General features: G+C 33.0%; 16 protein-coding genes, 1 long non-coding RNA gene, 2 other non-coding genes and 2 pseudogenes across 33 annotated transcripts; 9 read left to right on the top strand and 12 right to left on the bottom strand.

The window, feature by feature from the left end:
- Nucleotides 1-235: 235 nt before the first annotated feature.
- Nucleotides 236-4,589, bottom strand: LOC100788046 (glycogen synthase kinase-3 homolog MsK-2). Of its 3 annotated transcripts, none has more exons than XM_003518609.5 (13): nt 4,354-4,589; nt 3,509-3,741; nt 3,286-3,378; nt 3,117-3,176; nt 2,742-3,014; nt 2,549-2,623; nt 2,155-2,211; nt 1,915-2,055; nt 1,779-1,829; nt 1,450-1,545; nt 1,287-1,370; nt 805-907; nt 236-713 (listed from the first exon to the last, which is right to left on the bottom strand). In XM_003518609.5, the coding sequence occupies exons 2-13, from the start codon at nt 3,620-3,622 to the stop codon at nt 631-633; spliced, it is 1,230 nt and encodes a 409-aa protein (XP_003518657.1). In that variant the 5' UTR covers nt 3,623-3,741; nt 4,354-4,589; the 3' UTR covers nt 236-630. The 3 variants fall into 3 exon arrangements, with proteins under 3 accessions (XP_003518657.1, XP_014619626.1, XP_014619622.1); XM_014764140.3 differs by having other exon boundaries at nt 4,027-4,574; XM_014764136.3 differs by lacking the exon at nt 4,354-4,589 and adding an exon at nt 4,206-4,336.
- A 7,337-nt stretch (nt 4,590-11,926) lies between these two features.
- Nucleotides 11,927-14,635, top strand: LOC100785388 (probable protein phosphatase 2C 49). Its single transcript, XM_003518604.4, has 4 exons — nt 11,927-12,288; nt 12,949-13,146; nt 13,224-13,459; nt 13,792-14,635. The coding sequence occupies exons 1-4, from the start codon at nt 12,109-12,111 to the stop codon at nt 14,366-14,368; spliced, it is 1,191 nt and encodes a 396-aa protein (XP_003518652.1). The 5' UTR covers nt 11,927-12,108; the 3' UTR covers nt 14,369-14,635.
- Nucleotides 14,636-14,811: 176 nt separating this feature from the next.
- Nucleotides 14,812-19,052, bottom strand: LOC100790710 (uncharacterized). 2 transcript variants are annotated; one of them, XM_026124471.2, is made up of 8 exons: nt 18,700-18,834; nt 18,401-18,464; nt 18,224-18,323; nt 17,576-17,671; nt 17,423-17,475; nt 15,887-15,935; nt 15,357-15,404; nt 14,812-15,083 (listed from the first exon to the last, which is right to left on the bottom strand). In XM_026124471.2, exons 3-8 carry the CDS (start codon nt 18,314-18,316, stop codon nt 15,006-15,008), a joined length of 417 nt encoding a protein of 138 aa, XP_025980256.1. In that variant the 5' UTR covers nt 18,317-18,323; nt 18,401-18,464; nt 18,700-18,834; the 3' UTR covers nt 14,812-15,005. The 2 variants fall into 2 exon arrangements, with proteins under 2 accessions (XP_025980256.1, XP_006574526.1); XM_006574463.4 differs by lacking the exon at nt 18,401-18,464 and having other exon boundaries at nt 18,700-19,052.
- Nucleotides 19,053-20,093: 1,041 nt separating this feature from the next.
- On the bottom strand, nt 20,094-22,124 carry LOC100790188 (peroxidase 5). Of its 2 annotated transcripts, XM_006574462.4 has the most exons (3): nt 21,661-22,124; nt 21,231-21,362; nt 20,094-21,137 (listed from the first exon to the last, which is right to left on the bottom strand). In XM_006574462.4, the coding sequence occupies exons 1-3, from the start codon at nt 21,766-21,768 to the stop codon at nt 20,382-20,384; spliced, it is 996 nt and encodes a 331-aa protein (XP_006574525.1). In that variant the 5' UTR covers nt 21,769-22,124; the 3' UTR covers nt 20,094-20,381. The 2 variants fall into 2 exon arrangements, with proteins under 2 accessions (XP_006574525.1, XP_025980253.1); XM_026124468.2 differs by lacking the exon at nt 21,661-22,124 and having other exon boundaries at nt 21,231-21,653.
- A 1,511-nt stretch (nt 22,125-23,635) lies between these two features.
- ATG8i (autophagy-related protein 8i) lies at nt 23,636-25,067 on the bottom strand. The gene is made up of 5 exons (NM_001249031.2): nt 24,978-25,067; nt 24,819-24,874; nt 24,499-24,551; nt 24,196-24,314; nt 23,636-23,891 (listed from the first exon to the last, which is right to left on the bottom strand). The coding sequence occupies exons 1-5, from the start codon at nt 25,015-25,017 to the stop codon at nt 23,791-23,793; spliced, it is 369 nt and encodes a 122-aa protein (NP_001235960.1). The 5' UTR covers nt 25,018-25,067; the 3' UTR covers nt 23,636-23,790.
- A 105-nt stretch (nt 25,068-25,172) lies between these two features.
- Nucleotides 25,173-25,245, top strand: TRNAF-GAA (transfer RNA phenylalanine (anticodon GAA)). Its single transcript has one exon. It is a non-coding gene; the product is annotated as a tRNA-Phe (tRNA).
- A 1,273-nt stretch (nt 25,246-26,518) lies between these two features.
- On the top strand, nt 26,519-28,495 carry LOC100775578 (S-adenosylmethionine synthase 1-like; annotated as a pseudogene).
- A 1,006-nt stretch (nt 28,496-29,501) lies between these two features.
- On the bottom strand, nt 29,502-37,119 carry LOC100814273 (squamosa promoter-binding-like protein 1). Its single transcript, XM_003518575.5, has 11 exons — nt 36,929-37,119; nt 35,972-36,830; nt 35,578-35,759; nt 33,145-33,731; nt 32,747-32,821; nt 32,548-32,655; nt 32,335-32,452; nt 31,809-31,950; nt 31,498-31,642; nt 30,564-31,190; nt 29,502-30,179 (listed from the first exon to the last, which is right to left on the bottom strand). Exons 2-11 carry the CDS (start codon nt 36,574-36,576, stop codon nt 29,736-29,738), a joined length of 3,033 nt encoding a protein of 1,010 aa, XP_003518623.1. The 5' UTR covers nt 36,577-36,830; nt 36,929-37,119; the 3' UTR covers nt 29,502-29,735.
- Nucleotides 37,120-47,403: 10,284 nt separating this feature from the next.
- Nucleotides 47,404-51,362, top strand: LOC100817460 (pto-interacting protein 1-like). 2 transcript variants are annotated; one of them, XM_006574402.4, is made up of 8 exons: nt 47,404-47,617; nt 48,451-48,547; nt 48,776-49,026; nt 49,122-49,248; nt 49,485-49,758; nt 49,914-50,046; nt 50,206-50,292; nt 50,791-51,362. In XM_006574402.4, the coding sequence occupies exons 2-8, from the start codon at nt 48,463-48,465 to the stop codon at nt 50,917-50,919; spliced, it is 1,086 nt and encodes a 361-aa protein (XP_006574465.1). In that variant the 5' UTR covers nt 47,404-47,617; nt 48,451-48,462; the 3' UTR covers nt 50,920-51,362. The 2 variants fall into 2 exon arrangements, with proteins under 2 accessions (XP_006574465.1, NP_001239908.1); NM_001252979.1 differs by lacking the exon at nt 47,404-47,617 and having other exon boundaries at nt 48,463-48,531; nt 48,841-49,026; nt 50,791-50,919.
- A 1,037-nt stretch (nt 51,363-52,399) lies between these two features.
- LOC100789650 (pectinesterase) lies at nt 52,400-59,431 on the top strand. Its single transcript, XM_003519688.5, has 2 exons — nt 52,400-54,750; nt 58,422-59,431. The coding sequence occupies exons 1-2, from the start codon at nt 53,745-53,747 to the stop codon at nt 59,135-59,137; spliced, it is 1,722 nt and encodes a 573-aa protein (XP_003519736.1). The 5' UTR covers nt 52,400-53,744; the 3' UTR covers nt 59,138-59,431.
- Nucleotides 59,432-64,026: 4,595 nt separating this feature from the next.
- LOC100808559 (pectinesterase) lies at nt 64,027-66,397 on the top strand. The gene is made up of 2 exons (XM_003518565.4): nt 64,027-65,177; nt 65,401-66,397. The coding sequence occupies exons 1-2, from the start codon at nt 64,178-64,180 to the stop codon at nt 66,096-66,098; spliced, it is 1,698 nt and encodes a 565-aa protein (XP_003518613.1). The 5' UTR covers nt 64,027-64,177; the 3' UTR covers nt 66,099-66,397.
- A 3,702-nt stretch (nt 66,398-70,099) lies between these two features.
- Nucleotides 70,100-70,798, bottom strand: LOC106795191 (uncharacterized). The gene is made up of 2 exons (XR_001383540.3): nt 70,661-70,798; nt 70,100-70,448 (listed from the first exon to the last, which is right to left on the bottom strand). It is a non-coding gene; the product is annotated as an uncharacterized lncRNA (long non-coding RNA).
- MIR408A (microRNA MIR408a) lies at nt 70,515-70,647 on the bottom strand. Its single transcript, NR_048863.1, has one exon. It is a non-coding gene; the product is annotated as a microRNA MIR408a (primary transcript).
- A 2,912-nt stretch (nt 70,799-73,710) lies between the features above and the next one.
- On the bottom strand, nt 73,711-76,193 carry LOC100803234 (uncharacterized). The gene is made up of 4 exons (XM_003518557.3): nt 75,769-76,193; nt 75,002-75,576; nt 74,350-74,865; nt 73,711-74,152 (listed from the first exon to the last, which is right to left on the bottom strand). Exons 1-4 carry the CDS (start codon nt 75,992-75,994, stop codon nt 73,985-73,987), a joined length of 1,485 nt encoding a protein of 494 aa, XP_003518605.1. The 5' UTR covers nt 75,995-76,193; the 3' UTR covers nt 73,711-73,984.
- Nucleotides 76,194-78,782: 2,589 nt separating this feature from the next.
- On the top strand, nt 78,783-85,118 carry LOC100800034 (ABC transporter B family member 4). 3 transcript variants are annotated; one of them, XM_003518551.4, is made up of 13 exons: nt 78,783-78,941; nt 79,670-80,001; nt 80,128-80,182; nt 80,279-80,454; nt 80,556-80,777; nt 80,916-81,154; nt 81,299-81,824; nt 81,926-82,199; nt 82,382-83,250; nt 83,357-83,623; nt 83,746-84,009; nt 84,111-84,404; nt 84,569-85,118. In XM_003518551.4, exons 2-13 carry the CDS (start codon nt 79,696-79,698, stop codon nt 84,923-84,925), a joined length of 3,849 nt encoding a protein of 1,282 aa, XP_003518599.1. In that variant the 5' UTR covers nt 78,783-78,941; nt 79,670-79,695; the 3' UTR covers nt 84,926-85,118. The 3 variants fall into 3 exon arrangements, with proteins under 3 accessions (XP_003518599.1, XP_040866054.1, XP_040866051.1); XM_041010120.1 differs by lacking the exon at nt 78,783-78,941 and adding an exon at nt 78,960-79,240; XM_041010117.1 differs by lacking the exon at nt 78,783-78,941 and having other exon boundaries at nt 78,960-80,001.
- A 5,204-nt stretch (nt 85,119-90,322) lies between these two features.
- LOC100788057 (germin-like protein subfamily 2 member 4) lies at nt 90,323-90,997 on the bottom strand (the record flags this gene model as incomplete). Its single annotated transcript, XM_003519685.3, has 1 exon — nt 90,323-90,997. A coding segment is annotated over one exon (417 nt), but the record flags the coding sequence as incomplete, so codon positions are not given.
- Nucleotides 90,998-93,395: 2,398 nt separating this feature from the next.
- Nucleotides 93,396-100,878, bottom strand: LOC100787528 (L-cysteine desulfhydrase). Of its 3 annotated transcripts, none has more exons than XR_001383538.3 (3): nt 99,100-100,878; nt 95,326-95,399; nt 93,396-94,466 (listed from the first exon to the last, which is right to left on the bottom strand). XR_001383538.3 is itself a non-coding variant. In XM_003519684.5 (2 exons), the coding sequence occupies exon 1, from the start codon at nt 100,563-100,565 to the stop codon at nt 99,123-99,125; it is 1,443 nt and encodes a 480-aa protein (XP_003519732.2). In that variant the 5' UTR covers nt 100,566-100,878; the 3' UTR covers nt 93,396-94,466; nt 99,100-99,122. The 3 variants fall into 3 exon arrangements, 1 of the variants encoding a protein (XP_003519732.2); XR_413016.4 differs by lacking the exon at nt 95,326-95,399 and having other exon boundaries at nt 93,396-93,878; nt 94,095-94,466; XM_003519684.5 differs by lacking the exon at nt 95,326-95,399.
- A 691-nt stretch (nt 100,879-101,569) lies between these two features.
- On the top strand, nt 101,570-113,030 carry LOC100815860 (protein translocase subunit SecA, chloroplastic). Of its 2 annotated transcripts, none has more exons than XM_041010106.1 (20): nt 101,570-102,066; nt 102,190-102,262; nt 102,623-102,829; nt 103,139-103,242; nt 103,351-103,530; nt 104,660-104,878; nt 105,722-105,835; nt 105,937-106,050; nt 106,341-106,508; nt 107,195-107,370; nt 108,384-108,450; nt 109,581-109,727; nt 109,881-109,976; nt 110,053-110,121; nt 110,318-110,419; nt 110,494-110,745; nt 110,824-110,891; nt 111,894-112,011; nt 112,242-112,294; nt 112,380-112,533. In XM_041010106.1, exons 1-19 carry the CDS (start codon nt 101,686-101,688, stop codon nt 112,290-112,292), a joined length of 2,706 nt encoding a protein of 901 aa, XP_040866040.1. In that variant the 5' UTR covers nt 101,570-101,685; the 3' UTR covers nt 112,293-112,294; nt 112,380-112,533. The 2 variants fall into 2 exon arrangements, with proteins under 2 accessions (XP_040866040.1, XP_006574521.1); XM_006574458.4 differs by lacking the exon at nt 112,242-112,294 and adding an exon at nt 112,710-113,030 and having other exon boundaries at nt 101,573-102,066; nt 112,380-112,619.
- Nucleotides 113,031-117,458: 4,428 nt separating this feature from the next.
- On the top strand, nt 117,459-122,294 carry LOC100786985 (probable polygalacturonase). Of its 2 annotated transcripts, none has more exons than XM_003519683.5 (6): nt 117,459-118,331; nt 118,889-119,206; nt 119,582-119,702; nt 119,953-120,127; nt 120,268-120,338; nt 121,388-122,294. In XM_003519683.5, the coding sequence occupies exons 1-6, from the start codon at nt 118,314-118,316 to the stop codon at nt 122,077-122,079; spliced, it is 1,395 nt and encodes a 464-aa protein (XP_003519731.2). In that variant the 5' UTR covers nt 117,459-118,313; the 3' UTR covers nt 122,080-122,294. The 2 variants fall into 2 exon arrangements, with proteins under 2 accessions (XP_003519731.2, XP_014619579.1); XM_014764093.3 differs by lacking the exon at nt 117,459-118,331 and adding an exon at nt 118,550-118,576.
- Nucleotides 122,295-122,649: 355 nt separating this feature from the next.
- LOC100786445 (protein S-acyltransferase 18-like) lies at nt 122,650-124,681 on the bottom strand (annotated as a pseudogene).
- A 1,781-nt stretch (nt 124,682-126,462) lies between these two features.
- On the bottom strand, nt 126,463-131,389 carry LOC100785933 (probable WRKY transcription factor 47). Of its 4 annotated transcripts, none has more exons than XM_041010098.1 (7): nt 130,424-131,389; nt 130,252-130,323; nt 130,029-130,163; nt 128,590-128,697; nt 128,337-128,486; nt 128,067-128,180; nt 126,463-127,402 (listed from the first exon to the last, which is right to left on the bottom strand). In XM_041010098.1, the coding sequence occupies exons 1-7, from the start codon at nt 130,703-130,705 to the stop codon at nt 126,809-126,811; spliced, it is 1,455 nt and encodes a 484-aa protein (XP_040866032.1). In that variant the 5' UTR covers nt 130,706-131,389; the 3' UTR covers nt 126,463-126,808. The 4 variants fall into 4 exon arrangements, with proteins under 4 accessions (XP_040866032.1, XP_040866028.1, XP_040866033.1 ...); XM_041010094.1 differs by having other exon boundaries at nt 128,590-128,700; nt 130,424-131,388; XM_041010099.1 differs by having other exon boundaries at nt 128,337-128,483; nt 130,424-131,388.
- Between the last annotated feature and the right edge of the window lie 8,084 nt (nt 131,390-139,473).

Genomic DNA, 139,473 nt, shown 5'->3' with positions numbered 1-139,473 from the left:
AAAAAGTTAAAAGTCTGAAATAAACTTAAAAAGTTTTCAAAGTAAACCAAAATTGAGATGGTATAAACCAACAAAGTTATCAACGTATATTCGCACCTTAGTAGGTAGTAACCCTACTCCTTTCCGTTCTCCTACCAACCCCCCCACCAACATTGAGCATTAGAGTCCGCAAGTTACACCATAACATTGAATAATATGGGAATATGAAAAACAACAAATCCTTGAAAGCAAGATAACCATCCAAAGTAAAATTTCTCATAATTAAGGAGAGGCCGGAGCAGACAAACAAGCTTTAAAAACATCCCCTCCCGGATTACATCGTACTAGTGTTCAAGTATACTACTTGAGTATACAACGGTCCTTCTAATTAATATTAATACTTAATGCAATCTGTTAAAATTTTGAAGATGAGGAAACCAATTAAATCAAGTTGAAGCTTCTTCTCAAACAGCTTTCTTAAGGCAACAAGAAATATATCAAATTGGAAGGTGGGGTTTTTCTTTTTCTTCTTCAGGTGAGGGGGACAAATTAACAGAACAAAGGACACGGGGTGGGAGAAACTATTAACAACTTGGAACAGACTACATACATTTCTACAGGCGGAGTAGATAATATTTACACGAGGCAACACTATGACGCAAACAAGGCACACTGCTTTCTTGCATGAGATGGAATCAGTTTCACCAGCATCTCTGGAGGCACTCCTTTAAGCTCTGTGTCAGAACACCGGCAACATCAGCATTACACAAGCAATTAAATAAAAGGATACAAGAACATAATATTCATCAGAGAATTAGTTCTTACCATTGGCTCTGAAGTTAAAGAGTGGGGGAAGGTAACGCCCATTTGGTAGGCGAGTATTTGGATCACGCAGTTCATCAAAGAATGGGTGAGCCAAGGCCTCCAGCTGCATAGCACCAGGAACAAACAATATAGCTTAATATAATTTTCAATTGGAAATAATTATAACAATATTATTTATAAAAATTCAGTCAGGAAAGAGAACTTTCCAGGTCTTGCCCCAGTATTACATTTGCATTAGATGCATATTATGCAGGCATGTCAAGAAAGAGAAGAAAAAATTTTGAGGTAAAAATTATTGATAAAATCACATGCATTTTGTAATAACACAAACTATGAAAGTACAGCATTTGCATATAATACAAAGATTATACCATGAACAGCAGACATAAAATGATCATGAACATGACAGTTTAATGTATTCAACAACAAGATTTCAAGTGTCTTTAAAGCTTCCATGTATCTTAATACAACTATATACTCACAGCTGTGCATCGAAGATTTGGAGAGTATTGCAGTAGCCTTGAGACGAGATCCACAGCCTCAGGAGGTAAACGCTTGTGAAATATCTGATAATGAAGGTTCATATATATGAATATCACAATGAAATATCACATAAATGGACAGGCAAATATAACATTACAATACCTTATGCCATGGATGAGCTTTAATTTGTGGAAATTTGAACTCGGTGTAATTAGGATTCATACACTTGATTTCTTCCCTTGTCGGGGTTCCTAAAACCTGCATGTGAATCCCAAATCTCTTTACAAGTACTCAAAGATAACACGGCACTGAATGAGGCAAAAGGGAAAAATAAAACAAGGGGACTATTATTATGGATGTCTACAAACTAGTTACAAGAAAATGCAATCACAATAAACTCATGTGCAGATCATTCAATGCAAGGACACAAAACAGCCATGAAATGCCTGGATTTTACAGAGCAAACTATAAATCTTTAGAATTTATCTTACCTTGATAATTTCAACAAGCTGATCTACTCCACTCTCACCAGGGAATAGAGGCTAACAACAACAGAAATTCATTATTAATTCTTGCACAGATGTGAATTCTAAATAGCAGAATCAAACATACTTAAAAGCAAGATACCTGGCCAAGCAATAGTTCACCAAGTACACAACCGGCTGACCAGATATCAATGGCCGTGGTGTACTCAGTTGCACCAAATATAAGCTCAGGTGCTCTATAGTACCTAGAACAGATATAAGATATGTTTGGTTCGCCTTTGACCTGTCAAATAAGTGCAAAATTTATTCATGGTAACACATCAGAATTCAGATAGAAAGTTAAAAACAGATAATAAAAATGCCAGGTTGAGAATAAACATACCAAGACTTTTGCACTCCCAAAGTCACAAATCTTTAGCTGGTGAGTGTGAGGATTGACCTGTCATCAGGAAATATCCAAAAGAGATTCATCATATATGAAAGTATATTAGTTTTACAAAAGGGGAAAATACATACAGAAGCAAACTAGTAGTGTTTGGATAACACATGAAATCAATTCTACCCCACAAAATCATGGTGATATCATGAAAAATAGAAAAAGTAAAAGCAACTATTTGTTTTTTCAGCTTCACCATGAAAAGTTAATTGATTTCTCTTGCCCTGAAGCTGTTCCAAACACACTATAGCTCTACCTCATACGCTGATTTAAGATGCAAAATGCAGATCATTACAGAAAGCTAGAGAAACTAAAGGAACAAGCTTTCATGTGAACGTACCAGTAAATTTTGAGGTTTTATGTCCCTGTGAGACACTCCAATGCAGTTGTGAATATAAGCTAGTGCTCTACATATCTAAAAAATAAGAAATAGAAGAAATGAGAAACAACAAAGTGATATAGACAATTGCCTTAATAGTAAAACTTACAAGAAAGAAAAAAAATTAATTTTAATATATTACATAGAAATATACCTGGTAAAAATAGAGTTTCACGTATATCAAAGGCATTCTTTGATTCATTTTGTTGTAATGCCTGATAACTCGGTGGACAGTCTCAGGAACATACTCAAGTACCAAATTAAGATAAAGCTCGTCTTTTTCAGTTGTTGAAAAGAAGCAATGCTTCAAAGTTACAACATTGGGGTGATCCAGAAGACGCATGGTTTGCAATTCCCGGTTCTTGTACCTCTTGTCTTGAAGAACCTTCTTTATAGCCACAGTTTCCCCTGTCTCCAAGCACTTTGCCTACATAATAAAGGCAAAAGACAAAGTAAACATCAATATACTGCAAAGCATCACTACCATACAATTAAAAGATGCACACTAAATAATATACAAGGGGCTAACCTGGAAAACTACACCAAATGATCCATTTCCAACAACTCGCTCAGCCATGTAGCTTATTGTCTGCAATCATGAAAATGTTGCATCGCAATAACCATGCATAAGTAACCATGCAAATGCAAACAGACAAATTGATTGTCCAGGTAACAAATATAAGATATCACAAACAGACCTGCTTTGGCTGGCCATTTTTACCACCAATGGTAGTAACAATTATATGTCCTGTTTCAGTCCCATTTCCATCTACCACAGTTGCTTCCATTTCCTGCATTTTGTTTTAACAGGTTACTACATAAGTATACTACATATTTATCAGGAAGTTGCTCAAATGGGTGAAGGCGTGATGCAAAGTGAAAGGCAAACAGACCAAGATAAAATAGACATTTTAACTTTACCCTTTCATCCCTAATTTTCATGCCATTCATCTCATCAGGCAACCTTTCAACAGCAACAGAACTTGCATTCACATCTCTTACCCCAGAAGCAGGTGCTACACCCGCCGATGCCATAACCTCAAAGCAAAGATCAGGAAGATTTTGTTGCAGCTTCGATTCAACTAAAATAACAGATACCACAGACCGTTGTCTAGAAGGAAACAGATCTCTAAACAGCAACTTGGTATCAAAATCTGCATGTAGAATTAAGGATTCATCCCCAAAGATGAATATTGTTAGTTCATTACCATGAAGCCAGATTAAAAAACTACCATCATTAGTTCATTACCATTCATCACTTGTCAGAAATTGCAAAGCAATAAAATAAAAATAACATAAAAACTGCAAACAATTGTTTTTTTTCCTCGTTTAAGGAGAGGAATTATCCAAGACTAAATAGTAAATACAAATACAATGTGTTTTCTTTAATGATTTTAGTACCAAGCACAGAAGAAGACCAAAACAACCAAGTACGGTACCTAATCAATTTCTAGCGTGTGGTATGTGGCAACCGGCGTGAAAGTAGAACAGCAATGCAATGCAATGCAGAGGTAGTTGTCAGAGAAACATGATGGAAACAAAACAAATCGGAATCCAATGATAATATGCAAAGCTTAGAATTTCTCAGCGTAGAAATTTTTTGTGCAATGATTACAACCTAATTATTAAATAAGCAGCCAAAAGAACCAGAGGATGTAGATGCCATGTGCAGATCAAACATGAGCTGAATTAGGTCACAGAAAGAGAACATGGAGCAATTATGAAAATAATCGTAAAAAGGAGAGTAAATAATAAGAGACACTCACGGATCCTGATTCAGTGAGAACTGTGGGAAGAGAACAACAGATCTAGGACGTGGATTCGGAGAGAAGACAAGAGAGAAAGGAATAAGAGAGCGAGAACGAAGAGAGAGGAAGAAGAAATGAAAATAATCGACAAATGCAAATCATTGACGATGTTTTTGTCTAGTGGTGTCTGGTTCTTATCTCACAGTCGACACCACACAAGCTTCTCTCTCTCTCTCCTTCTTTTTTTTTTTTTTTTCCTTTCCTTTCTTTCTCTCTCTCTTCTCTTTTGACCGTTCAACAAAAATTACTGTTCTATTTTCTTTGTTGGAAAATTATCCACCAAAGCATTAATTAATGTGGATAAAGTATTAATTTGTTTGAAAAAATCTAAATGTCAAATTTGCTTGTCCGTCAAAAACAATAGCATTAAATATAAGACAAATAAAGAGATCAAATGATAATAATAAATAAAAAAGTTTAATCTGACGACGACGTCAAGCTACTCCACTTTGACATTATTCATTAGCATTATTTTAAAGGCCAGTTTTAATTTATGACCATCTAATACCCAAACTTTACGGTTAAATTAAATACTGTCATGTGCAAATCATTTATTATATGTGTAATGAGTCGAAGACTTAGGTATGACTTGTTCGCCTTTAAGTCGTAGAAAATCAACTTAATATTAATGGTCTAACCCTGATTTTTTCAACCATTTTGATACAAACTGTGTCAAGTTTTGTATCCATTTTTTTTATTTTTTGAATATCGTTTTGTACTCTTGTTAGTTACAAAAAAACAGTCATAAAAAACATGGAGAGAAAATTGTTAAAGTGTTCTCTTTTGTGTACATATTAGTATCATTCATTTTTAGTCGGATGCAAAAAAAAAAGTCTTTTATTTTTACGAGATCACCTTTAATTAAATGTTAACCTATTCAATAATTGTAAATTCATAATTTTATTCAATAAAAATTTAAATAATAAGTTTTGTTTCTCCCTTTGACATCGTGTCTCTGTCTCATTTTAGAAAATTCTCACATTTCACAAGTCGGTTATTTTCAGGCATCGAAGGCTCCTAAATCTAATTAGTTTCCAATGAAAACTTACTTTTCTGAATAAATAAAGGGTGTTTTGGTTTGACCAAGTTGCACCACATTTTGGTTACCCAAGGCAGCTCCAATTGTGCAAAGACTAATCAGATTCAAGGCTTTATCATCAAATCAATTTTAAACGTTGGTCATAGTTCAAGGCTCCATGCGATTGGACACCTTGCTTGTTTGATCTTTTACTTTTTCTCTTTGCATTATGTCTTTCATTCCTTGACCCTATAAATAGTTTGTTATATCTTTCACTGTGTTGACAAGATGAAAAATAACTTAGGTTCTATGGATTTCGAGCTTTATATAACATTGTCATTTATAATCGTAGACCAACTCCGGATTTGTACATTATAATATGCTTCAATAATTGGTTCATATATATAATGGAATTTCATTTATTTATTTAACATAATTGAAGTAACCAAGGTACCATGCCCCATGGCTTCTACAAGTTAGGGGACAAAGCTAATTATCAAATTAATCATTGGTTGATGGGAATGGTATATATTGCTCCTACCCCGAGGATTTGGATAAGCATGCTTCAACAGTGAAATTATTATTTTTATCATATGAGACACAACTATTTGTAGAGGTGGGAAACATATTCTTTTACCCCATTCATGCTCGTCCTTTAAATCTCCAATGCTAAAAGTATTGACAAACTTGGGCACTTGGCCCACTTGTTTTCGCGGATGATGACTATCTCCAATGACTTTGCTAACACAGTTTCACTACGAGGCATGCAAGCCAAAAACATTGAATAACAGTTCAATGTGTGGACATTTGTAGTTTGCGGCTTTGTTTAGTGGTAATTCACTTTGATCATTTGGACGCATCAAGCAGTGTGGTAGAAGCTAAAGAGTTATGGTTATTTCTTTTGAGTTCAGTATTTTATGAAAGAAATTGTGGCTAGTTTAGAGATTAATTTTTTGATATCAAGTTGTATCTTTCATGGCTGAACTTGGGAGAAATTTGTGAGTTATCACTGCAATAGCTTATTTAAAAGGTTTGGCCCATGTCAACTTAGTTATAGCTAGCATTATGTGTGCGCGCGTGTGTAGCTTATGTGGATGACCCAACATTGATTTCTGCTATACTCATTTTGGGCCATAAGAACTTTTTAAAATTCTAAAGAGGGGCATCACCCCTTTGGGTCATAAACACACAGCAATATTCATTCGAGCGGAACCACTATTTCCACTACCAATATTGTTATTGGTATTATCAATCCTTAGGAAATTCCTCTTTTGCTCAATCACCAAATTCCTCACCATTTCCCTTCCTCTCAGACTTCTCAATCCCCCACCCTCGTCCACCACCACAACGGTACGACCCCACCTATATACACCATCATGTGTGCTGCCCTATCTTCCACCGTCATGGCTTGAGGGTCACAGATCTGGCTCCCTTCACGATTCCATCGGCTACATCTATGCCTCGTCTCCCTCCGCGTGCCGGCTAGATCTATGCCTCATAGCCATTGTTGTTTTGCATTGGTTTCTTATTTTGTGTGTGTGTGAATATGGGACAAAGGAGAGGGAGCATATGAGGTGAAGGGAGGAGGAGCAAGGAGAGGGGAAATTTAGGAAAGGAGCGGGATGAACGAAAATATGATTTCATTGATAACATTGTATATATGAATTGTGTTTTTGATGTTTTATTTTTGCATCCCCCATTATGTAACAAAAATATAAACGAAAACATATTTTTATTTTTTTTCACCTCTCATATATGAAATAGAAACACAATTTCATTGTATTTCTATCCAAGGGGTAATTTTGAGATAAAACAAAATTACACCCACATGGATAATGTCTATAACAATTGTGATAGTATTAATAACAATCCCCTCATTGGTATCCCCTCATTGGTATATCACATGTCTCTTCTTCTAACATATGTTATTGCCAAAAAAAATGAGCACAAAAAAAGAAGAACGGTATAATCCCTAGAAAAAGGAAAGAAACATTTATGAAAATAATTAAAAATAAACTTATAAAGATTTTGTCAAAAAGAAATTTATAAGATAACTTTTAATATATTTATAAAGTATTTTTATTTTATTTAAATAAGCTTACGTGACAATTTATGAAAACAGATTATAATTCATATGAAAATAATTTATTTTCTATTATAAAAACAATTTATACATAACTAATATTATATAATAAACACAATTTAGCCTTGATAGTTGTTTATTCAAATGCACTCAAATAATTTAAGTTAAAAGTTGATCGATTATATTCTTTATACATATACCTAACAATGTATTTAAACTTTTTTCTATAGCACTCATCACTAATTTAGAAAACAATTAAATGAGCACTTCCTTTGCCACCTGTTATGAAAAATACTTTAAGAGAATAAAGATAACCATACTGACCAATTGCTAGCCACCACCTAAAATTGTTCGAAGATATTTGGGAAAGCAGGAATATTACCCACTTGAGTTCTCTGTCTCTCTTACATGACCCACTGCACCTCAATCCTTTCCCGTTCCTGATGTGTAGAACAATTCATGCATATATCTTACTAGTATTTATTTATATGAAAAAGGAAACAACAAAGATGTGAGAGGGAATGTAAGAGAAAACTATTATGGACCACCAACAAGTAAATGAATTGATATAGGTGGTGTTTAATTTTAAAATTAATTCATATAGTCGATTATTGTATTCCTTTTAATTTGAATATATAAATGTGTTGAGTTTGAGGGTTACGTTTCGCCTGAGATAAACTACAAACACAAATAATCAGCAAAACACTAAGAATGACACCCAAGAAGGGATAAAAAAGTGTTCCCTAAAAAAAAATGGATTTGTTAAGTTCAAGACCTTGTATTCTGCTAGTTTTATTTGGATTTTTAAAACATAATATTAGTGAGTGTAAATTGTGTGTTTGGCGACTCTCGATGAAACTTGTGTTAGCCACTTTGCTGCGAAAATAATCGAATAAATTAAAGAGCCTCTATTAACCATAAAATAATAATAACAACAACAGTGATAATAAGGAGTCTTTGATTCTCGCTGGTTATTGTAATATGAAATTATTACTTTCAGATATTCAGCTTTTCAAAGGTTATCCTTAGGCTATCTTTGAGTGCATTTTTTTTTTCCGTGTCTCATGCATGGGATCATCAAAATGATGGGAGTGGGTTCATGAGATGATTGCATTTTTTTTTTTTAACTCAAGGTATCTTTCAGTTTAGAGTTAAGAATTAAAATTTCAAAAATACTAATATTCATTTTAAAGATTAATCTTTTTCAACATATTCTATTATATACACCAACATGGGAATAAATTTTTTGACTATGTATTTAAGGGACAGTTATTTACGTCACACCATATTCATCATGATATGATTGTATTGTCATATGATTGGTGTAATCAATTTTATTATCTGCTTACTAAAAGTTTATTATTTTCAAATAATTATGAAGTGATATTTTAAAGCATAAATATTTTAATATCAAGTAATTTAATATTAATTTTACTTAAAATCTAACTAAAAGACCGAGGGTACAAGTACATAAAAACTATTAATACATTATTTTTTTGTTGAGTTTTTTGTGAGTGTGTTTTAATTCATTAGTTCAAATATATCAGATAACTCTTTTATGTGCACTCTGTGCCCGATAAAACTGTTGCACATAATATACCCAATTTACAACTTCATACTTAATAAATTCTAAGCCAAATCTTAGCCGTTCAGAATAGCATTTTTAAATTACTTTAAAATTTCTCGAAGTTGAGGGCACTAGGCACTAAAATCTTATTAATTTAATCAACCAATTAAAAGCATAAACAAGTATCTATAAACATAAGATTGTGGGTTAGCAAGTTGGGTCACCAAACCTACTTTTTCCAAATACTATTTTTTTTACAAAAACTTTTTTTCTAATGAAATTGGGTGTAGCATCATGAATTCTTGATTCATTTGCTTTGATTTCTTGCCAATTACCATACCACAACTTTCTATAATGAATGGTGGCAGACAGGTAACTAGCTCGTGGCTTGAAAGGAACCATTGTCTTCCTAATTGAGGAAAGGATATAATTATTGAGCTTCCTCATATTGATGTGGATGTGGCATGCTGTCAAGCTAAGATCACTGCAAACACCTTTTTTTTTTTTTATCTGCATTTGGTATAGCAATTTTAAGACTTTATGGGATGTACTACCATGCCCAACGCTAATTACCCAGCTATCCTACTACCAGATTTTCAGGACAAAAATGACAATCTCATGCAGGTTTATGAAAACCAGCGGGCCATCAATGTGATTGAAATACTGGATTAACGGATTAAAGTTTAACTGGTGAATCATTGATCCAATTCATTCCATATATATTAAAATATTAATTATATATAACATATCTAATAAAATATGATAAATGTATATTTTTATTTTCCAAAATTAAATTTATTGTCACGATCCTATAAATATTATATGATAATGTATTACTTTAAATTATTTTATGGGTATTATTATTAAATAATTAAAGAGACTCTCATTTTCTAGAATTAAATATAAAATTTATTAGATGATAATAAATAAATTTAGTAAAGATATATAAAAACACATAAATATTATTATATGTGAACGACATGATAATAATTAATTATTATATATTATTTTTCAATATAAAAGAATATTATAAACACATATTATATGTCATTTAATAATAAATTATTAATAATTTAACATTTTATAGAAATCGAAGGAAAAAAAAAAAAAAACTTTCCAATTGGATCAAATCGGACCAACACAGGCTGAATCACCAAGTTTCATCAAAGCTAGATCAAATTGATTCGGTTACATTTCTTGTCTTACACCTTAACCCAATCATCCAATTTTAATTACTATGATCTCGTGGTAGGACAAAAAGTAAAAAGCGGTGGAAAGTGGAAATAGCTGTTTTGATTCAACACGCTTTAATTTCTCAACTGTTATAGTAGTAACTAGTAAAAAGACAAAGATAAATTGTATTACTACATAAATTTTGTGGAAAAAAATTATACAACAAAACAGAGAAAAAAAACACAAAACATAAGTGTTGATATCAACTTAGAATTTTTTAAGTAATAGAAGCATCACTTTGAGGTTAGTCAAATTTTGATTTGTCGAAAGTTCGTGATATTTGAAGTTTGGAATTGATTAAAGTCCTAGTGAAAAAATAATGAAAATTCTGAGAAAAATCAATTCGATGTTGAACTTGAGATCAGAAAGTCAATTCTGATGAAAAAAAAAGCGACGAAGTGTTGAAGAAAAGAAATTTAGCGACAAGTTAAGATTTACGAATTCTAAGTCAAAAGATAATTATTAGTAATTATCAATATCACAACTAAAGAATATTATTCTAAAGAACAATTTAAAATATGTTTAATTAGATTTTAACATTCTTAAAAATATTTTTAAGAATTTATAATAATTAACCTAAAACGAAGAATACTCATGAATGCTTTAACCACTTTCTAGAGAGAGTGAAGAATACTCAAAAATAATTTTTTATAACTCATAACAAACACAATAATATTAGATTCTCAAGTTCACACTTACGGAAATATATTTTCAATTCATAAAACAAACGCACTCGTTTGATTTACTTTTCAATCCTTTATACATTTTAAGTCATATAAATAATTAAATTTTACAATTCTTCTTCTACTCCTTGTTTTTTCTTCTTAATCTTGGATTTTCCGCTATATTTAATTTTATCTACTTTCTATTTTATAAATTTTACATTTTAGTTCAATAATTACTTTTGCAAATATTTTTAATTTAATAAGTCAATTTAACAACTTTAAATTAATATATTTCACCTAAAAATTAGTTTTTAAACTTGTACTTAAACTTTGGTAAGAAAAAAACTTTTACTTAACTTTTCATCCAATTTTTCCATAATCAAAATCTAATATATAAACTATAAAGATTATGCTTGAATAAAATTTTCTATAGACTTATTAATATATATATATATATATATATATATATATATTTAACTTATACAAGTTTTTAAAGAAAATAAAATCATTGTAAATTTGTTCTATCTGGGGAATTTATTCATTTATTACTTTTCTGTTAATTAAAAGTCATTTTATTTTCTTATTGTCTCAGAAGAGTGGGCAAAGCCATGATGTCATACATCACCAATGTATGTTGGGGGTGACAAACGCGTCAGCACGTATGAACACAAGAAGACAGTTATATTACTCGGTCGGCGCTACCTGAACTTCCCATCCTACCCCTCAACAACCTGTAACCAACCCATAAAGTCAAACCTGACAGCTTACACCTGCAAGGGCCTTCCCGTCCTTTCACCCACCCAACTCCCCAAACACTTCAAAGGTCACGTGCCCGTGAAGCCAAGCCTCAACGCGTGCGAGCCAAAGGCTCCCGCGGTCCCCGAAACTCCACGTGTCCGTAGCCCCAACGAGTTTACCGGCAGCCGCCAGTTCCCCACCGGAGCCTCTTATATGGCATTTCAACCCCGTCGTGGCAGAAGTTTTTGATCACCAATTCCAACAGAAACCGCGAGAAAATTCCCCAGAAATCTCAACACAGTTAAACATCATCAATCAAATATTTTTGGAAAATACCACAACAGTTTTCAGCTCTGTACAACGTTGGATTTGGATCAGTTTTCGTGAGAGAATATTTGAGCATAGAAACATGGTAGCTGAAGCAGAGGTTGCGTGTCAACAAAACGTGGGTGTGTTGGATGTGAAGCATTTTCCAAATAAGGGAAGCGATGTTCACCAGATCGGAGACGCAGATGCTAATTCGCCTCCGTGTTTTGACCGAGTTCGTGCCACTGAGTCGGTCTCCGCCGAGTTACTCACTTCACAAGAAGTCAGTTTTTTGAAGAAGACCCCTTTTTTTTCATTTTTCTTGTGATTTTGTGTGTTTCTGTTGTTGGATGGCACAGATGGTCATAAGCATGATGGGTTTCTTAATTCTTTCTATTCGCTCGTTCAATCATGTGAATTTCTTGATTTCTCTTTCTGGGATCAACGTCCCTACAAAAAAAGAAAAAAAAAATTAAAACTTTTGGATCATGGGTCAGCGTGTATGTTGAGCTTAGGTGAAGATACCTGAATTCTGTTGATTTTGTTTAGGTTACTTACTTCCTTGTGTTGCTTGTTCAATTTAGAAACACGTGTTTAGTTTAACGGCTTATTTATGATGATCCCAATTGTTTGTTGGAAACAATAAGGGAATCTATCTGTGTTGATTCGAAATTGATTTTCTTGAAGGAGATAGATGTGTGTGTGGGATGGATTTTTTGGTAGTTAGTATCTATAAGGGTAACATTGTTGCTCGTCAACATGTGTTGCAGATCAAATCCTTCTAGGAGGTGTTCCTAATTTTGCAATATTTTCGAAATTGTGAGTGTGTGGTTTGGAGCATCATTGTTTCTATGTGATGAACAAGTTATGCAAAATAGTACATCTAGTCCTTCAATATGCTGATTCTTGTTTTGCTGATTTGCATTTAATTATCATTGTGTAGGATGTTAAGTCTGCAGACAGGATCTCAGATGCTGCTCTTGAATCTGCGGTTCTGCAGTCTATCCCTTGCATCCGTTCTGGTAGTTTTGCTGACATTGGGCCACGGAGATACATGGAAGATGAACATATAAGGATAGATGATTTGTCGTCTCATCTGGGATCACTATACAACTTTCCCCAACCAAGTGCCTTTTATGGGGTAATAAACTTTTCACCTGTCTCTTGATTTTGTTTAGTCATATTGTAAATTTAACTGAGATTTGGCAAATCTCCCAGGTGTTTGATGGTCATGGAGGACCTGAAGCTGCAGCTTATATAAGGAAAAACGTGACAAAGTTCTTCTTTGAGGATGTCAATTTCCCACGGACATCAGAAGTTGATAACGTATTTTTGGAAGAGGTAGAGGATTCCCTCAGAAAGACATTTCTTTTGGCTGATTCAGCTTTGGCCGATGATTGCAGTGTGAATAGTTCATCAGGCACCACGGCCCTTACTGCTTTGATATTTGGAAAGTATGTCCATATTCATACTTCACATTCTTGGTTTTCCTTTATTTGCACACTTTTAGCAGCTTACTAGCTTACATTTATCTACTTTACGCTTGATGTAATATGTGCAGTTTCATTTAATCAAATCCAGTTTCTCGTGCATGATTGGGGTGTTCTTTATCATTAGTTTAAGATTTTTGTTGCTTCTGTATTATAATTCATATTTCTTGAACCCGCAAATACTGGGGCAGATTCTGCACTTTTTAGTCTCTAATGTAAGCATAACTGTTATCTTGTAAGGAGGTATGACTTGCTTTCTATATTTGCTTTGCTGATTTCTAATATACTTCTTTCAGGCTTCTAATGGTGGCCAATGCTGGCGACTGCAGAGCAGTTCTCTGTCGCAAAGGAGAGGCCATTGACATGTCTCAAGATCACAGGCCTATTTATCCATCAGAGAGGAGGCGAGTTGAAGAATTGGGTGGCTACATAGAAGATGGTTATCTCAATGGGGTTTTATCAGTTACTCGAGCACTGGGGGACTGGGACATGAAGTTACCTAAGGGTGCTCCCTCACCTTTGATTGCAGAGCCGGAGTTCCGGCAAGTGGCTCTAACAGATGATGATGAATTCCTCATCATAGGATGCGACGGCATCTGGGATGTGATGTCAAGTCAGCATGCTGTTAGCCTTGTTCGCAAAGGCCTGAGGCGGCATGATGACCCAGAGAAATGTGCCAGGGACCTGGTTATGGAAGCATTACGCCTGAACACATTCGACAATCTCACGGTGATCATTGTATGTTTCTCTTCCCTTGACCACGTGGAGCCAGAGCCATCCCCTCCTCGCCAACGGAAGTTGAGATGCTGTAGCCTCTCTGCAGAGGCTCTTTGTAGCTTGAGGAGCTTGTTGGAAGGCAGTGCTAGCAACTGAATGTATGTACAAACACGGTTCATCAAATAATGTGTTGTTGAGATTATACCACTGTTTTTGGCTGCTTCAGTTTAGACATTGGAAAAAGCAGCCATCATTTTTTTACGTGGTCGGTTGATGTACATATCCCGGGCTGGAGGATGGTGGTGTAAATATGTATTGTCGTTACATTATTATTTTGTACTAAGGTCAATTTTTGCTATGATTGCCACATTCATGTCAAGATTCTTGTGTGTCAATAAATGGAATCTCTTAGTTTCTATTCCATTATCTGTTAGCAATTACATATCCTCATACTCATTTTTAGACATGTACCAATAGACTCCGCATGGGACTCACTGGAGCTTCAGTTTCGAGATGGTTTGGCAAATTTTACTTGCTAGGATCTAAATCCAAACATTTCTGACGTGCTCAAAGCAGGGTTACGAATTTGGGATTGCGGGTTTAAGAAGAGACCTTTAACATTATGTCGGATGCGTTTATTTTACATTAAGATCATCCACCAGAGTTATACATGATTAATTAACAGTAATTCAATCAATGTTTGGAGAAAATGAAATCTCCATGAAAATAATCAGGTATGTTCACTTTTAGAAATGTAGCCCTGCTATAAAAATCAGGACAATCATAATAAAATTTAGGTGTAGCTTTTGGCGAATGTAGCAAATCTTTCCAAACCACGTGTAAGTAAACCTTCAAGGAAAGGTTGCAGTGCCTGCAAATTATATCATGAAAGGGGAAAAACATGAGAAAAGGTTCTAAAGCGGTATCAAAGGTGAGAATATGAATATTCACATACAGCATCTATTATAACCGAGTGAGAGCCAAGAAAAACGAATAAACTAGGAAAACGTTTTACCCATTTGGCTTACTTTTTTCCTATCCCCTAAATTTTGCTAGCACTAAATGAAAATTGGAGATTCTTTCACGGTTTTTGTCAACTTAAGCTGTTAAAAACTTTTTTTTTTCCGTGTCAGATTATACTCACCGATGCCACTGGAGCTAAAAGTTGAGGAACCTCATATGAGACTGTCAGCTGTAAGGGACAAAAATGCAGTAGTTAGCGCTTGACTAAGGGCCACTGAGGTAGAAAAATGGACAAAAAAGCACTATATATTATCACTTTGTAAGTTCTCCTAATTGGTTGTTAGAAGTTAAAAGCGTGGAAAAAAATGTAAATGGGACCAATAAGAAAAATTATTACATAGGATGCATACATGTGGTGCACCACCTAGTTGTGCACTGGACTGATAGGACTAGGCGATTAGTTGGATCATTACTATTAGGAACATGCAGCTAGTTTGACAAGCACCGCTTTGTGAGAATTACAATCTATATAGGTTTGCCCGATTTTTTTCAAAAAATTGAAGCATGGGATCAAAGTATGAAACTCCGCAGATACCCATCTACGCATATACGCAACATTGGTAGATAAAAATTATCCAAGAAAGATCAAATGCTTATAAATATGAATATGATAGGGGTAAAACATGCAAAAAATTGTATAAAGGACCTTACTTCTACTACACATGATGAAGGACCTTTTGGATAGAATCGCACAGCACCTCTGTCACATGAGAAACCAAGCAATCAAAAGTCTTAAAAATACTGAACAATGTATCCATGCAACAGTCTCTTTAGTAGCCATAACATTTAATTTTGTTTTAATGACACATTAATCTAAGACAATTGCTGATGAAACCTGTGGTTCAAGTGTGAAAGCAAAAAAGGATGTGATAATGGATCAGTAACAAAAAGGGCCCACAATATGGAAAGCTTGTTCAAGAAGGAATAAGTGTGGTTCTGGGTTGAGTTAGTTAGCTTAGGTGGAAATGGTTAGCATTTTGGAGGAATGATTCACATGATGCAAGAGGGTAATTAGGGGGCCGAGGTGCATGGGAGAAGGGATGTCATGAATCTTGGATTTGTCATTGAGAATATTTGCTCTAAGGAGCTAGGCTCTGGCCAGGCCTGTTCATGGTTTGGATTAGCACAGAAAACTGAGTTGAATTTAAAATCAATACCAAACTGTTTTTTTGGTTTGGTGCACTGTATTCTAAAATTCAAACTGAACTAGTTTATAGGATTACTGAACTGAATTGTTCTTGTGCTCTGGATTGAACTGAGCTGGGAAAAAGCTCATTAAAAGAAAAGCTCATTACCTCCGGGGAGAAAACCGAATCGAACTGGAAAACTGTACTGCTCATACCAAACCAAACTAGAAAAAAGTTTGCGTGAACCAAACGGAACTGTTTCTTTAGTTTGATTTTTTTTTAACTTACAGATTAGTTTGTTTCATGGTTCAATTTGGTTCAATAATACTTTCTGAACAACCCTAGCTCTGGCATAGTGATGTGAACCCAAGAAGGCTTAGAACCTTTGATCCCACAAGCACTTGAATTTCACCCACCCCAAAAAAGCTAACAATCAGGTTTGGTGATCCCAGCCCTTGATTCTCATCACATAGGCTGTTTCTATGAAAGCTTTCTTGAAAATGAATAAAATCAGACTAAACCACAACCCTCTAGGTTCCTGTCAAGTGCTAACCATGGTTTATGCAACAAATATATTTTCCACAATAAGATAGTTTGAACAAGATACAACTAGGAATTCTTTAATCACGCTAGAAGCATTTCATTTCACATTCCTAGAGTTCACTGCCAGTGCACACTGCACAGGCATAGATTTATCTAATATCATAATGTAGAAACATACAATACGTGACACAAATAAAGGAAAGGTGGAAAAATTTAACCTAATAACTAAATAGAAAGTTTCACTGCTATAAAGGTTGATGGGTCTTTTTATTCCCATAAATTACATAATACTATGCAGTATATATAGCTTGGATGGCCACAAGTTTCAGGTCAGGCTCTAGGAGTTTAAATTCTAAAATGCGATATAAAGGATAGTCAACAAAGAAACGTGCATCTGAACTTTTCTTTGCTGTCATACATCTCAAATATCTTCACACAATGTTGAACTACCAAAATTTCCACAAAAAAAGTTAATCAATAACATGATATTCACTTAGAAAATGTCCTTGTAACTTACCTGTTTTGAAGACCTTCCATAGATCGCCAGTGGATTTTCTGATTTGGAATGGGCTGCAAGAAGGTGATATAATATGAATAACAAATACCAATTGTAACTAAAGAGAATTTATTGAGAAAAAAAAAAGTATAGTATTAGGTTGGGGATCTTTTCCTGCATATTACGAGCAAGCCAAGAGAATTCAATATCACGACCAAATGCCTTATACTTCAAGGACCATCGTGACAGGTCAGGTTTGTCTGGCAATATCTGTGAAACAAACCCAACATTTGCATAAAATCAAAATGCAAGAGGAAAAAAAAATCATTTGGATCCAAAGCAAGAATGCCTAGATGGTGATCCTAATGTCATGTTATCCTCCCTTAGCAACAAGGCAGGGGATCTTAGGTTTCAAAATACAAGCTAAATGTTTGACTTAACAAAGAAAAACAAGCAAAAACCATATCTTTTGTGTTACACTTAGCAGACAATCATTACTGATTATGACAGGCCAGAGCAAACGCAGGAAAGATTGTGCCTTGAATACTAAATTTACTAAATTACTTCACTTCAAAGTGCCTAAAGGTGTATTCTGCTCGCTTGCTTGAAATAGCTTGACGGATAGATTCTATCCCTTGAAATTTATTAGGTCCCAAAATATACCCAGATATTTTATGATGCTAAGAAAAACATAAGTACGTGTTATAAGCAATGTAAACAACTAAGGGACTTCATTTACCCCACTCCCTCACAAGACTCAATTTCGGTAATTAAGAAAATTGATCTTTAGAATAGAGGGTGAGAAGGAAAGCAAGCACACACCTTAACAGAAGAAATAAAGGGCATCCAGTTTGGGATGGCTTCGCGATCAGAATAACAAGTATAGGCTACAGAGATGGGCACATCAATCTCCATCTTAACCCTGAAATTGGAAATATTATTTTCTTATTGAAAGTGGGGAAAACAAAAAAGTAAAAACTGATAGGAATTGGAAACAACCTCGTCGTCTAATTCTAAAATGAACGAAATTGCAAGACCACCTATGACCTAACCAACACCTTGCCTGATAAAAAAAATACCATTACGAGTGGAAGATGGTTTCTAAAGCACTCATCCAATCATGCCTTACTATAGAAATGTGAAATCATGGAAAATGTAAAATTGTCACTAAATCGTATTTATAGTAGCTGAGATATGAATAGTAAATTTATAATGAAAGAAACAAAAAATGAGTAGATGATAGATATGAAAAATTAATCGGTAATAGTAATATGTAAAATAGAAAGGGAGATAGATACGTGCAATCCTGCCACTCCATGACGGGGGAAAAGCGCTTGAAGGCATGGAAGGTGGTTGAGGTTCGTTTGGAAGAAGTGTGACTGAGCTTGAAGAGGAGGAGATTGGAGGAGAGTGGAGTAGCGGGGAAGCTTGTGGAGGTGGAATTGGCGCCAAATGTGGTTCTACTTCTACTTTTACGTGATGACGACAAGGGGGTCAAAGCTTGTGTTGTTGTAATAGACATGGTTTAATTTTTCAGAATTCAGACACAGCTCTCTCTCTCTCTTCGTGAGGATTTGTCATACAAGAATCAGCATCGCACGTTCATGTTCCAATGTTGCTGTGACGCTGATGGATCCCACTTAATTATGTTTTGTTTTCTTGGTGAATACTTAAATGCAATCTTGGGCTTTTCCAATGCACGCAGCGGCCCAAACCAAATTTAATTCATCAACTGTTCAAACTTATGAGCCTTGAAACAAGATAGATACACAAATTTAACGTTTTTTTTTCAAGAATATTATTTTTACAAATATATGATTATTTTTATATACTAACTATTATATATATATATATATATATATATATATATATATATATATATATATCCACTAACATATAACTTTTTTTGTCCCCGATAAAAAAAAAACTACGATACCCCTAATCTATTGGGTCAAACTTGAATAGTTTACAAATAATTTAATTCATTTACATTGTTATTGTTTATTTCTAATTAGTCGAGGGTATAAGTTTTTTTTTTTAATAGTGGTAGTCATTAAAATTATGAGATCATGCAAGTTTGACAATGAAAAAAAGAAATTTCATATCAGAGCATGATGTTCATTTTCATAGTTTTGCTTTTCAATCATATTCTCATTGAAAATTCAGAGTAAACCGTAGCAAGACCTGCTAAACAAAAGATTGAATACATATAATCGCAACTTTTTCATCAGGCAGCAAGTTGCTAAAATCCTAAACGACAGTATAGTCCCAAATCTCAATAACATGAAATGATAACATGCAGGATTTTGATTAAACTTTTTTTTAGAAAAAAAGAAGAAGAAGAAACTGGAAACAAAGTAACACTAAAGTGCTATATGTCTAGATTGGTTAATTTTTTGAAAATAGTATTATTTTTATAATTAACTTATTAATAAGGATGGGGATAGAACGCAGCTCCATCCCTATCTATAGAAACAAATGAAAGCCAACAACTTATCAATGTTAGATTTTGTATTGTTTTACGTAACGGACCTTTAATCTTAGCATTTTATTTTAATAATTCGAATCATTTTGTATAGACACATTTTTCACCTTTTTTTTTTCAAGACAAATGAAGAGGTCAATTAAGTAAATCATCAATCAGCGACCAAAAGCCAAATCTGTAAGCAGACAACTTCTAAAGAATACAATATAACTCAAACAGAGTACCACGTTTTATTTGACTGGTCGTGTCGTGACAAATATACAATTGAATTGAATTGGCCAAGAAGACTAGAATACAAAGGTGAGAGAACAAAAGAATGATTACATCCCAAAGGAAAACAAATAAAAGAATGAAGCGATCATATTTTGTGGCAAAACAAAAAGGATATACGAGAAGAAAGAAAAGTACTTATTAATTTGCAGGTATGAACAACTTAACCAAACAATAGCCGGTGAGTTTTGGGAGAAGGAATCAATGAAGCAGGTGCAGAGTTAATTAATTAACGACGCTACAGCGGGTCCTGATCTCGCCTTGTGAGCCAGTTAGCACTTGGATGGAACCCATATGCACCATTGCCTTAGCAAACTTACGTGCCCATTTTGAACCATGTTTAGCATTGGTTAGAACCATTGGTCTCGTTGAGGGGCTGGTCAACAACGTCTGATCTGAGGTCAACAAACCACGCTGGTTCTTTAGCAGTGCGTAGTAGTTGTTGTCCAAACGGTTAGGCGTGGAAGCATCAAGCACCACTGTGTTATCACTCCGAGGCAGACACTTGGTTTTCAACGACGTAGCAAACTTGGGATCCATAGAAGGGTCTTGAGGAAACGTGGCATTGAAAGAGTACAAGCGGTCGGAGAAGGAGGAACAGTGCGAGACACCAATAGAATGTGCTCCAGACAGTGTCACCATTTCATCTGCAGACAACCCTTTTTGTTCAAAGTTACTAATGAGTTGTTGTGTGTTGAATGTTGGACGAGGCAGTTGTGACGCTTCGTCTCTGATAGAGACACGACCATCTCTGCGTCCAGCTGGTACTACATAGTTTATGCCTCCGACTCTGTTGGTGCTGTCTCTAGCAGCAAAAGCAAGAATGTCAGAACAGGACACAGTGTGAGGACACTCTGCCTCTATTTGGGCCTTGGCCTCATCGATCACTTCGAAGCCACGCAAGCTTGGGTTGTTGGCAGGGTGCTCTCTCTCTGATGGGTTACCCGCTGTGGATTCTAATAGTACAGAACCATCACAACCCTGCATATATATAGCAATATAATTAATTAAGCATCAACTTCAGAAATGGATTTGCACTATACATGACTATATTAAGATGAAGTAGTTAATTACCCTGACAAAACAATCATGAAAGTGCATTCTGATCAAACCAGCAGCGATGCCCGGGTTGAGAGAAACAGCTTTGTTTACAGCTCTTCTCACTATTGCCTCCGCAGATGGACACGTAGTTTTGTAGAAATCCACCTTCAAAGATGCGGAGGCAGATGAGACAATTAGAACAAAGCAACAGAGCATTACATGCATGTGTAGAACCATTATATTGTTGTGTGTATGTAATTTATGATTGCAGTGCACAGTAGTACTAGATGTGTTGTGTGTTTCAGCCTTCAATGACAACAAGTAGTGGGAGAAGAGAGAAGGGAGTGATATATGTGCAAGTATGTTTGAAGTGGAGGTGGAGGTTGAGAGAATTTGAGCTTGGTGAATTATATATATATATAGGTTGAGAATTGTGAATTCAGGAGGTGAGAGTAGGTCTTACTTTTGAAACCAAAACGTGTGTGTGGCTGTATCCTGCAGCATTTGATGGTGGTTGAAGCAATCTGCTTTTGAACTCTTCTTCTGGCCCATCATGCATGCTTGTGTTCATACTATTACTGTATCCACCTCTCTTTATGTCTCATTCTATTTCGTAAGTATTTGGATGATGACTATTAACAGCAATGCAATAGCCACTTGAGCTTACGGAGAACTTTTCTATTCTTTGATGGCTGCAATAACTGCATATGGCATTTTGATATAGTTTGATAACCTGGACGGCTGGACCTGGTAATGGCAAAGACTATTTCTTTTAGAAAAATTTAATTAGGACATTTCGTTTTGTCACAAGAAGAGAAAAGTCACTCTTAATACTTAATATATGTAATTGATAATGCCACAAGAAAAAAAAAATACTATAAAAACTAAGACCTTCTTCCTTAATATCACTCGGTTGACCTCAAAATACACACTCGTGCATTTGTACCTTGGAGGTATAAATTAAAAGTTAATTTTAACTTATATTTATCATTAGTGTTGAAATGTAAGTTTCATATGCTTGAGTTATTCAACTTAAGAAAATGATTGATAATTCAGTTGGATTGCCCCTTTGACTTGTATGCTTGCGTGTATTGTTCTGAAATCAATTATGCAAATATTATCATCACTGAAATAGCCTTTTAATAGTTAATTTAATTATCTTCAAGAAATTTCTTCATTTTTAATCCTTGGCTCTGATATCTCTTACATATATTAGTTTAAGACTTTAATTTTAATGACTATCACTATAAAATAAATTATATCCTTAACCAATTAGAAATAAACAATAACAATATAAATGAATTAAACTATTTGTCAACTATTTAAGTTTGACCAAATGGATTAGGAGACATACTTGATTTCTAATCAGAATAAAAAAAATATATTTAAGATTGACTCATTAAATGCAATGCTCAACCAAACTTGTTGCATTGTTCTTGATTTTGATGAAGATGGATCCACTATATTTGGTGATATGTCTTGACAAAATTGTTAAGGAATTACAAACATGTATATATGTGGGATATGTGCAGTAGTTTCGCTTGTCTTTTCTTGTACTTGAGTTGGCTAGGCTTGGCCTGGATGCATAGAAGAGCTTGTTGAATGTTACAATGTTAGATAGTAATGCAAGAAAATAGTCCAAGTCTTGCCAGTAGAGTAACACTCGTTGGAGGAGCCATCAAGGGGTGATTACCATACGAATAAGGGCAGATAAAAAAATGAGCAGCAGAGTAACACTCGTTGCTATATTACATTTCTTTCCTGACTAGCACCTTAAGTACTTGTGGCAGGTGATTAGGGCAATTAGGTTCCTGTCTCTCATCTTCCTCACAATTCTGTAACTATTTGCCTACCTGCGTGACTATTGTTATGTAGAAAACGTATCCGGGGCATTCTTATAAAATAAAGCTCATCTATATGACATTTTTTACATCTTGGTTTGTCAATCTTTATCCTTTTTGGCATTTTCGTCTGTTGATTTTTCTTTATGTTTTGTTACTCACGATGAAGCGAGAAAGAATTAAGATAAGTACGACATAGGCTTGGATACAAGGAACAAGTTGATTTTGCCATTAGATTAAATAGAGAGAATAATTGAATATTTATAGAATAAACCCAAGGCATGGTAGCATAAGTTTCCAAAAGATAAAACATATATATTACCACTGGCTTAAGGAAAGACTGTTGTATTCAACCAAAATAGTGGTCGATAGAGATGAAGAAAACTTCTCATATTTTTGCTACACTCGACAAGGATATTATAATTTTTATCTCTTGACTTTTAACTTTCTAGTTTTTCACCTACATGCAACAATGCAATATCTTAAACCATCTCTAGGGTGGAGGGTACGGGTATAGTAAGCCGAGCAGGGGCTTCCTATATATCAACGATCATGAATTCTAAACCCAGATCACCTGAATGTTTCAATGGTATAATATAATCATTTAAAAATCACGCGTCATTGTATTGGAAAGGATAATCACAATATAATAAATAGTGATACATTAAACCATACAACAAATTTGTACAAGGTTTCGTGATAGTAGTCACTTCACAAAGTGTTGGATACAATAGTGTACAGAGTTTAATATTTTACATGATGTACGAACCAAAGGTTTTTTCGGTGCTATAATACATGTAAAGAAATCCATCCTCATCCTTGAATGATCTATACACAGAGTCCATCATATTAGCTGCGATAATCACAAACACAAAAAATTTAACTTAACTACACCAACAACAACATTACTGTTGTTCACCAAAGGGGGTTAAACACCTCTGAGATTTTGCCAATGGATCAAAAACAACCACATAAGGGAACTTGATACCATACTTCAACTTGAATCTTAAGGTTTTGGGTTAAAGTGTGATGTCAAATTCGCTTTGTGGTTTATTCGGTATTGGTGTTAAATCTCCCTGGTTGTACCCCTCGATTGAACAATAATTACAAAATGGTAGATGAAGAAAGAAACCATTGGGTTTAAAATGCAAGTTTACCAGTTTGAGGCAAGGTATTCTTCACAAATACAAAGAGAGCTTTCCCAGGGGGCAGACTAAGTCTGGAACTCAAAATATGAATGAAATGCCCAACAGACAAGTCTCGAGGAACAAGGTATCTATCACAAACATTAAAAACAACAATCACGATTTCAAATTTATATACCTGCTATAGTTTATACATTTCTATATGAATTTATAAAATGTAATCACATATGCTCATAAGTCCCAATTCGATCTATATGGCTATAGACTACAGTTATCTCTTATTATCATGACTTCAATCATGCAGGATGGTCTTACTTTTTCTTCTCCAACTCAGGCAGATCGCATTTCGCATATCTTTCCACAATCACCTGCAGAAGGTAAAGAAGAAGAATCGAATCATAAAATGACCAATTTAGGGTTACGGAAAGCATGTTTACCGTTACCGTGTGGTTCTAGTTCTATATATTTGGCACATGAATCGAATCGTTCGTTATAAACAGTAGAGTGCAAGGATCAAGAGAGCTATAAGGATCCATCCACAAAGCGAGATTAAAAAGAGAATTATTAAAACAAATATTTTAAAATATATATAAAGAAAAAAGGAGAAGATGATTAGGATGAAGAAGGAGGCTTACGGGGACTCGATCGGGATATTTGGCCACAATATCCCGCGATTCTCCGAGCCTTTGTTCTGCGCAGAAATCAAATAAAGTCTCAGATGATGGTAATAATAATAAAATAAAATAGGTGATGATCAAGTCTCAGAAACGACGACGAATTGAAGTTGAACTTACCCAAGGTATACTCATCCCTGAAGCTCGAACTTCCTCCCATTCTTAGGTTGTTGTGCAGCTCAACCCTTTCTTCCAAATTCCAATAATTCTAAACACAAAACGTTATTTACGTTTCAGATATAGATGACAGGTCAGTATATTCATATAACGTAAATATAGTATATATTATATAATGATGAGAAAATAAATAATTGTGCGGGGATAGCTCAGTTGGGAGAGCGTCAGACTGAAGATCTGAAGGTCGCGTGTTCGATCCACGCTCACCGCATTATTTTTTGAAAAGTAAAGCCTTTTATGGGCCATGCAATTAAAGGAATAAGCCCAGTCTCTCACCATTCTCAGCCCATGAATGAATTTTTTTTTTCCGCTAAATTTTAGTACGACAATGTCGTTTCTTGTCAAATTTTAGTATCACAATGTCAACTTTTACTTGTCTAAAGTGATAAAAAAAAATGTATATTTCAGAGATTAAAATATACCAACCACAGTTAATTTTTAACCGGCAATTAAGATTGTATTAATTTCATAATTTGTCATAAATACTTTTTTTTATTAGGGTTGAGTACTACATTCTATGAAAAAATTATAATCATTTATATATAAAATATTACTCTTGAAATTTGATATTAAATCAAGAGTATATATACTTAGTGCAAAGATATGAAACGGTGAAAGTATGAAAATATAGGGTTCATCAAGTGGTTGAAAAATGATGAAGTGAGAAAGAAGAAAGAAGTATGAATTTAAATCTACTAAATTAATACTTCTAACAAAACTAACGAATTAACATATGTCATTAAAAAATTGGTACACAATATTAATTTAACGCGTGGTTCTAATACAAAGTTTTTTTTTTTCTTTTTTGACGGAGGTTCTAATGGAAAGCCAAAAAATTATGCTTTAATAAATAAAACACCAAGTAGTCTTAGCCAATTAGAATAATGCTTACCAAAATTTTGTAGTGCTTATCTCATCACAATCATATTGATGACACAAGCTTGTTTCGATTGAATTTGTCTCTTAATTCATTTGGCAAACGATCGATCTCAGTCAGAACAACTAGTATTGCCAAATCTGGACCAGAACTGTCGTGTGCAATAAGGACTAAGGAAGCATCGTCTACTCCAATTATCATCAACGACCACGCAAGATGTCACTGAATTCTTTTTCAATTTTTAAAAACTTTCTTTATTCTTTGTTTTTTTTTCTTTATCCAAACGTAACACTTCATTTGAAAACAATGAAATTGAAAAGAAAGAAAAAAATAGGGAAAATAAAAAGCAAAAAGATGAATTTTGAAATGTCTTTGGAAACATTAAAATGGAATAGAAATAAAATAAAACCGCAGTGTTCTACATTTTTTTATTCCCTCGCCCAAATGAACGGAAGTAAATAATAGAATTTTTTAATTAACTGATGAGTTAGAATTCTTTAACAAAATAAATAATAGAATGACTTCTTAAAAAAATGATTAAGTGATAGTGAAAATTGATTATTTGACAACCTTAGATTAGCATTTGACTGTTTTCATGTGAAATTAGATTGTTTGTTAAGGAAAATAATTGAAAATAATTTTTTATTTTATTTTTCCTTATGTTTCTCAAATTAAAAATCCTGAAATTTTTTTTTTCGTATATATTCTATTTATTTTCTTAACCTGATTGAAGTTGGCGAGAGTTGAGACTAGTGACGGGAAGGATCCGGTAACATGCACCGCGAATTTATGCTTACGCAATTATTTGTCTCTCACTCGCGCACCAACCTTGACAAATCGCGTCCCTTCGTTTGGCCGTCAAATCTAACGGCGACAGTACTTCGATGATCACAGCTTCCGGTAGCTGGTCACGCGCGGCGTTACTTGGCGTCTAGAAATAGAGAGTCTTTGGAGGAGTGTCAGTGTGATTCCGCATTCACTTGGTGTCCACTCTTTATTCCAAAATCCAAAGTCTCTCTCACCACAACAGCTACACATTTTCCTTTGTTTCATCAAGTTTGGTCTCAATCACGCACTGTTTTAAATTAAAACTACAATTTTCTAAACATATCGTTTTATTCTTTATGTTACGTCAAAATCTATATTCTATACTACTTTTTGTCAAATGCTGAAGGAATTAATCTCATACTTTGTTAACGTCTTGGCTGATTTTCTTTTCCTAGCTAAACTTTCAGAAAGCAAAGATAAATTATTTCAGGATTTTCCTTCAATTTGCTTCTCCGAATCTTTTGATTTTCAAGCTTTTGAGCCATGTTAGACTGAACATTTTGTTTTCTATTTTGTGTAGCTTGAGAAATGGCGACAGAGACATTTCTATTCACCTCTGAATCTGTCAACGAGGGACTCCCTGACAAGCTGTGCGTGCGACCATATCTCTGATGCAGTGCTCGATGCCTGCCTTGAACAGGATCCTGACAGCAAGGTTGCCTGTGAGACATGCACCAAGACTAACATGATCATGGTCTTTGGAGAGATTACAACCGAGGCCAACGTAGACTATGAACACATGCCGCAACGTTGGATTTGTCTCTGATGATGTTGGTCTTGATCCAGACAAATGCAAGGTGTTGGTCAACATTGAGCAGCAGAGCCCTGATATTGCTCAGGGAGTGCATGGCCACTTCACCAAGCGCCCAGAAGAAGTTGGTGCCGGTGACAGGGTCACATGTTTGGATACGCCTCTGATGAAACCCCTGAATACATGCCATTGAGCCATGTCCTTGCAACCAATGAACACAAGTGACAGTAGAGTACTACAATGAGAATGGTGCCATGGTTCCAGTTTGTGTCCACACTGTCCTAATTTCCACTCAGCATGATGAGACTGTCACCAATGAACAAATTGCTAAGGATCTTTAGGAGCATGTTATCAAGCCTGTGATTCCTGAGAAGTACTTGGATGACAAGACCATCTTCCACCTTAACCCTTCTGGTAGATTTGTCATTGGTGGCCCTCATGGTGATGCTGGTCTTACCGGAAGAAAGATTATCATTGATACTTATTGTGGCTGGGGTGCACATGGAGGTGGTGCTTTCTCAGGAAAGGACCCTACTAAGGTTGATAGAAGTGGTGCCTATGTTGCAAGGCAGCAGCAAAGAGTATTGTAGCAAGTGGACTTGCACGCAGGTGCATTGTTCAAGTTTCTTATGCCATTGGTGTTCCTGAGCCTTTGTCAGTTTGGAACTGGAAAGATTCCAGACAAGGAGATTCTTCAGCTTGTGAAGAAGAATTTTGACTTTAGGCCTGGGATGATCACCATTAACTTGGACCTTAAGAGGGGTGGCCATAGGTTCCTCAAGACAGCTGCCTATGGACACTTTGGAAGGGAGGATCCAGACTTCACCTGGGAAGTTGTTAAGCCACTCAAGTGGGACAAGCCTCAAGCTTAAGCTTTTGTTTGATGAGTGGGAGGAAATTTTAATCATGTAGTAGAGATTGATTAAAATTTACTGTAACCCCTATTGCTTGGATGTTTGGTATTGGAGGGGGTAAATTTTTACCCATTCAAAATAAAGTGTTTTGGTAGACAGTTTTATATAAGAAATTGTTTTCTATTTTTATGTTTGCATTTATTTAAATAATTATATGTACAAACTAAAAATAATTGAAATTTTAAGTAAGCTAAACCCTTGTCAAAATCTGTTTGTCCGGGAATAAACAAATGCAATAATTTTATAAAACCAAGATTCTTCTAAACTAATTGATTGCTTCCTCGCATTCATTTTTCTCCCGTTAGTAGCCAACCCCACTCCACCAACACCAAAATAAAAAACAGAAATAAACATCATTTCTTTTTCCTTCCAAGTTAAAACCAAGGCGAAATGAATTAAAACGTTTCCAAGGTATGGCAACATGGGTATTTGATTTTAGCTTTATTAAAACAAATTGAAGACTTTTGAAATAAATAAATCATATACCCATCTAGCCTCAAATTGCAAATACCAAACCAATGTTTTTTTTTTTAACAGGGCTTTAATGCCTTAATGTATATTTGCTCTTCAACCACAGAGCATTTACATTAAAGAAGCAAATATAAGGTTAATTTGGTGATGAAGGAAGAAGGGAGGAGAAAGGGATCGGGATTCAAATATTTCATTGACAAACAAATTAATTAATATTGACCGATAAAAAAAATTAGATGCAAATTGTCTTTAAAAGCTGTCCACTCAACTAATGTGTTGTATTATACAATTTGAAAATGGTAAACCATAAATAAACGAGCCACTGTTGCTTGCTTAAACGAGCCACTGTTGCTTACTTGCTTAATTGTCTCTAAAAGCTTGGCATTCCTTACAATTGAAATCACTTGTACTGTTGTACACATTTGCATTGACTTATCATGTAATCAAATATTTTTATTCAAAATAACTTATAATTAAAATCTTTTTAGGACATTTTTTTTTGGTGGGGGGGACTTACAATTTAAACAAATCCAAACATGCTACAAACCTTGACATTCAATATTTCAATTTAATTACCATATAAACGAACTCGTCATTTAATCAAGAGTCAAGACAAGAGTGTAAGATTCCACACAAGTATTACACTAAAATATAAATATCCAGCCAAATAAAGTTTGAAGTAGAGTTGCATCTACATACATTGTACAAGGATGGCCATTTAAGGATAACAAATACGCAAATAAAATTGCACAGTTTCGCTAATACAAAGAACCAGTCCTACAGGAAATCTCGGTCATTCAGTCTATGAACGCATCCTTACATTACCTATCAAGTTTTATTGAGTTGCAAGTTAATGAACCTTAGCTTGTTCCAAAGTCCAAATTTTCCCATCTGAAGGGTCGGAACATACATATGACTTCAGGTGAGCTTTTAAACAGAAGGGCCACACAGACACAGACTGCCGCTATTGCCACCATTGAGAGCATTGCAGGTCTGTATACCATAGACCTGCCTACTGCAGTTCTGCAAGAAATTCTGTTGTCACAAAGCTTACAGTGCCCTTGGCCACGCCTTACTTCAGGCTTTCCAATCTCAAAGATAGTGGATAACTCATTTTGCTTCTTGTTTGTATTGTTCTCTGTCATATTGCTTGGAATCTCAACCACCACATGAGCTGCTCCTTGTTTCTTGTTAATTTTTTTCTGCACCAAGTGAATGTAAGCATAATGGCCACGTAAACGGGCATAATCCTCAGGTGTCGAACCTGTGCTGTCACGAGCATTTTTCCACGCTTCAATTCCAACCTGTATTAAAAACTCCATGTTACTAATGTAGCACTAACCTGAACCCAAGATTTCCAACAATGCATAAAATAGAATATCACTTTCTATCCAGGTTTCAGGTCATTCAAAATCGGATAATACTGGTGCCTTTGGTAGGTCAACCAGCTATAGAGATTGGTTGTCTCCAAACAACACAAATTAATGATACCCAAACAAATTTAAAAAAGGAAGTATGCAATGGTGACAAAAATTCAAATACTGTAACAGCTAAATGCAGGATTTAGAAACATAATGTGCAAGAATTAAATCCAGTGATGAAGGTCCAAATAAAACTGGGAAGAAAATCTCCATAGTAAAAGAAGTCTATCCTCGGAGTGATATAATATAAAGTAACAGAAATTTTACCATGCAAGGATCATTAGTCAAAGCATCAAGTACATCCTCAGAACCATCTTTCCCGGCTGCTATATGGAGTGGTGTCAAACCAGCAGTACCATCAACATCAGGTCTAAACAAGAAGGTCTGATTCTCTCCATCAACCAGTGCCTTCTCTTCAGGTCCTAGTTTATCAGAAATATTCTCAGGAACATATCTCAAAAGCAACTCCACTAAATGCTTGCTATTTCTCCTTACAGCTTTGTGAAGGAGACCCATCTCTGAAAGCGCAAGATACAAGGAAGGATGATCTCCTGTATTTACAGTTCCATCAAACAGTAGGTTCAACAGTTTTCTCACTGCTGCACACCAATCATGATCCATGGAAAACTCAATAAGCCACTTGAACCGTTTCAATGGAAAGAGATCCACACTAGAAACCATCCTTAATTTCAACTGGCTTCTGTGAAGAAGCCAACCCATTTCATGAATAAAATCCATGGCTTGATTTTTGGCTTTGATTTTTCCTGTCCCTTCAATATCTGGATCAGTTTCACTTAATTCTAGAAGAGGCTCAAGTGTACAGATTTCTGAGCAAACATCCTCCTCCACAACAATGAAAGGAAAAAAGCTGCTACTCAAACCCTGGTCCTCAATCTAGAAAATTAACAAAAAGAAAGTAGAAAAAATAAAGCTTAGCCACATAGCATTAGTACAGCATTGCTTATCTTCAGTTAAAAATATGGCACACTTATATGGATGTATGCTAGTGTCAATAAGAATCAGATATCACAACTTATGAGTTAGGACATCACTAACACTCAACAGTAACCAGTGTGTGTGAAAGTGTGCCATAAAAGTAAAAACAGGGTAATATATGAATTTGCTTATCCTCCTCATGGAAAAATTAGCCTGTCCATCCCTACTTTTTTCGGTAGATAATTTGGGAGAGAAGAAAAAGCACCTCAATAAATCCTCTTCCATTCATCACAGGGACAGAACATGAAAACTGGACGCACTGAAGTTCATCAGGTTCTTTGGAGCATTGATCCATTGACATATGATCATCTTCACAGACCAGATATTTCCCTTCTAAAGCACACATTAACCTGAGGGAAGGTTTAATGGTCATATACCATGGTAGTTTAACAAAAGTATAGATATATTTAAACAACATCCTGGAACTCAGAGAGTAGGTCCAGGTAACTTTCTAAGTAGGTATTTTAACTACAAACCATGCAAAGGATTGACAAGTCACAAAGCAATAAAGACTACCTAGTGGCAGGGCGTATCAGGTTGACACCCTTAACAGAAAATTGAGCTCTCTTTGATGCTGGTACAGCAATTGGACTAACAGTCAAAATCTTGCTATAATTGTTACTTCTGAAAGGTAAGGAGGTATCTATGACAACTTGACCTGCAGCATGAAAATTGCGGTAAGATAACTAGTCATTATTCCATATAAATAAATACTTTTATTCCCGAATGATATACAGATACAGTTATTTCATACATAAACCACAGTAACATAACAATTACAGCAATGTAGATTGTAGACAGCATTAAAAGCCCAATAAAATAAAATTAATGCTCAATGTTGTCCACCACCCAAAGTTATATATGTGGGTAAGACAAAAGTTAGATGTAGATACAAAAAGTCTTTAACATAGATGACTTGTCATGGCAAGGACTTCAAACTTTTAAACATATAATGAACTTAGTTGATTACTGAAAAAAATTTCTGACTCCTGTTATCTTGACCCCTAACAACAACAACGACAAAAAAGACATGGCAAGAGACCATTAAAAATGAAGGCCATCTGATGCTGCACCCTGATGTGAACCCATCCATTTCTCCAAAAAGTATCATCTGAGACATCCAACAGCCTATTCAAACTGGAAGTCAGATCATAGCAAAGCTGCAAAAAAGGGGGGAAAAGGCGTGTAAGGTCAATGGTGTCCCCTGTTAAAAGTACTAACCGCATGTAAATAGTTTTAGAAAAAAAAGGCTTACTTCCTCCCACAACGCCTCAGCCTGACGCAGATAAATGGTCAAAACAATACAACCAGGCCGTATGTAGCTCTCCATATCAGTAGGACTGTGAGATAACCAGTCAAGAATCTGGCAATTGAAACCCTCAAAGTGTTATTAAATATCACATGAAAGAAATAAATTGCAGTTACTCTCAGTTGCTTTAGAGAGCTTAAAGTACCTGTGCTCTAAGTACAAGAGGAAAATCATTTGGCTCTTTACCGAAGAGCTTAAAAACAATTCGATCTGTGCGACTCTGAATGATGGAAACAAAAAACGAAACATTAAATGGCAAGAATCTCAATAATAAATGAAATGTAAAAAAAAAAAAAAAAAAAAAAACATTGTTGAACAATGTAGGTAAGAAAAAGGGAAATAATTATCAATATTTATTAATTTATTTTTTTGTAATTTCATAGGTTTTCACTTAGCCACACCACCAAGCTGGCACAAGACAGCACCAAAACATCCTTTGTATTGAAAATCACATAATCATGGGGATGAATTGTTTGTTTGAAATAACAGTATGAGCAGAATGTAGAAAAGCCAATTCAAAATAATGCAGCAAGACCAAGATACCTGAGCTTCTCCACTGGAACTGGAAGGAGACTGGGCAGATGCAGAATCAGAATTTCCACTTGTTTGAGGTGGACTTGATTGATGGGAATCTTGTTGTGCCCATGGGTAATCAAGAGAGCTAGTCACAAGATTTGTAGAGACGGGCAATCTTTCTAAATCTTCCATACCATCATCTGAGTCAATATATATGTCATTCAAATCAAAATTATTCATCTTGATCTGTCCAGCGGTACTGTCTCTGGCTTCTGAGTAGGCCGGAGGACTGTTTGACATGCTGGGCTTTATAGAAGATGTAATTTGCTGATCAGAAGCCCCAGCATCATGTGCATGCATCACTTGTTGCTGCATTTTAGCCATAGATACAGTTTCATGTTGTCTTATATTGGATGGAGAGCCTTGAGAACCATTGGAGAATAAAGTTGACATCATCTCTGACTTCCTTGATGAACCATCTTCTCTCAACAAATTCTCTGGTTCTCGCAAAAGGTTAGCTATGTTCTTGCCCCCTTGTTCACCATTCTGACTAGCAAGACTCCTCAGAATATGAGTTAGTAGATCCTGATCTGTAGTCTGATCTGACCTGTCAGCTATAATTCATTAAAAAAAAGTCATTACCCATCCCCTAAAAAACCTCAATCATAGCAGAAATACAAATCAAAGAAATAGATGAGAATAGTCATATCAAGCAAACAAATTAGATGTCATAAAACCAAAAGGTTCCAAATGTCAGTCTAACAATAAGCCGCAGTAAATAAGTGCTTCAAATAATTAATCAAATGAGATCATAATCATAACATCACACATGATTGACACTTTTGCATAAGCAAAATATTTTTACCATCCCCCAAAAATGTATTGCATACAAATTGCAGAAAAATACCTATTCTCCAATGAAGGAGAACAAAAATTATTAGAGCCTTGAATCTTTCCTTTAGAGAGGCCAATCTCAGGCCACTTTAACAAAGATGGGCATAACTCATGTCAGTTTTAGAAAACCTCAACAATAAGATGGATTTATAAAGCTCATTTAATTACTGATTCCATCAAAGTTCCTCATATATCTTACAGTTAATTGGCATGCCCACAGGCATCAGATTATTATACGTACTCACAACATCAAACGCTCACAAATTATTTGACAAAACAACTCAATACCACTAGGAATTTCCACTGTATTATGGAGACATAGTGCATAATATTAATCAGTGGTGAAAATAACCAGGCTATTAGCAAGGCCTAAAAGCACTAAAAATTGATTTCATAGTGCACAATATTAGTCAGTGCCTAGTGATAAAACAAAGACACCAATTCAGAAAAACATCAAATAGCAAATAGTCGCCAGGTCAGAGAGCTAATTTAGACTTTTATTACTTTCTCCTCAGCAAAGTTGAGAGAACAGAAAGGTAATTAAGCTCGACCAGCAATTAAAGCACTAAAAATTGATTTCATGTGCTAATTGCAAAAGTAAATATTACTCACAAGTAGCAAGAACAACTTTCCAATGCATAAGTACTAGAATTTGAAAATTGAAACTCATTGAAAAGGTCCAGTCTTAGGAACTTAGGACTTTATGAGAGTTTAATAAGACAGAGCATCATATTGACTCAATTGAAGAACATTTGTCCCATATTTTGTCCGTCACCATATCCACAAAATCTTATTAGTTGAAATTAACCTTGTGATGAGGGCTAGCTAGGTAAAGTTGACTAGCACATAAAAACCAAGCTCAAACCATTTTCCTTGCTCTCTTCTAACCGGCTAGACGTTCTTCCTCTTGAAAACTAAACATATCTTACATATCAATCATTTAAGTCACCTTATAGAGCTTAAAGCTCAAAATTCAGTCCCTGCAAAAGCAAGGAAGAAAAAAACGTAAAAACCACTGTTTTCCCATCCCGTTTTCCATATGACACACTATTTCGTCTGCTACAGCCACTATCCCAGCTGCTATTTGAGCCATTACAGCCACGACACTGAACTGCACCATTACAGAGGTCCCTGTTCCACCATGGCGCTATTCTCAACCACAAACCAAACCAAACCAAATTCTTCAACATGAAGTGGAATAGGAACTTGAGGAAGGAGATAATTTCCTCAATGCATCTCTCCACTGAAGCAATGCACTGGCCCAGTTACAACTTGCAACTAATTTCGATTGGAAATTCAGACTAAGCCTATATTTAACATGTCTTGCATGACAAAATACAGGTTTTATAAAACCATATTTGCGCAACTGATCAAACTACCTTCCTGCAGCTATTAACATGGCAGTAATGTATAGGAAGGAATAGTTTAAATTATACCATACCATTCATCATTTCAAACTAGTGAGACAAGAATCAAGCAATGCCATACAAAATAATCAAGCATATAACATGAAATCAACTCCTATTGGCTCTAGTTACAAAGATAATGATTTAATGAAATACTCACAATGCATATTTGAAAGTATCTTCAATAAACTTATCAACAGATAGCTACTAGTCTGATCATCATTTAATGAACTTCCATTAGGAACAGCTTCATGATTTGTTTTCCTTCTTCGTTTATTATGCCCTGCCAAGCGTCTTCGGCAGCTTCTCTTTCCTTCATCAAACTCTTGAAGTAGGTGAAACCTGTTGATTGAGTAAGAGAGGGTTATTAAATAGAATGATTTAAACATTAAATGTTTGCATGAAAATAAATAACAAATGATATTCTGCTTTGTTCAGATATAATTTACAATTTTCAGTGATTTGCCACATCTTGATATCATAATTAATACCATTTATTCCCTTTATACACATTGTATATATATGAACCCGGTAAATAAAGAAGGTTAAATTACCTACTACATTGTTGACAGAATCTCTGCATTGCATTTCCCACAAGCGCCCTACTGGCCTTGGAGTGCATCTCACAAACTTTATGCCGTCTGTGATAATCCTTAGCTTTGCTCAGATCAGCACTGCAGTCCTCCACCTGACAAACAGCTCGATTTGAAGTACTTCCCGACACTCTACTTTTCTTCCCATTCGTACCGTCCCAGCTCCCAACTTCCCTATCCACCACTGCAGAAGCATGGCCACCAAGCTTTAAACTAAGAGTACCCCCTTCCTCATTCAACCCATCATCCTCCAGCACAATAACTCTCCTTTTCTTGTCCCCTTCCTTGTTCGCCTTGGGATCCCTAGGATCTACTTCCTCAGAGGTGGAAGAACTGTTGGAGGGGCCTCCGGCCACCGGGATCCCGGACCCAATAGGGAAAAATTGCTGTCCCACTCCAACACCATCGGCCGGCACCGGATTCAGCCGGCTAGCGATGAACAGATCACCATCCCATCTCCAATCATTCAAATCCCACTCTGAGGACCTCTTCCCCACACCCCTCAAATCCGAGGAAGCACCCACACCGTAAAAATGATAAGCCTCAGCTCCAAATTTAGCTTCCATGGTCAAAAACACAAACTACACAACTAAATTCAGTTACAGTACGAAATCAACAACACGGAATCACAATCAATTAACCTTACTTCACCCCCAACAGTCCCAAAAATAGCAAACCCACGCAACCATGATTCCAATTCAGTCGAATCCGCATGGCCACCACCAACACTTCCAATTTCCCAAGTCAACTAGAGTAACACAAACCTAGCTCAGCTCAAGTACCGCGACAGACACAACAACCTTCTTCAACTAAAAATTATCTAAAGAAACGCCAGGAAGAAAAAATTAAAATAATAAAAAAGGTTAGAAAGTAAAATTCAAGAAGAAATTGATGACGAAGCGAAGACAACGGTCGTACCGGTACGTGAGAGGTTTGGCGTGAGAAGCATAGCAGATCGGCGGCGAGTGGATGTCGGTAAGTGCGCCACGCAAATTGCCAACAGGTTCTGTGGACGGAAACGGTGCTGTTATTGATGATGATGATGATGGCGATGTGAATGTGAAGTTTATTTCTTTTTTATTTTCCCTTTGAGAAGGTATGGTACTATTATTCTATGGAAAATTAAAAAAAAATAATAATAATAATTCGTGAATGGTGGTGGGATTGGGAACAGTACACCCCACCAAGCACATAGTGGTGGGGCCAGTTGCACCCACTGCGTGTCCCTCGCTCTTTTTACGTTATGGAAGGAGGACCCATACCAAAACCAAAAGATAATCAAAGTTTATATTGGATTTAGTACTTTTAAAGTAATATTTTAAATTTTATAAATTAAAAAAATGTCATCAAGAGAATAAAATTTTAATAAAGATAATTAATCAGATTTTTTAACATAAATTATTCTGTGGTTAAAAAAAAAAAAAAAAACAAACCAAAAAGATGTCTTTGCTTTCCTAACGATGTACCTGGCTGCACCAGATCCACGCCGTTCATCTTTTCGGTAAGTAAACGTCACATTCTTCCACTTCCCTGCAACAGTTTTTTCCTTATCAGCACCACATGCCAAACCACGTGTGACCGCAAAACGACACACTCTTTTAGTTTTACCCCTCTCAATCTCATCATTATTAGTGGTACCACTGCATATGTTATGTCCTCTAATGCCCAATATTTTTGGTCTAATGGGATTATAATTATGATACTATCTGCTATGTCCAACTCTTAATTGTGTCATTATTTCACATGGATTTGTTAATTTTCCTTTGCTCTTAAGTTTTGACTCCACCTTCGTACCGTCAACGTCGTTCACAGATAATATAAACCATAAATAGAAAAGGGAATTGATAATTATAATAAAAGGAAGAAAAAAAACTGCTCTGAAGTTAATTTACTTGACTGATAATTTGTATAACATTCTGTTTAAATAATAATAAAAAAAAAGATAATTCGTATAACATTTCTGTCATTTCATACATAAGTTTCGTGAGGTGAACACATTTCTCTACGTAAAAGTGTTTTCTTTTTTTAAGGAGAGACTTACAATAAGAAAAGGGCAAAATATATAAGTAAAATTATTCTTAAACATTTATGGGAGTATTTAGACCGTGAGAGAAATAAGATGACGGGAGATATTGGAAATTAGTATAATTGATTATATAATGTGAGAGAAAAAAATGAAAAGAAATGACGAGTGTTGATAAAATGTTTGTAATGTGTAACTGTTTAAATATCAGCACCCACAGTAATAAAATAAGAAAAGGAGGAAATATACTATGAGATTATGCATTCACAATTTATATATCTCAGAGCTTAATCCATTGAGTGACTCGATAGGTTATATGCATTTTTTTTTTTATCGGAAATACTCAATTAATAATGAAAAATTTTCCTTGCAAACAAATGCAAATGTATTGGGTATCTTTTTCCCCGTGTTTATTTTCATGAATGCTGTGGAATTGGAAAGTTTTTTTTCTTTTTCTTTTTCGTATAAACAAATCTTGTAGCTTGGAAAAGATAAAGTTTTTCACGTCCTTTCTAATATCATCCATTCTTTTAAATGGCTTTTTGTAAGTTGTGTGTTGAAGATAATGTTTTATATTTATTTCTTATAATAAAGTTCCTTTGTCATTTTTTTATAGGAAAGTTCATTTGTCATGTTTAACCATCCAAAGTTCGATTTTAGGGAAGGGGGCTAAAGTTTTAACTTCATACGACATAAACAAATTTCAAATTATTCAAATATTTTTAAATTTAAATAGATATATAAATAAAAATAAATTTAAGTGAATAATAGATGTTTTGTTATTGATAATAAATATTCTATTATACTGTATTAAATATAAAATAATTAAAGAGATAAGACTTTTAAAATTGATGAAAATTATAAATTTATTTATTTAAATTAAAATGCAACATTTTTACTTATATGATATATTCAAACTTAAAATTTAAAAATAAAATTCAAATTATGATTAGTAAGATTATAATTATTTAAAATTTCAATTCATCTAAAAGTGAGGACATTTGATACCATATATCAATATCTAAAATTAAAATTAAATATATAAATAATATTTTCTTAAAAAAATATATGGTATTTTTTACGTGGAAAAATTATACGTTTTTTACTATTTAACAAAGAATGACATTTAAGATATTAGAAATAAGGGGAATTTAAATCAAATGGCATTTGATTGATTCAGTTAGATGCATGAATTATTATATATCTAATGATTCAATTCTTATCATAAAACATAGTTTAAGTCTAAAAAAATCATAATAAAATAATATTAAAAAAATGCTATATTTCTCAAAAAATAATGCTACATATTAATAAACTATATATATATATATATATATATATATATATATATATATATATTATTAACAAAGTGCTATATTTCTCAAAAAAGAATGCTACATATTAATAAATTATATATATAAAATTTCATTTCAAAGTTGTCTAGGTTATTTAATAAGATAAATTACCCATAATAATAATAATAAACTATTTTTAAAAGTATTACTATCTTTTTCATGAAAAATTAATTCAAGCACTTATAGTACAAAGAAAATTACATTATAATTCAATAAAAATAATAATTATGTACAATAAGTTGAAAGTGTTAGACACGTACTCTCTAGTACACTCATTTAAATATATTTTTTTGAATGGATTAAAATTTATTAAAAATTATAAAATAAGAAGAATTATTAAATATGAAGTGAAACTTATAAAAAAATTATTTTTAATAAATTTTAACCAATAATAAAAAATGTATGAAAAAAATTCCTAACATTCCTCAAATAAGTTTATTAACTTTAACGTAAATCATTCAAAAGTCACACCTATTACAATTTCTTATTGATTGGCATTACAAAAACCTTTTCATAGTCTCAACTCGTAAAAATTAAACTATTTTTTCATAAGATTATTCCTTATCTTTAAACTTTAATAATTAATAGAAACTGTCACACCGAATGAGTGAATTGACCGATGCAAATTATCTTATTTTAATCAATAATCTAAAATTCAAACTTTTAAGTATAATTACAATAAATATCTGAATAATTTTTTTCCACATATAATAGTCTTACTTGAGTAAAACATAATTAAATGTGCATATATCTAATCATATGTTCATTACATAATCCTCCGTATTTACTCATGGCATTATTTTAAAATAGTAGCAATGCATACTTTTTAATTTTTTTGACGGAAAATACATACTTTTTTAATATATAGTATTATTTTAACAAATTCTTATTATCGATGAAATTTCATATTGGCCTGGATCGTTAGCAAAATCTAAGCTAAAGTTATTTAACATGGCTAATATGAAATTCAAATATACTAATGTATATATTTTTTAAAAATACTAATACGAATTTGTTTTGCATAAAGTGACAAAATTGGAAACTACTCATATGTAAGTCCATTTTTTCTCTTTTATTCAATTTTCGGCTTTATTAGAAACAAACCACTTGTTTCGTAACCAAATCAAAATAAAAAATACTTAAATTTGACATAACACAGTGAATTTGCTACAATTTTTTTTAGTCTCAACTAGTCAGAAATTATTATACTATTGAAAATTATCAAAATTTTAATAATTACTTTAAATATTATATTTAATATCTATTTAATTGATAATGTGAAATTTCTTATACTCACAATATATCACAAATAATCTCGTGAGATTTATCTAAAAATGCAATATGGTTTGAAAACACATGTTTCAATATTATTATTGTGAATTTTGTCTACTTATATTGTATTTATTTCACTGATTAAAAATTTCTTCCTTTAGATATCATAAATGTGTGACTTTAATCCCATGAATTTTAATTATGTCAATTGAATTTCTCATATATATATATTGAAAAATATCTAATTAACTCAATTTAAATTTGAGAAACTAAAATCATAAATTTGTAAAACCTAATGAGTCTAATTGACACAACTGAAATTTGTAAAATTAAAATCACATAACTACAATACTTATAGGGTCAAAAGTATAATTAAATCTTCTTTTTATTCTCAAGGTGAAGGGTAAAAAAGCTATATTCTCATACAAACGTGTGAAGTTACTCTTTAATCCACTTATAAATTGCATTACAGCTTATTTTTTATTTAAATTATTTTATATTTTAAAAATGGTCCTACGAATGTTAAAATATGATTATACACATTTTCAAATGGTCCTAGAGTAACATTCCTAATAATAATATTTATGGAAATTGGAAATGCAATATCGTACCTTAAAATAAATGCTCATTTGAAACAAAAATCACATACTTACAACTTTATGGTGATATTTGTTTCAAAGTACATGTTATAATATTGCATTTCTTGTTAAGAATGGCTTATTTTTATTTTTGTATACTATGAATGATGATAAAAAGAAATAAGAGGAAAAAAGGTATGTGGTAAGAGTGTTGTCTAAGAAAAAAAAAATTAACACTTAATAATTTGTGTATGTGTGCTTGTGTTAATAGTGCCTTAAGTGTTTTCTTTTTCTTTTTTTCTATAAGATATGTGTGTTTGACAAAGAAGAAATGATGAATAAGGTGAGTGAGAGATCATGGAGTGCTTATGCAATATGTGTGAGTGACCTTATAGCATTAAATAGGAAAATAAGTGGAGAAAGATTGAGATTATATTGTTGATTATTTTTTCTTGTTATTAATTTTTTTTTATTTTATATTGTTGGTGTGAAACTTAATCGATTGATCATTTATTTTGTCAGTCGATTACCAACGAGTAATTATCCTTTAGGCAACTGATTTAAGAAAGGAATTTTGTTACTTGATAGGATTCCTAATCCATTCAAAAGAGTTTTTTAGGGGTCATTGAATTGAAGTTTTCATGTTATCTTTTTCCTATGAAATTTGTGGTAAAGAAAAACAATAAACAACTAAAAGATAAAAGGAAATGTGATAAAGGAAAGTTGTAAATAAAAGATAAACGACGGAAAAAAGTAAATTTGATTTGATTAATTTTGGTGAGGAACATTTTTTCCCATTTATAATGATCAAAATAGTTACAAAGAACTACATATTTGTTTGCAACTGGTTTCCACGTTCAAATTTTTCCTCCAATTTGGTCTTCCTTGAAATAAGTTTGATTCAATTCTATTGTGCTAGCCAATAGAAATAACCGTTGGTCGTTAGAAACTATCATTAGTCATTAAAAATGAATCTTTTGATTGTTAACCATAAAAAAATGACTATTTTAGTCCCTAACCATTGTTAGCATTGAGCCAAGCTAGAACCCACTTAGATTGTGCAACAATAGTTGACAACCATCGATTGAATTATTCTACTGAATTATCCAATAAACAACTATCCTCAATAACAAATATTTTTAGCACCAAAATATATTAATTTTAAATTAAGTTTATACATTATATATAAAGCTTAAATATTTGTTTGTGACTACAAATATATCACTTTTTTTTCTTAAGTTCATTTTTTTTTTCATTTTTGATCCCCATAATTTTTTTTTTTCATTTTTAGTCCTATATTAGTTTGAAAAAAATACTTATTTAATTTCTATAGTTGTACAAATTATACTTTTTAATCCTTTTGCTTAAAGAGCATTCATTTTAGCCCCTATTAGCCCCTATATAATCATGTTAAGGTCCCTAACAATATAAAATATCAAGAATTAAAAGGTAAAATTTGTATAATGATAGGACCAAAAGAAATCTAAAAATATTTACATAAAGAGTAAAATAGATGATTTTTAAGTATAAAAAAATCATAAAAAACATACTCAAACTAAAAAGAAAAGATATTAAAATATAAGAATTAAAATCATATTTAAGTATTTGTTTTATAATGATTAACTCTCCTCTTTCTTCCTTGAAAATTATATGTTTTTGTAATGGACATGATTTTATCGGTGAACATGAGTATTAGATGTGTGTCCAAATTCCAAACACATACTCTCTTTCCCCTTGTTGCACAAGGAAGAGTTTTATTTTTTTATTTAAACAGAAGTGCGAACAGCCAACAGGGAATTATGAATACCATTTTCCCAATCCCAAGCACATGAATGATGAACCCGTGAAATAGAGGAGTACTATTAGTTTTTTTTCTTTTTCCCATTATGTGGAAACAACTAGTGAGTACTCGTCTCTCTCACTTGCATGACGAGGCGAGCCCACAAATCCAACCAAAGGCGCGTAAATATTGTCCAAAGTTGCCTTGGGCCATTTACTCAGCGAGAAAGTCGTATATATTATTTACTCCAGACACGATAAGTGGAGCACACCACTACAACCTGCCAAACTAACAAACAACGTAACGCTGACGCAGAGAGAAGAATTTAATTTGGAATTCCTGTTCTATCTTTTTTTTGTTTCTTTAATTATAATTAACATACTATAAATAATCTCGCAACATGCATGAGTCTGTTTTAGACCCCCTCCGAACTGACAGCCTTTGTTTTATATGTTTAATTTAACAAGTTTTCGCGCCGCGGCATTATTGCTAAGAACATGTCTAACTCCATACCTTAATTCGTGAGATTCGCGAGATATTGGTCACGTTGCAATGTTTCATGACAACAGAACGAAGAGGGATTCGATTCCTTCATCACCATCCATAAGTAATGTTTGCTTGATGAAACCAAAATCTTCCAGAACTATTTCTGCATTGTTAACGCAATAATTGCTTACTTAGAATTAGTGTGTTGATTCCCAAGGATCGAGAGCATGATTGATAGACAATATCTAGCCATAATATGAAAATTCAAAAGGGCTTTATGAATCTATTCTCAAACTTGTCACATTATTTTGTCTACAAAATAACAATATTATTTCATCTAAATTTTATTTTATTAAAACAAACTGTTACATTATTAGTATCATCTATTTTTGATTTGTTTGATCAACTTGATTGATATATGTGAAAAGTTAGTTGACATTCTTTAACATAGATCAAGTTCTCTATTAATAGCTTAGTTCAAGGGTCTCGTACGTTTAGACAAGTCCTCACACTTATAACTTAGGACACAAAGGGTTGTGGATTATCTTGAACCTGGACTGAGTATTTTGTTAGTAATTTGACCGACGATCTTACTTTTAGATTATAACTCGTCTACAATAACAAAAAATCTCTCTGTGTTGGCTAAGTTGTCTGATCTACACAATAACTCAATCATTGACACTGATTCCAACTCTTTCCTTCTAAAATCAAGTTGAAACTTGTAAGATTATATTTTTTCTTTTTTCAAATTAGGATAACCCAATTAAAGAATAAAGTCTCAAATGAGTCTTAAGTCATGACAACGATTACTTCAGTTCAAATTAGGCCTTGTGACTAGCCTTCTAGGTTTATTCTTTGACAAGTACCTACAAAATGATAATTATATATATTGAAAATAATAATATTAGTTTAATTCTATAAAAAGTCTTGAAATCACAAGCATTTGACGAAAAATTGAATGTTATAGAACAAGGTGGAAGATTATTTTTAATATTTCGTTCTTTAATTTATTTCAAAACAATTCTCATACTCTTATAAAAAGGAAAAAATATGTTTTAAGTTCCTATATTTACCTAAAATCTTATTTTTAATTATTGAAATTTTATATTTTCTAATTTAGTTCTTGTATTTTTTTAAAAAAACTTATTTTTAATCTTCCCTCACAAAACTCTCACCAACAATGCATATTTTTTTATATTTCATTTTTAAATTGATTAAAATGATGTGGAAAATTATTATTATTTTTTAAAAAGAACTTATTAATATGTTTTTCCCGTACACATAACTTTCAAGTACTTTAATATTGTCTTTGTTTTCATCGTCATTTTTCCACCGTTGTTACAAATTTATTTCCGTATTTTTTTCTGATTTTGTTTGTTTTTAATGTTGTTTTCATGAATTTACATAATAAATAGATAATATAATCTATTTGTCATATAAAAAATGAAACAACATCATTTATGAGAAAAGACTAAAAATAAGTTTTTTTAAAATACATAAACTAAATTGGATTATATAAAATTAGGTGGACTAAAAACAACATTGCATTCGAATGAAAACATCTTCTCTCGCATAAAAAAATAAAATATAGGAAATTGCTCGCGCAACTGAGAAAAGAAACGCGCGTCAGTGGGGCACATGAAATGTTTTTTTTTTTTTTTTCCTACAGGAGTTGTGCTTCTTTCATGCATGGTGACTGGTGAGCGTTTACCTAGTCCTTATTGACTTGCTCAATGCTTGATTGTATACGAGTTTCTGAATAACCGAGTGTTTCTAGTATGAATTGTCAAGTTAGGTTAGTTTAATATCGTAATTAATATATCAAAGTCATGCATGAATTAGACAAATGTTTCAGCTGATAGTATTTGCCAAGTTAAATTCTTTTATTCAATTAAGAATCTCATTTTTTTTTTTATGAAACACAGTCTCAATTTAGTCTTATCATATTTAGATTTTGGCCTCAAGAAATTAAACATATTGATTTATGTTATAAAATAAGCATAAACAACTAAAAAAACAATAACAAAATGTAATTGATCAATATTAAAGTGTACTAAACAAGAATCTATGCTACATTGGAAAGCTAATAAAAAATAAAAAAATATAATTAAATTCAAGTTTTTTTTGAAACAAATATAACATAAATAAGTTTTTTTTATGTGTAATCAAATTTCAATACAAGATGAAATGTTTTTTTTACAATATTTTAAAAGCATGCATATTTCATGGGTTCAATTCTAGATACTTTTTAATTTTCATTTTATTTAATCATTTTCACATAAAATGTCATGTTAGTACCAATATATGATATCAAAATTAATGTTTGACTTCAAATGATCAACTTATGAAAAAAAAAAATTTAATCTAAAAAATAGAAAAAATAAATGTGTCAATTTAAAAATATGAGAATCAAAATGATGGATTTAAAATTATATAAGATCAAAATTATAATTTAACCTATAAAAATTTATTTTAATCACTAAATAAATACATATAAATCGTTGCCATACACACATGTATGCACACACATTATTGAGAAAAAATTATTGGATGTTATAGTGGTCATATAAAGGTGAGATGACTTCTTCTTCTTTTTTCTTTTTACAATGGAAAGATATTAAATAATAAATACAAAGATAAAGAGTTGCATCCTAGCAAATGTTTTTCTTAAATTAAGAGTATTTATTTCGGTTGGTTGAATAGTAAGCATAGATGATTTTTTCTACTAAATATGTGAGTTGTTGTAAGTTATAAATCCTCTTATATATTTGAGTTTAATTCTTATAAATAAATAAAAAATATAATTTTCTTAACATCTTTGGTTATTCTCAAGTGATTTCTTCAACATGGCTTGCTAGAAATGCTTGGCCAACGATCATTAATACTTTTCTAAAATAACAAAATCAATTTTCATAATTTACTAATAAAAAAGAGAGTTTCGATGTAAATATGTAATTTATATTAATTAGATGCACATAAATTATATTCATCAACTTAAACCAATTTCTTCAAAATAAATTCTACTAAATTTTATAACAAACCTACGCTTGCTAAAAAAAAAACAAAAACAAAAACACGTTCAGTCTAACGTGGCGCGGCTTTCACTAATATGTTATAGTTGTTAGTGTGGTCCAAGACTTTTCTAAAAAAGATAAATTGAAAATGGTTTATCGGTAGAAGTTAGAAACGCGATTTTGAACACATAAAACACGCGTTAGAAGTTTTTGTATGACAAAATAATTAGTGGATGTAACTATCCTAAAGTATGATTACATTCTTCCGAAGGATAGATTAAAATAGCTCTGAAAAGATAGTATACCAAACTTACTTTCTAAAAGATGAAAATATTAAGAATCCCAGTGAATGCCACAGGATTATTTCAACCAATTATCAATGATCACATTATAGAACTGAGGATTTTTTTTAATCTATTTTAGATTATATATATAATCTACTACTTTATGTCACCTCAACTCGAAGTAATTTAAATACACCAATTTTTTAAAGCAAGCTAATTAACTTTTTTTTTATATAAGAGTTTCTATTAATAAATTATTTAACTCATATTTAATATAATTATTAAACAAGTGGTAAGAAATGATTGTTTATATAATCAATTTTTTTAATTTTAAACAAATCAAATTACATATGACACAAAAATAATATTTTCTTAAAGTAATTCATTAACTAGGAGGATAATAATAATTATAGTCCTGACAATTTCATTAACAAAACTTGAGATTACTAATTGAAACACGGCGAGGCCCAGCCAGAGCAATTCAGAATTTACTGTACCCACCAGTGTGTAGTGTGTACCTGGCAAGTCAAGTCTGGCTAGCAAGGTCGGTGTCGAACACGTAAAAGAGGCATTTAAATACATACACCATGAATCATTATACTTATACTTATTAGTTGTTGATAAAAATAAAAATCATTGTAACTCATGTCTAATAATGCACTAATAACTCTGTAACACCACCTTCATAATTCCGATTCCAGTTCAAAGCGACTCAAGCACTTGTTCGACTCTTTTATCCTACGCACTCCTCCCTGCTTATCCTGCGCATCTTTCACCTAGATCCTCCCCTTCACTCCTTCACTTTCCTATTTCAGGTACTCATCGATCTATCACACTTACTCTTCAATGTCTCTTTTGCGATCGCCTTTCCTTTTATGGATTACCGTTATTTTATTTTTTATTTTTATATTCCTACAAAATTTACCTTTCCGCCGGTAATAACTTGTTCCGCGTTTCACTGATCTATGATTGATATCTTGGTCTTTAGTTGCACTTTGCTCTGATTGGCTGAAAGTGTTTCGATCCGTTTTTGTTTGCACTGAGATTTTGCTAACCAAAGCGGTGAGCTTACCATAGTGGAAGCCGATACTGATTTCACGGCCGTGTAGTTTTCTTGCATCATTTCTTGTTCAATGATGATGGAATTATGCAAATAATTTGGAATGTAATAATCTCAGTTTTCTATTTGATGTTTTTTCTAAGAGTTAAAGCAGGGTTATGTTGCGTGTTTTAATTAATATGAATCAAATGAGTGGAAGCATTGCGTTGCTTCCGTTCAAATTTTCATATCATGCCACTGAAATGAAGCTATGCTGAGATAAGAAAGCCTGAAACGGCTGTTGAGTTCAATGACACTAGACTCATGGATTGAGTTGCATGTGATTTGGAATGTGTGCCAACTGAAAACCAAATACACTTAAAACTAGAACTCATTGTAATTGGAAAGAAACCACACAGAATAGCACTATTTCCTTCCTTCTTTCCTTTAGAATTGATGAAAGTTGCAATTGCCATCGGGATGTATCTTCTTTTGCAGGAATAAACATCTTCATTGATGGATTTTTTATTTATTTTTGATAGACTTTGTATTCAAGATTAAAAATTAACAGTTGTTAGTATGATTTAATGGTCTATTGGATTATTTCAGTGGGAAAGAATCATGAGTTGTTTCAGCTGTTGCGAAGAGGATGACCTCCATAAGGCTGCTGAAAGTGGAGGACCCTATGTTGTAAAAAATCCAGCAGGTAATTTGGCTCATATAAGCTAGAGCAATGAATCAGGGATGATGTATATGGTTTGCAACTCCAAGCATTCATGCATCTTTGAATGATCTTTCCATGTCAATTGGATTGGATATGTAATATGTGATTGAAATGCTTCATTATGAATACTTCATTGTTTTAATTTGTTTGATGTTATTTTACCTGAAAATTGAATTTGACCAAGTTATTGTGATAAATTCTATTATGCAGGGAATGATGGAAATTATCATGCTTCTCAAACTGCAAAGCAGGGCACTCAGCCTGTTAAACCTCAGCCCATTGAAGTTCCTAATATATCAGCAGATGAACTGAAAGAAGTTACGGATAACTTTGGTCAAGATTCTCTGATTGGAGAGGGATCCTATGGAAGAGTATATTATGGTGTTCTTAAAAGTGGGCAGGCTGCAGCAATCAAGAATTTGGATGCCAGTAAACAGCCTGATGAGGAATTTTTAGCCCAGGTATGTATATGTGGCATCCTTGGCTTTATATTTTTTTCTTGTCAGTTGATTAAGTTGTTCAATTCCCATAAACCCTGTTGTTTTTGAACTTTTAGGTTTCAATGGTATCAAGGCTGAAGCATGAAAATTTTGTTCAGTTGCTTGGATATTGCATTGATGGAACCTCCCGTATTCTTGCTTATCAGTTTGCATCTAATGGGTCTCTTCATGATATTTTACACGGTATATAGTTTTGCCTTTCAATTGGTTAAATACTTAAACTATAACTATTAACATCTCTAACAGTTAATTGAATTGCTTTTCTACATGTTAGAAGAACTGAGGAGATTATAGCTTTTGACATTTTTTTTTCTTTTTGTTGCCTCGAGAGGCAATGTCACACTACTCGAGAGATATATTAGTCAAGTCTGTATTTTTATTATTTATAAATGTTCTCATAATTGTTGTTGTACATGCAGGCAGAAAAGGTGTTAAAGGAGCACAGCCTGGTCCAGTTTTGACATGGGCACAAAGAGTAAAAATTGCTGTAGGGGCTGCAAGAGGACTTGAATACTTGCATGAGAAGGCTGATCCACACATTATTCACCGGGACATCAAGTCAAGCAATGTGCTAATCTTTGATGATGATGTTGCTAAAATTGCAGATTTTGATTTATCAAATCAGGCTCCCGACATGGCTGCACGTCTTCATTCTACTCGTGTCCTTGGAACCTTTGGTTATCATGCTCCGGAGTAAGACATGATTATCAACTTATCAATTTCCTTTCTGCCACAGTTGACTAAAGTCAATAAACAAACATTATATCTGGAGAAACAAACTTTTGATTATATCTAGTGCCCTGGCCTCAGACTGCTGATTTACTATCTGTCTAATCTTGTGGATGCAGATATGCAATGACTGGACAATTGAATGCTAAGAGTGATGTATACAGTTTTGGCGTTGTCCTTCTGGAACTTCTGACTGGAAGGAAACCCGTTGATCATACACTACCACGTGGACAACAGAGTCTGGTTACTTGGGTACTAGTTTAAGCTATATCTTATCTTTAATCCCCTCTCCCCTGAACACACACTCCAGTCAAAAGGAGGAAAAACTAAAGTTTTTTATTATGGTCTATTGTCGATTCTAAAATCCTAGCTGATGAAACTGATGACAGCAATTGATGTATATTGTTTCAGGCTACACCAAAACTCAGTGAGGATAAAGTCAGGCAGTGTGTTGATACAAGACTAGGAGGAGAATACCCACCCAAAGCTGTTGCTAAGGTGCTTACTTCAATTTAGTGTATTTTTCTTCATTTTATTTTATTTTCCCATTCTCTTGCTAAGGTGGTATTGAATGTCCATGAAAATATTCTATAGATTATATATTATTTGAAATTGTATGCATATGAATTGGAAAACTCTAGAGATAGCATCAGAATTCTATTTTTGGTTTAGGTAGTTTATACTGAATATGCAAAAGACCAAATTTTGAATCTAAAACTGTTGTATCATTCCCTTTAGGTGGAAATTTGTTGGATATATTAATTAGTTGAGCAATCGGAAGACAATGTCTTTATGTTTTTTATGATCTCAATTTCAGTAAGAGTCATTATGCTAGAGGAAAATATACAAATGTTTTAATGTAGAAACAGTATACAATTTTTTCTCTCTTTGGGAATCTTTATTGAAACACAGATTCCCAGAACAACTGTCCTTATTGATAAAATATTTACTTGAACAATACTCATGGATAACAACGTGATACTTGGTTAATTACAGATGGCCGCTGTTGCTGCACTGTGTGTGCAATATGAAGCTGATTTCAGACCAAACATGAGCATTGTAGTCAAAGCTCTTCAACCTTTGTTGACTGCACGACCTGGACCTGCCGGTGAAACACCAAATTAATCTTTGTATCACTTTCTCTCTATATTTGTGAGTATGTGCACAAGTGTGCATGCAAAATATAAGAGACTGCTTCAGAAGCTGGTGGTAAATTGCTCAGACATGACTCTATATCCCATTGTTTACACTGCATTCATTTTGTTCATAATCCATGAGGTTCTTTGCGGTTTTCTTGCTTTTATTCATTTTATTGTATTTGCTTTCTCTATTTTTTCCCCCTTCTATCCTTTTACTTCTGGGATGATTGTCATCTTTACGATGAAGTGTTGGGAAAAACTACAAAACAGAATTGTGTATACTCAAAGCTAAGAGCAAGTCAATGGACTATCTCTACTGGAAACAGTTATTCACCAAGAGCCGTTCTTATCAGATTGATTCTTTTAATTTTTTCTTAAACTGTTTGTCAAATTGAGACTTGTATAAATTACTCATAATTTCAATTCCAATGTTTTAGGAAAAAAAAGAAAATATCGTTTCACTGCTGAATGTTGTGGTTGTTGTTTCGTTTGTATTTAATTTTTTAATCATATAGATTTTTTATGCTCGAATGATTTGTGTTATCTTGCAATGCAAAGTGTTTTAGGATCATACAAGTGTTCTCTAAAGTGGGATCATACAACTTTTATTATGGCTTCTATAATTTTACACATAATAATGATTTGGTTACCTCACCTACCTGTGATAAATTGTGTCTAAATAAGGTTTGCTTTGCACCGGTTGTACGGTGAGGACATGGTGTCGTTCTCCTCTTCTCTGTTAGGTGTTTAGATAAAAAATAAACAGGAGGATTCTGATTTTTAATTGAAATGATTTCAACGTATTGAGAAGCCTTGGAAACAAAATGGAATTGCAATGACCTATTCTTTGTCTCTCTCCTTTATTCTACGTTTCCTATCACTTGCTCGCACCGCCATTAGTGACTAGATTTGTGACCACTGCGAGGAGAAGATCTTCTGATTCGAAAATGGTGTCCTCCTCGTCTATCCTCACTCCCCGAACGGAAATTACCATGGAAGTTTTAGGCGGTGGTGTCAAGGTGGAGGAGGAGACTGCGGTGGAGCGAATCTGACAAAGAAAGAGAGAGAGAGAGAAATACCTTTGCCATGAAAAATTATCAATTAAAATAAAAACTGGTATCCCATGCTTTGTGTACATGATACAATCTCAAGATCTCAGCCATTGATTATTTTATGGAATTAATTAAGTTTTTAATTTTTAATTTTTTTAAATTTGATTTTTAGTTGTTAAATTTTTGTTTGATTAAGGTTCCTTAAATTTTTTTCATTAAAATTTTTAGTCCCTAAATTATTTTTATTTGATTGATAAAGATTTTTTAACTTTTTTTCCTTAACCTTTTTAGTTTCTAAATTTTTCAATATTTTTATTTTTAGTTTTTAAAATCTTATTAAATAAATAAAAATAATCGATTCAAATTTTGTTCACGGATTAAAAATTAAATTTTTTAAAAGTTAAAAATCTTCACTAAATAAATAAAAGTTTAAGGACTAAAAATCTTAATAAAAAAAAGAAACTTTACCATTCAAACAAAAAAGTTTAGAGATTAAAAATCAAATTTTAAAAAAATAAAAAATTAAAAGTTTAGTTAATCATATTGTTATATCCAAGGATTTGAAAAAACTTATGCATAGTTGGAGACCTAATAAACTTGTGCACGATAGAATTGACCATGCTTAGAGATCAAACCAAAATTTATAATAAAATTAACATCGATTAATCTACATTGAAAAATTTAATTAATTATTTTTAAGTGAATTTTTTCTTCTAATTATATTTTTTCATTCACAAATATTGAATTCATCTATGTTGAGTGTTACTTAGACCAACAGGATGTTGGAATTTTAGGATATAATTTTTTTAATATACTGTTTACTATCAAATAAAAATAATCAGTCTCATTAGTCAATAAATCAAACTTAGGAGCAGGTAACCCTTATCGTCTGGCTAGTAGAGGTGACAGATTTGATTTTCAATTTGCTGGTTAAATCCATAAGGTTATGAGATTAAAATTACCGGTTTACATTGTATATTTAATTACAAATTTTATGTAATATTTTTAAAAATTCACGTGATATTTAATTAAAAAAATCGTGTGACTGAACTGTCAATTTTAATTAAATATCTTAAAATTTTCACATTGAGTGTTTCCACTCCGCACACTATCCCGTGTATAATTTAGACTCAAATCGTCTTTATAATGCACTAACCTTATCCTCTTAATTATATTAATGGTAACAAGTCATTCAAGTCCACCTGGCCACAAATAATCGTGCGGGTTTGCAAAACCAAAGGGCGACTTCAAAGTATCTATGGACTGAAAAATGGTCCAGGCCTCAACTATATATTCTTGGCCATCACGATGTAAGCAAACATTATCTACCATCAACTCAACACAGAAATCTTATTCAGGAAATAACAGCCTCACTTATTATAGGAAGATTATTTTCCATCATAGCAATAAACCGTTGTTCAAGAAATAGTGGTGTCCTAATTAATCCTTCCTCCTAAAATTTCTGAAAACCAACGTGAATTCTGAACACTCATTCATCTTGAGGCTGCCCCTTCTCATCAATTCCAAGAAGATAGAAAAGCTTGCTAAACTAGCTACCTATATAAACTCCTTTGAATCATTGTAGTGATGTGTGATTCATACATACAAGAATATACTAATCAATTATATATATATACATCATCCTCCCGTACAAGAAATCAATAAAAGGGAGGAAATCTATATTTCATCTTTCCTATTGTTCTATCATTATATATAAAAAAAAAATCTCAAAAAGGAAAAAAAAAAAGAAAAAAGAAAAATGGTAAACGGAAAAATACTTGTATCTGGAGTTTCCCTAATCCTTGTGGTGGGTGTTGCCATCGGTGTGGTGGTTGTTGTTAATAGAAAGGACACATCTGATCCTGAAGTAGCAGCTCAGCAAAAATCTGTGAAGGCAATGTGTGAAGGCACCGATGACCCTAAACTTTGTCATGATACTCTTAGTACCGTGAAAAGCTCGAGTGTCTCAGACCCAAAGGCATACATAGCTGCTGGAGTGGAAGCAACGGCGAAGAGTGTGATCCAAGCGTTGAACATGAGTGATAGGCTCAAAGTGGAACATGGAGACAAAGACCCTGGCATCAAAATGGCCCTTGATGATTGCAAGGACTTGATCGAATTCGCGTTGGACAGCATCGAGTCCTCGGCTAATTTGGTTAATGAACACAACATTCAAGCTTTGCATGATCAATCTCCTGACCTCAGGAACTGGTTGAGTGCAATTATCTCGTACCAGCAATCTTGCATGGACGGGTTTAACAACGGGACAAACGGTGAGGAAGAGGTTAAGAAACAATTGCACACAGATAGTTTGGACCAAATGGGGAAGCTCACTGGCATAGTCCTTGACATTGTCACTAATTTATCCAAAATCCTTCAGAGTTTTGACCTCAAGTTGGATTTGAACCCGGCTTCTCGTCGTCTTCTCGAGGTTGATGCTGAAGGGTTCCCTACGTGGTTCTCTGCTGCAGATCGCAGGCTACTTGGTAAGATGAACCAAGGAGATGCACCCCCACCCAATGCAGTGGTTGCCCTAGATGGTAGTGGCCAATTTAAATCCGTTAAGCAAGCTATTGACTCCTACCCTAAGAATTTCAAAGGCAGATTCATTATTTATGTTAAAGCTGGTGTTTATAACGAGTATATCCTTATTCCCAAGAAGTCAGAGAATATCATGATTTATGGTGATGGCCCTACCAAGACCATTATTACTGGTAACAAAAACTTTATAGATGGCGTCAAGACAATGCAAACTGCCACCTTCGGTAAGTTGATTAATATCATACATACATTCTCTCTTCCATATCCTTTTTATTCTTCTTTTTTCTTCCTATTATATCTCTTAATTTCAAGATATCTGAATGGATTAAGTTAATCTTTACCTAACGTATCGTTGAGATTTATTAAATTTTTTAATGTAAATTGAAAAACTTGACCATGTGCGTGGCATGTAGAAATTAATCGAATCATATGTTAGAAAAAGAAAAGAAACACTAGAGATTAATTAGAGAGAAAATTCTCTTTATTTATTTGACACACATGACTACATGATTTTGGTGTTCTATTTATAATAAAACAACTCATAATCATTACATAATTATTTAATTAAGACACTAAATAGGCATAGTGTCATAACCCTTTCAATATATAACTACAAAAAAAATAAAATTCTTTGATTCTTATTAAGTCACACTCATTTATCTTCTAATAGTAATTCATAGTCCTTTATTTTCTATTTACTATTATTATTTCTAACATCTCCTCCCTTAATTAGAAAGTCCTCAATTAATTTTTTTGCACTCCAAGTCTTGCTTTCAATCTTCTAATATCTTCAAATTTGAGGGGCTTAGTGAAAATATTTAGAACTTGATTTTGTGTTTTCACATGAAAAAACTCCACTTCTTTCTTTTTGGCAATCTTTTTCCCTAAACCTAAACACTCATTTAATTTGACTTCAATTGGTTCAAGACTCTTAGGAAGTTTTGATAACTCAAGTATCATTCTTCTTGATGACATTAATTTCATCCTCCATGGCTTGTCTTCACCTTTTGTCTTTCATATTTTCTTCAAAGGTTAAAGACTCATTGTCAACAAAAAGACAAAGCAAATCATTTATATAAGTTCAATTTCATCTATATATCTTGAAGACTTCTCATTTTTCTTGGTCTTTCACTTGAACTCCTTTTGGAAGATGATGCTTCAATCAAATTCTACTTCTATGCTTATATACAACAATCTTCCCATTGCTTGGATTGTACAATTTGTAGTCTTTTGAACTTGCATCATAACCAATGAACACATGCATCACACTCCTATCGTCAAGCTCGAATCTTCATTGGTCAGACATATGAGCATATGAAATGCTCCCAAAGACTTGAGATGATCAACTCTTGGCTTCACTCCATTCCATGCTTCTTGAAGTGTTTGGCTTTTGACATTCTTTGTAGGAGAGCTGTTAGAAAAATAAACTCCATGTGGAATAGCTTTGGCCCAAAACTTCTTGGGCATAGACTTAACTTTCAACATACATCTAGTCATATTAATAATAGTTTTATTTTTTCTCTCTTTACTAACCCATTTTGTTGTGTGGTTCTAGGAACCATTATAGGGTGGTGAATTCCATTATTTTCATAAAACTCATTGAAGTTTTTTGATGTGAATTTGCCACCTCTATTGGATCTTAGAGCCTTGATTACATAGTCACTTTCCTTCTCTACAAGAGCCTTAAAATTTTTAAAAATTACAAAAGCCTTGGATTTTTGCTTCAAAAAATATACACAAGTCTTCCTACTAAAGTTATCAATAAAGAGCAAAAAATATTTTTGTCAAATGAAAGAGGATCAATTGGTCCACACACATTGGTGGACACAAGTTGGAAAGGTATCTTTGCTTTTGATTCGGCTTCTTTGGGAAAACTTTTTCTTGCATGCTTGCCAAGAAGACATGCTTCGCACAAATGATTAGGATGGTTGATGTGAGATATCCCCTTCACCATCTTCTCATCTTCTCAAACTTCATATTCTAACACCATGCTTCATCTTTTATGCTAGCCTTTAAGCATTTTGCTTCATTGGTCTTAATGCTCAAAGTGAACATTCTATTTCTTGACAATTATCTTTAAGCCGCAAATAATTATCTTTCATGAGAACTTCATACCCCTTCTCAACAAGTTGTCCCAAACTCAAAATATTACTTTTTAGTTTAGGAATATAATAAACATCATTGATCATTTTGTGAGCACCATTTTTTAAGGAAATTAAAATGATATCTTTCCCTTGGATTTGTACCTTGGAAGAATCATCTAAGGAAACATTTCCCTTCACCTTTTCTTCAAGCTTCACAAATTTCTCTTTGTAACCGCACATGTGATTAGTTGCTCCATTGTCAAGATACAACAAGTTGTCATCATCATTTTCTTCTCTATTATGTGCTAGCAATAGTGCTGACTCTTCATCTTCTTATTTCTTATCAACAAAATTGACTTTTTCTTCAACATTGGATTTACACTCCCGAGAAAAATGACAATGCTTATGACAATTATAACATTCAATATTGGCTTTACACCCCCATGAAGAATGACCATACTTATGGTAATTATAGCATTTAATATTGGCTTTACACTCCCATAAAAAATGATCATACTTATGGCAATTGAAACATTCAATGTTAGATTTATCATACCTAATTTCATTTGTTCTTCCAAAATATTGTCTCTACCTCTTCCTCTTTCATAACCTCTAGTGAATTGATAACTTCTTTCATTATTATCACAATTGCCACGATCTCCTCTTCCTTGGCCATGTCCACATCCTTTTCCACAACCACATCCTCTTTGGCTTTTTTCTCCTCCATTTTCTTTCAAAAAAACTGGCTTTAAGAACTTGCTCCAAAGGCTCATTGTTTCTTCTTTTGAACCTTTCTTCATATGCTTGAAGTGAATCCTATAATTGGTCCACGATCATTGACTCGATGTCTTTTGACTCTTCAATTGCACAAACCAAAAAATCAAATTTTACGGCTAAAGAATGAAGAATGTTCTCTACAACGTGAACATCTTCCATATTTTTCCCATAATGCTTCATTTGGTTCACAACCATTACCACTTTATTACCAAAAATCCAAAATTGACTTGGACTCTTTCATACACAGGGATTCAAACTCTCTATGGAGAGTTTGTAGACACACCTTTTTCACCTTGTCAACACCTTCAAGGGATGTCCTCAAAATCTCCCAAGCTTCTTTGGAGGTGGAGGCATTGGACACCATCTCAAACATGCCTTCATCTAAACCTTGATAGATGAATGTAAGTGCTTGTTGATCATTCTTCTTCATCTTCAACAAAGTCTCTTTCTCATTTTGTGACAAAGAACCCTCATTTTCATGTTGTCTATAACCTTTCTCCACAACCTCCCAAGCATCTTGGGAACCTTGCCAAACTTTCATGCAATTACACCAATTATCATAATTCCCTTTTGTAAGACTAGGAAATTGAAACAAGTTTGAGTCATTGCTTGTCATCTCTCACCTCACTAGTGTTTCACTCCCTTCACCAAGTATTTCTCACAATTTGAAACCTAAGCTCTCATGTCACTTTGTTAGAAAAAGAGAAGAAGAGACTAAAGATTATAGGAAATATTATCTTTATTTGACACACATAACTACATGATTTGATGTTCTATTTATAGTAGAACAACTCATAAGCATTACATAATTATTCGATTAAGACACTAAATGGACATAATATCATAACCCTTTCAATTCATAGTGATTACAAAAAATAATATCCCTTAATTCTTATTAACTCACACTCATTCATCTTTTAATAGCAACTCACAATCCTTTGTTTTCTAATTACTATTATTATTTCTAACATCATAATCATCTAAATTCTAGAAGTGCATTATTAACTGATTCTGCGTGATTATTATGCACACAGCCAATACTGCACCTGGATTCATCGCAAAGTCAATCGCATTCGAGAACACCGCTGGCGCGAAGAAGCACCAGGCAGTGGCATTCAGAAACCAGGGAGACATGTCGGCCATGTTCGACTGCGCCATGCACGGTTACCAAGACACATTGTACGTCCACGCGAACCGTCAATTCTACCGCAACTGCGAAATCTCCGGCACCATAGACTTCATCTTCGGAGCATCTGCAACCTTAATTCAGAACTCAAGAGTCATAGTAAGGAAGCCAGAAGCAAACCAATTCAACACAGTGACCGCAGATGGAACCAAGCAGAAGAACATGGCCACAGGAATTGTGCTCCAGAACTGCGAGATCTTGCCGGAGCAGGCTCTGTTCCCTTCAAGGTTCCAAACGAAATCGTACTTGGGGAGGCCGTGGAAGGAGTTCGCGAGAACAGTGGTTATGGAATCGAACATTGGCGACTTCATTCAGCCAGAGGGGTGGACCCCTTGGGATGGGAACCTGTATCTTGATACGTTGTACTATGCTGAGTATGCTAACGTTGGACCTGGTTCTAACGTTCAAGGAAGGGTAAAGTGGAGGGGTTACCATCCCAATATTAATAAGAACGAAGCTGCACAATTCACTGCTGCCCAATTCCTCAGAGGTGGACCTGCTGGAGATGCTGATGGTTGGTTGAAGGCTACTGGCGTTCCTTATACTATTGGTTTCACCAAATAGGGCATCATACTGCAGCCTAATCTTGGGAAGATTTTTTTTGTTATTTTGTGTGCAAATTAATGTGTCTATGTAGAATAAATAAATTAGCTTTGTTTTCAGCACAGTTGTTGTGATTCTTCTTCCAAGCTAGGGTGGAATCATATCATATCTTGTACAAATTAAACATGAGAAAACTGTACAGCTAATACATGTGAAATTTTTATATTGTTTTTTGAAAAATGACCTCATAAGTGTATTATGGGGAATCAATATATGGATATTCATGCATCTTAAACACCAATCTAATATTTTTTCTCTCTCTCTTATATCATATCACTTATAATTATATTTATACTTTTTTTTTCTCCCAGCATGTCAAAATAGCACAAAGGTATCTATACATCATTATCTTCTGGTCTAAGATCGAGTTATATTTGATCAAAGAGAGAGCATTACTTATTTGCATGAAGAAAAAAAAATATGAGAAATAGAAAATTGTAAACTAAAAGTTAAAATATATTTTAATTTTTAAAAAATAAAAAATTGAAACAATTCTTAAAAACTATTCGCTGTATATATGTGTTATACATATTTTTTGGATTTTTTTATTTTAGAAAAATATTTTTTAAATCCAAAAAACAAAGAGTCCTTTTTGCTTACAAGAAAAACAAAGAATTCTTAATAATAAGGTAAAGGAAAAATCTTGATTTGAGATAATTGTGTAAGAGCCGGTTTTCAGTTGGCAGTTAGAACTTGTTAATTTGATTACGTGAAAAAGGAAGTAGAAATGATGAAAGTAAGATGGAAATAATTATTTTTTTTTCTGTTTTTTGAATAAAATGAAAAGGAAATACAAAAATTTTGGTGGATCCCCGCGTGAAAATAATTTCCTCCCAAATTAAGCATGAAATCTTTCCTTTTCTTTATTATTCACAAAATAATCTTTCATTTTCAGAATCTGTCACTGCATGGAATTGATTATTGTGTAAGTGATTTTTTTAATGTTTTTTTGTTTTAATTTTTTAAATTTAATAAATTATTTATAATATAAGAATAAACAATAAATTTAGTGTCTGAATTTGTCATACATCTCTTTCAAAATGTATTTTACTACTCAATTTAGTCATTTCATGTGAGAAGTGTTACAGTTAATAATAATTTATGCAACAATTTATTGAACATTATATTTTAAATTGTTTGCCTCTCTCTTTTATTCTATCGTTCATTACATTTTAAATTTAAATATTTTTTTCTTTCTCTCTCTTAATTATATATGGATTATTTTATTGCACAATTTTGTTACAGGTATAATTTCTCATTCATAAATGAGATCCGTTTCCTTTAATGAAATTGTAAGCATAATGTAGATGACACGGATGAAGATAGGATTTAAATGAAAGCAACTTTTTGTTTTTGTTTTATCCTTTCCTATTTACTCGTTTTATTAATGATCATCAATTGATTCACACCTGGTTGAACTAATTAAATTGGAATTTGTGTCATAACATAAAATATCTTAATTACAAATCTCCTAACGTGTCATCATGTCGTGCTAAAATTTATAATAATAATAATGTGTCATAATTACACATTAAATTGATTTAAAAAACTTACAAATTAATTTAAATAGACAATCATTAATTATATTTAAAATTATATTATTATGTGCAGATTTAGTTCTTTTATCTAGGTGAACATTTCTAATCAATTTATTTTGTGAATCTCTTGAAGATGCCACGTGTAACTTACTTTTTTTTTAAACATTTTCATTTATTTCTTTTATATATAATAAATATAGAGTATATATATATATGTATAATATAATATAATATAATATATCAAATATGAAATATAATAATAATAATACTATATTAAAAAAATTAAATGAATTAATATCAATAATTTTTTGAAATTATTTTATTTAAAATATTAAAATATATATTATACAAGTTATCAAACATTCAAAATATAATTTTTAAATTTCGTTTTTATGATATTATTTTAAAAAATAAAGTTGACCAATATATCATATTTAAAAATTTAGGTTATTTAAATCTGGAAAGAGAAGTATAAATAGATCAAATTCTTATAAATTTTAAGATTGTGATTGTGCTAATCAATAGTTAATTAATAGCTTGATGTGTTTTTTTTGCTGACTTTGGGCTCGTAGTAAGTGTTTTCAGATTTGGAAACCAAGTTTAAAATGTAAACTAGAAAACTTCCCATTTTTCCCACTTTTTTTTGTTCTTAATTTTTCTACCATTAATTTTATATATTTATATATATCATCCCCTCTGATTAATCATATATCACCCCCTCCCGAAGAAGAAACCCACCAAGAGGAGGAGATTCATATTTCATATTTCCATTGATTATAATTTCTTGAGAGAGAGAATAAAAAAAGGTCACAACAAGAAAAAATGTTGAAAGGAAGAAATTAAAGTGCTCATCTCTAGTACTATTTCTCTTATCTTCTTGGTGGTTGTTATTGTTGTTGTCCTTAATAACAAAAAGCACAAAAATCATCATCACGAAGTGGAAGCTTATCATCCAAAGTCTGTGGAGACAATATGCGAAGGCAATGAAAACTCCAAACTTTGTCATGAGATTCTTAGCTCTGCTCAAATCACCAACACCTTAGACCCAAAAGCCTTCATAGTGGCTGCAGTGGAAGCAACCACGAAGAGCGTGATCCATGCGTTGAACGTGACAGATTGCACCAGTGGAGCTTAGCCTCAGTGCTGACGCTGGCATCATCAAAATGGCCCTTGATGAATGCAAGGACTTCAAAGGCAGATACATTATTTATGTTAAGGCTGGCATCTATGCGAGTACATCTTGGTTCCTAAAGAGTTAGTTAATATTGATCTTATGTACGGTGGTGGCCCTACAAAGACCATTGTTACTGGTAACAAAAGCTATGGAGATGGTATCAAGACAATGAGAACTGCAACCTTCAGTAAGTATTGCATTCTTGAAAAAAACAGAAAGCTAATATTAGCTAGGTGTTATGATCAATGTGATAAAAAGAGAGATAGATAAAAGTAATAGATGTTTGAAAAGAAATAGATATTTAAATATCATTGTCCTTAAAAAAATACTCACTGCTCGCATATGCATTCTTATTTAACTGGTTTATTAAAACTTGTTTGGTGTAGTTTTTCAAGAAATAGGAGTTAATAGTAATAATTTTTCATGCTTTTTTTTTCATTACCCTTATATATATATGTTCCTTTTTATAATAACAAAGTAAAAAATAAAAACTTAAATTTTAGCTTTTCTATTTCTTTTTTTTTCTTTACAAGGTGAGAACTGATCAAAGATGGTAGGTTTATAAAAAAAGCAAGAATACATTTTTAATTGTACATAATTGTCGAATTGATATACTAGCAAAAGACCTGCGATTTCACACTAAATAACATTGCTTTAGTGTGATAAGGTCCTACTTTACCTCCAAATTAAATGAGCTGACATGATGGAAGTAGGATTAATTGAGTGTAAAATGGAAATCCCTAATATCTTGTGTGTATAAAAAACCACTCTTTACAAAAACGTAATTAACATGCTCCACTTATTTCTCATTTCTTTCTTCCTCTTTCTGGCTAGATGGTGTATGAAAAATGTTACATGAATATTCCTCCCATTCATTAAATAGCTAGAGAGAAAATAAATATATAAATTTAATAAGGTTTATGATGTGATAGGAAATAAAAAAAAATAAAAATGTTTAAAATAATGAGATATTTATATGTCATTACTTATGATATATATAGTCGGTTAAGATCCAATTTAATACTTTCTCTTAAAAAAAAATCCAATTTAATTAATTGATACCAAACAGTATGAGTTGTTAATTAATTGGTACTAACTTTTGATTTGTCTTATGTTTTGTTTCTCCAACGTTAACATTATCTCAAAATTACTATCATTTGCCTTATATCATAGTGCAAAATATGTTTACTGATCGGTGCCTCACAAGTCACTCCGCTGGTGGTGTTTGATTAATGTCTTCATGCTGTTCAACCTCAAATGTTAGCGGATGAAGTTGGAATTCAGTTTATTCATCTTTTGTAATTTGCTTTGCTGTTTATTTTTTCTTTCTAAAACAAAAAAATAAATATGCTGAGAGATGAGAGAGATATTGGAAATTTAATGATGATGAAAAAGGAAAAATGAGAGTGAATTTAATGTTGACGAGAGCAAAGAGAGAAATGATTTTTGAATTTATTAGAATATTCTTAAATTATATCTACTAATACAAAGGAGGTTATTGATTTTTTTCCTTCTAAAATTTATAGGATTAAATGCACTCATATTAGAAAAAAAAAAGTGTGTGCATTAGTACATCCATAAACAATATATATATATATATATATATATATATATATATATATATATCATATTAATTATTTTTAATTAAATAGAAGTCTCTTAATCTATTTTAAATAAATCTATTGTAAACCTTTTCAAAATAAAACTCCGTCTATTTTCTAATTAATTATTGATTATTGATGGCTCATTACATAATTCTTTTTTCTTTATTAGTAATACTTTTTTTTGGATTGCTGTTTTTTTTTTTCATGCTGTTAATTTGAGAAATAAGGAAGGAAAAGTACAGGGGAAAAATGTGTAACGAGATTTAATCCTAAAAAAAATAGAGGTAGAAAATTTATAAATCTATTTAAAGTTATTTTTTAACTGTTTTTTCTCCACACCAGTGATTCATCCCTGAGACTAGCTAAACAAAGTTGAGGTCCATAACTGTGAGGAACGTATTTAGCGAGTCGTTTTGTTCCATTTATGGTAGAACGCCACAAAACCAAAGCTTTTCCCCACGGAACGGGTCAGTTGCCGAATGCCCTTATTTTTAGAAACTATTATCACGTATAAATACAACCCTACTTTCTACGTGGTTTCTCATTGCAATCTCCTCAAACACTAGCAAAGGGAAGGAAAAGTACCTTCCCCAATAACCCTTCTCTCCGATTTGGCTTCTCTCATCGGAGGGAAACAATCAATAAAGAAAAAAAAAACCCACAAAAAGATTATAACAAAAAAAGTATGAAAGGAAAAGTACTAGGTTCCGCAGTTTCTCTCATCCTAGTGGTGGGTGTGGTAATTGGCGTGGTTGCTGTAGTTCAAAGCCCAAAGGGCGTGAACAACAACAACAATGGAGGAGAATTGAAAACCAGCAACAGGGCCGTGACAGCGTTGTGCCAAGGCTCAGACGACCAGAAACTGTGCCACGAGGTTCTGTCATCTTCGAACAGCACAGACCCAAAGGAGTACATCGCAACCGTGGTGAGAACCTCGATGGACAGCGTGATCAAAGCGTTCAACATGAGCGACAGGCTGACGGTGGAACACGGCAACAGCAGCGCCGGAATGAAGATGGCTCTGGAGGATTGCAAGGACTTGTTGCAGTCCGCCATCCACGACCTAGAGGCCTCAGGCGTGTTGGTCAAAGAGAGCAGCCTACAGGACGTGCACCAGCGCACCGCCGAGCTCAAGAACTGGTTGGGAGCCGTTGTTGCCTACCAGCAATCGTGCCTGGACGGCTTCGACACCGACGGCGAGAAGAAGGTGCAGGAGCAGCTGCAATCTGGGAGCTTGGACAACGTTGGAAAACTCACTGGCTTGGCACTCGATGTCGTGTCAGGGATTTCACACATTCTCCAATCCTTGGACTTGAACCTTGCTCTCAAGCCCGCCTCTCGCCGCCTTCTGGAGGTGGACCAGGAAGGCTACCCCACTTGGGTCTCCGCTGCTGATCGCAAGCTCTTGGCTCAGCTCAACGACGGTGCAGTCTTGCCCCATGCTACTGTGGCTAAGGATGGCAGTGGTCAATTTACCACTGTTTTGGACGCTATTAACTCCTACCCTAAGAAACACCAAGGCAGATACATTATCTACGTTAAGGCTGGTATCTACGACGAGTACATCACCGTTGACAAGAAGAAGCCCAATCTTTTCATCTACGGTGATGGCCCCACAAATACCATCATCACTGGCCGCAAGAACTTTCACGAGGGTACCAAGACAATGAGAACCGCCACCTTCTGTAAGTCCAACTTTCGTCTCCAATTACAAACCTCGTTTTAGAAATTTATTTTACTCTTTTTATAAACGTATTAATATGATAATATAGTAAATTAATTGACATATTTAATATGATTAAATATTTTTTTAAAAAAAAAACATGAATTAGTTAAAAAAGTTTTATAATTATAAATAAGAAGAGTAAAAAATTAATAATGTTTTTCTAATTAAAAAAAAATGTGCAGCTACTGTTGCCGAGGATTTCATGGCGAAGTCAATTGCATTTGAGAACACCGCTGGTGCAGAAGGACACCAAGCAGTGGCACTTCGCGTGCAAGGTGATCGTTCAGTGTTCTTTGATTGTGCTATGCGCGGTTACCAAGACACATTGTATGCCCACGCCCATCGTCAGTTCTACCGCAATTGTGAAATCTCTGGAACAATTGATTTCATTTTCGGATACTCCACCACCTTGATCCAAAACTCGAAGATCTTGGTGAGGAAGCCCATGGCAAATCAGCAGAACATAGTGGTGGCAGATGGCACAGGGCAGAAGAACATGCCCACAGGAATAGTCCTCCATAACTGCGAGATCATGCCCGACCCTACCCTCTTGGCAGACCGCTTGAGCGTGAAGACTTACTTGGCCAGGCCATGGAAGGCATTCTCAAGGGCAGTGTTCATCGAGAATGTTATCGGGGACTTGATTCAGCCAGATGGTTATATTCCATGGAACCCAATTGAACCAAACACACAGGATTGCTACTTCGCTGAGTTTGGCAACACTGGACCAGGTTCCGTTGCTCAAGCAAGAGCCAAGTTTGGCAAAGGTCTCATTAGCAAGCAGGAGGCTGCACAATTCACTGCTGAGCCTTGGCTCCAAGCTAGCACTTGGTTGCCTGCTGCTGGCGTTCCTTTCGATGCTAGCTTCACCAAAGCTTAAGGATCAGAGACAAACCAGCATCTTGAGTGTTATAATCTCTTTTTTAGCCTACCTAAATTATTAATAAAACTATAAACAGGAAATCGATTACCTAATTTCAATGCAGTCACATAGCCACTCCATTGTCTGAGGAGCTGATTTGTAATCATTCAACAAGCTTTTCATATTTATGATTTATGCCTTTTTGTATCAACCACTTCATCTCTGTCTTCAGTGTGCATATAACATAGACTGATGATGGGAGAAGCAATGGGAATTTTGCTTTTGGCTATTTAATGGAAACTACTTAATTTGCCAAACTAAAGTTCAGGATTCCAGTTTTTTCTTTTTTCTTGGAGAATTTGAGGAAAAGGAAATGGTATAAAAATATATATTTTTTTAAAATAGTTTAGAAATCATTTGTAAATAAACTTAAATTTACCCCAATATACAGAGACCAATAAATACTCAAAATCTATCGATAAATGATCCATCATATGCTATGGACAAATAAAAACTCTATTTGTGATTTTTAATAAAGAATAAGAAAGGCTAATGGTATTTTTTTAAAATTTAATAATTGCATTTAAGTTTATATAATATAGTAATTGAAAAATATTTGTATATATTATTGCTCTTTTCTAAAATATTAAATAAAACACTCTAAGACTAAATTATTTAAACCAAGAAATCCATACCAAGCTTATGTTTTTTTAAATTATTTATAATTTCTTATCTCTCTTATTTATTGTTTTGAGATTGCATATATATATATATATATATATTGCTATTTTTTCAATAATAATACAATTAAAAAATAATAATTAATTTCATCTTTAAATTTTAAAATGAGAAATAAGTGTTTTTTTTCAAAAAGTAACAAATAAAAAATAAAAATTATTTTTTAAATAGTAAGTATTAATTAATTTTTTATATTTTTATACAATAAATTATATATACTTGACCATTCTTTTTTATTTATTGGGTGACTCCAATTTGTATAAATTTTTATATTTTTTTCGTAAGTGTTTATTTAGTTTAGATCTTGGTAAAATTAATTTAATTTTGATATCACTAGTTTTAAATAATTAAATATAATTTTTAAATGAGGAGGAATTAATTTATTCTTCATCCTCATTATTCATTTTCTTGAAATTTAATAGTTATAATAAATAGTTAATTTTAATCATTAAATTTTTAAAAAATAAATGATTATGATAAAGAGTAATTTTTTTGAAGTAAGTTGATCTTCCCTCTTGTTAGATACTTAATTTAAAGTATTATATATTTATGTTTTTTTTTATTGTCTCCCAAAGAAGAAGAAAAAACACTAATAATATTCATGCTTTTATAACTAAGTTGAGGCTGACAGGTGTTGACTTGTAGCCTGTAGGTCTTATTGTGCACAACATTTGATCCAAAAAACAACTGTGGTGTTGTCATATGCATGAAAATAGAAATTTTATAATAAGATATACAGCTTAAAACATCATCAGGATTTGCGTTAAACATGCTAGCATCGGTTTAGTGTTGTATAAAAATTAAGAACTTTTAAGAGAATTTGTAATGAAGAATCCATTCATGAGTTTTTAATTTATTTTTAATGAATCTTATATTGTTATATCAAAATTAAATTAGTAACCCTTTCATCATCTTAAAAAAAAATAGTAACCCTTTACTCCAACGGTAAACTCACTTAATTAAAAACTTAAAATAGTTGTCACATTTTTTTAAGTGCAAAAGGAGCAAACGTCCCGAAGAAAAAATTATAACCTCTACAAGACATCAACTAGAAGTAACAAAGATCTCTTAAGAAAAAAAAAAAGAAGTAAAAAGATAAAAGTTAAGCTAGCGGGAAATAAAAGAAAATGATGAACCCGGCTTAGCCATATACTACAACTTGACTTCACTCAACACGGAAAAATGACCCTAGAACACGACCGAGTAAGTTCCTTCATATTCTGAACCATTATATAACATTGATGACCAAGAGTAATGTCTTGGAGTTTATTAATTATGGCACAACCATTACTAACAAAATCCACGACAAATTTATCAATTTTTTTTTTTTTTTATAAAAACAAACAAACTCCAAGACAATCGTGGAATCGGATTCAACTCATGTTGGAAGCCCAAGAAAGCCCATGTTGGAAGCCCAAGAAAGCCCATGTTGGAAGCCAATTAATGATTTTTCTCTATTTCTTCCATCAACCCTTAAACACTCATTCTCAGACATTAAATTAATCTTGTAAGTCTGATTTTTGGTTTGTCTTTAGAAATGATCAAAATCATGTGAACCTATCTCGTCTTAACTATAAGTGATTGGTTCGATACTTGAGTTTTTTTTCCAGCCTGAACATAAAATCACAACGGGAAATGTTAGCAGATGGATTCGAATTCATGACTTTCTTATCACTTCAATCCTCATGTCTCTTTCCTCGTACCACGAACCACCTGGTTCTCCTTTATGTTCTACTCACTTATTTTGCTTTCAAGATCTTAGCCTTTGATCACATACTAACCATCGATAGGTAAGGCATCGAATCGTTTCGAATCTTACAGAAAGGTCTAGGCTCAAGCAATGTTCAATCTTAACGACCAAATTTCAACATTTTACTATCCTTGCAGAGTAACATGTTGAAATTTGGAAAAGAAAGAAAAACGTGGATAGAAAATATGCGGAAGATTTATGATCGTTCTTCTTCCATGTTCCACTTATTATGTATAAATTTCCACATGAAGCCGGCTAGCACCACATGACATTAAGTGCTGCAAAATGGAATTGGAATAAAATAAAATGGAGATACTAATTCTTGCAAGAAATGAATAGTGAGGTACTTCATTTTGTCTCTATTTTATTAACAGTTTGCTGTTTCGGCACAAAAGAATCAACCTTTCATTATCATAAGTTGAATTTTAATTAATCTCGTGTACCCTTTGTAATGACACGAAAGACAAGGCAATTTTGCAGGTCATTGCAGGCATAATGTAAATGAATTATGGTAAATCCCGAGTTTCGTCATAGCCCTCTGAAGATGTCATCCAGAACTAGTGACATGGATGATTTTCCCAAGGGTTTGTGGGGGTGGAGTTGGAAGGAGAACAAGTTGTTTGAGCAGGCCTTAGCCGTGGTAGATGAGAACCACCCGGAACGGTGGGAGATTGTTGCAGCCATGGTTGGAGGACAAAAGAGTGCAGGGGATGTTCAAGAGCATTATGTGTTTCTTTTGGATGATTTAATGTTCATAGAATCTGGAAAATTGGACCATAAACTTGCGGTGAAAGAAGCTCACCTTGTGTCCTAATTGATTCAACCGAGTCCTTGTGATACCAGCATGTAATTCCAGAAGTCCCTGCTTCTTTTTTTGAATAAAATAATGTTCTTATCTTTCTCCTAGTTACAAGTGTGTTTATTCTCTGTGCTTCCCTTGTGTTTTAATGGCATTCATAGCTTTGGTTGGTGAATTTGTAATCTGTTCAATTTAGACCATCCAGCATATTCCTGAAAAACAAAACTCAGATAACCTGCTGATATTCTGTGATCTTTCACTCTCTTTGTACTTTTCTTTCATGATAATTTTTTGCTTGGTTTTTGGCAAGTAACATCCTAATTCCTAATCTTCCAATCACTTGGAAAATTTAAAAACTTATTTGATATGCCACACCCCGAAAGAAACTTAATGATACTCCGAGTGTATCAGATCACACTTTCTTGTACATGCTGCAAATTTCTTTATTTTTTTCTCTCGTTTTCTTTGCTTTTACCTTTCTCTCATGTTTGTAGATCAAGTTTCACACAACAAAAGCAATAATTGTTCAGAAAATAGTAACATTACAGTAAATAAACTCAGCCAGACAGCAATGGATTTGTCTGATGGCTCAGAAGTAACTATGGAAATGAGAAGGCAGTTGTAGAATTAACACATATAGCATGATAATAATAAAACAGTTATAAGGAATTAAAAATGAGAAATGTTACTTAAACAATAACTTCTACAACTAAGAAAAAAGAGAGAATTTTGAGATTTAGAAAATGATATTGATGGAGAGAAATAAACACAGAAAATGAGGTCATACAAATTGTTCTATGTATATCACATCTCATTCAAAATTTGATGACATGTAAATGAGTACACGATGGTTACATAAATTGAGAGGATTCTACAAGCAAGGGGAAAAAAATCCCAGCCATACAATTCATCAAGTAGTGCCAAAGTAGCATTTTCCAACGATTAGGCCACTAAGAATGTGGGACCTTATAGTGATCGTGCGTGAGCCTGGATTACAAGAAAGATTAGTGGTGCGGAATATGTTCAAGAGTCAAACCAGTTTTCAATGCCCAGAGTATGTTCGTACCTTAATAAGTTGAACCTATGAACACATTTGAAAACAGATCATACTCAATAAATCAAAAAATAAATAAGGGAAGGAGAAATGGAGACAGAGCCAGGGAAGAGGCAGTGCATGAGCAGAACCACAACATATTTCTCCTCTCACTCTCAGTTTCTTGACAATATTGTGTTGATAGCTCCATCCATGCTCTGCCTGTTCCCCTGCTTTGTCCTGTCTCTAACTATTATTACCTCATCCTTGTCGACAACATCCGAAATATTTAGCAACATCTCATTCTCAGAAAGATTCTCACATTAGAAATTTGTCTAATTAACTACATTACGCACAAAATGCACTCTTGAATGCAGGTATGATTCAATCCAATCCCTATATAATGATCCCAGAAGAAGTAATGTTTTGTACTTTGTAGTACATGAATGATGTCAGTGCTATGAAAATTTAGCTGTACTACTTTCACTTATGGGTACTAGTGTACTACTAGCTAGCTCAAACTGTCATAGTTTAATTAAAACAACAGACAACAACTTCTGGAATGTGAGATGTTAAGTGTACTGCTTTCTTTTGGTTTGTAGTACTGTGGTACTGCTTTCCTTTTGCTAGCCGAATTTTGAACGGTACATCAACATTCAACTTTAGTATTTGATGGTTTTCTCTTAACTTTTGACTCCGTTTGTAACAGATGAGCAATTATGTTACATTATAATATTGTTGAAAAAGACTTCATTAAAAGTGTTCTATTTATCATAAAAAATTAATCATTAATAAAAATTTTCAATATTTTATAGCTATATAATATGGTTATTAAATTTTTTTGGCATACTAAACAAATTCTTGAAATCTTCCATAAAATATTCTTTTGTTTGGAAAAAGTTTCATAAAAAATATTTTCTATTCTCTTGTTATTAGCATTTTGAAATCCTTATAAAATATTAACTTATGATCGTTTTAAAAACCGCTAGAAAATATATATGATGAAAGACCCAATTAAAAAAAATAGTTTACAGACCTCCTTAAAATTCGTAAATAATTTGGGATCATCTAAATAATTAAACCTAAAAAATTGTTATTTATTGTTTGATTTTTTTTATAACTTATTTATTGATTGATAAAAAAGTGGAAAATAAAAAAAAAATTGGGACCTATAATTCTTTTATCTCTCTAGATGGATAAAATATTTGTTAAGACATTAAAAAATATTCTTTTTACTCACAATTATATTAAAAATATAAAAATTATTAACATAATTATATTTTTTTTAATTTCTTTCCGGTCAAAGAAAAATATTGTTTTTATCATTTTCCACTTCATTAAAATAATAGAAGGGAAACATAATTGTTTTCTTTTTTTTATACATTCTTTTCTTTCATCTTCTTTTTACACCAACAAAAACGAACCATAATCTCTCACTTAGATGTTCATAAACTGAATCCAAAGTGGACCGAAAAAACCAAAATTGAAAACTAAATAAATTGAAAATTGAATAGATCAATAAATTGGAAAATCTAATTTTTTTATTGGATCTCTGATTTGATTTTAGAAATCAATCAAAACCGAATTTACACATATGTATATATTTTTTTCATAAATTTATAATATTCTCATTTCTATTTTTATTTTTTATATATTTATAAAATTATCATATAACTTATATCTGTTTATGAAAAATATATTTAATTAAAGATATTTTTACTAATTATTTGAGTTAAGAGTTAAGACACATAAATATTATATTATTAGTTATATAATGACATATAAATAAAATATTTGATATTTTTTTATTATATTTATTATATGTTTCATCTTTTATTTAATATTTTCTAAAAAAATTTAAAAGTAGGTTAAAACTGAAAATTGATCTAATCCAAATCACTTTTAAATTAGATTGGATTAAGTTAAAATTTTAAACTAAACCTTAGATGATAAATTAACAAAATCAAAATAATTGAATCAAATAATTCTTCTCTCCAAAATTCATCAAATCCATTCGGTGAACACTTCTCTCACTAGATAGGCTCGACTGGATCAGTAATGATCAACAGTGTTTTTGGAGCAAAGGCCTAAAGATAGGTGTAAAATCATCGGGGCAAAGGCTCGTATTTGAACGAATGCACCAAATAAAATCACCAGATCATTGATTTGTTGTTGTTGTTAACCACTGCATATGAATATTTGGACAGATAATTCTAAATCTTTCTATTAATTCTTTAATATATTTGATAAATAAAGTATTAAATTATTTTTAAATATCCAAGATATTAAATATATTATTTTCTCATTTAATATTTTTTCTTAAAATATTAAAAATTGTAAGAACATTTATTGAATAATATAAGATTGCTTTGTGAAGGGAAGGAACAAGCATGAAAATTTTGAAAATTAATTAGGCCGTCATTGGTCAAGATAAAGAAATAATCGAACTACCATATCTGCTCCCCTAGGATGCATAGGATGCAAATTCTAAATTCAATACCCAAAGTCAATTTTCACGACTATGATCATCACCTAATTGGCGCGTTCCATTTCATGGTTATAATTATCATCAATATATTCCTATCACACATTATTATGTTTAATACTGGCACTAAGTATAAACGAATTTCCGAAGCTCGACATTTAGCAAGTATTCAAAACAATAAAGCAGCTATGCAGTAAAATCTATGGTCTAGTTTGTTTGTTGTGATGTATAGGTCTGGCTCAAAAAACAAACCAACGTATTACCAAATACCAAATACCATATCCCATGGATCACATGTGATCTTGTGGTAAACAATGTACAAGATGGTCAAAACCTAACAAGTTAGGTGCCAAACACACACATGGTACGTTCCCATCCCACTCAAGTTATGCACCGATATTTTGTAAAAGGTGTATTGGTTTTAATTAGAACAGGTGAATTTGAAATATAAGGTTGATTGGGTGGTGAAAAAAAAAGAATGGAAAAAAGTTAAACAATTATTAAATAATCCTTTAATAAATCTATAACAAATTAAAATGCTAAAAACTTATTTTAAAAACAGTAATCAAACTATAATTATTCAACTTTAAAGCTGAATTTATTATGCCTTGGGGTGCCTGCTTCTACTCTGGCAAGTTTAACTAAAAAGTTACTACTACTATTATCTTAAAAAACACATAAAAACTATATCACGAACGAAAACCAAATAGCAAATATGCCAGAATTAGAAAAAGTTAGTGAAATCATTTTACTTTACGGTCGTGTTCAAATTACAGTTTACAAAAAACAATTATTTGACCCAAAAAAACAACTCTTTTCCAGGTCTACTCGAATCATGATCTGGGGTTCAAAATCTTATTCAAATGCAACTCGATCATGATTTTGACGTTATTTTGTGGATGTAACATTCACAATCTCCAAACTAAGATTTGGAATGTGCAAATTACAGTCCAAACATGCACAACTCAAGATCCTATGATCAGGATTTGACCAATGAAAATTATTTTCGTGTAAATGTGTCTGTAACGCCTATGATTTAGAAGCCTACACTTGGTGGACTATCTAAAATCCCAAAAGTTTAGTCCATTATCAATATTCCTTACTTCTTTCTCTCAGCCTTGTTCATCAAGTTGGTCCCTGATTGTGTTAGAATGACGTCAAAGTCACTAAGAGTCCACTCTGCTTCTTCATCTTTGTCACTAACAAATATCTCAGTACCAGAATCAATAGATGTCCATATTCTCTTGGCAGGAGGAGTGCCTGGGTCCTGCATCACATTACAAGATAAATTAAAGGGTCATGCTAAGGACACTTGTTAAGAAATTAAAAAAAAATATATTTATTTTGAAAATTATAATAGGACTCAAAAAATAAATAAATCATTGAACAACACAATTTTACACATCTCAATAAAAATGTTTCAAAAAGTAAAAATGGTACAGTAGTAGTGGTTCAATTATTGACCTGATAAAAGTAGAGTCTACTTGATAGCCCTCCAACATCAAGCTCCCAAGTCCTTGCATCCCCCACCCAACCATCACCTTTTTTGGTGGGATAGCCATACTCACCCCAAGTAGGGTGAGGAAGCAACTGAACTATCTCTTGAGCATGAGGATTGCTGTAAGGATCACAAGTGCTCACTGGTTGCTCCAAGTGTTGAGCATTCCCAGGAGCACAGTAGTAGTGATATGCTGAGTAGGGGAAATTGGCTGTGTCATTTCTGTATATTTTTTTGTTGTCTGGAGTGATGTGAAATGGTGGACAGTTAACCAAGCCTTTGGGGCTGCACCAAGCTGGGGTTTCAGGGTTTATGATCATCTCACTATATCTAGTGACATCAGTGAGTACATCTCCATCACAAGGAGCACCATTGTTCTTCCAGCAGCTTCCAATGTCTAACAGATAGAACTGGCTCTTGGCCCCTCCCCCCTTCTTGATATCCAAGCTCAACCTCACCTTGAAATTTGGTGACTTTGGAAGCTAAATCATTAACCAAACCAAATGGTTAATTATGTCAAATCAAACTAGATGCATTGAGGGAAATTGTACCATATGTATGGCTCACTAATTTAACTATTAAATATTAATTGAACAGAAATGTAAATTTTGGACTCACAGTTTTTAGCATTCCCCTAGTGTCATAATGGTAACCTCCAGAGAATCCTTTGGTTGCATCAGCTCTAAGGTACAACATCAACCAAGGGTACTTCTTTGAAGTCCTTAGTTTGTGTTTGAACACCCAACTCCCAACATTAACTTTCTTCTCCCAAACTACCTCATAGTAAGACACACCATCGTGTTCACCTCCACAACCAGAATCCAAATCATAAGTACCACTGAACCCCCCTTGCATTGTGCCATCTTTGAGCTGTGTCCATTGATGACACAAGATGGGTTGATTCATGCACCCTTGTCCAAAACAAGGAAACCTTCCCGGGCTAAAAGGGGGTACCTTTTTCCCGTCCTGAGGACATAACCCCGACCTGGTGTCATAGTTACCATTTTTCAGCATTACCATCCAAAACTGCCAAGGCCTTGGGGTGTCTGCAACTTCACATAAAGAACCCAAATACAATTCCTTTTCAATTGCATAAAGGTCTGTGTTGTTGATATTTTCTGGTTTTAAACCAGGAAATGAGTCCCCCACCCCAAGTCTGTTATCAGCTTCTGTGACCTTGTGAGTCAGAGAACCTGGCCATCACAACAACTCTCAACAAAAGAAAACACATTGGCAATTTTGAAAAGCTAAAAATACGAAGGAAATTATAGAATATGGAGTGGACATAACATATTACATATATAATATGTGACCCAACATTGAGGACCAAATATGTGATAAACTGGACTAATATAAATTTTAGAGGACCAGGTGATATGGCTTACCTGAAAGATCAAAACAATCAGCAGCTCTTGGACTACCCATGTGAGGAGCTTCTTGACCAACTTCATTGCAGAAGTTCCAAGCCTCAAAGGCCACCCTCAGACCATCTCTCTGCATTCCTGGGTCCCCTACAGCTGAGACATGACTTTGCTCTGAGGACACAAGAGAGGCACTGAACACAAGCACATTCAGCAACAACACAAACAATGTTGTCTTCTCCATTGCCATTCCTGTGGGAGGTTCAGACTTCAGAGGCAGAGGAGCATGGTAGAGGGTCTAATCTAATGTTAGGAGCACTTTCCACTTCTGGTTTCAGGTGGTGCTTTCTTCCCTTTAAAGTGCCATTGCCCTTTACCAAATTTATTGTATTTTGTTTTGTTAGTACTGAATGAATAGGTGACTTCACACTCATTAATGAGAAAGTTATAACCGCAGATGGGATCACTATCAATCATCAAATAGAGGAAGCTACCGTGAAGTTCAACTAATGTGGCACACGGGTGATGCATCATTTGTTACCGTCAGATGTGCTTTTATCATAATAAACGGTTTTGATGTTTTATTGGCAATCTGGTGGGTGGATTTGGAATGTGTAGATTGAAAATTGCAATTTAGTCCTTATGTGGACTGGTGGTACTCCTGTACAGCCAAGATTATAGTAAATGCACCATAATCAATTTTACTTGGGTTGTTTCTTAACTAAAGTATTCATTTTTGCCACTTTTGTCTCTTCTAATTCGACAGTCACGCCACTTGTCAAAATTGGAGAGAAGAACCTCTGTTTCTGTTTACATCAATTAGCCCGTTTTAGTTGTGTTTCGGAGTATCTAGATCAACCTTGCAATCAAAGGTGCTTAAATCATTTAATTGTCATGACAAAATATTAATGTTAACCAACATTCTTTTTTTTTTTTTTGAACAAATGTTAACCAACATTCTTAAGAAGAGTGAACCACGAAGCTAGAAGATGAAACAATCTTCATCGTTATAAAACTTTTAACTATACAAGTTTATTTATTTTATGGGAGTTGAATTATGTGTGAATTTTCTTTTTAGTAAACTCTATAAAAATTTAGTAGACTTTCAAGTTTATTATTAAATCAATAAGTTAAAAAAATTAGATAAAAACACAAATTATTTTAAATATTTTTCTTTGCTTTTAGAATTTAACGTATCTTTATTTGATGTGTTATTCTTGAATCAAAGAATTCTCACCTTTAACAACATTAAATCTTTATTTTCTAACAACATTAAATCCTCAATGAAATAATCTACACTATTTTTTATGTGAAATATAATCTACACTATTAACGCGCTTACAAAGAGAAAATAAATAAACATAATTGCTCCATTCAATATGAATGTAATGATAATCTTAACATAAATTAAATCTTAAGATAATTGCTCTATTTAATATGAATGTGGTTACGACAACACCGATGATTGTGATAATAATTTTAACATAAATTAAATCTTTAAAATATTTGATTTTTTTTTAAATCTTATAAAAATTTTATGATTAAATAAAACTCTAATTTAAATTTAAAATATTTTAATCTTAACTTTTAATTTTAATCTTACATATAAAAATAACTATTCTCACATCTCACATCTCGTGTTCTATTTTGAGTTACTTGAAAAAGAGATGCATATTATATTTACACTTTAACATAAAGCAACTTGCAAGATACATGGGCGACAAGACTACTCGTAGCTTTCCACACACACGCGTGTTACTAGTATATGTTGAATAAATTTGTAGTCTTTTAATTATTTTTAATTTTGATTATGTAGTCTTTTAATTATTTTTAATTTTGATTATAATATTTTAAAATTTATTAGAGACAGAGACAAAGAAATGAAGAATCTACCTCGACGTTGCCTTTTCTATTTTTATTTTCTCCTTTAGCATAAAATAAACGAATCGCCGTTGGTCTTATCGATAAGATATGCACGTATGAGTTGAAATTTATTCTGGTTTATTTTTCTAAAATACAAGAAGAAAAGTTTCAGAATGGTCGTTAATAAAAGAATGATGATCGCTTTGACCAAGATTTCAAATGGAAAGTTGGAAACACCAAAATGGATTTTAAAAATGTATTTCAATTGAAATCACCAAATCAAATGACCAGCTGTGATGGGATAATTTTCAATACTGTAAAATAAAAGAAATTCTTAAATTTACGGATCGTTATTGTTTCTCACTTTAATAAAAAGATTTCAAGAGTTTATTTTTAATATATAGTTTTATATCATTAATCAATTATAATAATAATTATAAAAATTAACAATATTTAATTATAAGATAAATTATAATTGAATAAAATTTATTCTGCCAATATATATTTAATACTACATAAGAAAAATTGCATAAGCATTTTCCCTTAAAAAATGGAATGGACCTATAAAACCAATCTAAAACAATATTTTTAACAAAGGACGATAATCTCCTTTGAAATTTTATTACTAAAATTTTTTTACCATATAATATCTGTTTGCAAAGAAGTTACCTTAAACGCAATCGACGTTCATGTAAAAATAATACCTGAGTTATTTTAGGATTTTTGCACTGGCTAATTTTCTTAATCTGGCCAATCAGCTAATTAGTAAAATAACTAAATATTAGAAAGAGAGATAAGGGAGTATAAAATTATAAGAAATGTTAGTAACATGCTAAAATAATCTTTTGAATAATCATAATTTTGTTTGAATCTCACTTTTTTAAAAAATAAATCAGAATTTCACTTTTTATTAAATGCATTTCAGTTGCTAATTTTATAATTTTTAATAAATCTTAACTAACAATTGAGAGTCTAAAAAAAATAAAATGTTTGAAAGTGAGTTGAGTAAACCCATTGAATGTAATATAATTTATTTGATATAGTATGGGTATTTGATTTTATTATTTCCCAAAACAGGTATTATTAGTTATCCCCTTGGCCATCACGGAAGAAGATGCTTGTCCTATAAGCAATGACTACTTGCGTTGCGTCCATATAATGCGTGTTAAGTGTGAACATATTCTACAGAGCCACAAACTACTCTTCCACCCTTCCCAAAACAAATAGTCCTAAATTCAAATCTATATATTTATCTCTTTCCCTTTTTTCTTTCTAAAGCTAGGAACAGAATAAATCTTTCCTCTGCTTTCTTTTTCTTGTGTCTCCCTACACAGGTTTCTTCATTTCCATTGTTATTTTCTTGATTTTCCCATGTATACTCATAGTTGGTAGCATTTCAACTTGTCAACTGCGTTCGTGCTTGTGTGCGTGTTTTCTAACCATATGATATGGTGTGAAACTTTGACCTTTAAGAAGTGCAGCATTTTTCTTTCTCTGCACTTTCACCGTCATCACAATCACATTCCCGATTTCCTGGTTATAAGAGAGTGATCACGATGAGCCATTCTCTCTCTCTCTCTCTCTCTCTCTCTCTCTCTCTCTCTCTCTCTTTTATTAAAATAAAATAAGTGTGGTAGGTGACAGAATCCATCAACTTTTCCATTGTTTTTCCTGTCTTAGAATCTTAGAAGAATGGGAGTTTAGTACTAACTCAATTCTGAAAATTAATTCGATTGTCTCACACTTATATAATCTATCTTGGATTTATCTCTAGCTGATGTGAGACTTGGATTTTTGACTTGGATTTTTTCCAATATCCTGCAACTTGATTTTCTTTCAAACTACTCTCACCGATTCTTCCTTTAGCACGAATTTAGTTTCATTCCGAACAAGGAAAAAAAAAATAAAGCTAGGAAATCTGTGTAGTGTGTTGTTCAGCTTTGTTCCAACCTTTCACTGATTCCATAGTCTGCGTTTGTTAATTGCAAGTTATTTTGTTTGTGATGCTTTGAGGTGTTAATATTTTCCGAGTTGTTATATTTATTTTTGAAATTTTGAATAGTTGGAAGTAGAAGGCAGTGATCTGACATGGATGCGGAGAATGGCGAAGAGAGAAAACATCATGAGGCAAGCACGTCAGAGAATAGTGCAGAAACAAGCACGAATGGGGAGAAGAGAGAAAAGGGCAAACAAAAGGAAAAGCCAGAGACAGTTCCATTTCACAAGCTGTTCGCTTTTGCAGACTCCACTGACATTCTTTTGATGGCTGTTGGGACCATTGGTGCCATTGGAAATGGTTTGGGTTTGCCTCTCATGACTTTGCTGTTCGGTCAAATGATTGATAGCTTCGGTAGTAACCAGCAAAACACTCACGTGGTTGAAGAAGTATCCAAGGTAAAGCCATAAACGTGTCTTGTTGGTTGGTTAATGAGATTTGAATTGATTTTGAAAGTATGTTTTTGAAGCCTTGTTAATTAGAAGTTATGATGATATTTGGTCGTGTGATTGATAAAACTGCAGGTTTCTCTTAAATTTGTGTACTTGGCAGTAGGATCTGGGATGGCGGCGTTTCTCCGTAAGTATTATATTTTATAATAAGATCATTGTGGTTTGTGTTAAACCATTTGAGTTTTCTAGACACTGAAGTTGAGAGAAATATTTCATTTTTCAGAGGTGACTAGTTGGATGGTCACTGGGGAGAGACAAGCTGCACGGATACGGGGATTGTATTTGAAAACTATTCTGAGACAAGATGTTGCTTTCTTTGATAAGGAAACGAACACGGGAGAGGTGATAGGGAGGATGTCTGGTGATACGGTTCTCATACAAGATGCCATGGGTGAGAAGGTATATATGATGTGCTGCAAGAGATAAATTTTGTCGGCTTGAATGTTAATTAGGAGCATAAAGTCACTTTGTAGATGCTGAATGTTTGTTTTTTTGAACAGGTTGGGAAATTTCTGCAGCTAATAGCAACATTCATTGGGGGATTTGTGATAGCATTTGTCAGAGGGTGGCTTCTTACTGTTGTCATGTTGTCCACCCTTCCGCTTCTTGCTTTGTCAGGTGCTACTATGGCCGTCATCATAGGCAGGATGGCTTCTCGAGGTCAAACAGCTTATGCAAAAGCTGCACATGTAGTTGAACAGACCATTGGATCAATAAGAACTGTATGTTATTTGTTGAAACCTTAAGTAGATATCTGTGGAATTCTATAATTTCTTGGTTGAGAATGTGTTTATTGCTTGTTGCTTGCGTCTTGACAGTGCTATAATAATTATATTTTCTTTCCCTGTGTATATTTCCAGGTTGCATCCTTTACTGGGGAAAAGCAAGCAGTATCTAGTTATAGCAAATTTCTTGTAGATGCTTACAAATCAGGAGTTCATGAAGGTTCCACAGCTGGCGCTGGTCTAGGCACAGTTATGTTAGTTATTTTCTGTGGTTATGCTTTGGCTGTATGGTTTGGCGCAAAGATGATAATGGAAAAAGGATATAATGGGGGCACGGTGATTAATGTGATTATTGCTGTGCTAACTGCTTCAATGTAAGTAGCATTTTTTTAAAATGTATTTCCACTGCTAAGAAAGTTTGACAGTTCGTTGCTTTTTTTATATCCAACACAACCGCATATAGAGATAAATAGATCTATAATTCAACTTTTTTACATATTTTTTTCTCCATGTCTTAGGTCTCTTGGACAGGCATCCCCTAGCATGAGTGCTTTCGCTGCAGGTCAGGCTGCAGCTTACAAAATGTTTCAGACAATTGAAAGGAAGCCAGAGATAGATGCTTATGATCCAAATGGAAAAATATTAGAAGATATTCAAGGTGAAATAGAGTTGAGGGATGTTGATTTCAGTTATCCTGCAAGACCTGAGGAACTGATATTTAATGGATTCTCTCTTCATATACCAAGTGGTACAACTGCGGCTTTAGTTGGACAAAGTGGAAGTGGAAAGTCTACGGTTATCAGCTTGGTAGAAAGATTCTATGATCCACAGGCAGGTGAAGTTCTTATTGATGGCATCAACCTGAAAGAATTTCAGCTTAGGTGGATTAGAGGAAAAATTGGCCTTGTCAGCCAGGAGCCGGTGTTGTTTGCATCTAGCATTAAGGATAACATTGCATATGGAAAGGAGGGAGCAACAATTGAAGAGATAAGATCTGCATCTGAACTTGCTAATGCTGCTAAATTCATTGATAAGCTTCCACAGGTTCTATGCTCTAGCCAGAGTACTTCAATTTCAAGGCTATTTCTTGATTTGTAATCTTGGAACTTGTTAAGTAACCTTCAGCTTTTTACCTTTGCATGCAGGGATTGGACACGATGGTTGGTGAGCATGGAACTCAGCTGTCTGGTGGACAGAAGCAACGCATTGCCATTGCAAGAGCAATCCTGAAAAATCCGAGAATTCTACTTCTGGATGAAGCAACAAGTGCACTTGACGCAGAGTCTGAAAGGATAGTGCAAGAGGCTCTAGACAGGATCATGGTCAACAGAACTACTATTATAGTGGCGCATCGCTTGAGCACAGTGAGGAATGCTGATGTGATTGCTGTCATTCATAGAGGGAAGATGGTTGAGAAAGGTATTATACAATTTCATTGAAAACGTGCCTTCTTTTCAATTTCCATTGATTAAATCGTTGATCATACATATAGATGATTAGCTCATTGATTCTGATAGAATTCATTCATAGAAAGTAGAATTCAAATCATCACAATTTTGTTTGCCTATATCTTACTATAACTTGGTGTGTTTATTAATCAGGAACACACATAGAATTACTAAAGGATCCTGAGGGAGCTTACTCTCAACTTATACGCCTACAAGAAGTAAACAAAGAGACAGAAGGAAATGCTGACCAACACAACAACAGTGAACTTTCTGTAGAATCCTTTAGACAATCTAGTCAAAAGAGATCACTTCAAAGATCTATTAGTAGGGGGTCATCCTTAGGGAATAGTAGCCGCCACTCCTTTTCAGTTTCCTTTGGTTTACCCACAGGAGTTAACGTTGCTGATCCTGAACATGAAAGCTCACAACCCAAAGAAGAAGCACCAGAGGTTCCACTCAGCCGCCTTGCTTCCCTCAACAAGCCAGAGATTCCAGTTCTTGTGATTGGATCTGTAGCTGCCATAGCAAATGGGGTTATATTTCCAATATTTGGCGTGCTGATTTCCAGTGTCATCAAGACATTTTATGAACCATTTGATGAGATGAAAAAGGACTCCAAGTTTTGGGCACTGATGTTTATGATCCTTGGTCTTGCATCATTTCTTATAATTCCTGCACGAGGATACTTTTTTGCGGTGGCAGGGTGTAAGTTAATCCAACGTATCAGGCAAATGTGTTTTGAGAAGGTTGTCAACATGGAGGTTAGTTGGTTTGATGAGCCTGAAAACTCAAGTGGTGCCATTGGTGCAAGGCTCTCAGCAGATGCTGCTTCTGTTCGTGCCCTTGTCGGTGATGCGCTGGGACTATTGGTTCAAAATTTCGCAACTGTACTGGCAGGTTTGATTATTGCTTTCGTTGCATCTTGGCAGCTGGCATTAATTATTCTTGTCTTGATTCCTCTGATTGGAGTAAATGGATATGTTCAAATGAAATTCATGAAGGGATTCAGTGCAGATGCAAAGGTTTGTTTTCTTTTCCATTACTGTACAAAGTTATATACGTAACTAACTGTATTATTAAGCTTATGAGACAATATATTAGCATAGTAATGAATGTTTGCTGCTGCAGATGATGTACGAGGAAGCAAGCCAAGTTGCTAATGATGCAGTTGGAAGCATAAGAACAGTTGCTTCTTTCTGTGCTGAAGACAAGGTTATGGAACTATACAAGAATAAATGTGAGGGCCCCATGAAAACAGGGATACGGCAAGGGTTGATCAGCGGATCAGGATTTGGGGTTTCATTTTTCTTACTGTTTTGTGTTTATGCAACCAGTTTCTACGCAGGAGCTAGACTTGTGGATGCTGGGAAGGCAACATTCTCAGATGTTTTCCGGGTACCAACTCTTTCATACTTGCAATATGCATTATAAACTTTGGAGACGGAAAAAATGTGTATAAAGAGTATTACATTTCAATTTTTCCTTCTTGAAAATGTAGTAGTTTTCATGTTTTGCAGGTTTTCTTTGCATTAACTATGGCAGCTATTGGAGTTTCCCAATCAAGCTCCTTTGCTCCTGACTCAAGCAAAGCCAAGTCAGCTACTGCTTCCATATTTGGAATTATTGATAAGAAGTCAAAGATAGATCCTGGTGATGAATCTGGTAGCACACTGGACAGCGTTAAGGGAGAAATTGAGCTTCGTCATGTGAGCTTCAAGTATCCTTCTAGGCCTGATATACAGATTTTTCGAGACCTCAGCTTGACTATCCATTCTGGCAAGGTAAATTTTGAGTTTTATATTTTAACTCCATCTCATTTCAAAAGGTAGCTTAAATGCATGTGTGTAGCAACTAATGATCACCATCAAAATTTGTGTTCCAGACAGTGGCTCTTGTTGGTGAAAGTGGAAGTGGAAAATCGACAGTGATTGCCTTGTTGCAAAGATTTTATAATCCTGATTCAGGCCAAATCACACTTGATGGGATAGAAATTCGTGAGTTACAGCTCAAGTGGTTAAGGCAGCAGATGGGTCTTGTAAGCCAAGAGCCAGTTTTGTTCAATGAAACTATACGTGCCAATATTGCCTATGGAAAAGGAGGTGATGCTACTGAAGCAGAAATCATAGCTGCAGCAGAAATGGCCAATGCACATAAATTCATTAGTGGCTTACAACAGGTAAATAATCAAGAAAAAAACATTGGCTAAGATTTGATTTTTTTACTTTCTTTATGTTATCGTGTCTTTGCAACATTACCAAATAAACTTTGTATCTTATTGGGAAAGTTGTTCTTATTGGCAAATGTGTTTGACTTTACCAATTATATTCCCTCCTATAACAGGGTTATGATACTATAGTGGGAGAGAGAGGAACCCAATTATCTGGTGGGCAGAAGCAACGGGTAGCAATTGCTCGTGCCATAATTAAAAGTCCAAAGATATTGCTACTAGATGAGGCTACAAGTGCATTAGATGCTGAGTCAGAAAGAGTTGTTCAAGATGCGTTGGACAAAGTCATGGTGAACAGAACTACTGTGGTTGTGGCACATCGTCTATCTACAATAAAAAATGCAGATGTGATTGCTGTTGTGAAAAATGGAGTTATAGTGGAGAAAGGGAAGCATGAAAAGCTCATTAACGTCAGTGGTGGATTTTATGCTTCCTTAGTCCAACTTCACACAAGTGCCTCAACAGTTTGAGTTTTGCCTAATTCCAATCTTCCTTTTTTTTTGGTTCTTTTTTGTACTATTCTTCTTTATTCTATATTTTTTAGAAATTCAACAGAAGATTATACCAAATATTTGTTTCCCCCTTCTTGTAAGAAATTTATTCATGTTGTCAATAACAACAGATAACCAAAAATATGCGAGAACGATGGAATATATCTTGCAATATTTTGATAGCAATATAGCAAAAATTTACCATTAATATTGTTCCACGTCTTTCTATCTTTCTTACAATCGTTTGCCTACTGATTTCAATGGTTGTCGTTTTCAAATAAAGCTAGTCATACTATTTTTTTTGCTTTTTTATTATATAATTGGCGTTGATCCTACTATTTTTTTTTCCAAGCTAACACCTAACAGTTCCTGTGATTATTTTATGTATTTATTTATATATTTATATTCTTAGTGGTTACTAGCACAGTTGTAAGCATCACTCAATTTTCTTTATCAACTCTTGTGTATTAATAAGCTAACTACACAAGTGAGGTGGAAGAATTGCATTCATAAGGAAAAATGTAATTTATTATTAGTGGAATTGACTTGATGTTTCTAAAAACGCCAAACTTAAGATTCAACTAAAAAGTCCACCAATTTTTTATTATTTTTTTTATAAAAATTATTAACAAAGTGAGATACTTTATATAGTTTACACCTAAAACATAATAAAAAGTAAATTGAAGGTAACCAATATGTATTATTTCAATCCTTAGAATAGAGATTTGGTTAAAAAGGTGATGTGAAGAAGGGCATAGTATTCTAAGATTCCCTCTCACCGTGATATCGATGAGGTTGAACAACAAATACATGTGGGAACGTCATGCATGACGAAATTACATCCATTATTATGACCAAAAAAAGGTGGAAATTAACCTATCAAATCTGAAAGTGGTGCGTTTTCGTGCTTGCCACGGGGTGAACATGTTTATTGAAAAGTAAAGTAATGGGTTAATTAATCCATAAGACATATCCCGTGGAACAGCACCAAATTCTAGTTCTAGAAGACAATTAATGACGCCATCAGCTACGTACCGTGGAAGTATATAATCAATTAGTCTATACAGTACATTAATGCAGGAGAAAAACAAAAGGAACTTTCAAGTTTTAACATTGCTTTGAAGTTTATTAAACAATTAAACCAAAAGTTTGCTCACAGCCTCATATGACCCAAAACAGAAATAAATAAATAACTCACCGAAATAAACAAATAAGATAGCAAATCAAACTAATCCAAGGTGTGGAGCTCTTTACATATATATATATATATATATATATATATATATATATATATATATATATATATATATATAAATTAGTATCTTAGTTCCTGAAGTATAAGATACTTTTTTATAAAAAAAAAATGGCATACCGGAGATACTGATAGCCTAGTTCATCTTAACTATATTGGCACCAACTCAACTACCAGTTGCTATAGATATTGTTTCATCAGTTTTTAAAATTAAGAAAATTTTAAATAAATTTGTGAGAGCATAATTTATCAATCATATTAGTTTAAAATTATAAAAAATATATGACTTAAGTAATAATATTAATATATGTTTAAAAATCAAAATGACATTATGTAATTAAGTTTAGAAACTTAGATGAAATAACTTAAATTTTATTTAAAACTTTCTTAATTCAAAGAGAATGTTATATACTTTTAGGGTGTAAAATGGTGAATTAGTCAACTTTATATTATACTTTTAGGATTTGCTTCCTCGGAGCTATGAAAAATATTTTAAAAGATAAGTTATATTTTTTATTAAAATATTATCAATTAAAACTTTGATAATTTATAGACAATAAATTATAAAATTATTATAATTTCATATCATTTTAAAGAAGACAGTATAATTCCATTTTTACTTTTATTTTTGGTGCTTTAGTCAATTGTATTTTTACAATGCGACTATTTGTGACACATCCGTATGGCGTATTAATTGCCTGCATGCAAAATAAACCCAATCCGAAAACTAAATAATATGCATTGAAATTTTGAAATGTGCATTATTAATGCATCTGTGATGTGTCAGAGATTCAGATGCATCCACGCCTTCAGGCTTCAGCCATAATATTTGGCTCAGCCATTCCAAATCACATAGTATTCACAATAAGTTTAGTAGTTGACTTGTTTTGTTAGATAAGAAAAACTAATAGTTGCGTTGACTTTAGAAACTAGAAAGCAATAGAAGCCAAGGAATAAATAAGATTTATTATTGTAGTAGTAATAAATTTCTTATATTGTATTTTTAAATTTAAATAAATCAAAATCTATAGAAGATATAAATACATCATAGTTAAATAATGGTGAAAAGTACACATTTCAAGAAAGAAAAAATATAATAAAAATGTTTTCATCGTTAATCATAAACAATTTATTTATTAAATTAAAAAAGCTATAAAATTTTCGAAACTACAGAGAGAATTATAAAAATAAATCATTTGAATTAAGATATATAATTTCTCACATTAATTTTATCATGTTCTATATAAGTATTTCATCTTTATTCTAAAACTTTCGGAACTTTATGTTGGTTAAATATTAGTACTATATTGGTTCCCATTTATATTGCTCTTCATGGTGAAACAATTATTTGTTTTATCTAATAAGAGTAATGATGAAGTACTCACACACGTCATGCATCTTAATCGTTTTAAAATTAGTTTTGTTTTTTGGTACGTATGTGAAACTTAGTTTTCTTTGGGTCCATTTTGTGAAAGGAATAAAACATTTTTTTAGTTCTTCAAGTTTTGCTTTGCTGTTTGTTGTTGTTCATGTCACAAGGAATTGAAAAATAGAAATCTTTTATTAAAAATTATATATGGTAGAGGTGAGTTGAATATTACAGTATATTCTACAAAAACTTTTCTCGATCTTTCAATTTTTTAGTCAGTACCTCAAGGGTTAATCTCTACGTTAGGTGCACTTTCAATCTTCAATTTCAAAATATACTACATCCTCTTCCCCTCCTTTATTACATGCACTAAATTATTAGTAATATCATGATTTGAGAAGTAACTGTTCATTTGTAAGACGGGAGAATTTGAAATTTTTAATGAACTCAAGCACTTTTTTACGTTAAAGAAGCATGTATATACCCTAGTGCCCCACTAGACGTGGTGGTGGTTTCCTTAAATATTCACGAATCATGAAGATGCATGATACTGAAAAATAAAATAAAGGCCACACGAGAATAATAGTCGAAATTTCAAAATACAAACTGAACACAAAACAACAAGTCAACATTTTTTTTTGATAAATAACAACAAGTCAACATTACTGTCCAATGATTAGTGTGATTCCAAGACTTAATTATCAATGATCACGTAAGCCAATTTTAGTTTGTGGCCAGACTTCAATATACATCCCTAATGGACGGGGGATCCGGAAGCTGAATTCTTTATTCTATTAGACTTTAATTTCTTTCTGCATAAGAAAATAGGCATTGTGACAAGTTTGAAATTAAATATCAGGCTTCACGAGTCCAACAATAACTATTTTTTTTTTTGTGTGTCCAACAATAATTTTATGCACACGTTATCAAGAAAGATTCTTTAAATTAAATCTAGCTTAACTAGTAAAGATTTATATAGCAAAGCCTCAAAGCAATTTCAGCTTCATCGCCATCATAGCATGTCATTAACAATCTTGCTAATTAAAGAACAATACATTTCCTACAGAAACTGATAAGACAAACAATTACAATGGAAATGGATTTTATCTCCCTAATGAATCAAAAGCAACCAAGCAGAATAGAAACCATGCAGCAAAGCAAAGTCGTGGAGGAAGAGCAAAATGTAGGGTTGAAAGCAGGATTTTGATTTAGTGGCCTCCAAAAGGGTAATGAAGTTATTAAACATTAGACCCCATCGGCCCCAAAGAAAAAAAAAAGGAGCAGACACATTATCAGTTTTCTTCCTTCAATATTTTGCCTGTAGTGGTATGTTAGAGCTGAATACTAATTAATTATATGACATGGTATCTGTGGCTGGATTCATATGTCAAAACTTATAGATGTAATGCGACTATGTATTCAGCTACTTCACCAATACGGAGGGACTAATCATCTGGCTTCTAATTAAGTTTTCAGCTAGCTGACGGCTTATAATCTATTAATTAAAGTTTATAAGCTAATTTAGTAATTTTACCAAACATAAATGAAGAGTTGTTCCAACTATAGAGGTCAAAAGGATAATTAAATAAATAAATAAATAATGTTTAAACTTAATACTTTTAAATTAAATTCATTTATTATTTACCAATTATCACCTTATCATTTTGTTTATTTAATATAGAAGAAAAACTGATCTCAGTCTATTTTAGTTTATTTTAAACAATGATGATACACAGTTTCTATGTCATAATAGTTTTCAGATTGAACTAGTTGATTTTAATTCATGGATCGGAACACACGTCTCTTTCGTTCAGCTGCTGCTATTGTTGTTGTTTGGAATCTTCCATGTTCTTTAGCGGTAACGCATCACATGAGAATGAGATGCCAAAGTTTAAACGTAAAGTTTTTACCGTTCAACACTCAATGCCAATTCCTTACTACAAGCTAGCCTGAACCACCCACCTACTACTGGTACAATAATGCAGTTATCCGCTTCATCAGTTTTTCCTTGACAGAGGCTTATTATGAAGGATATCACCATGAAGTTCTCTGGTGCCACGATTGCCACATAAGGCATAAGGGTACTGTCTCGCAATCAACACAGTCTAACACAAAGATATAAAATAAAAAATAAAAAATACACAACATACACATATGGATTAGAAATTATTGGATGGTTCGGACCATCATTTCTAAGTACTTTTTAATTTCGAAAGAACAACTAAATAAATCAAATCAACCAAAAACACACATGAATCATGCTTAAAATAATCTGACTCAATTTCAATGGAGTGATCCTATCAAACTTAATTGCATTGCATGCATGCACTTATAACCTGCGGGAATGAGAAAGGAGAGGAATGGAGCACACTGCAAAAATGAAATGTACTTATAATTCACAACTTACAACTTAACCAGTTAAGCTGTCTTGAATCTTGATGTCTCAAGGGGACTCTTTGGTTTTCTTTTATAAATCTGCACATGGATATATATTTAATCTGCATGGATATCGTTTTCTATCTAAACCACTCAGTCCATTACCAGCTTTTTTTATAAAAAAAAAATAAAAAAAATATAGGACATTGAAAAGTGAAATTCATTTACTATTAAAAAAAACAATTTGAGTGTCTCCAATCTTAAGATGTCTCCATCTTACCAATGTGATTTAACTACTAACCATCATGAAAGAGAAAGTGAGGTGGTAAGTGTCCATCCTTTATTGATCAGTGTATACAAACACGTAAACAAGAAATGAATATACCCACATAAAAGTGGAGAGCTTCTATAGTATATAGAATTAAATTTTTATTACTCTTAACATGCATGTACCATAATCCGAGATACAATTATATTATTATACTCGATGCCACATCAAGGAGCAAAATGCAACACCATAAGTGATACTGATACAATGAGTCATAACCCTTCAAGAATTATAGGAAAAACTATAGAGAAAGTAGACTTATAAGACTGAATCTTGCTCTCTCTTGAATATCATTAAGCTCAACTTAAATTAAGTCTTCTTTGGAGCAAGCTTGGCCTTGATATCATCAACCTTCGTAGTATCAATCTGGAAAGCCTGAGCAAGAACATTATCAGGCACAGTTGGTGTTGAAGTGATAAGAGCTGCAGCTATGGACACTGTGCCAGGGAGTTGGCTGTCGAAGGCAGAAAGCACAGAAGCAGGCTTATCACCATTGTTCTTCTGATAGTGCACCAAACCTTTTGGGAACACAAAGATTTCACCGTTCTTAATAGACTTTGAGATGAGTTTGTTGGATGTGGAGATAAATCCAACATCTAATTCACCGTCCAACACAAACACAATCTCAGTGGCACGAGGGTGTGTGTGAGGTGGGTTAAGTCCCCCAGCTTTGTAGTCTATTCTTGAGAAAGACACCCCCACAAGTAATTGGTATATATGTTGCTTTTAGGGAAAATTCGAAGATTGAGTTGATGGAACGGCCCCACGTTCCACGTTCCTTTTATTTTTCCGTTGCAATTTGGCCCACGTTCCACGTGCCTTTTATTTTTTCCCATTGCAATTTTTGGGAATTTTTATTTTATGGTCCATTTTTCTTTCATATTAAACCTTTATCTTTACAACCAATTTCAGTAACAAATCACATACCTATTTTCAAGCTCACTTCTCATAACAAATTGGTTGTAAAGATATGTATGTGCCACTTCGCGTTTAATTTGTAATGACAGGAGGTACACTTACTAATATTTAATTTTTACTATTTGATCTGAATATGTCATTTAAATTAATTTATATGTTTAGATCATTGCCATTTTAATTTACATGAGTATCCAATGAAGAGGGGTTTGGTGAGAGTTGAGAGATGTAAGGAGATAGGCAGATCAAGAGTTGCCATGCAATGTAATTAACTCCAAAACTCATCTTCTATCTTTCTTTTCTCCAACTAAATTCAGTTTAAACAATTCACCAATCATGTTTCTGATTTGACAATTTCTTATTATATTATTTAGTTTAATCATTATTAAATTATCAAATTAGTAATTTAAGCTAATATTTAAATTGATTATGACCTAAAGTTTTTACGAATTCAACTTTCGACTTAAATATAATATATAGTATTATGCTTATGAGTCAGTGTTAAGAGAAATTGACTTTTGAAGATTGTCATCAAATACCAAATCTGAACAACCTTGGAGAATGGATTGGCACTTCGACAAGTCCATTCCTGCAGAGACTTTCTTGTTTCTTGTTAAACAAGGAACGTACGTAACTACCCCTTTAGAATATACATGTCCATATAATTATAATTTCTTCCTATTTTACCCACTCTTCTTCACTTCAGCAGGAACACGGTGCATAAATATGGCATTCGGCTAGCTATACCTACTTGTTGCATGGGTGGCTTGTAACTTTTTTTTTGAAAGGCAAATAAATTTTTATTATAAAACACCAAATTTCCGGCACACTTTTGTAAATTTCCTCCCTTGATATTTCTTCTTTCAAAGTGGAGGTGTTGGATTTGGAAGCAGAGAATAAGAGAGGTCTGAACTTGAAGGAGCATGGTTTGGGAGTGGATAGGAAATGAAAAGAGTGGGTTATGGGAATGCTATTAGAAGAGAAGGAATGAGCAAACTGGAATGCCGCTCATTGTTTCTCCTTACACACAACTCCAAGTTCTACTCCCCACCAACAAAACAAACTATCTTATGTTATTTGCATAATGACCCCGATGTGCATCACAGGGTTCAATGCACAAATACTTGAATTTCAAATTCTCTTCCACACCAATCAACCATCGGTTTGGTAGTTGCGCCTCTGCATCTCCCCACTGTTCACTTCACTCACTCACTCTACATTCCTAACACCACTCATTATATAATGCAAAACATGTGCCAATGACATCAAAATGGTTTGGCAATTAATCATTTTATTTATATTAATTGATAATTATTTTACAAATCAGCCCCATATATAGCAATTTAAGTTTTAGTGATTGAAAAATGTTACCAAGTTTTAACACATAATTGTAATTGTCTATCAAATTGTGCTTGCCTTTAACTGTAGATCTTTTTTTACTGTAATTGCAACATAGTCACTGTTAATTTTGCTTGCTGACCATGTGATAAAATTCCAACCCCCCCCCCCCCCCCCCACAATCATTTTTCTTGGTTCCGCCCCAGCGAATACCATGTTTATCCCGTTTCCATCAATTTGAATCACTTCTTCGAGTCTCTTTGGTGGGGAAAAAATAATAAGGAAATACATAAGAGGGATGGGCAATGAAGGATTTTTGGTAACTGGAAATAGGAGGGAATTCAACCACGTCTCTTGCATTTTGTAGCAGTTTTGTTACTGTCGGAAATTGCTTGTTTATTACAATTTTTCTGGCACTTAAATATTGCAAGAATTGTATATATTGTAATTTTGTATTATTTTTCTCTCTCAAACCAAACACTCCCAAACTCATCCTATTTTATTTTATTTTTTTTATCTATTTTCTTCCATCTTATTTCTTTCTTTCCTATTTCTATTTACTTTATTTCTTTTCCTCCTAACAAACAACTGTTCATGAAACAAAAATACCATATTTTTAGGTAAAATGGTAAACTGTTCCCAATTTGTAGGCTATTGACAATGCTTTTTTCACTATCAACCGCTTCAATTTGATAGACAATCTAGGACTCGAATCATATACTTGAGTCACACTCTAGTTTACAGTAGCGAGGGATTTTGTCAATCGTATAATGAAGTAAATTAACGAAAGAATTATATTATTGTAAGAAAATAAAAGAGAAATTACAAGAATGGAGAGTGACGAACAAAAATCAATGAAGAGGAGGAGAACTAAATCAAATGAACAATTTTACTTTCTCGTTGGAAGTTCATACATTGCTCTTCTGAGCGCCTCTGTATCCTAGTGGACAAATGTGTAAGGTTTGAGTGATTGTGAGTACAAAATTTCCAACTCTTTCCTATATCAATCCCACCCTATTTATTTATAGACTAACGTCACCCTAGCTCCTTTTGGAATTCCATTCAAGTGAAGCAAATTTTGTTTCTATCACCCTGCAGTTTGATGTTTAATAATACAGCAACAGTGTCACTAGCTGTATGGATGCATGAATCTTGGCCATCAATGACGCTCGTGCATGGCATATGGCTTACACGTAGGGCCATCTAAGTTAGGAATAAAATATACTCTTCCAACCAGAATGTTAACAAGGCTGCGAGGTTACTCCATGAATACCAACAGCAAAATTCTAAGATTGGACATTAGTTGAGATCAGATAATGCAAATAATTGAGCCCTTCAAGTATGGTACCAGCACCTGAAAGATGTTATGAACTAAATACAGACGCAGCCATCTCTATAAATTATGGGTTAACGAATGATAAAAAAACACTAACAGTCTAGCAGCAACCTACATTAAAAGGAATCAATTTTACATGTAGTTACAAATATTGGCAATACTCATCTCTGAATTCCCTACGTTGATTAGTAAACAAATATGAATTCAAATTTTGTAGTTACAACCATGTCTTACCTTTCTTACAGAGTAGTTATCCAATTTTGGTTTTCAGCACCAAGGCAGGATTTAAACTTGGTTTGCCCCAGTTACCAAGAAGAAACCTCAACATACAAACCAGTAGTCAATGATTGAGAGGCAGTTAGCTCATGAAACTCATTTTAAATCCATTAGTAGAACTAAAGAAAGCTACCAGGTCGCCAGAAACCAGAAGTAGAAAACAATGCCTCACAAACCTCAGCTTTCTAATTTCATTATGTAGCCATCAAAATCCAGCCTCCAGTAAGATCCTCTTTTATTCTTCAACAATTACAAGTCCCAGCATACAAAGTTAACCTCGTATAGGTTATTTTTACAAGAGGGCTCCAACAGTTTAACATTTTCCATTACCTGTCATTAATAGCACAAAGCTTTTAGTAATCATAGCACAAAGAATCAAGAAGAAAGGCTTCAAGTACTTGAATAATTGAATTATTTTCATACAAGTTAAGCTAAAAATAAAGCTAATTCAATGATTCAAAGATAAACTGTTTTCTGGATAGAAGACAATTGCAAAAGATATTATTGGCAAGAATTGACCGCATCCCTTCAAACAAAACTGAAAGGTAAAAACTAAAAAATATAGAATATGGCAGAGCTGTAACTCGAGAGTGTCTAAGAAAAGACTAAAGAGTTTTTGCATGGATATTTTTTTGCCTCTCTGAACAGAAAATAAAACAAATCTTACCAACCTGATCTGCATCATTTTATATGCCTCATCCATGGACATCACATTCTGCTCTATTTGCCACTATCTGAGTTTTTTATTTTTCAATACTAATGAACCATCTCCACTCAACACATTCCTATTCACTAAATAGTTCATATTGTTGGAGTAGAGAATAATCCATTCTCTCACAACTGATTTGGGGGAATGATTGAGTCAAGAAATGTTCAGTAAGAAACAGAAATATGGCTGAGAAAGCAGATTTTAGTCTGACATAAAAGTTCGGTTAACAAGAGACAGGTACAATAAGTTATGAGCGGACTTGTCAGTGGGAACTGTGTGTGTCTATGTAATACATAAAGGAGACATCCACTTTCAATGACAAGATAAATTTCATATATTTGAGGGTTAAAATTTCCCATATTTTGCCTGGATATATATCACAAGTTACATTAATAAAGTTGACTTGGATACCTGGATTTTTTACTGAAATAAATATGTTTAACTTTGATCATTTGGTTAACAAAAGCTTGAAACACTCACGATAATCATACGTGGCCACACTTCTACATTGCTTAAGTCTGCTAGAAGATGGTATCCTACATCATTCTTTACACCTGTCATCAACATTTTCTTAAATGTGAATAACCTAAGTATCTCATATGGGGTTATATCTGTTGATAAGTTGTGAAGAGTTCAACTATAGATAATCTCTTAACCATCCCATCAAATAGGTAGAAGATTCATTAAACTGTGAAAAATATCCAATTATAACTAATCACATAATTCAGCTTTATTATTTTTCTACTTATGTTGGTTAGATCAACAGTCTCAGTAGTTATATAAGATATGCAGCTCAGTCATTTTAACAACTTATAGAAGTGGCCTCCCATCTTAGTAGCAGGTAATTTATAGCAGTGCAGCCCAAAAAACTAAAAACAAATCCAAACCTTCTATTTTTCAGGGTCCCATAGATCAAATATCACAATAGAAGTTGAGATCATCTGAGGCATTGTAAAAAGTTTAACTCATCCTGCAACCCTGCAGGAGAAACCTTTCCCCCTCCGGAACACTTTTGATGTGAAGGAGTTTGAAATGAATAATAATATGTAAGACCTAAGTATAAGTAGTCAATCCTAGATAACAGTGCGGAGCAGCCACCTCCAAAAATGCAAAAGCGGATAGCAAATAGCGAGATGGCCACTATTGCGAAGTCTAGAAAACAATACATATAATTTATAATTTCATATCATACACATAATTTATAAATACTGAAAAATAGAAAAATACAAAAAAGATAGTAGTTACTAAGGGGGCATAAGTAAGAAACCAAAAAATTTTATTTGATAAAATAAATAAATTAAAAGATACAAAAAATTGAAAAACGAAATCACAAACTGTTTAAAGACAATTAATTAATAGGCAGGGATAATTAATGAGGGAGGATAATTAATAGGAGGTTTAAAGGAAAAAAATTGGATAATTAATAGGGGAGTGTAAGTGCATAACTAAATAGTTTAAAAGATATAAAAAGACAATCTCAGATTTTTATTTGCTGTTGTAATCCATGATCTCAATAGTAATTGCACCTGCTGCTATCTCGTCACTAACGTGGTGCTATTGACTACATAGTATAAGACATGGATAGAGGTGGGCAGCATTTTATTTTTTTATTAAAAATACTAAGAATAAAAATTGAAAAAAAGAAGAAAGGATAAGATATCGCCCTGGACAAAAGAACGTAACAGAAAGGAACCGATAAAAGGAGACATTCAATGGAACAAAGCTGCCCAATTCCTCAACACATCTTTTAATGAAACCCCATTTAGAATGCCATGTGCTTTATGTAAAATGAACTCCAAAAGCTAAATAATAAAACTAAATCAAGTGTTGATGACCTAAAAACACCTTAAAATATGATATTTCTGTCCCAACCAAATGTACTGAGTGTAGCATAAGTTGAATGTTGCCACAATAATTAAGAGGCTCTCTAGTTTGAGAAAATATTTCAGTTTACACTTTAATTACAAAAAGGCAACCTATTTTTGGTTTTCAAAAGTCAGTGAAAACAACTTTTTTTTTTCTTGTTTCACTAATGCAATTTTTTAAAACTGGGAAACAAAGCAAAAACAGAAAACATAATCCCAAACCAAACAGCCTCTTAGCCTCTTCACTTCTGCCAAAACTATGAAAGCTAATCATCAAAGAACTGGTACAGGGACCTTATTCACAAATAAACAATGACTTATAAAAATATTCAATTTACACGAACAATGGTTGTGAACTCCCGAGTAGGATCAAGACACAGGCCTTGACACAGAACAATCCTTCTTGTGACCTATGGTGAAAGCAAGAATCAGACTCATCCTTCACAAAGCCCCCTCCTAGACTAACACAAGTTTTTCTTAAAAATATTTCTCATAAATAATATTAAAATCAATTCTTCCCTTTAAAAAGGCTACAAAGATATCCTAACAATTATCCTAATTTATCATAATTGATAAAATAAAAATAAAGAGATCCCTAATTAATAGGAATATAGAATCATATCTAACAATTATCCTAATCCTAATTAATAAAATACGGAAATGAAATCTGGATTCTGATATCAGAATCTTATTAAGATAGGAAAAAACAAAGAACCAAGATAAATTGAAAAAAAATCATGATTTAAATAAAGATATATGATAACCCTATTAGTGGCCCACATTAACAACATGAATGTTCCTCCCTGGTAACAAATAACAACTATTGGAAATTCGTTAGAATTCCCTAACAAAGACAAATCTGACACTTAAAGGAGCAAAAAGTTCTATTACACGACAAATTGAGATCATTTCTTGTGTAAAACAGCAGCTATAACGAATTATTAAGCTTTAGCAAAGTCACTACATTGGAATTTCAGACAGCCACGTGTAAGTTTACCATAATCTGTAACCCGGTTGTTCAGAGTTAACAACTATTGGAAATCCGTTAGAATTCCCTAACAGACAAATCTGACACTTATACGAACAAAAAAAATATATTACGTGACAAATTGAGATCATTACTTGTGTAAAACAGCAGCTCAAACAAATTATTAAGCTTTAGCAAAGTCTTTACATTCATTGGAATTTCAGGCAGCCACATCTAAGTTTACCATAATCTGTAAACCGGCTTGTACAGAGTTAACACAACTATTGGAAATCCATTAGAATTCCCTAACAAAGACAAATCTGACACTTAAAGAAGCAAAAAGTTATATTACATGAGAAATTGAGATCATTACTGGTGTAAAACAGCAGCTCCAATGAATTATTAAGTTTTAGCAAAGTCGTTACATACATTGGAATTTGAGGGAGCCACATGTAAGTTGACCATAATCTGTAACCCGACTTGTACAGAGTTAACAACTATTGGAAATCCGTTAGAATTCCCTTACAAAGACAAATCTGACACTTATAGGAGCAAGAAGTTATATTACACGACAAATTGAGATCATTACTTGTGTAAAATAGCAGCTCCAAGGTATTATTAAGTTTTAGCAAAGTCGTTACATACATTGGAATTTCAGGCAGCCACATGTAAGTTTACCATAATCTCATCTGTAACCCGGCTTGTAGAGAATTAACAACTATTGGAAATCCGTTAGAATTACCTAACAAAGACAAATCTGACACTTAAAGAAGCAAAAAGTTATATTACACGAAAAATTGAGATCATTACTTGGGTAAAACAGCAGCTCCAACATATTATTAAGTATTAGCGAAGTTTCTACATACATTGGAATTTCAGACAGCCACATGCAAGTTTACCATAATCAGTAACCCGGGTTGTACAGAGTTAAAATAAAGAATACAAGAAAAGACAAGAAATAAGAAGTACCAATTGTGACGTCAAAAGTCAGCCAGTACACCCTCAAGTTAGAAAAACATAAAGCATAAAACTCAATTATAGTAGTTAATATATCCACTATAAAACCAGGGCAATCTTTTGGTATTGTGAGCACTTTTATCACAATTATATTCTTAGTTCTTACTTTCCAATCTTGAGCAAATATACATATAAAGAATACCCTTCTGTAATGTAAGTAGAACCAATTATATAGACAATATGGAGATTAACGTTATTGAAGTGCAATATGAAGCTAGATAGCAAAGTAACAGAGTAGGAATACTTCTTCAGTTTTCAGAATTTCCAAGAAATTCTAACTAAAAAGAAAAATACTAGAGGATGCAGAGCAACAACAATGAGCATACATCATACTCATAAAATGCCACTGAAGATAAATCTGATTCAAAATAAAAAGCTGGCCAGGAGAGAGTATTAAACCTATACCTCATTCATTCTTTTCTTTCAAATCACTCCTTAGGAAGCCCGCTGCAAACTTTCCCGTCCTCCACAAGCTGATTGATCGCAGTCTTAAGCCTCTCATAATCATCAGCAGTATTATAAACTTGATGAGATATCCTTACGTAACCAGTTATAAACCCATCCTTGTCCCTAGGATCCCTATCACCATTCCTCAAAGCCTGGTAATACACAGGAACTTCAACTGCATGATAAACCCTAAGGTACGACCTTAACCTCAATGCATCATCAACACTCATCACACGCAACCTAGAAGGCAACCCCACCATAATCATGCTAGCACACATATCAGGAGGCGACCCCAGAACCGTTCCCCACGACTCCGCCAACATGGTTCCCATTTTCACAACCCCGTCATGGTTCCTCTTCATAATCCCCTCAATCCCACCCTCAAACCGATTCACGAACTCCAAAATCGATGGCACAACAAGCTGGGGGCTATAGTCACGCATCCCCACCCACGCACTCTCAACCGGTAGGCCCTTCCCGTACTCCTGTGAAACGACAGGGTGGTGCACGTCGTTTGATTTTTCCTTACAATACAAAAACGCCACCGAAGGCGGCGAGAAAAACCACTTGTACAAATTGCTCACGTAAAAATCAGCTCCAATTTCCTTAACGTCCACGGGGACGCTTCCAATGGCGTGAGCGCCGTCGACGAAAACCTGCTCCACTCCGTGCTCTCTGCAAACCCTGATCAATTCGCGAACGGGGAGAACGAACGAAGGCATGGAAGTTATGTGATCGATTATCGCTAACCTAACTCTTCCGCCGTTGAGTTTACCTTTCTCGAGGCCTTTCTTGAACTCCGTTATGATTTCTTCCTCCGAGCGCACCGGAAAGGGGAGTTCAACCTCGACGATGGTGCCGCCGATGGGACTGACGTAAGCTTCAATGGATTTCTTCACGGCCTGGTAGGCGCAGTGGAACATCACAACGGCGTCGTTCCGGTGGAAGTAGCCGCGGACGAAGCGGCGGCCGATCTGCTGGAGGACGACGGCGGCGGCGGTGGTGGCGTTGTCAACGAGGGAGACGTCGTCCACGTGGCCGGCATTGATGAGGTCTTGGATGGCGGCGCGTGAGGCGAGGATACCGGGGCGGAGCGCGTTGAAGTAGAAGTCGTCGGGCTGCTGGAGGAAGCGGAGCTGCCAGGTGGACTGCGCGGCGAGGACGGAATGCGGGCAGCTGCCAAAGCTGCCATTGTTGATTCTGGCGACGCCGCGGTGGTGGTGGGAGAATTCCTCGCGGATCTCGGCCTCGGAAATGGTGTGCGTGACGTGCGCGAGCTTGGGTTTCTTGCCGGTGCCGTTTAGGTGGGTGGTGTTGTCGTTTTCCATGGTGGGGGTTTCGGGAAGTGTTGTCATTGTTATTGTTTGGGGAGAGAGTGAGCCGTTGGTGGTTGGTGGTTGGTGGTTGGCGGTTGGAGATAACATAGCTGGGGAGAGGAAGTGAGGAACTCTTGAGTGCTGAAATTGTCGTTATTCGGTTCGTCTTTTCTCCTTTTTTTTAAAAAAAAAAAATATATTTTGTTCTTGACTAGTAAGATTGTCTTCCGCTTTTTATATAGTTTTATAGAAGAAAAAGAGACAACGGGTGGATGGGCCTCACCCGAGCAAGGGGACTTCTTTTTAACAATCCTTATTTGTTCTTTATACCACCTTTCATTGTTTATTACTCTATTGATTTTGTATAAGTATTTACATAAATGTCTTATTGCATTTTCACCCACATAAGATTATTCTTTTATAAGTTCATCATCATTATTTTTTATCAAGTTTCAACTCTTCTCTCCAATCGTTCATTTTACACATTTTCACTTATACAAATGCATTAAAAAATGTAATTAGGAGGATAAATCTCACTAAAGAAGATCAATCAAATTTTCTAATGGAGATTAATAATTGATAAAAATTAGTATATATTATGTTTCCATTTCAAATATTATAGATGAAAAAAAAAGAATTAGGTTAAGAGGAAGATCCTACTAAAGTGATCAATTAAGTTTTCTGCAAAGTTCAATCATTTGTAAAACTCTTTAGAAAAAAAATCCAACATATCAATGACATTTTGTTGTCTAATAAAATTAGGAACTTTTCATATTTTTCTACATTTTTTAAATCAAATGTATCTTTAATAAAAATATGTTAAAAATGTTAATTACTACTGTTAAACATGCTCCAACTCTCCTAAAAACAAAACTCAGAGTACAACTAGAGAACTAAAAACAAATCACACTTAAAATATATATAAAAAAAAAGTCAATTTCAATGAGTGTTTTCAACTAATTAAAATTTTATTTTAAAAAGGGCATTTTAATAGAACAATTATTATCATTATTTTTTATTAAAAGTTGTCAGATTATGTGGAGACTGTGGTACTACTTACGCCCCCCCGTAGACTTGCCTACATACTAGATTTCCCCTTATCTTATCTCTCGTCCAGTCCACGTTGCAAATGATAATTATATCCATCTTCTCAATCCACTCCAATTCAAAATCTTCACCGTAAACCACTTCTTCAACTTTCCTTCCCAATTCTAAACTCATTCAAACTATGGCAGCGTCTTCGCTCTGTTCCTCTTTCACCTCCAAAACGTGGAACCCGCACGCGCGCTATCACCACAAAACCCTAGCACCTCCCTATTCCGCCTTTCTTCGCGGAGACCTCCAGCTCCATCCACCTTCGGTTTCCGGAACGCGGCGGAGAAGGCGCCGCCGATCGGGTTCGGTGGCGTCCCTCGGAGGCTTGTTGGGCGGCATCTTCAAAGGCGCCGATACGGGAGAAGCCACGAAGCAGCAATACGCTGCGACCGTTAACATAATCAATGGATTGGAACCGGAGATTTCTGCTTTGTCGGATTCGGAACTGAGGGACAGGACTTTTGCGCTGCGAGAACGCGCGCAGCATGGCCAGTCTTTGGATTCGCTCTTGCCAGTGAGTTTTGAAGTATTGAGTGTTGTAGTTTATAAGCGGCGATTCAAATCAAATGCAGTTTCTCTTGATTGTGACCAAGGAAGTGATTAAAGTGTACTGTGTCTGTGTGTATGTGCATTGCAGGAGGCGTTTGCTGTGGTGAGAGAAGCTTCGAAGAGGGTTCTGGGCCTTCGTCCCTTCGATGTCCAGCTCATAGGTAAGTCTTTCGCTGGCGTTTCGTTGTTTATGGAATTGAACTCTGTCATTTTATAGAAAAAACTTACACGCAGTCCTTAACAGCCTTTGGAGTTGTTCTCCAATTAGAATTGGAATAAGAGTTTTACCTCAGTAATCTGCATAATAAATGTTTTCATTAAAGGTCAACATAGATTCCCAAAATAAAACTCCAATTCTGATTGGAGAACATCACCAAAAACACTTGCGGAACTTAAGTTTTGCCCTCACTTTATTGCCTTATACATAGTGTAGTGTACTCTAGCTTGTGCTATTTAGTGTATTTATAAATATATGTGTAAGAGGATAATTTATTAATATTGTGTTAGTTTGGGTCTTGTAGGAGGCATGGTTCTTCATAAGGGAGAAATAGCTGAAATGAGGACCGGAGAAGGGAAGACACTGGTTGCTGTTTTGCCAGCTTATTTAAATGCATTGAGTGGGAAGGGAGTTCATGTTGTAACTGTCAATGATTATCTAGCTCGGAGGGATTGTGAGTGGGTTGGTCAGGTTCCTCGCTTTCTTGGATTGAAGGTTGGCCTCATTCAGCGTATGTCTCATACTTCATTACTTCCCTCTCCTCTTTATGTTTGGATTCTGTTTCTACATCTGTATTCATCCATTGTTAGTCAGTTGGGGTTGGTTGTATTTCAAGCTTCTGTGTTGCTTTGTTTCCCTCCACTCTATTTTCATTTCTGAATAATAGTTTATTCATTTTTTACGTAGTTTGTTCTTTGGCTTTTGTTTAGGTTTTTTTATGTTTTTTTTCTTCTTGTTTTTAACTGAAATTCTTCAAGATGCAACGTGTTTTAAACCTATTCCTTTGTTTCAGTCTAACAAATAATGAATTTGGTTGCAGAGAATATGACAAGTCAGCAAAGAAAGGAAAATTACTCATGTGATATAACATATGTCACTAATAGTGAGCTTGGTTTTGATTACTTGAGAGACAATCTTGCCACGGAAAGTAATTTTTCCTTTACATATTTCTTGCATTTAAAATATGCTTTTTAGATTTTTAATTTGTATCCTTTTAATATCATGCTGAACTCTGAACTTTGGAATGTACAGAGTGTCGAAGATCTTGTCATAAGGGGTTTCAATTACTGTATCATTGATGAGGTTGATTCAATCCTTATTGATGAAGCTAGAACACCGCTTATTATATCTGGACCTGCAGAGAAACCCAGTGATCAATATTATAAGGCTGCAAAGATTGCAGAAGCCTTTGAACAAGACATACATTACACTGTAAGTCTGCTAAATTATGTTTACATTTTGAAATTTAATGTAGTGTTAAGTTTATCAGCACACGTACTCCCTGTTTCTCTATTGGTGCCTGCTCAGCTCACTTTTAGGTTGTGTCTATTAAGAAATAAGAAGTGTTGCTATACTAGCATCATAAGAAGAGTCTGTTTTCGATTTTAGGTTTGCAACAAGGGTTAGAAACCAACTGTACTAGTCTGGTTATATGTCATACTTAAATTCAGCCAATTTTATGTTTAGTAGAGGAAATTTTGTCAGGTGTAATTTTATCTCCATACAGTATTTATCATTGGGCCTATATATCTTAATTAGAATATTGAAACAAAATTACAAACTGGGACTGCATTGTCGTTGATTAATATTTTTATCCTTGATACGAACATGACAACAATGATAAGTGAAGTTCATTTGTGATTATTAGTTTTTTCCTTTTTTTGAGGTATACTTGATGAGATGAGATCTTCATTTGCCTGGTTCATGATACATGGACAATGTGCTCACATTGTTCATACTATTTTTAAAACAAGAAAATGTAAAAATTAGTTGAAGCAATATTTATCCCTGTTTTTTTTTATTGAGGTTATGGACCTTTCCTGTTTTTTCAAACATATCTGCCTATATAAGGGGGGAAAGTTAAACAAAAAAAAAGAAGGAAACTTGACCTGACTAGCCCTAGTTAAATGAAAATGAGGTAGAAGATGAATTTTTTTTAGGAAGATGGCTTATAAATATTATATAGAGTGGAATGCTTATGTGATGCTAACAGTGAATTTGATATACAATATAAGTTAGTTTCTATTTCATGGTCTGCTTGGCAAAGTGAACAAACTTCTCTTTCATATTTGCTGGACAGCTGGGTGGTTTTAATGGGGTTTTACATATGGATAGATTAAAGATATTGTGTTGAAAATGGGAAACAAAGCATTTGTTCGGTTAACTAAAAAACACAGTTATGGAGGTTTTGATTTTTATACCTTGTGAATGGATTATGGTTGGTAAATTTTCATCATGACTATGACTTATTTTATCTTTGACGACAGGAGTAGATGCTCAATTTATTAAAATAAGAGTGGATCTTTGAATATTATTCTTCTAACTGAAATTGTCTTTGCAGGTAGACGAAAAACAGAAAACAGTTCTACTTTCTGAGCAAGGTTATGAAGATGCTGAAGAAATTTTAGCTGTCAAAGATTTATATGATCCTCGAGAACAGTGGGCTTCATATATCCTAAATGCAATAAAAGCAAAAGAACTATTTCTTCGAGATGTAAACTACATCATTCGTGGAAAAGAGGTCCTAATTGTTGATGAGTTTACTGGTCGAGTCATGCAGGTATTTAGAGATTCTACTTGGCCTCATGGAAATAAACAATTTAACTAGCCAAGGCAAGGAGAATAGTAGTGCCATCAATAGCAGTTCTTGATCTACATTTGATTTCAAGTGCTTGAAGAGCATATCTTCCGAAGTAAATATGATTCCCTTGATAGGATATTCCCTTCATTCTTCCTCTATGTTGTTTATGAAATCTGGTTCTTTGGGGGTTATAATTATCATTATTATAATCTCAGCCCTTTAATGTACTAATTTTTATTGTATGTAGCTCTATCAAGATTTAAGATTATGGCAAAACTTTGCTTCAGATTATGGCTGAGAAAAGTATTAAATCATGACTTAATGCACTGTCCTTTACTGGATAACTTATGATCGCTATTCAACAATTAAAGCATTATAATTTAATTATTGATACTATAAGAATAGTTGCCATTAATATTCACTAGATTTGGCTTGAAGTTTCAGCACAGAAACTATTTATATTAGTCTACAGTCTACACCTGGAAACTCCTTGAAATGCACATTAGGTGTTAATAGAGATTCCACCTTTTGATACATTTCAGGTGCTGTCCTTATCTTTAAACACCCTGTGGTCAGCTGGATATATATGGATTCTTTTTAACCTGTCATGCTTGTGATATAATGCCAAAACCTTGGTGTTTACATTACTATCTAATTATTGTAGTGTCAGTCTAGCCAATAGCAAAATCTTACATATTACTGACACTCACTACCACTTCTATCTAGAGAGAACAAAGAATTAAACTGTCACATCTTCAAATTTCTGAGAAGTAAATTCTGTTGATATCTCAAGGAACAAGTAATTTTTATTTACTCTGATAGGGGAGAAGGTGGAGTGATGGCCTTCACCAAGCAGTTGAGGCAAAGGAAGGGTTGCCAATTCAAAATGAAACTGTAACGCTGGCTTCTATCAGTTACCAGAATTTCTTTCTTCAGGTTGGAAATGTTGTATCTGAGCTGATTAAGTGAACCATCATTTCAGAATTTCATTTGCCTTTGAACTTACCTTGATGTTTTCAAACCATGTACCTCTATAGTTCCCCAAACTTTGTGGTATGACTGGCACTGCAGCAACAGAAAGTACAGAATTTGAGAGCATTTACAAGCTTAAAGTTACAATTGTGCCAACAAACAAACCTATGATAAGAAAGGTTTGTTCTTACTTGTCATTCATGTGCAACACTTTAATAAACTGATGACTGTCTTGTCATGTGGAATTTGTATTCCAATTCCTCAATGGGAGGAATGGTAATATATTTATTATTTACTACATTTATATGTGCAACATATATGTAAATTATTATAGTTCTGTTAGAGGTAGGGCCAATGGTTTCTTTCCATTTACAGTTAAATTTGGAATAATCTTAGTAGATTTATTTTGTACATAATATCAATTATTTGACTTTTTTCTAGTTCCTAATCTTTATTTTATTTTTCTCAGGATGAATCTGATGTAGTTTTTAGGGCAACTTCAGGGAAATGGCGTGCAGTTGTAGTAGAAATCTCTAGGATGCACAAAACCGGTCGCCCGGTGCTTGTTGGCACCACTAGTGTTGAGCAGAGTGATTCTTTGTCAGAGCAATTGAAAGAAGCTGGAATTCCGCACGAGGTAAGGTCCCTCTTGCTTCCTATACTACTATACCTCACAAAAACATATTAAGATGCGTCATTTAAAAATGTAAGCACTTTGTCTCTTTTCAGAAAAATCCATAACCAAAAAGATGAATTATATTTTTCAAGAAAGGCATATTCACCTTCTTAAAACAACTTGTTAATGTTTTACATTTTATTCTATGATAATGATTAATGAGCCTCACAACAATATTGAAAGGCATTATTTTTTTCAATATTTTATATTATAATTTTATGGTGACTTTTTTGAATGTCTAAAAAAGTTATATATATATATATATAATACTAGTGTCCTTGAAGAATCCATCCATTTGGAGGTGTTGGCTCAAGTGTTTGAGCTGACAAGAGTTCAGCATGTATTGTACAGGTGTTGGTGATGGAAACATGTCCAGCATCAACACCCCACCAGCTCAAGCAAGAGGAGTGCTTGTGCTTCATAGACAGAATGTGGCAGTACAATATTTTCTTAATGATACCCATTTAAAATAATTTTTGTTTCTAAAAACGATAGCCTATTCATAGCCTAGGCAAGTGTTGATAAGTGATAACACTGACCAACTGCTCATCCATTTGAAAGAACTATAATGAAGCTTAATCTTGCAACCACTTTTTTTGTCTTAATTTTTTTGGGTATAAAAGTAGTGCAATATGTATTGTTTCTAGGTACTTAATGCAAAACCAGAAAATGTTGAGAGGGAAGCAGAAATTGTAGCACAGAGTGGTCGTCTTGGGGCAGTGACAATTGCTACCAATATGGCTGGTCGTGGGACAGATATAATCCTTGGTGGTAATGCAGAATTTATGGCACGGTTGAAGCTTCGTGAAATATTGATGCCAAGGTATTATGGAACTTTAATTGACAAAAGTTTTATTATGGAGATTTTATTCTTCCATGTACTTGTTGCCTTTTGATTCAATATTATTTAAAATGGTGTTTGGAAGAAAAGAGGAGGATAGGTTTAGTGGGAGGAGGTGAGGATGCTTAAAGAGAGATGCTGCCTTGGATGGGTTTTTAAAGAGTGAGATGCTCTCTGCTAAGTTAGAAACAAAAATGCTTAATGGAAGTGTGTGCATGCCCCTGTTTATAAGAGAAACGGAAAAGTATTGTCTGAAAAGTATAGTGAAGTGGTTTAGGGGGTGTTTGGTTTGGTTGTTTTCTGTTTTCATTTTCACTTAAAACAGAAAACGGTGATGAAAATGTGTTTGGTTGGATTTCTGAAAACATTTTCAGTGAAAATGAAAACAGGAAACAATCAGAAAATGAAAACAATAAAATCTCATTTTCAGTGTTTTCAGTTGAGAACAGAAACCTCATTTCAGGTAAAATGAAATTGCGGTGGCAATGAATGTAATTTTAAGCAAATCTAAAAATACAAAAAGACAAGAAGTCAATATATCATAAATTTTCAGTATTTTTATTTCATGAAAACAGAAAACAAGAAGTCAAACCAAACATATTTTCAGAATTCTAATCTTTTGAAAATGAAAACAGTTTTCAAAAAATGAAAACAGGAAATGAAAACAGAAAATGAAAATGCAAACCAAACACACCCTTAGGGTTTAAGTGGCCCCCACAGTGTGTGAGAGAGAGCATATAACAACACCTAGGTAGAACTATTGTAGTTACATATGTATATTCCTTGCTTGCACAATCTCACTGTTTCCAGAATTTATTTGTCACTGATACAATCTTAATGGGAAAGCATCTTCTGATTACTCCTATCCTATGGTTAAATTCCTATTCTTAGAGCCTGTCTTGCATTAGATCTGAAAGTTTAAGCAATTTGCAAGTTGTTGAAGCCATCTTATCAAACATGCATTACATTTTTTTTCTGGGAACATATGATTGCAGAGTTGTTAAGCCATCTGAAGAAGGCTTTGTATCAATAAAGAAACCTCCTCCCTCCAAGACATGGAAGGTATATCATTTTTATTTTTAAAGTATTGTTTATGTAAATACAATTATGGTGTGTGTGCTCTAACATTCTTCTACTTACTTTTTAGAAGGAGGATGCTAGCAACCTATTCTTCTTTTAGACCAAAATGTCCTATTTATTATTTCTAAAAAGCAAAAGTAGATAAGGGTATTTAAGACATTATAGTAACTGCCTAAGGAATCAAGTAGAATAAAACATGAATTTTATTAATTGAATGAAATTGAACAGGAACCAGGAGAAAGAATTTTCCTCCAAGGGTTTCCCCTTTTTTATGAACTTTGTAACTCTCTAAATGAATTCTGCTGCCATTATACCCCGTATCTATCCAATCGATCCCCTCTAACTAAATAACTGCTCAAATTGTCCCTAGTTAGCTGTCTCTAACTATTTTTTCCTTCTGTTCTGTCCTAGACGTTTACAATGATAATCTTTTTAAATTTATATATATTATTTACTTGTTTTTTTCTCATTCTCTCTCTCTCTCTCTCTCTCTCTCTCTCTCCCTACTTTTTCATCATTTTTTTAATTTAAATATGCCATGACTCAAAGATTCCACTAATGGAAAACATAAAAAGGTGCAGGTGGGCAGTTCTTGAAACTACGATTGTTCGTTTTTGTTGGAATGAATCAGTGGTTAATAAAATTGTCACCCTTGTTCTGGATAGCAATTATTAGGCACCATTAAACCCAATGAGTATGTTTGCATCCTCCAACATTTTCAGTTTACGATAGTGAACAGTATGCATAAGAAAGAATGTTGTGTTTGAACCCAGGCTTTTGTTTGATCATCTTTCACTGTGAGAGTTGCAGTTATGGTTAAAAATGAAAGTGAGAAGAACATGGGTTGACATTATAAATAGAATTAAGTTGTGAAAGATGAATCTTTGTATGATGGTGGATAGGGAGTTCTGGTGGAAACAGAAAGAAGTTGGACTCAAAATCTTTTTTTGTAACATATTATATTATAAAAATACCTATAAATCTATGTTGCTTTGGATGTGTGTGTTTATTTTCTTTAAAAGTGTTGCATGTTTATGTGTGTGAGTGTGGGTGCACATACTTTTTACAGTAACTGTTTTGGAACTCCACGTATACGGTATATCGTGATTCAGGTGAATGAGAAGTTATTCCCATGCCAACTATCAAATAAAAATGTTGACATGGCTGAGAAGGCTGTGCAATTGGCTGTTGAAACATGGGGCAAGAGATCCTTAACTGAACTTGAAGCAGAGGAGCGCCTATCCTATACCTGTGAAAAGGTGACAATCCGGCGATGATGGATTTTTTAGTGTAATTAATGCTTGAAATTAGAATGTTTGAGTAACTAACTACTTTGATAAGTAAAGCTTTCTTGGACATATCACTTTTGTGAATTTTCCATCTTCAACTTGTCATTATATATTTTTATGTAGGGTCCTGCTCAAGATGAAGTCATTGCCAAGCTGAGAAATGCATTTCTGGAAATTGGAAAAGAATATAAAGTCTTCACTGAGGAAGAGAGGAAGAAGGTCAATTTGTTTCTTGACTAATACTTCCCTTCATACATTGCTGTTGATGCATTATTAATGATCATTATGACTGCAGGTTGTGGAAGCTGGTGGACTACATGTAGTAGGCACAGAGCGTCATGAATCACGTCGAATTGATAATCAGGTTTTTTTATCTTTCCTTTTCCTTGTAGGGTTGAAAGGTGGGAAGCCGGGATGTAATGGCTTGTGGCCTTGGACATCCACATATCTCCTACCCTCTTCTATTATTCTTGCAGCTATAATAGCTACTGCTACTTCTACCACTCCTACCCTGTCAAATAAGTATTTAAAGTTGGAACTTTTTTTCATCATCCATAAAGCTGCGTGGTCGAAGTGGCAGACAAGGAGATCCGGGAAGCTCACGCTTTTTCTTAAGTCTTGAAGATAACATATTTCGTATTTTTGGTGGAGATCGAATTCAGGTAATGCATTTATTGTGTTGCTGCTACACTTGGAATTTGATTGCCCAAAACTTAGTTAATATTGTGATATGTAGGGCTTAATGCGAGCTTTCAGAGTTGAAGACCTACCTATTGAGTCCAAGATGTTGACCAAAGCATTAGACGAAGCCCAAAGGAAAGTGGAGAACTATTTCTTTGACATTCGGAAGCAATTGTTTGAGTATGATGAAGTACTTAACAGCCAAAGAGATCGAGTTTATACAGAGAGAAGACGAGCCCTTGAATCTGACAACCTTCAGTCTCTTCTTATTGAATATGCTGAATTGACAATGGATGACATTTTAGAAGTAAGCCTTGCTAAAATTATGCTCCTCTTTGTACCTTGCTTCATTGTCTAACTTAATAATGCAATCATGATGAATTAGGCAAACATTGGTTCTGATGCTCCAAAAGACAGCTGGGATCTTGAAAAACTAACTGCAAAAATTCAGCAGTAAGTGAAATCTTTTGCCCTTTAGCTTGATGCCATGTTCGGTTTAGTTATATGCAGAACCTTGCTTGATTGCTTTTGTTTCTTTAGTGCATTCATGCGTGATCTAATTCTCTTGTATGGACATCATTGTTCTAATTTACTATTGATTTTCCTTCATTTTTATTGGTGTTAAATGGTAAAGCTGATAATTTTTCCTCAACCGAGACTAAGTTTTCCTTGAGCAATCTTAAGAACACCTTTCACATCATCCCGATCCACTTAGGGAAAGTGATAGTCTGGTGGTATTTTCTTGAAAATAAAAATAAAATGGAAAATATTTTCTCAAACCAATCTATTCCTAATTATTCTAAATGTTGGCCTAAAGACCAAACTGAAAAGTCAAAATAAGTAATCCTCTCTTGGATATTTGTTTTTGGGTTTCTAAAGGACTGTTGTGTTCTTGTGCATTATTTATAATGGGGTTTTCTTTACGAGTTTAAATCATAAATGAGCGTTTATGATTGGATAATAATAGTGTAAAAAAGCATTACACTGTCAATGCGTGTATTATTTTCTCTTCTTTTATTTGGGCACTTAATAAGAGTTTAATTTCTATCTATGCACTGTCAGTCTTAGTTTTACATTATCAACCAATTAAAAATCATGATATATATGATTTTTAAAGTAGTTATTATAAAAATAACAAACTTACCATACATGACAATAGGGGTGTGTAAAAACACTAAATCGAGTTCAAAACCAAATGGAGCCACTTTATGAAAACAATTGGGTTTGAACCAAATTGTTTTCATAAAGTGGTTCAAGCTGTTTGGTGCAAACTGAACTCTGTTTTTGTAATGTGGTTCGTTTTTTTTTATTTTTAAATATCAAGCCCTGCACAACTTTACATGTAAGTTTAAATTAAACGACAATATTAACTATTTGCTTACATGATAATGCATTTTTTCGCCCAATCTTGGATCTAAAATTATGCTGATGGAAGATATTTCATTTTCTCTTCAGATATTGCTACTTGTTGAATACTCTATCCCCTGATTTGCTGGGGAACACGTGTTCAGATTATGAGGAATTGCGGAATTATCTCCGTCTTCGTGGTCGTGAAGCCTACCTGCAGAAAAGGGTCAGTTTAATTATTATTTGGGAATTAATCAACCATTCTCCTTATGTTTGTTTCTTTTCTGTTGCTTCAATTAAATAACACATTTGGGGGTGGGGGGTTAAAAGATTTCTACTATTTAAAAGGGAGTTTTTTGTTAGTAAGGTTTTATATTTTCAATTAAATTTTTAAACCACAAAAAAAATGAGATAAGTGATTTAAATCAAATAATTGATTATATATTTTTCGGGTAGGGGGAGAGGGATTTATCAAACCTCAGTGCAACTTGTAACTTCTGCTATTAAAGGTTGGACTTTTAGCATCATGTGTCTTTCTTTACCATTTATTTCTTTTTGAATTTACCTTTTTTATTACAACAATGCTGCCAATAGGATATTGTGGAGCAACAAGCAGCAGGCTTAATGAAAGAAGCAGAGCGGTTCCTAATCTTAAGCAATATCGATCGCCTGTGGAAAGAACATTTGCAGGCACTAAAATTTGTTCAGCAAGCCGTGGGGTTACGGGGATATGCGCAGCGGGATCCACTTATTGAGTATAAGCTTGAAGGCTATAACCTTTTCTTGGATATGATGGCACAAATAAGAAGAAATGTCATATATTCTGTATATCAGGTTTGCTTTTAATCTAGATTTTTAGGCTACTGAGCTTTCCGCCTTATCAGTTTTATAACTGCGTAACCCTTTCTTTTGAACTTTTGGCAGTTCCAACCTGTGCTGGTAAAGCAAGATCAGGACAAAACAGAGAATCGGAAATCAGGAAAACGTAATATTGCACGCACTCAGGTTAATCCAAACTCTGATCCAGTTGGCACTGTCGAGCCTTCAACATCAAGTACTACTTCCTAATACGGCACTCAAGACTAATGTTTCTGGAGTTCCAGCATATTGAGCTAGAAGGAACAACAAAGCCTCAGTTGATCCTCCATGTTTGTAGCAATTTATTGTAGAGAGATTGTCATATGGTCAAACGTTGTAAAGATTTACAAATGTATAGCAAGCTATAAAAAGCTTCAGTTGATCCTCCATGCATGTCGCATTTTATTGTAAAATAGAAATTATGATGCTCAAACGAAAAAAATTACAAATACATTTAACCCCTCTCCCAAGGGAAAGCAAAAAAAAAAAAAAAAAGAACTACACCTTAGAAGCCGGGCCAATAATAGATTATAAATCCAAAATATAGTGATCAAATTACATGTGACAGCATTTTAGTTTTTTTTGTCAGGGTCCTGAAAATCACTTTGCGCGTCAAACATTCTTGCTGAATTTTTCCCGACAGGTGAAAGTTCAAATCTATCGCCTTGAATAACTTCCTCAACAATTTTATTTATGGTGCTTCCTTCAACCTGCATTCATTGAAGCATAATGAATAACTCGGCAAACCAAGATCCAAAAATTCAATAAATAGAAATTTGGGGAATGTAAAAATGGTAAGCATAAAGTGCCCGTTCCCAACAATGCAAAAAGTTCTCTAACAATAATTATTCATTAGGAAGCCCGGCGAAATGGCGTTAATTTTTTTTTCGAGTATGATTGTATTACAACAAGGAATCTATAAAGAACTGAGTAATATGGGGGCTAATTGTAATATTGAAGAAAACGTGAAAACTGAAAACAAAAATAGAACAAAAAATTTCAATATCTCAACAATATATAGCTTGTACCGTAGAAACTGATGAGTAAAACAACATTTAACGTACCAGAGTCGAAGGTTGGACCTTGAATTGATGCTTCTAAGTTCTAATCACACTTCAACGCTGAACTCAGAATTCAGGAGCGATGACAGATAGAGCCCTACTTTCTTTCTTGCCGCGTTTCATATAATAGATTTGGGCTTCGAAAGGTTTTTAGCGCGCTGTGATAGGGGCTTGGACTGGGGACCACACATGGCCCACAAAAATGGGCCCAAGTGGAAAAGGAAAGTGTGGCCTAGGCCTCTTTAAAAAAAAAAAAGAAGCAAGAAATGGTTATAGACTTATAGTTGATTATCTTCCTAACTTAAAATGTTAGATATAAACACAACACTGCAATGGGTATCCCAAATTCTCTACTATTTTTTTTATTGCTTTTAATTATCTTAAAAATAAAAAAATAAAATATTGATACCATGGGCTAACATGTCTTGCCCCATTTCATGTCCTTTTTTTGACAAACTAAAATAAGTCCGTCTAAGTAAATTGGTCATGGATTGAATACTGCCAATTAAGGATAGGGATTTTTTTGCAAGATTTAGGGTTTAGGCCTTGATGTGCACAATTTTCAAGATCAAATTCAATGGGTCCACGGTAAACTAAACGAAAAAGAAAGGATAGGGATTTTTTTGCAAACTTTATTTTAGCACCAATGTTTATTTGTAACGAATATTCAAGCATGCACTTAATCCATCTTAAAAAATAAGTCAGGTCAAATATGTTTTTATTAGAAGCAGAAAGCCAAAAAATAAATTATTAGGTAATCTTAAACTACAGGATCCCATTAATCTCTATATGACATGTTATTAAGTGTTATTATTTTTTTCATAACTTAATTTTTTTAATAATGTTATGTAAAGATTGATTGAGATTACAGACAAGTAAAGTTCTAAACTACCTAATAATTTTTTAGGTGAATCATACTTATAATTAACTGAACATGTCTACTAAAAAATAATCTAAACAAGTTCATACAAACATCCTAGTTTCTATATTTAGAAATCTGAATTAATTCCAAGTTATCATATTGACTAAATTTATTAGGATCGGCCTAAGAGGTTTAAATAATTCATGTAGAGTTTTTAATTCTATTTTCATTGTTCTCATTTGTAAAAAAGATATCATATTCACAATAACAGGAAGAATACTTAAAATTGCTATAACGAAAGAAGTAAATGTGTGAACTTTACCTTCTAAAGCATAGCCACGTGACAAATCCAACTGCCCCACATTCATCCATATTTGAACATTAAGGAAGGCTAATAATGCCAGACTAATTCATACTGCATGGATTGGATTGATCACAGAGTTGGTATCTTTAATAGATGTTGAATTCATTGAATTGTATAAGTAAACTTACAGGCTATTGTTGTTATTAGCTACATACAGCCTAGATAGATTAGCCTTTTATCCAAGGGATGAAAATCTCAATGTTTGATTTATTGATCTTTGATCCTATTCAGACTTGAGTCTTGGATAAGACCTATTTAGTATTTAAATACATATCATTATTCATTATGCATCTTTTTCTTTAGTTTTTTTTTCCCTAAAAAATCTTGACTAGCAATTGGAAAATCTAAAACAAATCTATTTATTGAAGAAATTAAAAACTAAAACGCATTTTTCGTAACTAAAGAAAAGTTTAAAATAAGAATTTTAATGTTTATGTTATAAAATAATTTTACACTCTCAATCAATTATAAATTATTATTTAAATTACTTTAGATAATTTTTTTAAAACTTAATAAACTTAAGTTATCATTTGATGATTTTATAAAAAAATTTATACCATTAATACATAATTTTTTTTCTCTTAAAATAAACTGATGAAATTAGTGACAATCATAAACCTAATCCAGTCCATAAACTTATAAGTTTTAATCTTTTGTATCAATTATAAGTTTAATCTATGATCTAAAACTTATACACTTAAGCTTCTTAAAAAAATATATGTCTTATAAAAATTGGACTTAAATCCCCTCATAAATTTAACATGTATTTTTAACATAATCATATTCTATTTACTAGTTCCATAATTTTTTAACTTTAACTTTTCTTTATCAGTGGGTTTAGACATTACTTTGGGAATCTTAAATTTTGTTAAATATAACAGCAAGATACCATTTTTTTTTCTTCTACGAAAGAATCATAGAATTAGAAAGTTAATTCCTATTACTAAGCTTTTGATCAAAACAGTTTTACTAATTAGATGTTTAACTCAAATTTAACCCGTTAGTGATAAGTTGAAAAAAATCTTAACAAATATGACTGAACTCAATTTAATTAAAAACAATGGGAAATCCGACCCCACCCAGCATCTAATCACCTTCGTGAAACCGTCCATATGCTTGAAGTGGAGGTATAATATAAGGGGCACCATGCAAAAAGATGGACATGTGTTAATCAACCCCCTTGCATGTCGGACTCATCTACGAGTAGAGATGCACATTGAATAGTGCTTTCTTTTGTTCTTTATATATATAGGAAAAAACAGTTGCAAAATGCTTGAAGATGTTGAATATTTTATGGAAAACATCAACGAATAGAGATATTTATGTTGATTATTAATGAATTAAGGGCACGTCGTTACCTTCGTCCTGTACAATCCTTGCAATGTGGTGTGAGTCCACCAAGTTAATAATAACTTTGTCTGAATAGCTTATCGTACCTATGTTTTATTATATTTGATTTAATAACAACAATGTCCTAATGGAGTGCAAGTGTATTACGCCGAAATGGGTTGTTTTGTTTATCTTCCCTTTGATGATTTGATTCATGCTTGTGGTGTCTTCGGTATAAGAGAAAATGGAGGAAACTAGAAAGGATAGAAGAAGAAGAAAAAAGAACGAAAAATACAAAATAAAATAGATTACTCTACCATTCGTAACATATAGTATGGAAGTACTGTCGAGCATGGGATTAACTGTTGTTAGGTTGTTCTAATTTATCTAATGATATTTTTAATTCAAGTTTTAAGTAAAAATTGTGTTAAATATTTAAAAGAATTTTTCTTTCACATAATCATCCTATATTTTAACAAGATTGTTTTCAATAGAAAAAAAAAATCTTAAAATCATACATTAAAGAAAACTCTTGAAAACATACTAATATTAAAATCATACATTAAAGAATAGCTCCCGAAAAACGTTTCTTCTAAAATAAAAATTCAAATCTATCTTACAAAAGTAGATTTATAATATACTAATATTAGAACCCGTGAAATGCATGATTTTTGAAGTGAAAAAAAGTAAAAAGTGAAACGTTTTGATTAAAAAAAAAATAATTATGTGACAACTGACAGTTGTAATATATATATATATATATATATATAATTTCTTGTGTTTATTGTTGTTCATCACATCATTTATTAAATGATGTTCCACATTTTTTCTTTTTTTTCTCTCCTTGTTGTATAATTTATTATATCAATTACATTTTTTTATACAAAAATGACTTTGTGAAGGTGGAATTAGAATATATTTGAATTGTAATTATAAAATTATGTATGAGGCAAAAGTAATTTTGTTTATAAATCAAGATTATTATTTTTTAATTTACATAAAATATACATCACAATATTTCTAATTACAAATGGAAGACACTTAGTTTGTTTTCATTTTCCACATCTTCCAAGAAGCACATAACTGTAACAGCAATGTGAACAGGGTGAGATGGTCCTGATCAATCCTCATCATGATTCATGAACTGCTAATTACATTCATTTATTATCATCTTGGAATGGGGACACTGAATAAACGACGAACCTCATTTCTTATTTTCAGCTTGACCAATAAATAACGAACCTCATCTCGCTCCAATCCGATGTTTATATAAAGCAATAATTTTTTTTATTCACATGAATTAAATTAAATACAAAAAGTATTACAACAACTTATATCATTCAATCAATTGAATTAAATCACATGGAGCCGTTGATCATAGTGTTTGAAAAGGTAGATTGATCAAATCAAATATTACGTACGAACTGGAAATTGTTTTACGATCAAAATCACGGATTCATTCATAGGTTTTCCCGAGAAACACGCGAACAATGTGGTGAGTGCATCATGCAAGCCTCTGCAATTGTCTCTGTTTGTGTCTCTTTCTCCCCTTTTTAGGAAGTCAGCGTCACTGCTTCAGCAATGGAATAATCATCGGTGAAATACCCAAAACCAGACACCGCGATCAACTGATTACAACAGTTTCTTCGTAGCGAGTTATGTCTTCAAAATCATTGCTTGCTGTTGGTGGCTTTCTGGGTTAGTTGCTTCTTCCACAATGGTAGAGAGAGAGAAAGAAAGAAAGAGTTTGGAAGAAGATAGAGAGACATACTGAGAAAGGGGGTCCTACTGCTTAATTTTTTAGGGGCATCAACAGTCCCTGTCAAGGATTTTTACTTGGGTTGGGTGGTGCTGCTATGTTCCCAAATTGACCCATCCAATCACCATCACTGTATCAGCATCACACTCTTTTCTTCCTCACCATTTTGATCAATAAACCAAAGCTTCTCTTCTCTCTCTGGTCCTTTTTCCATCACTAGGGATTTCAAATTGGTCATTGAGGGTGGCTCAAAAGCTCTGCCTCTGGTCAAAAGGGACAAGTGGATCTCACTCATATGAAGAGACTTTCAACTGTGAGTGAGTTTGTGTTTGCTTATTGGCTTGTTGCATTTTATTCCCTCTACCTTTCCCCTTGAGTGGTCTCAATCCAATGTTACTTTTTGGTTTCCACTGCCAAGCTTAGTGTAGTACTGGGTGGAGTAGTAAGATCTAAAAACAAAATTTGTACACAGATCAAGAACAGCATTCATGGGATTCTCCGCTGTCTACCTTAGTGTAATTTAATCTGTGTTACTTGTTATCACTCATGCTTGAAGAGGTGGTCAATCAGAACTGATTGATCTTTGGTTTTCTACTTTTTTCTGTTGCTTTCCTGGTATTTGAAAATGTTTTCTTTCTTATTTAACTGTTTGATGAAATGTAGCTGATCTGAGTAGATTTTCCATTCATCAATTTGAAATTCTTCGATCAGGCTTTTATAGTTCTGTAATTTCATATTATTGTTGCTTGCTGAGGTACTGCTCTCGTTGCAGTTGAAGTAGCATGTGAACTGCTGCTTATGGTTTTATAGAAATTTATATTTTCCACAATGAGGACACTTCTAACCGATGGTGGCACGTTTCTCTTGCAGTTGGTGGATGTGTTTTTGGTTCTTGCATTGTTCAGTTGTAGCACATGGACAGTGTGGAGCAGCTCATGCTGCAATCAGATAAACTTGAATGAAGTCCGGCCTCACAGTGTCAGTATTACTGAATTTGGAGCTGTTGGCGATGGGATCACTCTCAATACAAAAGCATTTCAGAATGCCATTTTCTACCTAAATTCATTTGCAGACAAAGGTGGAGCCAAACTTTTTGTCCCAGCTGGCCGGTGGTTAACTGGAAGCTTTGATCTCATCAGCCATCTAACTCTGTGGTTGGACAACGATGCAGTAATTCTTGGATCAACGGTAATCTGCTCATTGTAAATAATATGGTGAAATGCAAGGAAAAGGGAAATTAGCGTATCTGCCAAATGGGTGTTTGCTTTGCTGGCTTGCCTGCAATGTAATTATGACATAATTCAATGTCAGTTTCAGCATAGACACAATTATGCATATTAATCAATTTGGCAGTGTTTTATTATAGTTAATTAACAATAGGTACTTCCTGAGCTATATATGTGTGTTAATTTGCAATGCAAGATTTTTCTTATTATTTAATTTTTGGCTTAAGAAATCTATTTATGTTTGTATTTTATACACTGGTAGTTTAATCTGTTGACCTTGCTGTCTCAATTATGATATGTAGCATGTGACATAAATGCCATACCATGTTTGTTACAGAACTCTGATGACTGGCCAGTTGTGGATCCTCTACCATCATATGGTCGTGGAAGGGAGTTGCCTGGTGGAAGGCATAGAAGCCTCATTTATGGGTGCAATTTAACTGATGTTGTCATAACAGGTTGGTAATATTCAATGGGGAATTATCTTCTCTACATACATTTCAATCACACCCAAATTTTGACACTCTTTTCACCTCTCTCTATCTCTCTCTTCTTTCCATACTACATCACCTATCATATTTATTATTTTTCCTCCTTTCATTCTTATCTCTCTCTTCCCTCCCAAGGTGTATGCACCTGCAATGGGTGTGGAAAAAAAAATCTTTTTTTGTATTTCAATTTATTGATGCCATTGGTATCCCAATGAAGGTAACAATGGAACTATAGATGGTCAAGGGAGTATCTGGTGGAACAATTTTTGGAACAAAACACTGAATTATACACGTCCTCATTTGGTTGAGTTGATGAATTCAACTGGGGTTCTCATCTCAAATGTAACTTTCTTGAATTCACCATTTTGGACTATTCACCCTGTATATTGCAGGTTTGTTCCCTTAAGAAGGATTGAATTTATCCATACTTATTTGCTGAACTTCATGCACTTAAATTACCATTTTAAAATTATGCAATAGTGAAGCTTGCATGATTAGGGGGAGATCTGAAACTGTTTTTCTGGATGAACAGCCATGTAACAATTCAGAACGTCACAATCATTGCTCCTCTTAGTTCACCAAATACTGATGGCATTAATCCAGGTGAGTTTTCTCCCTTAAGCCAAAAAGTCATACCCTGTGTAATCAATAATGCATAACTATTCTAGATTGATTTTCAACAATCCAGTGTTAGGTAGTGTTTGGTTTAAGGGAATAAATTAGAGTTGAAAGTGATTTGAGTTGAATTGAGGTGAAAGTGGTAGAGAAGTATGCTTGAAAAAAAAGGTAGATGAAAGGTAGATGAAAGTTTTGAAAAAAAAGGTGGGTCCCATGCTTTTTTACTTTCATCTAAAAAATGGAGTGTATTTTGAGATGAAAGGGAGTGAAAGTAAGGGCTGGTGAGAGAGAACAGTAAAGACTAATGCACTTGCCAAAATTGACCTTGATGAGAAGACCCTCATGTTGCTTTTTTTTTTTTTTTTCGTGTCTTCTCTGCTAGTGACAACATAATCAATTATGCTTATAGCATAGTCGATTAGGTTGTCTCTCATTCAGACTTTCTTTCAAGTGACATTAGATGAAGTTGCATAATTGATTATGTAATTTACATAATCGACTACTAGTACTCAATTAGTTAAAAAATAAATAAAATCATGGCATCTTTAAGAGGAAACATGCACTCTTTAAATGGGGTAAAATGGACATTTGCTTAATTTCTACTTTTTTACTTTCTCCTTTTATTATTTACCTATTATTTTAATTTAATCTTTAATCTCTTTTACACTCTCTTTCATCTCAATTTATCTCAATTCATCCCTCTACCAAACATAGCCTTAGTGTGATATCAAGTTCTTGTCATGATTTGTTTTAAAGGGAAATTTTCATCTGACCAAAGGAAGTCTAAATTTCTAAAACCGTGGTGCAATACATTCATCACCTAGTCAGGTTAGGCTATCATTGTTATTGTGTTGGTAGTGGTGCTTACATTCATAGAAATAAAGCTATATGTATCTCCTACTGTAGTTGTGTTTTTTCATGTCCGGGTTAACTTATGTGCCCTCTACTTGACACTTAAACTGCACCAGTGTCCTTACCAAATTTCTTTCAAAACACTAATCATATTCTCATATATACCTTCTAATTGTGTCCAGACTCTTCAGACAATGTATGCATTGAAGACTGTTATATAAGCACTGGTGATGATCTGATTTCCATCAAAAGTGGATGGGATGGATATGGCATTTCATTTGGCCGACCCAGTACAAATATTAACATCCGCAGGCTCATTGGGAAGACAACGAGTGCAGGGATTGCTATCGGAAGTGAGATGTCTGGAGGAGTATCGGAAGTTCATGCAGAAGATATTTACATTTTTGATTCACATAGTGCAATTAGAATAAAAACTTCTCCTGGAAGGGGTGGTTATGTAAGAAATGTCTATATCTCTAACATGATCTTGGCTAATGTAGATATTGCTATTAGGTTTACTGGTTTATATGGAGAACATCCTGATGACACTTATGACCCAGATGCTCTACCGGTAATAGAAAGGATTACTATCAAGGATGTGATAGGGGTAAAAGTCAAACATGCCGGCCTTATACAGGGTATTAAAGGTGACAACTTTGTCAATATCTGCCTATCAAACATCACCCTTAATGTGAGCTCAAAATTGCCATGGAACTGCTCTTACATTAAAGGATTCTCTGACTTGGTTTCACCAGAAGCTTGTGAGCCTCTCAAAGAAAGAATATTCCCTGAGCATTGTTCAGACTGTTACTATTTACCAAACCACTTGAAGAGTTTGAGTAATCAAAACTGGGGTGCTTGGTTACTGTCTTGATAATTATGGAGTTTAGACATTCAAGCTACCAAAGTTTACTTATAGCTGAAATTTAATTGGCGGGTTTTTTCAACAGAACAAATTTTACCCAACGGAAGTTGAATGGTGTTGCTGATCTGCTGTTGTCTGTATGCAGAATGATACCGAGAGATGATTGTTTCTTGTAACTCGTGTGCAGTAACAAATAATTGAGTGATTTATCAGAAATATGAAAATGAATGATTTCGTGTCTTGCTTTCCTAGCTACTTATTATTTTGGAGAAGTAAAACCAATTTTTTTTTCCATTGATTGAAAACAAATAAAGACAAAAAACGTCGTTGATTGTTGATAGAGCTGAGGTTACTTGGATATTATTATATTGAATAAGGAATTCAACAAGGGAGAGGGGGAAATGTAAACAATTTCCCATCTTTCACTCTTAAGCATGTCAGCATGATTATTGTTGGTTGTGTTTCATTTTCATGTAGCTTTGTTTATTCTTGGGAACTTGTCTTGCTGAGAAGTGAAATGAGTACATAAGCTTTGTTTAAAATAACTTTGCCTTACTAGAAAATTGGAATAATAATGGATAGCAGGGAAAAGAACATGATTGCATTGCCTTTATATGAGAATTAACAGATCAAATGAGCCATACTTACAGGTTCATTGGCTAGTAGGAACATAAATTACATGTATAAAAATTAAACAGAAATCCATATAACATAATGATTAACCATCCCATGTATAAATTATAAAGAATCAATGATAAAATGGACATATCAACAACTCTTTCTCTAAGGTTGAGAATCTTAACTTCTAAAATACATTGCTTATCTTGGGGATGGTTCGCTATCATCTTTGCTGATCACTGAACAAAGAACCTGCCTTGAAATATGTGTTTCGAGCTCCCTGGACACACCAGTTAATTTCAAGTCGAAGCTGCTTCTATATTTGTGATGTGGAGATGCCATCATGCTGCTGGAGAACACCGTTGGTGAACCAGCAGAAAATCTCCTTCTTGGGCTTGAAAACCTTCCTGGTGATTCGTTAAGTCTGCCTTTTGCTATAAAAGATGTTGAGCCAAAATCTTCAGTGTCCATATTTTTATATGTATTCATCAATGGTCCGCATTTTGTTTCCAATGGAAGAGGTTTTAATGAATTATGTTCACCCATTGGCTTTTCTCTCATAATCCTTTCCCTGGCCTTCTCAGCTGCCAGTAGGGCTTTCTCTCTGGTCAACTTTGTGAGTTAATGCTTACATGGAACTTCTTTGTCTTGATCAAGGGGGAGGGGGAAGGTTCAGTTTCTCCTTCAATCCTGATAGACAACCTAGGTGAGCTCTGAAGCTCAAAACAAACTGCCCTGTTAGTTGAGTCAGAATCACGGCATAAAATGAAGCAAGCAATCTATCTGATTCTTACCTGGTTTCCTTTGCATAGAAACCCTGACATTAGTGTTGGCTTTTCAGGTGAGTCAAAATCAAAGCTCTCATCTGAAGAGAAATCAGAATCATCGAATGATTCCAATTCCATGGCTTCATTCTCTTCTTTCATGGCTAGAATATAGTCATAGGTTCTCATTCCTTTCATCAATAACAGATACAACAGGATTCAATAGCAAAGGACATTCCAATAAAAGGACATAGCTAGAAATTGATGGCAAAGCACTTTCGCAAACTGATTATTATTGATTTAATAGCATGTGTGTTTGTCTTAAATATCAAAGCATAGTAGTATATGATCATTGATAGTTTCAAAAACAGGAAACAAAACTACCTTTCGTATGAGAACTACATGAAAGAAGAACAGCTGTCCCAGTGCTGCTGAACTATAAGCTGTCAGTAAGAGAAGAAACACCTGCAGCATTCCATGAAAATTGAAAGAAAATCAAATGCAATGTTAAATCCTAGATTCAAATCTCGCACAGAATAGTGAGAATACAGAAAAACTGATTCAGACAGCTCTTACACATATGGTGGCAAGAACTCCTCTTGGAAAATCTACATAAAGCTTCCTCTGAAGCTCCTTTTCTATTCCTCTCCTATCAACAAAGCACCTGATAAATATAGCAATTGCAGTCCCTCCTTTAATCAAAAGCTGTACACATAACAAACAATGTTGGAAACAACTCAACTAACCTAGCCGAAGCACTTGCTATTTTGGTTTCTAAAATTGGAAGAGTCTATACACTAGTGATTACCGATCATTAACAAGACGAAAATCATGAGAAGAAAGAAGGCTGTGTAGTTCCTTTTCCCAACACAGTTATTCAGCCACTGGAGACAAGCGATGGCAATTATATATTTATATCACATTATCACAATAACCAAAGATGAGAAGAAATACATGAAATAAGAAATGACTGAACATAATACTACCTACCCTGCAATGGTGATCAAACCCTTCAACACAGCGATTGCAGGTCCTGCAGTGCTTACTGTGTTTTTTCACCTGATTCACAGGAGAGTTAGATTTAATGGATTAAAAACAAGAATTTGTTTAGACAATCTTCTCAATAAGAAGATATAATAAGAAGGTAAAATGAATAAAGCTTTTCTCCCTTATGTTAAAATTAGCTTATGTATAAGGTAATGTAAACTTTTAAAGAATGGAAGTGGTAATGAAATGTGAGTTATTAGAGTTGCTTCTTCCAACTCATCAACGGTCAAGTCTTTCTTTGTTTTTTCAAAAATTGAACTGAACCAGCCTCCATTGGATGCTAATCCCTCTTTCTCTCTCTTTTTTTTTTCCTCATCCAACGGACACCAATAAAAAGACAAAGTTTGTGGGACCATCCAGTTTCAGGCCTTGTTATCCTATGGGCACTAAAATCCATTGCGCCTTCATTCTCACATCCAACTTCCTAAGTAAAAATAAAATAAAAATACAGCGACTCTCGATTTCTTTTTTGTTAACTAAGTTTTTAATTTCTAATATTTTTTAAAATTTAATTTTTAGTCCCTAAATTTTTGTTTGACTGATCAAGTCTTTCAACTCTTTTCTATTAATATTTTTAGTCTCTAAACTTTCATTCAACTATCAATGTCTCTTAATTTTTTTCCTTTAATATTTATAGTCCCAAATTTTTTGAAAAATTCAATTTTTAATTTTTAAAATCTCATCAAAAAATAAAAATAATAAATTTAAACTTTTGTTCAGAATAAAAAACTGAAATTTTTAGAAGTTTAAGAATTAAAAACTTAATTATATATATATATATATATATATATATATATATATATATATATATATATATATATATCATTATCATTGACTCTTGATTTTGATTATCCATATTTAGTTTTTATAGTTTTTTATTATTCGAATTAACTTCCTTACCTTAAAATCTCGTCCGGAAATATAATGGGGTGTAATGTATTATTAATTTGTATTAATTAGAAAAAGGAAAAATTCCATAAATATCTAAATAAAAAATAAAAAATATATTCAATAATTGATTTTTTTAAAATTTTTATGAAAATATTTTATATATATATATATATATATATATATATATATATATTTCCTTTTACGATATTAAAAATATATAAAGTATTTTTATTAAATAAAAATTTATAAAAATAAGATGACTTGTTCATTAAAAAAAAATGACTTGTTCCTATTATTTACAGAATTTGTATGTCTAATTCTTCTAAAAAGTAGTACTTCCGTTGTTTCCAAAATATCGATTTCTTTTTATTTCAAAACTATTGATATTTTACACATTCCAAGTTTCATTAATTATTCTTTTACATATACCCTTATTTAAAATAGTTATATTTGATTTTGAGATCACTATACTTGCAGTCTATTAAGAAAAGCACTTCAACAAACAATAAATCACATTTGTATCTCATATTAAATAAGAGTATTTATACTAAATATAATAATATTTTATATTTATTACATGCTTCTTAATGAGTGTACACTAACCTTAAACATTTCTTCATCAATTAGGTTAGATCTTATTCCATTGGTGTAATAGCCTATGAAAACATGAAAACCAAACACAAAAACTTAACATGCTTTTGACATATATGTTTTTGGAACAGAAGAGTAATATATACGAGTTGTTATTCTATGTGATTTCTATGTAAATAACATCTGCCCAACTTGTTATTGTTGCTTACACATAAGAAGTATATTACAATAATTAAGCTTTTTTTTTTTTCACACATCCTCGGTTTGAAGACTATATAAGTCTAGACAATTGGCCAAAATGTCCGGACAGACAATTTTTTTTTTTTGAGACAGATAATTTATTATTGTATATGAAACTTTAATTTTGTACGTGTAATATGTATAATACCTCATAAGCATAAATCAATAGCATTTATAATTATACATCTCATAGAAATTGAAAATGGAAATAAAACGTAATGAAAAGTTATCTCCAAGAGTCTTGATATAAACATTCTTAATCTCACTTCATAAAGTTTGTCAATAATTTATTAGGCATCCTCTTGAATATATTCCCATCTTGAGTTCATTTTCCTTGACCTATAGATCAATAGATCTTTGTGCTTCAATTATCTAACCAACTCTTCCACACGTTAGGTAACAAAACCATTTTGGCCATTCTTATTCTGATTGTCCATCACACTCCCAATCATTTTTTGTTATATAATAATCATCATTCGACTCTCATTTTTTTCTTGTGTTACAATTTTTTTTCCTAAGAATAAACTATATATATATGCTCTATCTAGTGGGTGACTCGATATGTGGTGTATAGATAATTGTGAAAACTAAGTGGATCCAGGCAACATAGATGCCCCATTAAGAGGAAGAACATGACTTCCGCCATTGCTACTATTGTTGTTGTTTCCATCAGTGCCTCTAGGAGCTCCAATAATTGATGAGATAGCTGCTGCTAATGCTATAGTGAAATTCGGATTCGAAGCAATAGCTGCACTCATCGTCTCATTCAAAAACAAAGGTTGTTGTTGTTGGCCTAGTGGATGTGGCATCTTGTGGGGGAAGATGACAGGGTGTCCTAGTAGCTGGGGAATAGAAGTTGCATGCAATGGAAGAAGGGATGTTAGGGCAGAGGAAGTTTCCCGATGCAGTTGCATAGGGTTGGTGGTCATGTCAAGGGTGATAGTAGGAAATGGTGCAGATGTTGAGAGGGTTGCCATTGGGATGTAGGGCATGGAAGAGAATACTCCTACAGTGTTACTTAGTGCTTCGGTATTAGATATTGAACATGAAGAAGATAAGAGCATAGCTGCAGCTGCTGAGGTAGAATTGGCCATGACTGTGGCTGAGGGTGGAAGAGGATGGTTATGATTGCCTTCATAGGTTGTTATCAACACCGTCTTGTCCTCCATGCATCGTTGCACCTATACAATCATAACCATGGCATATTATAATTCTATTCACATTAAGAAAATTAACCAGTAAACAAAAAAGAAACAAAGACTAGGAAAATTGGCAAATTAAATAGGTATTTTATTCCTTACCTATCCATGATATTATGGGATTCCAAAAATATAAATAAATTGATTTATCTATAAATCATTCGAATTTAATTCATTAAATTAATATGTAATCAAATTTGTTTGTTAAATTAAATAAATAATTTTAAGTTTAAAGTTGAGTTTTAATTATTTAAATAAGTTAGCTCGAATTAACAAATCTCCTATTTGTGATTCATCTTTATTTATACAAAATTATATTTTTATTTTTATTTTATTTTCTTGTTTTAAGACACTTGTTAAATATTAATTTAATGAAAATATTTAATTTACAATAAAATTTGATAAATAAATAAAATAATCAAGTCATAAATATGTAAAGCAAGTTAAATTCAGGTTTCATGTATGTAATTTAACAAAGCTAAACTCAAGCTTAAATTTGGTTTATTTGAACAAATACATGTATTATGTGTACTTTTTTTTTACAAATTAAGTTTGAACTTTAAGTAGTTGACTCAACTTATTGTCATCTTATTAATTAGTATCTCCCTTAGATTAAAAGAAAGATGAAAATGAAAATTACTGTTACCTGCTTACGAACTGGGCATCCTACGGCCATAGTGCAACGATAATAGGCACGGGGACAAGGATTACCCTTGGCTATTTTTTGTCCATATTTCCTCCATTGACATCCATCACTAATCTGAAAATTAATGCACATTCATTATATACATATAAATGTGTGGATTAGTAGATTTAACTGGAGAAATTTTTATTTAATTAAGTAGCGTTATATCAATTTACATAATATGCAATAGTATAAATTAAGACATATAATTAAAATAAATTTAATCATTACCAAAGGAGCTTCTGATTTTGCACGCACGGAAACTCTGGTTTTTTTGAAAGGAAGCTCACTAGGCTTGGATTTTTCAAAGGTGGGGCTCTTGGATGACCCCCAACTGTGTGAGGACGTTTGTTCAAGAACATCTTCTACGGGATCACCCTGCTTTTCCAATTAATGTTACGTTTAGTCAAATGATGGCCATTTTTTATATATAATTAATAATTAATTACCTATGAATTGTTTGAGGAAATTGAAAAATCAATACCTGTTGACCAGATTTATCATCTGGAAATGATGCAACTTGAGCGTCTAATTTGGTGCATGGTCGTGGGTCCAGTAAATGTTGGCCACATATCATCGAATTTGTCTCCACCTTCTGTTCCATACACACATAGGTTAGGTTGATAGTTTGTAATTGACAGTGGATAAGCTAGTTGATAGTGATGAATGAGTTTATAATAGTTGATAGTGATGAATGATTATAATAGCTGAGTTTATTATAAGACATATTTATACATTTTATATAAATTCTATTTATTTTAAAATAACTACTACTTTTATTTATTTTAAATTATTTTTCATGTATGAAACTAAAATACTATTTTTATTTTTGAACTTTTTATTAAATAAAATGAAATCATAAAAAAAGACATGTTCATAAAACTAAAAAAAACAACATGTTCCTATTATTTACACATTTCATGTGTGTTATTCTTGTTTGAGGAGTTACTCTTTACAACTTCCATGTAAATAAAATTCATCAAACTTATCATAATTAAGTCATTTTGTTTAACATATCCTCCAACTAAAGACTTTAACCCGTTGCTACTGCTAGCATTTCTAGGAGCCTTATTGTAATCAAACTTTAGTTTTGTACTTTTTTTTTGTTAGGACTTTAATTTTGTACGTGTAGCATGTATAATATTTCAAAAGCATAAATCAAGCAGTAAAAATCAAAATTATTTTGAATTAAACATTTATTTAATGAAAATAATGAGGCAAGTAATATAATGACTTTGAATCAAACAAAAATTCATTTAGAAACTAAAAACAGAATCAAGAAATTCTTAAACTAAAACAGACCGTATATTATTAATTAAACAGCTCTACTTTGGTCAAAAGATATTATCCGATTTGAACATAATTGAATATCCGCCGTTTGAACTTAGTAAACAGACTTAGTTCATATATGTGTATATATATCTACCAGTCACTTTCATATGTGAGGACCAAGCCAGCTCTGTGACCTGTGGTTGCACACATGTTAATCATATCACAGTTAAAGTGAATGTTTCATATTCGGGAAGGGGGTAACAGGTTTAAGCTGTTAAAGATATGAAAGACTGAAGGTATTGTAGGATATGAAAGAATATGGGCCGGGTGAATTAATAAAGAGAACACAAAGCTATTTAATTCATTAGCAACTCTCTGCCCCATATTTTTCTTTAATAAGCAAGATAGAAAAGCGAGGTGAGTATACAAAGGAGACAAACACAAATAGATATTATATATAGACTATATAATTAGAACAGCAGAATATGTATCTTTAGTTATACTGAGAAAAATTAATTGATCATGATATTCATTTTATTTTATTTTATTCGGTAGTGGGAATAACGTCGATCTCATCTGCCCTAGATGTATAATATAATGAAATTAAACGACATATGATTAACTGTTCAACATATACATAAACCTAGCTACCTGACACTGCTTTTGCTTCTGCAAAGCAATGAACAATTGTAACTGGTAGTTGTTTTTGGTGATTTGGTCCAACATAGTTCTCAGTTTGCAATTCTCTTCTTGTAATCTAAGCGATTCCCTTTGAAGTGTATTCAGCTGAAAACAAAACAAAAAAAAAAATCAAAACTCAATTTCAAGCGTCTCCTTAATTTTGAGGTGCATACATAGATCATATGATGCAAACCAAAGTTTTAAGGTTTTCATCATTTGCTGCTGATCTTGACACCCCAGCACCCGGACTTAGATTTAGCGCAGTCTGTTTATAACACGAGATAAAAAAAAGAATTAATATTCGGTCACAGATTCAGAATCCAAAGTGCATACACAAGTGGAGTAGTCATAACATGAGAACTTACGTTTACGAGCTGATCATTGAAAAGAGTTGGTGATCTATCGTCTTTAGCCATGTTTGTACGACGATCACGCGATTCTTCTTGACTCGAGTTATAAGTGCCACTGTTCTTTGGTGGTGATGAACTTGATGAGAAAAAATCCACTTCTTTGATGGAAGGATCGACATGTTTTCCGGTGTTGACGGTTGGGGGATCTAGATTGAGATTCTGGCGGAGGAAATCGGTGGATCTTAGTAAGGTAAATTCACGGTTTGGTTGTTGCAATATTTGGTGATGGTTTTCCATTTTTACTGTAGTGATATATATATATATATATATATATATATATATATATATATATATATATATATATATATATGTGGAGTGAAGAAACAACGAGGTGTGGCAGGTTAGCTAAAAAGGCTTTAAACGTGTGCTACTGCTATAGTGCTCCCTCCTTCTATTCTACCATAGAGTGAGACTTGAGAAAGAAAGATCCAGAATAAATATGCATATGATATTTTGAAAATATATAAGAGGGTGACTTGAAGATACAAAGAGTGAGAATGTGGGGAGATATTTAGGTCTACTTTTCACTGTTTTTATAGAACGGGACTGTTTGTCTTTTATTTATGTAGTGTTCTTATTTCTTAAATGAGTAATAATACATAAATATTTTTTTATTTAAATTTTTTATTAATATTTTATTTTTTCCTGTTATATCATAATCTTTAATCCTCCATCAAACCTTTTTTTTTTCTTTTTTTCTTCTCTCCTTAGGTTTATCATAGCACATGCAGTGACTGCTCACCAAATCTTTTTCTTTATAAGTATTTGTGTTATTTTCTAGAATCATCCTAGGTGCAACAATACCGTAAGAGGTTAATTAATGAATTAATCTCAACAATACATAGTGAGATATCTTTATAAAAATTTAAATATAATAACAAAAATTGAATGTAATTTAAATATTGAATTCGATGAGCTAAATTTGTTATAACTAAAAAAAATTATGAAAAAAAATTCTACATTAAACACGCAAATTAATTAACCTAAAAGTATTTTATCTTAACGAGCAATCTAAAGAATTAACTCTACCATTTATTTATCAGTTCAAACATGATTATCAATAATAAAATATAAATGTAATCCATAAGTTTGCCAACATAACGATAATCTCCTTTCCAATTTCCAAAATTTCATTTTCAATATCATAATCAAGAATTTGACTCCTCTAGAATAAGAAAAGTGTATATAGATAAAAAAAAAAAAATTACAATAATTAATAACCATTAAAATAGAGGCAGGAGCAAGTGCTATTAAAGACATGATTTATATATTCTCATTCTAATTAACTTTAATAATGCAGCGCTTATACGGTTTAATGGAATTGAAAATATCTTTTTTTTCTAAATTTGTAGAAACCTGATTGGGTACCGATACATAATATGATAATACTATCCTTAAGTTCTAGGTTCAGTTTATTTGGCTAAGAACTACACTTAAGCAAATGCACTACTTTGTTCTCTAGCTAGGCTTTTAGTGTAGTAAAAAATGTATTGTGATTAGAGAAGGTGTGTATCAGGTTTTGTAAATTAAATTGGTACATCTTGTACTGATCATTTTGTATTATATTTTCTTTAAATAGTATATTTGCTTATAAAAAAAATCTTATTTTTTCTGTTTTCTTTTATCCTCCTGATCACTTCTTTTCATAGAAACATTAACATTGTTACCCTTTACTAATTGAGAGAGCTAGGTTTGAGAAACATGTGAACATGGGAACGGGATCGAAACATGGCCTTTAGTCATGTCAACCTAGTTGACAACACGGTTTTATATGATCACGGTCGTTAGGAACTAGAAGAGTGGGGCCTGAAGTTTTAAAAAGACAACCTAATTCCACTGGATCGTGTCATCCCATCATCCCTCTATGTCAACCCTGATTCCATGCTGTTGCTGCCATCCATATTACACACTACAACTCTAAGGTTAAGCTTAAACAGAAAGGAAGGTGAAAGACAATAATTAATTTTAAATATGAGTTTAATGATATGCACTGATAATATAAAATTTTATATTATTATTCAATCATAAAATCATAATTAATATGATTTTTAAAGTAATTATTATTAAAATTAATAAATTTATCTCACATGATAGAGATTGTAGTATATATAACTTTTTTCTCCTTAAAATATAATGTTGGACAATCTTTTAACTTGTTATTTAACCTATAAACGAATAAGAGAAATTAGTGAGCAACTACAGATCGATTGACATTGTTTGTCCCGGAGTATAATTTATGAGAAAACAAAAAAAAAAAAAAGGAATCTAGATCAGAGCAAGTATTATCTTTAATTTCTATATTTCAACGAAGAAATGATGCTGTGGATATATAGTTAAGCTAGCGCCGCGTTTATTTTTTCCTTCTAAAATCTAATAATTCTAGTCTATTCTACATGCGAAATGATGAAATGCCGCTACTGACATATACACAAACCAACAAACAATATCAAAATTAGCAGAAAAGATTAATTGACCATCTTCACTGACTTCACATGTTGATTAATTGATGAGACCTGGCTAATCTGCCTGTAATTAACTACTTCAATTTTCATTCCTCATTCTGTAGGAGTGTTTCTATTTAACATAGTTATATTTTCAAAATCTTAAACCCGAAGCTTCTAATTAAAGTATAACAAATTTAACGCATGTGATGGATAGTTTTATAACTCTTTTTGAGAAATCGAGCATGTTACATGACCCCATGGCATTGCCTTAAATTTTTATTGTACTTCCTTGAATTACAGCTTCAATGAGATTAAAATCTGACTTTTATTGTGTGTTTGTAGGGGTGAAATAAAGTGGAAAAAAAGTTTTTTTTTTAAACAGTATGAGTTTCACACCTCTAGCATTCTACTTTAAATTAATTTAAATATTTCTTATCAATTATATTCTATTTTATTTCTCGAGAGTAAGGAACTAGTAAGGTAGGACTACGGAATTTGCAAAAATGAAAATATGGCAATGAAATTATGGAACGCCAATATAAAAATTAATTGTACGATAAATAATAAAGCATCAATGGTTTAATTTCAGTTATTTAATCAATAATTTTGTTTCAGAAAAATAAGCAATATAATAAAATTACTCTCTGTTTAATATAAGCGTTTATAAATTAAAATATACAACTTGTTCTGACTCTTGTTATTTTTTCATTTAGATATTTTTAATATTTCCTCTACTCTTTCATTAAAATTTAAATTTTATACACTACTCCCACTATATATACTAATCATATCTTAATTTTTTTATATATCTTTATATATATATTACTGATTTTTTTAACCGTCTATTCTTTTTAATCAACTTTTTGTTATTTATATTTATATTCTTAAATTGAGTTTTAATAATCTTTTTTAAAAAATATCAATAATTTAAAATAATCTTATATCAATATTCAAATGATTCACTGTAAATCTAAAGTATAATTTATAATTTAAAATTATTTATTATAATTTTTAAAATAGTTATCTTATAGAATATCAAGTCCGAAATATTTAGAAGAAGCGACAACCATCATATTGATTAAAAAATCTCAGCCAATTAGTCAAGTTGGGAAAATTAAGTCAATGACTCAATATATGGCTTTGGACGTGCCACTTAACGTGATAAAAGATATATAGATGGATTTTCTTTTGACAATCTCCTCCTTGTGGACTAGTAAAGAATCATATATACGTGAATACAACAAAATCATGTTATACGATGGCAGAGAATAATGAACCAAAATTATCCCTACATATTAAGAAATTGAACCCATATCTCACCTTCCATGTAACATATGGGATATCTTCAAGTCAATGCCAGGTTATGTAGGTTTCTTTTATATATTTATCTTTCTTTGTCGATAACTTTGACAAAGATGGCATTCATAGACTAGAAATGTTGAACTGATCATCAAGTCGTGACCCTAACCAGAATACTTAATCTTTTCTAGTGACTTTTAAATTCCAATTTTTAATGTGAAGCCGAATAACGCACGCCAGCCTTTTTCTTCCAATAATATTCACTTTGACAGCAACACCTTACGACATTATTGCACAAATAATAGCTACCGAGTGTGGTCAAGCCCGTAAATGAGAAAAAATTATCATCGTGGCTAGAGTGAGCTAGAGACTCTATTTATCCTTTTTTTTTATAAGGATATACAACCAAATTCGTTCTCAAAAGTATAATGTAGTGATAAATTAGTTCTTAAAATATGAAACAAATATAAATATAGTTTTGAATGTGCAAAAATTACAATAAATTAGTTTTATCGTTAAATTTGTGAGATCATTTTATTATTAATTTATAATATTCAAAGATCAAATTGATAATAAGTTTATTTTTTGAAGAGCAATTTGACATTAAATTGTAAAATTTAAGAACCAGTTTAGTATTAAATTATTTGTATAACAAATTTGATTTGTCATAATTTTTACCCATTTAATTAACGATTAAATTTAAACTTATCTTTCATAGACCCCTTTGTCAATGTCTTACTTTTTTTTTCAAGAACAAATTTGATAAATTATCCTTATTATAACTGTCATTTTTTAGCATATATAGGTTATGGGTTTTTTTAGGTAAGAAAATTTTAGGTTAAATTTATTTTTTAGTTCTCTAATTTATTTTTAGATATAATTTGATCCTTTAATTATTTTTGTTTAATTTGATCTTTTAATTTTTTAAATTGATTCAATTTAGTCTATCAATCTAAATTATAAAAAATCATACTTTATAGCGATTCAAAATCGTCATTAAGTGATTTTAGACCATCATCAAATGCACATTTTTCAAAAAATGAATCCATTTTAAAATTTAGAGGATCAAATTGAAAAAAAAACTTGAGAACTCAATTATACTAAAAAAATCAAAAGACCAAATTTAACCTAAATAATAAATTAGAGGGGGGGAAAACTAAGTTAACCAAAATTTTACTATGATTAGAGTGGAAAATCTTGATAAGTTATTATTGTCTTATTGAAACAATGATGTTAAAATTTTGTAAATAATTACTTATTTGTTTAAAAATATATTTTGAGTACTTTACCTTCAAATTGAAAAAATAAAATAAAATCACATACACGACCCATGCAGCCGCACCCGCCCCCACCAACGCATGCATGCAATAAAGGTCAAGACAAAGAAACAATATGTAACAGGAGAGGGAGTATGGTATAAGGCTGTATTATGGAATAAAGCACTCAGGGAGACCCCACTCATATAATAACTACAACTTTTGCCCGCACGTTCGGTTCAAAAAGCACTAAATTAAATAACAAATTCACGACCAAATTAAACTTCACGTGTGTATCAGTAGCAGCAGCTTCTACTTTCTCCCTACACCTATATATTACTAAGCATTAGTTAGATTCCGCATTACCACACATATACCTGCAGCAAGAGAAATTAAACGTACAATGAAAATAAAAGTTGGATAATCTATCCCACTCTTCATTTAATACCTGCCTAATTTTGCTTATATATCTTTGTTTGTTGTATTTTGTTAAATATAATCTTTAGTGTACTGAGATAAGGAAATTTAACTAACATGATAGCAAAAATTAACAAAAATTAGCAGACGCACAATATCGTAATCGTTTAGTGTTGCAATCTGATTTCGTGTTACTAAATCCATTCAGATGGTCACAAAAAAACGACAATGGAATGCTTTAGTTGTCATTTTAATACAAGCAAAATTAAACTGTTTCTTATCAGTTTCTGTCTGCATCCTTTTATATGTATAGTGTGTCACCTACTTTGCACAACTAATAGGAACAGTGACGTACTCAGGATCCTAAGAGGGGATAAATTATAAAAATTGAAACTAGAAAAATATAAAAAGAAATACAAAAATATATAATTTTACTCATAATTTTTTGTAAAAAAGAATTACTTGTGAATTTAAAAAAAAAAAAAAAGAGCTAGCATAGTGTAGGGCGGTGACTTTAAGCCAAAAAAAGTCAGGGTTGATAGTGGACCAAGTTGTGGGTATGACCCATCAATTGAGGGAAGCTGATGAGAGGGTAGAGCCTATTTTCAACCACAGAGACGACTTTTAATTCTTCAAATCAAAAAGTGGTGTCTTCGTCTTTCGTTTTGAATGCACCTTTGTCCGCTTGCTTTAGTGCATGGAATTACTCGAAGAAAAATAAGTTTTATCACTATGTTATGTAAATCAACAACACCAAACCTCCATTGCGTTTTGCTTTCCCACTTCCCCGTCTTTAGATATAATCCTCCCTTCAAATCCCTTTTAACATTTAAATCATTAATTGAAAACTATGCCTTTAAGAGACAAATGATGATGAAGTTGAAATTTAATTAGAAAAATAGTATAATACGCAAGTATTATACTATGAGAATAGATGACTAATTTTTTAATCCATTAACCAAGTAGCTAATTAATATCAATCAAATATATTAATTACCAAACTCGAGCTTAACTACATCATATCTAATCTAATATTAATAACGAACATATATATAATATTTTCTTTTAACGTGCTGGTCTTCTTGTTTTTAATTACGACATGTGTAATTTTATTTTAATTTTTCCAATATTAGAGGCTTTTAAATAAGATCTCTATTTGTTGAGAGCGAGAGAGAAAAAAAGTATTTTCTCTCTGTTTTATTTTTATTTCTTTACTTTTAAAAGAAAAAAAAATGTTTCTATTTATCCATTTATTCTCTCTCCATTTCTTTTTGTTATTTTATCCAATAGTAATAAGTAACAATGAGAAACCAAACATATTTTTCTTTTTCAAAAACAGTTTTTAGAAACTTAAAAATTACTTGCATGTTAACAGAAGACCTAAGAAAACAATTCATTAGAGTTCGTTCGTTCGTTTCTCTAACAATATAGAAAAATTAGAAGAACATGATATTAAGGAAAAACCCAATATGTTTGCTCAGTCCCTACGCCTTCTTCACTAGATAACACTTCACTTCAAATGTGTCTATTTGATTTTGATCATATTAAGACATTTAAGTTAATTTTAATTTTTTGATTAGCTGAAAAATTTATAACTTTTAACTTCTAATTTTTTTTATATTTTCTTTCAATTTTATCTTCAATATATTTATTAAATTTTTTTATTATTTTTTTAAAATAAATTATAATTTTATTATTTTTATGTTATTTTATACTTTTCTGCTAGAGTTAATTTTACCAAATATTATAATTTAATATGTTAATTTTTTAACTGGCTTTTCAGTTAGTTTGTGAAAATAATCTTAAGATATCTCACTCTCCAATACAACTGAACGTGAAAGAGATAAAATGTTGAACGTAAAAATAACTGAGTTTCAAGATACAGACAAACCAAAAGTCTGCAAAATAGACCTAGAAGTTGCAAGTTGGACGAATAATGGTTTCATTAATTTCGTTAATATAATTGAAATGGAGGAACCGAAACTAAGCGAAACAAATGGGACCAGAATTTAAAGCTTGGTTGTGGAAGCTAAGTCAAAAGTGGTTCACTCTTGTATCTTCTAATTTAGACACGAAGATTCCGTCAAAACAAAAAAAAAAATTGACACAAAGAGAGAAAAAAAAAAAAACAAAGAAGGCCGCAAGAAATAAAATGGTTTTATTATCTAGAAGGGGAATGCTGAAAACAAACTTTGTTCTTTGATAAGAAATGGTTCTGAAAAAAAATCTCGCGTGCTAAAATACAAAAAAAAAAAAGAATACTGTATATCACATTTATTACATTTTACTTCTTAACTATGATTCAGTCAAGGAAGTGGTTTAACTCATGATTAAGTAGTGAATTATTATAAACCTTTTAATATAATATTCGATTTCCATAGTAAAAAACACTTAACTATGATTCACTGTGAAGGTTATAACTTTTTAGTTGAGATTTAATCTTCCAAATCTATGCATGATTTCCAAATATTCATACTAGTTTCTCTCAGTAAAAAAACGAAAAAATTAAACAAAATATTTTAAAAAAAATTAAAACTATATTATTGATTAAAATAATATATATTTTCTTACTTACGGATCCTTACGTGATAAATCCGCATCCGGCACACCAGAGTCCAGAACTCCTGATTGGACCCAATCAATTTTATTAGGTCAGCCTCTTCAGTTGAGATTGGCCCAAACCTAAGCCCACTAGCTTGATTTTAGACTATTCACCTTCTAATAATTTTATGTTAATATAATTTTTTATATAATCAATATAAAAAGAATTTTACCAGAAAAATTTAAAAATTAAAAAAAATAAGATTAAAATTGAAATGGAATTTTCCAATTTAAAAATATTAAATAATATAGTAGTTAAAGTAAGTTATGTGGATATAATTACTCTCTCATATATAAAGTGTATCAAATGAAAGTATTTTTTTATATATAAATGTTAAATTTGAGGATTTGAAAATGAGTTAAACTGAGTTAAGTTTGATGACTCAACTCAATAAGAAATTGACTTAGCTCACAACTCAACCAGTTCAATATAAGTCTTTATTTTTTACTTGAGTTTAACTCGTTCAAACTTTGAATAATTCGATTTAATTTATTAGTTTGACTAATTTTAAAAATATAATTATTTTTTTATAAAATAAAATTAATTAAAAATAATTATATTAATTTAATGATATTAAATATATTATTATTATAATTATATCAAATTAATTTATGAAACAATTAAATCAAATTATACATAACTTAATTAACTTTAACTCATTTATTTAACTAATTGAACTTTTGATTTTTGTTAGACTCACTTAATTCATAAATTAAGTTGAACTAGTTAATTTTTAAATAGAATCTTGAATAAAGTTTGAGATGTTAACGAGAGAAATAAAGTATTGCAGTTGTCTGGACTGCTTATGCTTACCAGATGGCTGCAGCCACAACAAACAAACCAATCACACTTTCAAGAATTGCACGCAATAAAAAGTTGCTATGGAAAATAAAAAGTGTTTGGTGCATTGATGAAGTCAAGTCAGCTTTTTTTTATATATGAATAAGTCAGCCAATTCTACAATGGACTAAATACTAAATATTCAAA

Source organism: Glycine max, chromosome 2 (assembly GCF_000004515.6).
Source record: "Glycine max cultivar Williams 82 chromosome 2, Glycine_max_v4.0, whole genome shotgun sequence".
Classification (NCBI taxonomy): Eukaryota; Viridiplantae; Streptophyta; class Magnoliopsida; order Fabales; family Fabaceae; genus Glycine; species Glycine max.
Note: the sequence above shows the minus strand (reverse complement) of the source record. Positions and strands in the feature narration are given on the sequence as shown.

What these genes read in the sequence shown, in the direction of transcription:
- LOC100800034 (XM_003518551.4), top strand. Translation starts at nt 79,696, where the DNA reads ATGGATGCGGAGAATGGCGAAGAGAGAAAACATCATGAGGCAAGCACG. An exon ending in TGGGATGGCGGCGTTTCTCC is followed by an intron (nt 80,183 to 80,278) that starts GTAAGTATTATA and finishes TTCATTTTTCAG; the next exon opens with AGGTGACTAGTTGGATGGTC. An exon ending in CATTCTCAGATGTTTTCCGG is followed by an intron (nt 83,624 to 83,745) that starts GTACCAACTCTT and finishes CATGTTTTGCAG; the next exon opens with GTTTTCTTTGCATTAACTAT.
- LOC100786985 (XM_003519683.5), top strand. An exon ending in CAGTAATTCTTGGATCAACG is followed by an intron (nt 119,207 to 119,581) that starts GTAATCTGCTCA and finishes TGTTTGTTACAG; the next exon opens with AACTCTGATGACTGGCCAGT. An exon ending in AACTGATGTTGTCATAACAG is followed by an intron (nt 119,703 to 119,952) that starts GTTGGTAATATT and finishes ATCCCAATGAAG; the next exon opens with GTAACAATGGAACTATAGAT.
- LOC100815860 (XM_006574458.4), top strand. Translation starts at nt 101,686, where the DNA reads ATGGCAGCGTCTTCGCTCTGTTCCTCTTTCACCTCCAAAACGTGGAAC. An exon ending in AACAAGACATACATTACACT is followed by an intron (nt 103,531 to 104,659) that starts GTAAGTCTGCTA and finishes TTGTCTTTGCAG; the next exon opens with GTAGACGAAAAACAGAAAAC. An exon ending in CTGAGGAAGAGAGGAAGAAG is followed by an intron (nt 109,977 to 110,052) that starts GTCAATTTGTTT and finishes TTATGACTGCAG; the next exon opens with GTTGTGGAAGCTGGTGGACT.
- LOC100785388 (XM_003518604.4), top strand. Translation starts at nt 12,109, where the DNA reads ATGGTAGCTGAAGCAGAGGTTGCGTGTCAACAAAACGTGGGTGTGTTG. An exon ending in AGTTACTCACTTCACAAGAA is followed by an intron (nt 12,289 to 12,948) that starts GTCAGTTTTTTG and finishes ATCATTGTGTAG; the next exon opens with GATGTTAAGTCTGCAGACAG. An exon ending in ACTGCTTTGATATTTGGAAA is followed by an intron (nt 13,460 to 13,791) that starts GTATGTCCATAT and finishes TACTTCTTTCAG; the next exon opens with GCTTCTAATGGTGGCCAATG.
- LOC100790188 (XM_006574462.4), bottom strand. Translation starts at nt 21,768, where the DNA reads ATGAACACAAGCATGCATGATGGGCCAGAAGAAGAGTTCAAAAGCAGA. An exon ending in CACACGTTTTGGTTTCAAAA is followed by an intron (nt 21,363 to 21,660) that starts GTAAGACCTACT and finishes GCATCTTTGAAG; the next exon opens with GTGGATTTCTACAAAACTAC. An exon ending in TTCATGATTGTTTTGTCAGG is followed by an intron (nt 21,138 to 21,230) that starts GTAATTAACTAC and finishes ATATATATGCAG; the next exon opens with GGTTGTGATGGTTCTGTACT.
- LOC100808559 (XM_003518565.4), top strand. Translation starts at nt 64,178, where the DNA reads ATGAAAGGAAAAGTACTAGGTTCCGCAGTTTCTCTCATCCTAGTGGTG. An exon ending in AATGAGAACCGCCACCTTCT is followed by an intron (nt 65,178 to 65,400) that starts GTAAGTCCAACT and finishes AAAAATGTGCAG; the next exon opens with CTACTGTTGCCGAGGATTTC.
- LOC100785933 (XM_041010094.1), bottom strand. Translation starts at nt 130,705, where the DNA reads ATGGAAAACCATCACCAAATATTGCAACAACCAAACCGTGAATTTACC. An exon ending in ATGATAAATCTGGTCAACAG is followed by an intron (nt 128,487 to 128,589) that starts GTATTGATTTTT and finishes TAATTGGAAAAG; the next exon opens with CAGGGTGATCCCGTAGAAGA. An exon ending in GATGCCCAGTTCGTAAGCAG is followed by an intron (nt 127,403 to 128,066) that starts GTAACAGTAATT and finishes ATGATTGTATAG; the next exon opens with GTGCAACGATGCATGGAGGA.
- LOC100790710 (XM_006574463.4), bottom strand. Translation starts at nt 18,923, where the DNA reads ATGTCTATTACAACAACACAAGCTTTGACCCCCTTGTCGTCATCACGT. An exon ending in CCTTTATTTCTTCTGTTAAG is followed by an intron (nt 17,672 to 18,223) that starts GTGTGTGCTTGC and finishes TTTGTTTCACAG; the next exon opens with ATATTGCCAGACAAACCTGA. An exon ending in ATGGAAGGTCTTCAAAACAG is followed by an intron (nt 15,936 to 17,422) that starts GTAAGTTACAAG and finishes CTCATGTGACAG; the next exon opens with AGGTGCTGTGCGATTCTATC.
- LOC100788046 (XM_003518609.5), bottom strand. Translation starts at nt 3,622, where the DNA reads ATGGCATCGGCGGGTGTAGCACCTGCTTCTGGGGTAAGAGATGTGAAT. An exon ending in AAAATGGCCAGCCAAAGCAG is followed by an intron (nt 3,177 to 3,285) that starts GTCTGTTTGTGA and finishes TCATGATTGCAG; the next exon opens with ACAATAAGCTACATGGCTGA. An exon ending in GTGAACTATTGCTTGGCCAG is followed by an intron (nt 1,830 to 1,914) that starts GTATCTTGCTTT and finishes TGTTGTTGTTAG; the next exon opens with CCTCTATTCCCTGGTGAGAG.
- LOC100803234 (XM_003518557.3), bottom strand. Translation starts at nt 75,994, where the DNA reads ATGGCAATGGAGAAGACAACATTGTTTGTGTTGTTGCTGAATGTGCTT. An exon ending in TGATTGTTTTGATCTTTCAG is followed by an intron (nt 75,577 to 75,768) that starts GTAAGCCATATC and finishes TGTGATGGCCAG; the next exon opens with GTTCTCTGACTCACAAGGTC. An exon ending in GTAGACTCTACTTTTATCAG is followed by an intron (nt 74,153 to 74,349) that starts GTCAATAATTGA and finishes AATGTGATGCAG; the next exon opens with GACCCAGGCACTCCTCCTGC.
- LOC100814273 (XM_003518575.5), bottom strand. Translation starts at nt 36,576, where the DNA reads ATGGAAGCTAAATTTGGAGCTGAGGCTTATCATTTTTACGGTGTGGGT. An exon ending in CTGATACGCCCTGCCACTAG is followed by an intron (nt 31,643 to 31,808) that starts GTAGTCTTTATT and finishes ACCTTCCCTCAG; the next exon opens with GTTAATGTGTGCTTTAGAAG. An exon ending in ATGGAAGAGGATTTATTGAG is followed by an intron (nt 31,191 to 31,497) that starts GTGCTTTTTCTT and finishes TTAATTTTCTAG; the next exon opens with ATTGAGGACCAGGGTTTGAG.
- LOC100817460 (XM_006574402.4), top strand. Translation starts at nt 48,463, where the DNA reads ATGAGTTGTTTCAGCTGTTGCGAAGAGGATGACCTCCATAAGGCTGCT. An exon ending in TGTTGTAAAAAATCCAGCAG is followed by an intron (nt 48,548 to 48,775) that starts GTAATTTGGCTC and finishes TCTATTATGCAG; the next exon opens with GGAATGATGGAAATTATCAT. An exon ending in ATGAGGAATTTTTAGCCCAG is followed by an intron (nt 49,027 to 49,121) that starts GTATGTATATGT and finishes TTGAACTTTTAG; the next exon opens with GTTTCAATGGTATCAAGGCT.
- LOC100787528 (XM_003519684.5), bottom strand. Translation starts at nt 100,565, where the DNA reads ATGTTATCTCCAACCGCCAACCACCAACCACCAACCACCAACGGCTCA.
- LOC100789650 (XM_003519688.5), top strand. Translation starts at nt 53,745, where the DNA reads ATGGTAAACGGAAAAATACTTGTATCTGGAGTTTCCCTAATCCTTGTG. An exon ending in AATGCAAACTGCCACCTTCG is followed by an intron (nt 54,751 to 58,421) that starts GTAAGTTGATTA and finishes TTATGCACACAG; the next exon opens with CCAATACTGCACCTGGATTC.
- ATG8i (NM_001249031.2), bottom strand. Translation starts at nt 25,017, where the DNA reads ATGGGAGGAAGTTCGAGCTTCAGGGATGAGTATACCTTGG. An exon ending in AATATCCCGATCGAGTCCCC is followed by an intron (nt 24,552 to 24,818) that starts GTAAGCCTCCTT and finishes TACCTTCTGCAG; the next exon opens with GTGATTGTGGAAAGATATGC. An exon ending in GAATACCTTGCCTCAAACTG is followed by an intron (nt 23,892 to 24,195) that starts GTAAACTTGCAT and finishes TGATTATCGCAG; the next exon opens with CTAATATGATGGACTCTGTG.